The sequence below is a fragment of the Actinia tenebrosa genome, unplaced genomic scaffold (assembly GCF_029948245.1).
Source record: "Actinia tenebrosa isolate PJP-AT-01 unplaced genomic scaffold, QUT_ActTen_1.0 PGA_scaffold5__44_contigs__length_20552954, whole genome shotgun sequence".
Lineage (NCBI taxonomy): Eukaryota > Metazoa > Cnidaria > Anthozoa > Actiniaria > Actiniidae > Actinia > Actinia tenebrosa.
In genome coordinates, this window is record NW_028292582.1 from 16,135,359 (window position 1) to 16,279,537 (window position 144,179).

A 144,179-nucleotide genomic window follows, 5' to 3' on the forward strand; every position below is an offset into this window, starting at 1 on the left:
AAAACGATTCACTTGGAGTGGTCATGCACAGGGTACAGCTACACATAAACAGCAGAGATTGTATCGTAGATTAGATTATTTTTTTATTTCGGACTATCTTCAACCATCAGTAGAAAAAATACAAATAACTGTTGCTCCAGCAACTGATCACTCAGCGCTAATCATGAAATTATCAACATTACCTGAAAGTAGATATGGACCATCATTCTGGAAAATGAATACATCCTTACTAAATGATGAAAATTATGTTAAGAAAGTTAAGGATGTTATACTTAGAACTAAACAGGATATGTTTGAAAATAATACTACGAACCCCAATCTGAGATGAGAGTTAATAAAGTATGAAGCTAGAAAAGTTTCAATTGCTTTTTCAAAAGCTAAGACAAGACGTCTGCGAACAGAATACAAGGACTTAGAAGTGCAAATAGAACAAATCGAAAAGAAAGAAAATTGGTTTAAGAATGAAACATTAGTAAGGGAATATGAAAATATTAAAAATCAAATAAATGATTACAGCAATTATATCACGGAGGGGTTAATTATAAGATCAAAAGTGACTTGGTTTGAGCAAGGTGAAAAGGGTAACAAATTTTTCCTGAACTTAGGAAAGCATAGGAAATCGAAGACACATATACGTAAAATAATAGATGACGGAGAAGAAGTATCTAGTGAAAAGATCATACTAGAAAAACTAAAAGTTTTTTATCAAAAAATTTACGAAAGGAAAAACAGGTTTACTGAGAAAGAATGTTTTGATTTTATAGATAGTGTTAAAACAACAAAGACATTAAATGAGAAAGATAGAAAAAAAGTAGAAGGTTATCTAACAACAGGAGAATGTTATGAAAGTTTGAAAAAAATGGCAAACAATAAGTCTCCTGGCAATGATGGACTACCAAAAGAATTTTATATATGCTTTTGGAAAGAACTGGGCCAGGAAATGGTAAATTCTTTTAATTATAGTTTTGAAAAAGGTTTCTTAACTACAGCTCAAAGACAAGTAATCGTAACGCTATTAGAAAAACCTGACAAAGATGTTAGATTTATAGAAAACTGGCGTCCAATTAGTCTCATAAAAATTGACGTAAAGGTATGTAGTAAAGCACTCAGTGAAAGAATGATGAAATTACTACCAAAATTAATTCATCCGAACCAAGCCGCCTTTGTAAAAGGGCGAAATATTGAAGAGCCTTTGAGGTATATTGCTGATTTGTTTGAATTTGCTGCAGAAAATGATGCCTCTTATGTACTTTTCGCTGCAGATTTTCAGAAAGCTTTCGACTCAGTAGAGCATAATTTCATTTTTGCAACTCTAAAACATTTCGGTTTTGGTGAAAATTTCATACAGTGGATTAGAGTTTTGTAGGCGGATATCAAAAGCTGTATTCAAAATAATGGAAATGTTACAGATTTCTTTGTATTAGAGAGAGGTACGAAGCAAGGTGACCCTATTTCACCTTACTTGTTTATTTTGGTGATAGAAGTAATGGCAGAGCTAGTTCGAAGTAATTGTGATATACATGGAGTTAAGTTACAGAGGAATTCACTGGAAGAGATAAAATTGGCTTTGTTTGCAGACGATGCATCCTTTACATTAAAGGATATTCCATCGCTAAAAAATACCCTGGAAATATTAAAACATTTTGGAAAATTTTCTTCTATGGAATTAAATCTAGAAAAATCAGAAGTAGGATGGATTGGTCAAGTGAAAGATATTGATTTGCTGCCCTCTACAATAGAAAAGAAGGTAAACTTACATAATGAAGGTATAAAAATCTTGGGCGTATATTTTTCTCACAACCAGGAATGGATGGAAGTAAATAACTTTGATAGAGTTTTTGAAAAATTTAAAGCTACACTAAATATGTGGAGACAAAGAAATTTAACTGTATATGGTAAGGCGGTTATTGTTAGGAGCTTAGCCATCAGTAAACTGTGTTATGTCCTTTCTGTGTTAAGTGCACCTCTGCACTATGTAAAACATGTGAAAGATGAAATCGCAAATTTTATCTGGAACGGTAAAAAACCCAAAATTAAATATACAACATTGATAAATGATTTTGATGAAGGGGGAATACGCCTTCCCGATTTAGACTTGATGATAAGAGCAAACCGCGTAAGGTGAGCTTTAAAGATTAGAAATAGTGAAAAAGATGTCTACTGGAGGTCAGTATGTGAGAAAATCTTTGAGCAGATAGGAGGATTACAATATCTTGAGGAAAATTTAGATCAGGCTGCCTTATTAGCCCAAATAAAATACATTCCAAAATTTTATAAAGAAATAATTCATGCATGGTCAGAAGTTAGTAAAATTAATTTAACAAATCAAGACGACATTCTAAGACAACCAATCTGGTTCAATAGACTGATAAAGGTAAATGCTGAAAATATATCTATAAAAAGACTAGCAATGAAATGTGTGAAGTCGGTGCATCAGGTATGGATAGGAAAGGAACCGACATGGAAAGAAGCTAAAGAACAAGGGTGGAGTGACGTGGATTATCTATTATGGAGAGCCATTTTAAATGCGATTCCAAAAGAATGGAAAATAAAACTAAGACAGCAAAATAGTTTGGGTAGAGACAGATTAAAAACAATGCAGAAAGTTACCTACATCGGTAAGGTATCCGGTGGAAAAGATAAACACAAAAATGATTTATTGGATGTTGATCAAATGGAAGGATTTTAAACCAACTGCCCAAAAGTGTATAGAAAAAAAGTTGAAAATTGAAGGTATTGATTGGTCATCGGTCTATTCAAGGATTTACGAAAGTACTATAGATACAAAATTAAGGGCTTTTCAGTATAAAATTTTAAATAGTTGTTTATATCTGAATCAGAAATTGTATGTTTTCAAACTAGTCCATTCTCCAAAATGTAGTTTTTGTTTAGAAGAAAATGAAACAATGTCTCACTTTTATGTAGAGTGTGTTGAAACTAGAAATTTTTATTTCAAGTGTTGTGAATGGCTAAAAGGGGCTTCAATAGTACTTCCTGTCTTAAAATTTGAAAATATTCTATTAGGAAATAGTGAAGATGTTTTGGTCAATTTTTTGTTTGTTTTGTGGAAATATGTCGTGTATCAGTGTAGAAGCAAGCAAAAAATTCCAGTGTTAAATGATTTTCAAACAAGTTTAAGATATTATGAAAAGTTAGAATATGAAGTAGCTAAAAAAAGGTCGAACTTGTTAGTGCATTTAAAAAAATATGAAAAGATTAGGGTGATTTTGTAAGTTGATTGGAATATTGAACGGATGAAATAGTGATATCTAAAATATAGTTTAATTAAATAAATTAAAAAATTAGTAGCATTGTAAATTAGACGACCCTCTGTAAAGAAAAAAAAAATTTTTGTATTGTTTTCAAGTAAGAATTATAAATGTTGTAAAAAAAAATATTGTAAAAAAAAAAAAAAACACGAAAAAAAAAAAAAAAAAAAAAAAAAGGGCATTTAGTGGAGAAATCACAACGATAGTTGGACGAACTTTAGTCTTCATCTCCTCTGTTACTAGCACAGCCATTTGATAAATTAACGATTTGCCGTGTCCTGTTGGCCAAACCACCAGTGTATACACCGTTCTCATAATGGCTGACAAGCGCACCAAAACGAGGCCATCTAGTCAACTAGCAAGGCTGAACAAGGCTCCTCATTCAAAATAAAGGTGGATAGCGCGAGTTCAGGTCAAAACAAAAAGTCAATTTCTATACTTTTCTTTACTTTCATTCTATAAACGCATTTCATGTGCTTTTATTTCTTCTATTGTAAACTAATGACTGGTTGACCTCGTTTTCGTGCACTTGTCAGCCATTATGGGAACGGTGTATCTTTTTTTAATTTTTGTAATTTTAGACGGGCAGCAAACACGTCCTTGCAGAGGTTTCTTTTCCTTTCTCGCCAGAGAGGGGGAAATAAGAAATCTCTGCCAAGCAGGGTACTTAACTGTCAATGTTACCGTGAATATGTTAGCAAAACTGAAAATAGACGTCCTTTCTAAAGAAATGGAAAAGAATTGACTTGAAATTATAAAAGTCTATATGTTAAGTCAATGCTACATCGAGTGTATAAGCAGATTAAAAAATCTGTCTCAGTTGGGTTCTCGCGGGACTCGAACCAGAGGCAGAACTGAGGCAGATTTTTTAATCTGCTTATACACTCGATGTAGCATACACTTAACATATAGATCTTTACCGAGTGACAAAAACACATTTCATGATAAAAGTCGTTTATAAAAATAGATAAATAAATATAAAAAAAGATCTAGATCTAGAGCAAAAATAGAAGAGAAGTAGAAAAAAATACTCTTGATACGGTGGGGATCGAACCCACGTCCACCAACTATAATTAGATAACGAATTCCAAAATACAGAAGGAAAAAGAATAGTGCCTTCATGCCATACCCCGAGACATCCGCTGGGTCATCGTATGGACTTCGGACATGACGGCGATTAAGTCCCTCTGCCCTTGGGTGTACGGATTACGCAGTATAGTGTTCTAGCCGAAGCATCAGGGGAGAGACTAGCCGGCCCCCAGACCATATCTACAACTAATCCCTTGCACTCTGCCACGCACTGGCACGGTGATTTGAAGTGGAAAATAATCTAGTCTATCTGGTGCTTTGTTTTCATTGCTATTGTTGTGCTAATTTCTTAAATCGTGGCCTAGTGGAAAAAACTAGGGCTAACAAGACACTGTGAGTCAAGCACGGTTGGGTGAGATTAGTACTTGGATGGGTGACCTAAAATTTATAGTTACCCAACTCTGTTTTTGGAATTATTTTTATTTTTATTTCATTATATATTTTTTAAGATACTCGAATAGATATAGACCTTATAAATGTTTTCTCCCCCTGATAATCCGCCATAGTGTTCACAATTCCGTTTTACTTTCCTTCTTTAATTCTCTCTAATTTTTCTCCTTTTCCTTCACTCTTTATAAAGAGGTAGCTGAGACCCGCTATGCGTCGTGCTTCTCCTAACACTTCTATCGTGTTCTACCGTCCCCTCGTGCTTCATAACTCCACACGGCACGCGCGCGCCTTTTCTATTTCTTCACTTTTGTTTACCTTGGACTATTAGTCACTAATTATACAACTTGGTTTTACTCTAAACCCGTGAAATATATATTAAACTAATACACATTAGGAGACTATAATCCCGATGCTTTCTTCTGTGTCTATTTGACTATTACACGTTGACTAGTAATTTTAATTTAATTGATTGACTTTACTCTATTTTCACTCTAAAGCCTGTCCGATTCATCATGTGTGTGTATGTGAATAATGCATACATGCGTAACCCAAAACATTTTATTATGCGTTAAGTTAGTTGTAAAGTGAGATGAATACGGTATATGACGCTGTACATTGAATGAACGAGTCAAGTCAGAGCCAGATCTCTGATTGCTCTTTTTTCTTCGCGTATAACTATTTTTTCCACAAATATGAAGTCATGTCCAAGAGGAGTTTGAAAATCTCGCAGCAGGTTATGGCTGAAATTCCGACCCACAAACCAATTTGTCCACCAATGTCACCGAGAAGACTCTCAATCTACAAATAACATGAATTATAGATCTCAGCAAACATCCGTCTACGATGCAGCAGTTCAAGTCTATAAAACACAAGTTGTTTGCGACCTCGAAGATCCCCGCACACGTCCGGGGAATTCCTCAGTTTTAGATTGTTCCAGCTATATCAGATGCATGTTTTACTGAACATTTAAACCCAATGTATTTCTACTCCTTCATAGATACTCTTGATGGCAAAATCATGTACGTCGCGATAAAGCTAATAGGACAATAACATGACTTTGGGAGGGCAAATTGTTTATTTGTGGCCCGAGTAGCATCATTTACGCCCGAGCGTAGCGAGCTACAAGGGCCACAAATGAACAATATGCTCAACCAAAGTCATGTTAAGCAAATTTTTAAAGTTGCCGTACGAGATTTTTGGAGTTGAATCTTTGGCAGGCTGCAAGCGTATTTAGTGCGGCCCGCCAAAATCCATTATCGCCAGCTGGGCGCGCGTTTTCAAGAGGGCAAATTGTTGTTTGGCCTTATTGATGATAATAATATTTATCAAACATCAACGCGCCAGCTGGGCGCGCGTTTTCAAGAGGGCAATTTGTTGTTTGGCCTTATTGATGATAATAATATTTATCAAACATCAACGTAATTGATATGATTTAGTTATATACCTCATCTCATTTTCATCAGTGTGCATTTTAGGTGAAAAGCCTTGTTTTGATTTCATGATAAAATGGAGGTTAATGATATGCTCATTTAGGTTCCTTCTCCTTGGCTCTGCTCGGAGGATAGCTAATTTGATGCTCTACTCTTCTTTCACCGCCACATTTTCTCATCCGCGTGGACAAGAGCAATCTAGTACCGTTTAATAAATAGATATGTATATAGAGAGAGGGTGTTATCTTCACACGTGAAAATAACATGTTATTTTCACGTGCGAAGATATCAATTTTTCGAAATAGAGAAAAATAGGTATTTCATTGGTAATTATATAATAAATATATATATCGCTAGTTTTCCTCCTGCTTCCAAACAGCATTGCTTTAGTTTTAGAGGTGTTTAATGGCTTTAGCGTAAGAGGAATTTGATGTTAAATGATTGAGTTTCAACCAATCACCAACTATTTTAAGGTCGTCATTAAACTTTACAATGACAGCAAGTATAAAACTGTTATAATCATCGATCAGCGTACAGGGATGATTAGTCATGCTGAACAATGTCAGACAGATGTAGATGATAAGCAGCAGGAGCGGACCAAGAATACAACCTTGTTGCATCTCAACGTCGCCATTTTTATATTCCTAATATGCTTTGCTTTGGTGGTGGGGGGGGGGGGGGTCGAACTTGGTCAAAACTGTCTTAAAATGTGAATTGTTTCACCTTATTTTGTGCGTGAGGGAAACAAACAACTTATATTCATGGCTGTAGCTATATGTTCTAAAAGCATGGTCACGGCTTAGAGGTCTTAGAGTTCATGGCTATAGACTATAACCAGGCTAAGCATTGACTATTCCTTCATTCACCTTTCACTTTTATCTAAATTGGATTCCTTGTGGTAATAGATTAGAGTACCTGATATTTTTCAGACCATTGTGAAGATGAAATAGTGGTTCTGTATGTCTCGTACCTAGGAATAACAATTCAGATGATTGGATCATTGATAAGACATGACCTAGAAATTTACGCAAGCTCCGTTACACAATTGATAAGAGCGGCTAAGGGAGCGGGTGCAGTGGGCGGGGGAGGGGGAGGGGGACACAGATTCTCATGGCCAGTACCATCAACTATTTAGTTACAGATAGTTGTCGGAGCCAAGGGCAAGGAACCTTATGGACATACATATTATATTAAAATAATGGAAACTGCCCCAATCAAGATGTTGAATTAAGATGTAGAAATATGTCTACTCCTTTCAACACACGGCGAACATACCGCGAACATACGGCAAACACACGGCGAACATACGGCGAACATACGGCGAACATACGGCAAACATACGGCGAACACACGGCGAACATACCGCGAATATACGGCGAACACACGGCGAACATACGGCGAACACACGGCGAACATACGGCGAACACACGGCGAACATACGGCGAACACACGGCGAACATACGGCGAACACACGGCGAACATACGCGAACAAAAGGCGAACACACGTCGAACACACGGCGAACCCTTTTCACAATCGCCAAAGGCGATATGCGATAGGTCATTCCGACATGGAAATGATTTGTTGAATACCAAGAACATTGAATCAGTCTCAGCATTAAGGTCCATGTTCTTGACGAGAATAAGAAGCAAAAACACAAGTCATTCCAGCATTCCTATGGAATGTTGCAGTAAAAACGCCTCGATTGCTTCTTCCAAAATCAAGTTTATCCGGAACAGCAAATTGTACGATTTCGCGCGTGTGATTGGAAAGCGTTGTTCAAGAGTTACGGGGCTATAAATCTCATGTCATGGATTCACAGTATTCTAGCTGAGGTGCATGTTACGTCATAGCCGCCATGTTGGCTGACTATGCAAATCATTCCTCATTATTAAGCTTGTCTTGTTAAATCAACCAAGATGGCGGCTGTTTCATTGTTTGTTTATATTTTAAGGGACTTTTCGCGATCACATGGTTGCACTGCAAGTATATGTTTTTTGTTTTATCTTTAGCTTTTTTCGTTAAGTCAAATTTTAATGTTTCTCATAAACAATCAGAATGCCAAAAACTAGGTTTGCAGCGTAGCAAAACCGCTGAGTTTGGGGCTAGTACCTCCAAAAGAAATTACAATGGTACAGACAGAAATTAATAAACTACTTACCCTTGGTGTTAGACAAACACACGTTTCCAGTACTCTCTGTGCGATACTTGCCTTCGGTACAGTTGCACAGCAATCTCTGTTTATTCCCCAGACAAGAGTTCATACAACCCTTTCGAACCATTAAACATGAACGATTTTATAAAACAATTTCGAACAGAAATCGTAAATTTTCTTTCTTTTGGGGGCTTTTGAAAACTATGTTGATTCATGTATCTATTATCGCTATTATTTATTTTTAAGATTTATATAAACAACATATATTATAGTAATCTATATCACGTGTATGAAATTAGACCTTTATTACTATTTTATAACAGCTGTTATTATGAAATGGATCGATGCGTTCGATAACAAACTGAAAGAAGAAAAAAGCAGTGTCAATTTCCCAATATTGTATTAAAGAATTCAAAAGAAGTGTGTCAGTTACAAAACAATTTGTTAAAGACTAAATATATTGAAATAATTACTCGCGTAAATAATCACGTTTTTGGTACCTTAATGATAAAAAATCTTAAAATTCGAGTTTAAGTTTTTTTGTGCAATGGTAAAAAACGGCAATGACAAAAAAGTCTGAATTATGCTAGAAAACCATGGATTTTGTTACGATATTATGCGATATATATACCGAATTCAATTATGGCTTTATTATACATTTTGTATACTGGAAAAACATTAACATGAACATTAAATTATAGAGACAAGAATTATGAACGCCATGATGTAGCGTGAAAAACGCAAAAATTTTAATTCAAAAATATCTTAAGAATAGTCCATTTCACGGATCCCGTTACTCAACCTCAGCCTCGTCAGCGTGTAATTATTCTTTAGAATTTGACTACAGTCCGCAGTAATGATAGGAATTTACACATCAACGAACAATTGAAACACTTAAGAATTTCACAGGTTGTAGGCAATTTCTAAAGAATATATTACACGCTGACGAAGCTGAGGTTGAGCCGCGTAATTTAATTAAAATAATCTTTTAATGGTCCGTTACTGACAACTCTCCACGGCAGTTTTATTGTGCGATATCACATGATTTAGTTAGGACGACAGATAGTGTTTGTGCCTTGATTGCCTTGAATTCCAATCACTAAAATATGTATTCTTCACAATATATAATATTCAATATTCAATATATGTATTCAGATTCTTCACAGCCACCATCGAATCAATCCTACTATATGGGTGTGAGAGTAGCCTGCAGAGCAGGCGTCCTTTTGATGGGTTTGAGAGGAAGAATCGGGGTTTTGGGATTCCTGTTTGGACCAAGGGCCCTCCCCCTTCGCTTCTTTTTTGATTTGTTTCAATTTTCGTTCGTTCCAAAGTTCCCCCAAAACCCCGGTCTTTCTCCAAACCCACAAGAACGCCTGCAAAGTAGGCTAGTGTGAGAGTTTTTCCTTGTCGAAAGCACAAGAGAAGTCGCAAAAAAGTTTCCAAAGATAAAATTCAAATGCAAAATCACTGTCAGGTATAAAACATAGAACATAGAAACTGAGACCAAAACGTATGCTAGGAAATAAAATAATTATCCTCTGATGTATTCATTTAAGATACACAGTTATATAAAACATCTCCATGCTCTCATGTCAGTGCAACAATTTATGAACATTACACAAGTTGCATCACTAGATACATCTTATCAAATATCGTATTTCCGATGTACCATCTTGGTCTCAGCTTCTTTCTATATTCTGATGTTTCTGAACCCGATCGAGTGTATGTCATAGTATATATCCCGCAATGTATCATGAGACATACCTCTTCCCTACCGACTACACGTGGGTTAGTTAATCTATTATATACCACCATGAAATCAGTCAGAATAAAGGAAGTTACAGCTCAACAGTTTATGACAGCTGTATACAGCTAACATAAGCTAGCATTTTTTAAACATTTTTTAAAAAGTGGAAGCCGTGCAGACAAACATTTCTCCATGTGCATCAGTTGATGCTAGAACTGTGACTGATATCATCAGTAAGTCTTCATCCAAGTCATGTGTATTGAACTCTTTTGAATTCCAACTTGTATCCCATTCTCGTACCCAAGGCCTTCTCAGCTTTCTAACGAAAAATCGATTTTTTGGTGAAAACGGGCTGGGTACGAGAATGACTGGTATCCTCAAATCCTTTTAACCGACTGCAAACCTCTACCATCGACATTAACATAATGAAATCTAATGAAACCATGTACCAAGCAACAACACAAAAGCATTCAAGAAGAAAAGGAAAACCAAAAAAGGCAAAATAAACACATACACACAAAAAAAACGTGAGCGTTCCTCAATCTTCACAGCTTTCTTAACAGAAACGAGATAAGTGGCTGCCGGCGTATCCACCAAAAAGGGAAATTGTCACAGTAACGATGGCTATCAGTCCATCTACACAGCTCGCTTGTCATAGTGTAACGATAGCTACTAGTCCATCTACACAGCTCGATTGTCATAGTAACGATGGCTATCAGTCCATCTACCAAGCTCGATCGTCACAGTAACGATAGCTACTAGTCCATCTACACAACTCGATTGTTGTAGTAACGATGGCTATCAGTCCATCTACCAAGCTCGATCGTCACAGTAACGATAGCCACTAGTCCATCTACACAGTTCGATTGTCACAGTAACGATAGCTACTAGTCCATCTACACAGTTCGATTGTCACAGTAACGATAGCCACTAGTCCATCTACACAGTTCGATTGTCACAGTAACGATAGCCACTAGTCCATCTACAAAGCACAATTGTCATAGTAACGATGGCTGCTAGTCCATCTACACAGCCCGATTGTCATAGTAACGATAGCCACTAGTCCATCTACAAAGCACAATTGTCATAGTAACGATGGCTGCTACTCCATCTACACAGGTCGATTGTCACAGTAACGATGGCTGCTAGGCCATCTACACAGGTCGATTGTCATAGTAACGATGGCTGCTAGTCCATCTACACAGCTCGATTGTCATAGTAACGATGGCTGCTAGTCCATCTACACAGCTCGATTGTCACAGTAACGATGGCTGCTAGTCCATCTACACAGGTCGATTGTCATAGTAACTATGGCTACTAGTCCATCTATAAAGCTCGATTGTCATAGTAACGATAGCCACTAGTCCATCTACACAGCTCGATTGTCATAGTAACGATGGCTACTAGTCCATCTACACAGGTCGATTGTCATAGTAACGATGGCTGCTAGTCTATCTACACGGCTCGATTGTCATAGTAACGATGGCTACTAGTCCATCTACACAGCTCGATTGTCACAGTAACGATGGCTGCTAGTCCATCTACACAGGTCGATTGTCATAGTAACGATGCCTTCTAGTCCATCTACAAATCTGGATTGTCACAGTAACGATGGCTGCTAGTCCATCTACAAATCTGGATTGTCACAGTAACGATGTCTGCTAGTCCATCTATAAAGCTCGATTGTCATAGTAACGATGGCTGCTAGTCCATCTACACAGGTCGATTGTCATAGTAACGATGGCTGCTAATCCATCTATAAAGCTCGATTGTCATAGTAACGATAGCCACTAGTCCATCTACACAGCTCGATTGTCACAGTAACGATGGCTACTAGTCCATCTACAAAGCTCGATTGTCATAGTAACGATGGCTGCTAGTCCATCTACAAAGTACAATTGTCATAGTAACGATAGCTACTAGTCCATCTAGAAAGTACAATTGTCATAGTAACGATGGCCACTAGTCCATCTACGAAGCTTCATTGTTGCAGTAACGATAGCTTCTAGTCCATCTACAAATCTCGGTTGTCACAGTAACGATAACTGCTAGTACATCTATCATCTTATCAATTAGAATTTATTGTTTATTAGTAATCATTTTAGTTAAGTGTGAACTTAGATTGGAGCTATGCTCTGTTGTATAATCCCTACCTCATTCGTGATTTTTTATTTGTTTGTTTTGTATATATTTTGTAGTTTATTATATCTTTATTTTGAGGTAAAGCTTTGTAAATAAATAAATAAATCTACAAAGCTCGGTTGTCATAGCAACGATGATTGCTAGTCCATCTACACAGCTCGATTGTCATAGCAACGATGGCTACTAGTCCATCTACAAAGCTCGTTTGTCACAGTAACGATGTCTGCTAGTCCTTCTACAAATCTGGTTTGGCACAGTAACAATGGCTGCTAGTCCATCTACAAAGCTCGAGTGTCACAGTAACGATGTCTGCTAGTCCATCTACAAATCTGGATTGTCACAGTAACGATGGCTGCTAGTCCATCTACAAAGCTCGATTGTCATGGTAACGATGGCTGCTAGTCTATCTACAAGGCACGTTATAATAGCAAAGAAGTCTATACTATGTACAAAGCTCGATCGTAAAACAGAAAGTGGCTTGAGTCTAATACACAAAGGTTTTTGTAATATTTAAATTGTCTAGAATTCCCTCTACAAAGCTCTTCCATACAATATTTTCCATACGTCTGATTACTCTAAGTTCCATTTCTATTTGCAGCTGTTGATGCTGGCAAATGTTTGTTCTTTTTTTTTTTTTTTGTTTGTGGAAAAAGAAGGCGAAAACCTTTTCGATATATATTGCGAACCCCATAAATTATGTATATATTGTGCGGTCTCTATCTTGAATTTAAAATTATTAAATGGCCTATAGTTAATTGGTAAATATTTATAGGTGGCTTATGAAATTCTCAAGATGTGTTTCATTCAATGACTTTTCCGGCGTTCAATGTTTACTTTTTCTTTGAGGTCCTTAAGCTTATTCACTTTTAAAAGTACTAGTAAAAGTACTAGTAAAAGTTGATTATTAAATTCGTTAGAGAGGTACTTAAAATGTGTGTGATTTTTTTAAACGAATTAATTGTGCTTGTATGTTTTTTTGGTTTTGAATTAATTCCGAGTTTGCAAGAAGAAAGTAACACATATTTCAATATAACCAGCCTCGATCTTCTATCTTATACAGTTTATTTGAGAATTCATAATTATTAACTATAAATAACCCATCACTTATTATTAGATACCGTAAATCCTCTATTTAGCCCCCCGGGGGGCTTATTTATTTCAGGCACGTTTGAGGGAGGGCTTATTGGAGAGGGGGGACTTAATTTAGAGGGGGGGGTTTATTGATTTAGTCGAAACGCAGTATGTAATATGATTGTAACTCAGGATTAAACGGAAGCATTACTATAAGCCTTTTCATAGTTTAAGAATCGATCCCACTGCGCATGTGATTTTATCCCAAATTTCTCACCTTCTTTTGACTAAACCTTCTTTTGTTCTTAATTAAACAAAAGGTGAGAAATTCGGGATAAAATCGCATGCGCAGTGGAATCGATTCTTAAACTATGAAAAGGCTTATTGACCGTCTCGCATAATCTGTGGTGATGTACATGGCATTTTTATTATTTGATTCACCTGTGTTAGAGTGCAAATAATATACCCGTGAAATAGTTAGGATTAAATAGGAGATAGTTAGCGCTTAATTATACAACACATAGGAATTCAGTGAGGCACGACAAGGGCACGGGCGTTTACTAGAGTAACAACTCATTACGCAAATGAACGTTTTTTCTAACAAGTTTATTGAATTGAACTAAGAATCAAGACACAAGACGCACATTTAATTCTGCAGTAAATCATGACACAAAAAACCCAGTACGCAAATGAACGTGTTTTCTACCATTTTTATTTGTTTTATCACGCTAAAGATCAAGACAATACGCATTTATAAACTAAAACAAATCAAGACTCAAACAACTATAGCTAAAAAAGACCCAGTACGCAAATAAACGTGTTTTCTACCATTTTTATTTGTTTTATCACGCTAAAGATCAAGAAAATACGCATTTATAAACTAAAACAAATCAAGACTCAAACAACTATAGCTAAAAAAAGACCCAGTACGCAAATGAACGTGTTTTCTACCATTTTTATCTTTATATTTTTTTATAATTAAAATTTGTAGAACATCAAAATCGTTATTATAATAAAATATTGTTTCAGTTTTTGCAGGCGTGCATAAAAATATTTTAAAATGCGCGCCCTTGAGTAGCACACGTGCACTAGTTCACCCGTCACGGCTCGCCTATTTCTTTGACTAATTAGATTTAGGCAACCAATAGCACAAAGTTAGTAATTAGTTAGCTAGCTATCTATTTCACGGGTATATTATTTGCACTCTAGTCTCTCAAGTATAATTTACGATTATTGTGAATAGCAAAACTAAAACACGTTAACATTAGCGTTAACATTAACCAAGCAAGCTAAAAAGAAATGTACTGAACAACCAAGACTTTAATAAATCACCTTTAATTAATACACGTGATTCTTTAGTTGTGAAAGGGGGAGGGGGGGTTAAAAAGAGAGGGGGGGGGGGGGGTTTAACAGATTTCTTCCTTTAAAAAGGGGGGCCTTATTAGAGAGGGGGGCTTATTTGAGACGGGGGGAGGGGGGCTAAATAGAGGATTTACGGTATTATTCTATAGAGTGCAAATAATATACCCGTGAAATAGATAGCTAGCTAACTAATTACTAGCTTTGTGCTATTGGTTGCCTAAGTCTAATTAGTCAAAGAAATAGGCGAGCCGTGACGGGTGAGCTAGTGCACGTGTGCTACTCAAGGGCGCACATTTTAAAATATTTTAAAGCACGCTTGCAAAAACTGAAACAATATTTTATTGTACATGCTTTTCCTTCGTATAATTTGACATGTTCGCATTTTCGAATTCGTATCTGTTAAACAACAAGTGGAGCTTGATTCATGTTTTATGACTTGATATTCAGCTGATGACTGTATAATCTTCAAATTGTCTAGTGTTTAAGTCATTGCTTTTTCGTTCTTAAAGCTAAATTACAAACGACGATAGTTTTTCTTCATTAATTGTCCACACTGCGGGCAGAAGCAAAAGTGGCGTTCTACGAAGCTCAAACAAGTAGGGCTAATACGGTTCAAGCGAAATGGTTTTTGGGCTGGCCAAAGCCAATACGCAGAAGACACCTGGAGTACTGGAACACAACATGCACATTGGAGTAATTTATGCCTTTCTCGCCATTTCCAAGGAACAAGTAAGAAGATTTTATGGTGGAGATCTTGGCGAATTTATATTTAACTTGCTTTTTAAATTATCTAATCAATAACGATTTTGATGTTCTACAAATTTTAATTATAAAAAAATATAAAGATAAAAATGGGTTGTTTGAGTCTTGATTTGTTTTAGTTTATAAATGCGTATTTTCTTGATTTTTAGCAAGATACTAAACAAATAAAAATGGTAGAAAACACGTTCATTTGCGTACTGGGTCTTTTTTAGCTATAGTTGTTTGAGTCTTGATTTGTTTTAGTTTATAAATGCGTATTGTCTTGATTTTTAGCAAGATACTTAACAAATAAAAATGGTAGAAAACACGTTCATTTGCGTACTGGGTTTTTTGTGTCATGATTTACTGCAGAATTAAATGTGCGTCTTGTGTCTTGATTCTTAGTTCAATTCAATAAACTTGTTAGAAAAAACGTTCATTTGCGTAATGAGTTGTTACTCTAGTAAACGCCCGTGCCCTTGTCGTGCCTCACTGAATTCCTATGTGTTGTATAATTAAGAGCGACTGTCCACTAATATCGAGCCAAATCAAGAATCGGCGGCAACAGTGAAAAAATCGATTTTCTTTATTTTTGGTCCAGAGTTAGGTAGTAGTGAGTAAGTAAACGTGGTGGGTTTTATTTCTTCAAAAAAAATGTTATCGCTGAGAAAAATCGAAAAAACGGTCCGTCCGATATAGGGCCCAAGACGGCACGAAATGAAAGCCATTTTAGGGGTCTCTTTAACGTTATCCTGTAAAGTCGCAACACATTTTCCAGCCTTTTTAAATTGAGATATTCGTTCTTCAACTATTCTTGAACATTTTCATGCAATTTTAGGCTCATGGGTTTATTTATTATTTTTTTAGAGGTCCGTCAAACTCGCTATAATTTGAGTCTGCAAAAACTTCGCTCCGGCACACAAATTCAAAAAATAAATTCTACATGTGGTATAATTCAGAATCTTTCAAAACTTCGGATTCTAAGCAAGTTAATATGGATCTTAAAAGTTCCATCAAAATTAGTTTGGGGAAATTTCCACAGCGGTCCAAACAAGCGAGTGAATAATGCTGGTTTTTAGAAGAAACCGCCCCGTGACTTGAAAACATTGTGTTTGGAGCCTTTGAAATTAGGACGAAAATCAGTCTATAATTTTGCTAAAACGGACAGGTTTTAATTTCCAACGACTTTCTTAGTGTTTCTTTGAGTTAACTTCAAAATATCAAAGCTTAAGAATCGAGTTTTCCTTTTATTTACTTTGAGTAAGAACTACCCAGTTTCTAATTAGCATAGTGCTTTCAACGAGTAGATTTCAAAATATGTTTTTTGGTCTGAAAACACTCCTACAATTCGACTAATGTCAAAGCAATGTTACAGAAAGACGTTTCCTACTTGCTTTACATGTTTTCTTGCTAATTCTGTACAGTTTTACTTCCATTTTCAGAATTAGTTGTGATACGTTTATCGGAACTTGGGATCAGTACTATTGATTGCGTGACCTAACGTCCCGTGGGGGAAGGGGGGCGGGGGGTGAAAAGCTGAATGTAGCGGGCTTCCAGGTTTTGATACGAGGGAAGTCTCGAATCATTTCTTATTTTCTCGATTTGCGAAGCAATAACAAACTGGCTCCTTGCTGGCCTGACAACTATATTGAACAAAAATGTACCAAAGGATTTTACTGTAGTTACTTAACTACCTCCCTGATACCTGAGGCTAATTTCTAATTTGAAGATCTTGCTTACGTGAATCATGGCAAAAGATAAACCCAAGAATGGGAAACATTAAGAAAAAATACTGAAATTGTCAATTCCTACTTGTCATGATGTGCTCATAAATACCTGGACAAGCGTTTCTTTTTTTTTCTTTTGTTTTCCTTTTTTCTTTCTTTTTTGTTGCCTTTTTTTTTTAGTTTTAGTTTTTGATTTATTTTTGTACTTGCGCTCAGGTAAAATCAACGAAAAGGCGTTTCAGTCAGAAAGACTTAACTTTTGAGTTCTACATATAAGTTTAAACCGAATCGGTGCGACTTTCTGCCATTAAACCTGACATTCGCAGTTTGCATAAAGGGCCATAATCTTGTCTGTATATGGCTTCTTGCGCTTGACTTGAACATCTGTGGTGTCAATACCAAAATGGAGGCATATTTGCTTCAACATTGCGATGGCAAAAGTCTCCAGTTTTGACTTTGATGCCAAATCACAAATGTTATATGTGTCGAAAACCAGTGGGTGCTTTACGGACAGTTCGCTTTTTGCATTAGGCTGCGAATTCTTCAATCTCATATTGATGAATGGCGTTTTCCAGTTCGTCAGCGGTATAATCATCGACATCTTCCTTTGGATCTGGACTCGGAAGCTTCTTCTTTTTAGCTACGCGTGAAAAAAAACTGGTAATCTGCTTGCTTGTCAAGAATTCGTCGCTGTTGAACAGTCGATTGCCGTTGATGTCCTTTGCTGTCATCATGGCTCTAGCAACTGACAAGGAATTTGCTTTCTGTCCAGTAGTTTCTCCTATCTGGAATTTCTTCAAAAGGTAGTCTTTCTGCTTTTGGGAGAATCTTTTTTTACCTCCTAGTGAAGATCTTAGGGCTCATCCCATTGGCAAGGTTTCTTTCTTGTTTTGTGCTGTCGTTCTTCTGTAGCTCGCATCTAAATGGGGGATCCCAATGAACTGTCCTTCTAATTTTTCTGCGTAACAAAGTGTCGCTTTGTCAAAAATGGTCTCCTGCTCCAAAGCAAAATGGTGTTTTCCACAATCTAGATGCTGTTCAAGGGAAGAATGTCTCAAGAACGTCATCGTACACCCTTCTTCAGGACAGGTAAACAGTGCACTTGGCTCTCTAGCTTCTGATGGAGCACTGAGTGTTTTCTCTGTGGTCGTTATTACTGATTCAACGGATTTGGGAGTTTTAGATTTGATCTGTGTAAATTGACTATCGCTGGTTTCAATCAACGTCAGGGATGGTATCTGTGAGTCGGTAGGTAGTTGTAGATCTTTGGATGATAGAAGTTTACCTGGTCCAATTTTGTATGCCTTCCAGATACGAATCCCATCTTCACAATACTCTACATTAGATACTTGACTGACACCATCCAGTTTCAATGTTGGCATATCTGGGATGACGGGGGATCCAGAGAGGATGACGCCCACAGCAGAAACTCCGCCTGACGATAAGATTGCTTTTTTCATGTGCTCATGAGAAATGATATCATTGCCTTCATTGAGGTGGATTCTCATATGGGACTTGATGGTAGCAGCCTTTCTATCACAGGCTCCCTTTCCTCCCTGTGGATCTGAGAAGTCCATGCGCTTGATTGCAACACCATGACAATGGCCTAATAACTTTGCATAAAAAATGTTCGGACCGTTGCGATAGCATCCAGCGTTGTCCTGACGGTAAAAAACTGAGCGTAGTTTGGGCATGATGACTTTAAGCCTTTCAATGACATCTGACATTATAGCCAGAATGACGACGTATTCCTGACTACATGACTCAAAGATGTGAACAAATGTTAACATTTCTAATTGACCATCTTTGCCTCGTTTAGTCGCTACTGTGATGTGCCAAGACATGCCACGTTTGGCAAACCAGTCTTTCTGACTCTCTCTAAACTTTCTTGGAATGAATTTCATGGCCCAGTCTTGGGTTAGAAAAACGGACGTCTCATCGAGGACTTCTAAGATGTCTACTCTAGCCTCATCTTGGTTAACATAGCGCAGAAGATGTGATTTCCATGCTCCAATGTTTGTTTTGGCCTGTCGCACACGGAAAGTCAGCTCTTCCTTTGTATCTTCAGAGAGATTTCCCGACTGCTCTTTTAAAGCTTCCTCTATGCACATGACGGTGTCGGTTAGCATAGTACACCGATCATATGAGCTATCGTGCTGGTGATTACACTCTGACTGATAATCTGAATCACCAGGGTCACTCAAGGCATACCGCCTACAATGATCAGCCACCGTCGAACTCTCAGATATGTGCACCTGCAATTTATATTTAAAAATATCCATCACTGAATTAATTTAAATTAGCCTTTAAATAAAACTAACCGAGGGGATGTTTGGTTTATCTTTAATGCTCTAGCTTTGATTCTCTGTTGTTGATTTTATTTGTACTGGACAGCGAAGGTCCGCTATATTAGAGTTTCAGTATTGTGTGTAAGGTTACTCTAAGTACGTGAATCCGCGTGAATTGCGCTATTTTAAAACATCTGCTTTGACCGCGGAGAGACTCCCTAATCGGCCTACGCGGTCTTTGTACCGTAATGTGATGTTATAGCGGTTACCTTGTAGTCAGTTTTCAGGTAGCGTTTTCCTGCTTTAAGGCGATCTTGTTGTTTTGCCCAGGCCATTCCTAAACCGATGTCTCCTAGTATTTCTGTAACGCTTTCTAGATCGTCAAATGCCTCTGCACCTGTCGAACTTATGTAGTTCAAACCCTGAAGCGAAGTTCTTAAAGAAGCAGGACAGACCATAAGGATACGAAGCAAAGTACTGCGACTCAAGGGCGTAAAGGCTGACTCCCGACAGAATTCCTGGTACTGTTGAATTACCCTTTCGGGAATGATCGTACGAATTACGTTTGGGACCTTGACTAGCTGATCAGAAGATAATTTTATGGTTTTCTCTCCAAAAGGTAAGTCCTGGATGATGTGTGGACTGGTAACGAAGTTAATAAAGTGGTCGATCTTGCTTGTTGACACGGAAATTCTTGACTGAGGTGACAGTGGGACAGGTTCTCCTCTTCCGTAAAGTAGGCAGTGACGTTTGGCCTCAGTATATCGATACTTTGTAAGATCTGGAATCCATTTACGAAGATTGTTTAGACTGACCTTGTCCGCCATGATAGAGAGAATTTGTCTTCGAGTACCCCAACTACCTGCAGTATTGTAACATTCGGTCAGCGCATCCAAAAGAATGGTATCCATGTCTTTAAAGTTTGCTACATCATCAGAAAACCGCTGGCAAAGGGCTGTCGAAGAAGAGACTGACTGCCAGAGAAAATCAGCATCACACGGGGCAATTTCTTCAAGAACGGCTGTTACTCCTTGGTATGCTTTGCGTGTATAATATCGCTTGGTCCTGTCACTAGCATTAGACCAAGGCGTAGTTAGGGTGTGTCTGACTGGACTGACATCTCTGGAACGCAAAAAGCTATTCAGTTCTTGTAAAGGATTTCCAGATGATTCCTCCCAGCTGCTATCATCAGAGGGCAAAAAAAGGCTCCCACCAGGTGTTACTGGGTTTAGATGTGGTTGACCGGTACTTTTTGCAGTCAACGGGGTGCTGTGGGCGGTTGGGGTATTCATTGTTACCTCTTTGTCAGTCTCCTATAAAATACAAGTACATACATATGAAAAGTTAATTTTATTTCCTGAAAGACAAGAAAACGCATGGGAGTTATAATCATTTAATAGAAGGGGCGGATCCAGAATGTTTTAAGGGGAGTAATTCTTACAGGGTAACCAATGCCGTTGCCAGTCTAAAATGTTTTCTGACATAAACACTAGTAATGCATTCCCTCGCCACCCCTGGACCAGACCCTCAGGATATGTGCTAAAACCACGCCTTTATTTAATGCTACGAAAGACATCGACTCACCAAGGACATACACTTCATCTTTGCTTGAACAGTGTAATCGTCTAGAAGGACCCTGCATTCCCGGCATATTGCTGTATAACAATGAAATATTCACATGGCATGATTTCAGTATATCAGACTTTATGGCGTCAAGTTAACGTCTTCATTTGACATTGCTTGAATTTTCACATGCAGCTATTGCAGCATGCAATTTAGCGGGAAATACATTTATTTTCATACTGAATTGGCTTTATTTCATTCCTTAGTACACAAAAAGAGTAACATATATACTAACCTGAACCTACGGGAACAAAGACACCCGTCATCTGCAAGATAGTATTCGATTTTTCTTTGCCGATCCCGCGATCAGCTTTGGGCCATTTTGCTTTCTTTTCGCCATGCCTTGACAGCTCCTGAGGAACTCGGCAGCACTGGGAACTTCTGCGCCAGCCTATACCTAACAATGAACGATGACCTGGACAAATTGTCAACTCTGCAATATTGTCTGGAACCGAGAATATCGAAGCTCGAGCCAAAAGTAGTTCAACCTCAGAATCGACATCCTGTATACCAAAAGCTTTCTTATGCCCGGATATATCCAATTCACATGAACTAAGTGGTATCACGACCATCTTCTTGTTTCGATCTCTGGGATCATAACCGCAATTTCCGCCTACGATTTTCTTAAATGAACAGCTGGCTTCCATTCCTAATCCCTCATGAACGAAAGCCGCTTTATTAGGAAGTGCTAGTAAACGTCATTTTCCCATGTCACGTGGTTGAACGCTTGTCCAGGTATTTATGAGCACATCATGACAAGTAGGAATTGACAATTTCAGTATTTTTTCTTAATGTTTCCCATTCTTGGGTTTATCTTTTGCCATGATTCACGTAAGCAAGATCTTCAAATTAGAAATTAGCCTCAGGTATCAGCGAGGTAGTTAAGTAACTACAGTAAAATCCTTTGGTACATTTTTGTTCAATATAGTTGTCAGGCCAGCAAGGAGCCAGTTTGTTATTGCTTCGCAAATCGAGAAAATAAGAAATGATTCGAGACTTCCCTCGTATCAAAACCTGGAAGCCCGCTACATTCAGCTTTTCACCCCCCGCCCCCCTTCCCCCACGGGACGTTAGGTCACGCAATCAATAGTACTGATCCCAAGTTCCGATAAACGTATCACAACTAATTCTGAAAATGGAAGTAAAACTGTACAGAATTAGCAAGAAAACATGTAAAGCAAGTAGGAAACGTCTTTCTGTAACATTGCTTTGACATTAGTCGAATTGTAGGAGTGTTTTCAGACCAAAAAACATATTTTGAAATCTACTCGTTGAAAGCACTATGCTAATTAGAAACTGGGTAGTTCTTACTCAAAGTAAATAAAAGGAAAACTCGATTCTTAAGCTTTGATATTTTGAAGTTAACTCAAAGAAACACTAAGAAAGTCGTTGGAAATTAAAACCTGTCCGTTTTAGCAAAATTATAGACTGATTTTCGTCCTAATTTCAAAGGCTCCAAACACAATGTTTTCAAGTCACGGGGCGGTTTCTTCTAAAAACCAGCATTATTCACTCGCTTGTTTGGACCGCTGTGGAAATTTCCCCAAACTAATTTTGATGGAACTTTTAAGATCCATATTAACTTGCTTAGAATCCGAAGTTTTGAAAGATTCTGAATTATACCACATGTAGAATTTATTTTTTGAATTTGTGTGCCGGAGCGAAGTTTTTGCAGACTCAAATTATAGCGAGTTTGACGGACCTCTAAAAAAATAATAAATAAACCCATGAGCCTAAAATTGCATGAAAATGTTCAAGAATAGTTGAAGAATGAATATCTCAATTTAAAAAGGCTGGAAAATGTGTTGCGACTTTACAGGATAACGTTAAAGAGACCCCTAAAATGGCTTTCATTTCGTGCCGTCTTGGGCCCTATATCGGACGGACCGTTTTTTCGATTTTTCTCAGCGATAACATTTTTTTTGAAGAAATAAAACCCACCACGTTTACTTACTCACTAATACCTAACTCTGGACCAAAAATAAAGAAAATCGATTTTTTGCTGTTGCCGCACATTGCTCGATATTAGTGGACAGTCGCTCTTAAGCGCTAACTATCTCCTATTTAATCCTAACTATTTCACGGGTATATTATTTGCACTCTAGTGGGTGGCCTGTATATTCCTTTTTTAAGATTTTTTGATTAAGGTAATTCCTTTGTTTTGCACTGCGCATTTTTCTGCGCATGCAGCTAAAAGAATGGAACTAACAAAGTTTAGGCATTTTTCTTTCGGAAACTAAATAAGAAACATATTCAAAACCAATTTTCACATTTTTCTCTTTTTTGAGTGGAGAAATTGCGATTTTATCTGACTCGCCTCAGTCTTCACTCGGAAAAGTGTCAGTTTTTGACTATTTTGAAAAGTTTTTTCAAGATAAATCAAAATATAAAATATGAAAGAAAGTTTATTGGAGAGATTTTGAAATATTTTGATGGGAATAGTTGACATGTGCAATTTTTGGACGTTAGGCGCACATACCTGCATTTTTCACTAATAGTTCAAGAATCATAGTCATAATCTTACTTTCAAAGCTCTTCATGGCCAATCTCCTATCTATATCCGGGAACTCATTTCAGTGTATAAACCGAACCGTAATCTTCGTTCTGCATCACAAGTTCTTCTATCAGCACATTCTTATAATCTTAAATCTTATGGTCATCGCTCCTTCTCTGTAGCTGCTCCTGAACTCTGGAACTCACTTCCAATATCTCTCCGAAATGCATCAAGTTTGGCCTCATTCAAAACTGAACTTAAAACTTATCTCTTCAAATTAGCATATTCTTTGTTAATAATTTTTATTTTGTCGTTGTCTTTGTCGTTTGTTTACTAGCGCTTAGAACAGATTTGTATTTGCGCTTTATAAATAAATATTATTATTATATTATTATCCAATGACTTTGATAGATTTAATAGTATAGATTATCTAGTAAAATTCGAGTTATAAGTACGTTTTGTTATATAAAAGTACTTTTAACTGTGAATAAAGGTTCTGATTACAGCTTCCGGTTGCTACCGCATTTCACTATAAAACCCATAAATTGACATATTTGGAGAGCATCTAGCTGAGAGCGAAAAAACGAGAATGGTGACCCCATCTCTTTATTGCAGTTTTTAAATGTCCATTACATAATTAATGTGCATGCAAAGTTTCAGGACAAAGTTATTGGCAAAATTTCTTTCAAGGGAATTACCTTAAGTGACTTTTCATTCGATGTTTACAAGTTCTTTGAGTTTCGTAATTTTGTGTGATTATAAATGTCACTTTTTTCAATTGCAAAAGTTAATAATAAACTTTGTTAGAGATTTATATATTGGACATTGTTAGTTGAGATGATTTTTCATTACTAAATGCTGTGATGTGTTTCTTTCTTTTCTTTTTTGATTTTATTCAGTGTCTTTTACTCAGACGAAGGACTTACGTCATTAAGTTTTTTCATCTTTTCACGGTGTATAATTTACCTTTTTATCACTACTGTTTCATCAGTGTGTGATATAGAGAAAGACCCAGACCTAAAACTTAAGAGGAATTTTTTTCAATAACGAGCAATAATGATCCCAATTTTCGTCTTGGGTTAACACTCAAAACCTTTTTTTAACAGATAGAAAATGATGTACTATGTTTGAAGCGGTATTTTCAAATGTACAAAGATGTTTTGTTGTATTTGTGTTAGAATGTAGCTTTGTCAGGCTTTTTAATAGAAAATGTATGGGAAGTAAGCAAATGAAGGCCTAAACCTCATTTTCGAGTCAAATTTTTGCTTTGGGTTTAACACTTTGATTCCACTTTCATCGGTCATCTCCACTTCCAAACAAGTTAAACTTTCTGAATAACAAGATTTTAGCCTTGTACAACAGCCTTCGGCTTCAAGAAAATAGTTTTTGGCGCTCACCGCTTGAATATGAAAAGAAATTCTCTCTTAATAAGTAATATATTAAAGAAATTAATATTATTTTGATAGTTGTATCTTAATTTTTATCAAAAGCTTTTCTTTGGATATACCATTCGTAATTTTTAGCATTCGAGGCAATATTTTGAAATATTGAGTTGGCTGTTGAGTTGGCTGCTAATTTCAGCGCGGTTGGTTTGTCATATATTGGATCGATTAGACTCGGTCCAGATAATCTCAATCGTAGAAAAAATTCGTAATCAGTAATCGGAAAATAAAGGATTCTAGCCAATCAGAAGCCAATAATTTAATTGATAAAGACAGCAGTTTGTTTGCACAAAACATAACTCCGACTCTATTACTCGGGTCACAATACACTCAATCAAATAAGTCACCAAATGTCATTTGTTATCATCTTAGTTCATTGGTACTCAAAAAGCTTCACCAGCTTACCATGGGTTTACGTTTGATTGTTTTTGTTTTTATTTGAACCCGAACGCCAAGCGTGCCAAGTTTTTTTGGCGCCAAAGATATTACGGAAGTGACGTAACATGACTTATGATTACGCCAACGCGCGCATTCTTGACAGAATAGCAAACACGTCCTTGCAGATGTTTCTTTTCCTTTTTCGCCAGAGAGGTGGAAATAAGAAATCTCTGCCAAGCAGGGTATTTAACTGTCAATGCTACCGTGAATATGTTAGCAAAACTGAAAGTAGACATCATTTCTAAGGAAATGGAAAAGAATTGACTTGAAATGATAAAAGTCTATATGTTAAGTGAATACATCGAATGTATAAGCAGATTAAAAAATCTGCCTCAGTTGGGTTCTCGCGGGACTCGAACCAGAGGCAGAACTGAGGCAGATTTTTTAATCTGCTTATACACTCGATGTAGCATACACTAACATATATATCTTTACTGTTTGACAAAAACACATTTCATGATAAGAGTCGTTTATAGAAATAAATGAATAAATAAATATAAAAAAAGATCTAAATCTAGAGCAAAAATAGAAGAGAAGTAGAAAAAAATACTCTTGATACGGTGGGGATCGAACCCACGTCCACCAACTTTAATTACATAATTAATACCAAAATATAGAAGGAAAAAAATAGTGCCTTCATGCCATACCCCGAGACATCCGCTGGGTCATCGTATGGACTTCGGACATGACGGCGATTAAGTCCCTCTGCCCTTGGGTGTACGGATTACGCAGTATAGTGTTCTAGCCGAAGCATCAGGGGAGAGACTAGCCGGCCCCCAGACCATATCTACAGCTAATCCCTTGCACTCTGCCACGCACTGGCACGGTGATTTGAAGTGGAAAATAATCTAGTCTATCTGGTGCTTTGTTTTCATGGCTATTGTTGTGCTAATTTCTTAAATCGTGGCCTAGTGGAAAAAACTTGGGCTAACAAGACACTGAGTCAAGCACGGTTGGTTGAGATTAGTACTTGGATGGGTGACCTAAAATTTATAGTTACCCAACTCTGTTTTTGGAATTCTTTTAATTTTTATTTAACTATATATTTTTAAGATACTCGAATAGATATAGACCTTATAAATGTTTTCTCCCCCTGATAATCCGCAATAGTGTAACCCGTTCCTGTCTAAACAAATGCTTTGAAAAGTCTTTGATTAACATATTAGAACCATTGTTGGTTATGTTTAGTACAGTTAAGCGATCTTCATCTGAAAAAGTCGAGCTGTGCTTTGCTAGTTCAAAATAAATTTGCTTGGGAGCAGTTGACTGCCAAAAGATTTTACTAAACTTGAATTCTCCGCCTTTTATTCTTTACAAATTAATTCCACACGGCTGTACACACCACAGAATTGCTGTTCCCGGTTGTTTTCGAGGCAAAACTACTTGCAAATGCGAAAAAAAAACATTGTTTTGGCACAAATTATTCAAGGCCAAGTATAACAGCATAATAATCGAAATGTTATGTTTTTGAACTTCATGAGACCACGAGATAACGACTTTTCCATGTTCATTGAAAGGACCTTTTTTATAATCGAAAAGTTAAACGTTTTGGTCATCGCAAAACAAAAATATTAATAAAATTGATAAAAAGAACCTAAATGTACACGAATATGGTTTGAGAGATGGTTAGAAGGTTTAAAAATTAACCACACCCTAAATCCAAAGCCGGGGGCGGAATTGATATCAACAGGGGAGAACGGTGCAGAATTATAAACCCGGGATAAGTTTTTAATTACACGGATATATTGTAATCACTCTATTTCCAAAAGAACAAAGCAACAGTAATCTATCTCTCTGAATTCATTATAATTTTAGTATTTAGTGTTTTGCATCGAAACAATGGAATTTAGGGCTTAGTTGATATTTTAAACCAGTTCAAACGCACGGGCTCGGTTTTGCATTAGAATTCAAGACCGAGGGCCGCGCCCTAGCGTTTGAACCTTTATAAACAGACTTGAAAATTTATTAAAAAACAACCATAGCAAAAGCCTGCTTCTACTTCTTTTACGATGTCATTGGGTATATCCAAATGAAGTGTTTTATATACTTCTCGATTATGAAAAGGTTCAGTTTAATTGGATGCGAAGAAGTCGCTCCATCATGGTCTCATGAAGTTCACATCCAGTAAAAGGACCTTTAATTAAAAACCTATCCCGGGTTTATAGTTCAGGCCCGTAGTAATATAATGTAATGCAGTAATATACATTGGAGAAACAGGAAGACCAGTTTAAAGAAAGAATAAATGAGCACACATGTACAAGACCGGATTTTCCCTGGCGGGAAGGATGTTAAATGCATAGTTCAATACCCCCAATGATATACAAGGGAGTCAGATCCGACTCCACCCTAATGAGATCAATAGGGACAGTGGTATAGAAATCCATGAACCACATATATCGACAATAAGAAAACACTCTGGAGATGGAGACGCAACAACGGCAAACGGCCAATATCAACACAAATCAACCGAGAGGTCAGGGGTACCCAAGAAATAGACAAAAAACTTTCTTGCTCCACTACGCGTCGTGCTTTTCCTGAAACTTTTTTCTCCTGTTCTGCCAGCCCCCGATTTCTTTATACTGCACATACCACGCACGCGCGTTTTCTATTTCTTAAAAAAAATGTACCAAAAACAATAACAATCATATATAATCCCGATACAAATTTTTATTTATATATACAATTATACAATTGCGTAAGATGTTCTTTTCTGTATAGCATATTCAGTGTCTAACCCTTTGCTCTTCTATGACAAACCCTGACGCCAAGTTGGGACAGCCCTTGAATAGAAACAGTATAATGAGAGCTGGACATCAGTTAACGAGTAAATGATAAAAACAATAGCATGCTCATTGATCCCACTGTGCAAATCGTGCGTATAGTTTTGAGCCCCATTCAACACACGATTTGCTTCCCGATACGTTCAGGAGCACCCCAAACAACCAGGGAACCAAGTCCTGAGGTAACCCAAATAACTATGGAACCACGGTCAGGGGCATCACAAGCTACCATGGAACCAAGGTCAGGAGTACCCACAAATACCCATGGAACCAAGATCAGCAACACCCCCAGCAACAATGGAACCAAGGTCAGGGGTACCCCTTAAACAACCAGGAAACCAAGGTCAGGGGCACCCCAGACAACCAGACAACCAGAAAACCAAGGTCAGGGGCACCCCCAACAACAATGGAACAAAGGTCAGGGGTACCCCCAAACAACCAGGAAACCAAGGTCAGGGGCACCCCAGACAACCAGACAACCAGAAAACCAAGGTCAGGGGCACCCCCAACAACAATGGAACAAAGGTCAGGGGTACCCCCAAACAACCAGGAAACCAAGGTCAGGGGCACCCCAGACAACCAGAACACCAAGGTCAGGGGCACCCCCAACAACAATGGAACCAAGGTCAGGGGTACCCCCAAACAACCAGGAAACCAAGGTCAGGGGCACCCCTAACAACAGTGGAACCAAGGTCAGGGGTACCCCCAAACAACCAGGAAACCAAGGTCAGGGGCACCCCCAACAACCAGGAAACCAAGGTCAGGGGCACCCCTAACAACCAGGAAACCAAGGTCAGGGGCACCCCCAACAACCAGGAAACCAAGGTCAGGGGCACCCCTAACAACCAGAGAACCAAGGTCAAGGGCAACCCAAACAACCAGAGAACCAAGGTCAAGGGCAACCCAAACAACCAGAGAACCAAGGTCAGGGGCACCCCAAACAACCAGGAAACCAAGGTCAAGGGCAACCCAAACAACCAGGGAACCAAGGTCAGGGGTACCCCCAAACAACCAGGGAACCAAGGAACCCAGGGAACAAAAATAATGCAGGCAAGTCCGAGACATTCAAAGCGAGATACATAGCGTAGATATCAATAAAAGGTAAAGGTACAATTGCAAATGATATCGCACTTCAGCAGTGAAAAGTGTATTATGCATCAACATTATTTGCCTTGTTTCACAATAACTACTCACACGTGATAGCATAGCAAAACGTATAGCAAACATTTTCATCGGCAAGTTAGTACCTGTGTGGCATGTGCAGCATTGGCCCCTTGGCCCCCGAACCATCTTTTGATTCTTTCCTTCTTTCTTCTAAACCACGTGTTAGTTTGTAAAGACGAGATGGGTCTCGTTCCGCTTTCACCTCCACCTAGTGACACAAGTATCGTCCGAAATTAGGGAAGTGTTAGGCAAGCTCTTAGAAAGATAAATGTTTAAATGTTTAAACATTGTTATCATGACGAACTTGAGCATTGACAGTAAAACATGGTGATAAGCAAGAAGAATATCGAAAGCACAGCCCTGTTGTAGTTAGCCTGCGTAGTGGCCCAGTGGGGTGTGGAGAAGAGGCAGGCAGGCAGGCAGGCAGGTAGAATATGGATACAACTCAAACGAAGAATATTATTCTCTAGGGAATGACACGTGGTCTGAAATAGGAAAATATTACGGCCAAGATAAAGAAGGTCTATTACGAGATCAATTGACTGGTTGTTATTGCTATCCACTCACTTGACTTTTCAATTTTTGAAGTCGTCTTTCTTTTTCCTTGATTTCTTCCTCTTTTGCTTTTATCACCGCTTGTTTTTCTTTAAGTATTTTGGTATTCTGAATGAAAACAATAAGAAGGACAAAGGAATGTTGGTTGAGGAGTTATACAGTTTACCTGAAAACAAAACTTTGTATTAGTGAAAGCCCATCCATGATATAGCCATCAGTGCCTAACTATTCTTGAAGTGAAAATTGAAAAAGTAAATCTACTGATGTGTATAGTGTAAAAGTGCTGCAAATTGTTTTCTGTGACTTTTCTTACTCTTTCTCTTATCCGGTTGATTTCTTCGGTGCTTGGTTTACTTTCCTTTCTTAGTTGTGCTTTCCTAGCCTCCTCTGCTTCTCGCATAACTTTTTCCTCTTCAGCTCGACAGCGAGCATACTCTTCAACTTGTGCTTTCAATTCCAGCTACAATTGGAAAAAAGGCAGTACCAGTAGTTAAAAGCAAAGGAGACATGTCAAACAGGCTGTGCACAAACCTATATAATATGCTATTACATCTGCACTTAAAAGCCTGCATTTTTAATTTGGACGCAGAAAGCTTGTACATAGTACGATAAAAACTACAAGTTGATAAGTTAGAGAAATCTTACTCTTGTACAACGCAGGGGGACACCCAGGGGACAACCACTATTCCTTACCCCTTACCTGAATAAGCCTCCTCCCCAACAGGACTTACATTGATTATCAGCCGCATTCGCGAGAATAAACTGATTATCAGTATTTTACAACTAGTAGATTTTAATATTAGGCAAGTTTTTACGATTCTGATAGTTTTAAGACCGATATCTCCTCCCTCCCCTCCCCCTCCCCCAAACAAAAAACAAAAAACAACTAAAAGGAAAGCAGTATGAGGAATTGATAAGTCGGTCAAATTTTACTCTTGAGGCGCGATTACAGGGAGCAATTTTTTCTGCAGCCAGTGTCGCAACGCCGTTGTGAGACAAGATTTTTTTTTTTTTCCATCAACTTTCTTTATTTCATCGTTGTGAGACAAGTTGCATGGAGCATCGCAGCGTGTGACATACAGCGCTATTTGAAAACATGTTGCGAGACAATTTGCAGCACTTGTTGCAAAAAGTATAGCTTTTTTTACTTTTGGCAACGATTGCGTCTCCGTTGTGTTTACACTGTGTAGACGCTATCTGATCTTACAAATGATTACAATGAAATTCACTAAATTGTATTAGTGTATATGCTGATATGGCCAAACGAGGCTCAGTTTTGAAGCAAATTTTTATTTCTAGTTTTGCAAAGAGTGAGCCACTCAGCCAGAGATATCCAAAACGGCACCGCACTAAAACCTGTTTTTGAAATCTATGGGCACTATTAGTTGGCTGGAGAGTGAAGAGCCTGAGATAATGTTTCTGTACAAACGGGGGACAGGTTAGCCAATTTAGCTATTAGTCCTCGAGCCCTAATAGGCTATGAGTCAATAGCCCATGAGACCGGAGGCTGAATAGGTTATTGACTCATTGCCCATGAGATAGAAGGCTGAATAGGTTATTGACTCATAGCCCATGAGACCGAAGGCTGAATAGGTTACTGACTCATAGGGCATGAGGGCGAAAGGACTAATTGTCATAGTCAAATCCAACTAGTAAGTCAAATATATAGATGCAAACAAGCTTTGATCCTTATAATAAATGTAACTAAACCTGTAGAAGGATTGCGTGTTCTTACTCTTTTTTTCTCTTCTTTCTCTCTTTCTTTCATCTTATTCATTTCTTCTTGGATTTGTTGTTCCTGTAATTTAGCCTTCTCTAATTCTTTCTGTGCCTGAATATGAGCAGAAAGTTAAGTGTCAAGTGAACGTACGAGGCGTTGGTTGAATAAAGCTGAGATCCGTACAATTTGAAAAGAAACTTTTTTTAGATTTAGTAAATGACTATGTGATTTGCATATAGATGGGGAGTAGCTAGCAAGACATCCATGGACCCCCAAGTTGTTGCTAATTCGTTTGTTTAGGGATCTTTAAATCAAATGTTGAACTCACTATCATGTTTAACTTACTTTGTACTCAGCGAGTTTAGATAAACGTTCAGCACGTTCGTTTTCTAGCTTTTCATTCTTTTTTTGAATCTGATCATCTTCTTCCGTCTCTTCTGTTTTCATAAACAAGTCATCTTTTTCTTCCTGATTAACATATAAAACACACAACTTGATTTCAACACTTTGAGATCAAAACTTCAAAACAATATGAATCAAATTCCCAAAACCTCAAGAAAGAACGATTATTCTGTCTTTAAAATATTTTCTAAATGAAATTCCTTTTCCCTCATTTCACTCAGTTCTCAACCTTTTTATTTTGCTTCCATTCAAGAATAGCTTTCCTCTTGCTTTCCTTCAGCTCTAGGTATTGAATAAACCATTCATTATGCTGTCGAACTTCATCAAAATTCTTCCCAGGAATTGCTGATCCTGCCATCTGCAGAAAGGTCTCATTGTTCTATAGAAGGAATAAATTTCTTACATTACTGTTATAAAATACCTGTTATGAATCTCGCGTTCTGATTGGTTAGGAGCGTGTGCTTTATAAGAGCACACAGCACCTTGTAGAATTATAAAGCACTTGGATATTGACATAACACCCGAAAAGCGTTGAGAAGCACTCCGTTATGTGTGGTGCTTCTCCTAACAGTTCCCTCGTGTTCTGTCAACCCCCGAGTGCTTTATAACTCCATACAAAACCCCGCGCATTTTCTATTTCTTCATTATAAAAGAAACTCCTACTTATGTGACATGTTATTTGGATTTCAGGTACTGTATGTTTGATATTTACTTGAGACCATTTTTAGGCTGTGCCATATACTCATACTTCTGTATGCTTTGGACCTTTCATTCTGATCCCGTTTGAAAATCCCATGCAACTTACAGTTTTTAAAAAAATGCTTGCATTAATCAACTTCAAATGGTACTGAGGTGTTTGTTTTGGGTAATAATTAGAGTCTCCTGAGATTCTTATCATGCTTATCATATTTCTATAACATGATTGAATCCTTCTATTCTAAAGACTAATAATCACAGCAGGTTTAAACACCTTGTACTTAGCCTTTAGTTTTAGGAATAGCTGATTGTCATAATCATCCCATCCACCTTGGTGCCCTCCTGTTTGTACCAAGAATTTCTGTAAAATGATAAAAATATAAAGTCATTATGGCTGGGTTAAAAGAACAATAAAACAAAGATCTAGTCAAAGACCAGCATGCTAGGTGGCTTAGGGTTTATAGTCCACCAATAACTTGGCCTCACTTTTGATTTCTATATAATGGTGATTGTAATTAAACCCGTGAGTTCAATTTGAGGGATGTGCATTTGGTCTAAAATCAAATGAGTAATTACAAAATTGCATGACCGCAGTGAGAGCACAATTTGTTGATTTCAGACCAACATTTCTTGAAACAAAAAGTTTTAACAATTAAATCATAGTTAATAATAGTTAGTAATAATTATTATCAAAAACAAAAAATTGAAATGAAAAACTTTTTTTCATTTTTTTTTATTCCCTTCAAAAAATCCCCTCTCCCCCAATCCCCTCCCCCACGTCTTCAAAACAGTACAATATGACACTCAAAATGTTGCAGCCAATTTGTGATTACCACACTGCCAAGAGTCAATTAGATTGCAAAAACCACTGAAGTAATTTAAAAAATCAATATTTTAATTCATTCAATTATTATTACCATTAATTTAATATAAAATTGAATATAAAACTTAATATAAAATTTGATACAAAATTTAATACAAAAAATTAATACAAAAAATTAATATAAAATTTAATATAAAATTTAGCAATTTTTTGAAAATATTCCCCGCCCCCCCTCCCCCCCTCCACAACCCAAAACAAAATTCAATTCACGATCCTAATGGTAGGGCACAAGATTACAAAATTAGACAATAGGAGGTGGAAGACAATTCACTGTGAGCTTAATACAGTAAATTTTATGTGGCTGATAGTGATAATGTGGGGCCCTCAAGAATAAGATGTTCTGAACATCAATCTACTCTATCCAAGACAGTATGCTAGACTCTTTAAATGCAAGGAAATATTTGCAAGACCCTGAGTTTTGTGAATGACTACCTCAAATGCAGCTATCGCAGGTGGTAGAGATGCTGTTACAGTGCTTGTTGTCCTCTTAACATTGGCAGCAACTGTTGAAGGAGCTGGTAATTGACACCATGAATCAAATTTCTTTTCCATTGCAGTAATCTCTTGTTGAGTTGATTTTTCTTCTTGAATCAAACCGTCATAGCTGTAATTGAAAACAAATTTCAACATCATGTATCTATTATAAACTAAATAGGCAACAAGTAACAAATCAGCTTATTTTATACATGCATACTTTATATGACAAAGCAGGTTGAGGTTCAGACAGTCAAAGGCTGATGTGCACCTGCATCTACTTCTGATTAAAGGAGTTCTCTTCCATGCATAGCGTTTTCTCATGTATATTACATTGTATACTATACTAATATACATTTCTTATGTTCTGGGCAAAATTATAATAACTTACATTTTTCGCTGCTGTTCTTTGAATGCCATAATAGAACTTTCAATTTCCTCCATCATGTCTTTTAATTTTTGAACAACTAAATCAGTTTAATAAGAGAAACTTGATTAAGACGTGTTAAAATCATGAAGATAATATAATAATGTTAGTACTAATTCAAAACTTTTCAGTTAGAACACAGTTTTTTCTCAGAGTGTTTTCTAATATGCTCCTTCAAATAAATTAAGTTATCTACAAGAGGTACTAATTTTGAACTCACACAAAGAATCTTGTTTCCAATGAGATGATGCAAAGTTTGAAATGCCCAAACTAAAAAGCTATGAAGCTGGGAGCGACAAGGATCTGACATACATTTTAAATGTTTTACAAACACTAGACTTGAGCTAGATCATCTGTTTTGAAATGATCATGTATTGAATTTACCTGTGTATCTAATATTGAATATCTTGACAATGAAAGGAGATATCAAAGAAAAACTGAATGACATGACCCGTTGGCAAGAGCAATATTCGAAAAATGAAAACCAAACAAACTAAAGGGTCTACTCAAATGATAGGAAGGGGTTTAAAAATTACCAACCATTTTACACTGTGCAGTAGAGATATTCAGTGCAGGACTATGTGGTTACCTTACTCTAACCATTTACAGATGTAATTTCAAAAGTATCACTTTCCCCTTGACCTAAAGTAAAAACCTCCGAGCATTGGTCTGTCGGTGAATTAAGCCCTTGGCCTTCCACACAACAGTCTGATGTCATAGGTTCAACTGATGATGAGGCAGCTGGGTGGTGAATCCACCCAAGGGTCTGTGACCACAGAGCATACAGTAGTTTCGAGTAGATGAGGGGTGAGGGGTGAAGATGTTGGACCAAGGGAATGCACACCCCACTCTAGAATTTGTGGAATCCTTTGTGGCAAGGTAATGTAACTTTAGTGCTGCAGTTTTATGGGACATTTAGCTAATTATAAGTAATAAAGTCTGGCCAAAGCTTTAGGCAACTCATAACAGAAAATAATTTTTGTGCTAAGCTCTCCCAAGCCTCCCACCTCTGCAGTCCCTGTGTATACTAGGATGATAGAATAATGAATAACTAGTACATAGAATGTAATATAATATATAAGGGAGATAGAATCAAAAAATAATCATTACATGAAGGTGAGGGCTTGACATCTAGTAGCTCTCTTTGAAACTTGCTCACACTCCCTCTTATCTTGCCAAGTTGTTGCTTCAAGTGTTGTTCTGAACCAAGAAAACAATATTACGAATATACAATATTACTGGTAATTAAAACACTATTCAATAAAACTACAACAACTTCAATTCATATTAAAGTTCATATAAGTCCTAGAGGATGCTTCTGTGATTTGAAAGCCCTCACAATTCTTTAATATCTCTTTTCATTGCCGAGATATTCAATATTATAGGACATGATTCACTTTATGGAAAAATCTATAATACACAAATAGAGAGAATAAGAGAAAAAACCCACGTCTTCGGTATTCCAGTCCGATGTGTTAACCACTACACCACAAGGACCAAACACGCTGGTAATGCAGCCAGAATATATTACTACTATTATAGTACACTCAACAAAATTACTCGACTCTGATTGGTCGAGAGGAGTACAATTTATTATAGCGTTAATTGTAATCCGTAGGAGTACCGAATTAAGTCGCTATGACAACACGGACAAAACAATGTCAAAACAATTATTTTCTATCATTTTGTACTTAAAAAACAAATAAATAAAATTTTAAAGCCGTAAGAACTAATCTTTTTTATGCATTTCAGTTGCGTGATGGACTGAAAATCGGCCGCCAAATAAACAAAGTTGAACGGCGTCGCTTTGCATTTTTTACTGAAATTTTGTTGAGTGAACTATAAACAAAAAATTGCAAGATCTTCTCGTACAATTTGGAATTAATAGACACTCGTAATGTTTTGAAAATTCTTTAATTGCACTCGCCTAAAGACTCGTGCAATTACAAGAACTTTCAAAACATTACTCATGTCTATTAATTTCCAAATTGTACTCGAGATCGTGCGATTTCCTATACTAATACACAAAGGTTGAAATTTTAATTCAAACAAAATTTAGAATCTGACTGTGTATTTTTTTGACTTTTTACTACAATAGGTCACTGTGATGATATATTGAATATCTTGACAATGAAAAGAGATATCAAAGAAAAAGGAAGAGCCATTCTTATTATTTTATTAAGGGCTTTCAAATCTTGAAGGCATTGTGTAGGGCTTATATGCACTTTAAGTTGCATTATCTTCTTTTAGAATAGAGCATAAAAAATTAAAATGAATCATTATCATTAAGAATTACTTTCAGCTGTTTTCTCATTTAAAGACTTTACATCTGAATCTTCAAAGCTGCAATATTCTTTCCTGAAGTCACTGCGACGACTGAACATTAAAGTATTTCTTTCCTTCTCCAAGGAATTATATCTGATTGAAAAGAGAAAAGGGTGTAAGTCTTGTAGAACATTACAGATGCTAACAGACTGCTATCTATGGAAGCACAGTCTACCATAAAGGAACATTACAGATGCTAACAGACTGCTATCTATGGAAGCACAGTCTACCATAAAGGAATATATGGTGTTTGGTACTTTATGTAAGACTACATGAAATGGTACTGTTCGATTATTCATTATTTATTGTTCATTATAATGTCCTGAAATCCTAGCCTAAACCCTACCCTTAAACTTTATTACAGAATCCAGTGCCATTTCATGTAGTCTTACATGAAGTAGTAAGGTAGGAATTCATACATTCTAAAATAAAGAGAAAACCAACAGTCTGAAGAAAGTGCTTATTGCAGCGATAGTAGAAGCAAGTTATAGACATGCACTCAGTCTATAGTTAATTATGTCACATGTACTGACAAGCATCTCAAAAGAGAGAAGATTAATAGGAAAAACAACAACGATCATGCCAAGATCCTATTATGCAAGTATCAGGAGCCCTGCTGATATTGATGATGTTTGTGTTTGAACTGTTCTGATATTATACCGATCCCGCATTCATTTTTCTACCTACCTAGATACTCTTACTATGTAAGACAAGCTAAATTGTGTTAACAAAATCTTATGAATTCAAGTCTGTTGATTAGACATTCTGTATTCCATTTAGGAAAACGACCCATTGTTTGGGTAGCAAATGAAGCTTACCCAGGATCAGTGTATTTGCAGAAGTAAAGATACCACTTTCGCCAACTCCCACTAAGTCCTAAACCTTTCTTGCTTTCACTAATCCCTTCTATCATCAATTGTGTCACAAAATGCTAAATCTATTTATTCCTTACTCTTTTCCTCACTTTAGTATTTTTTTACCCATCCTATTACACTCCACATACACTCCTTCAAATAGTTCCTCTTTTTTTTAACTAATGAAGAGCATTTTATCTGGTATAAAGGTCCATGCATGTAACGTGTATGGTTGCTGCAATTAGATCAAAAGTTTATGAATTATTCATGAGTTTTTAAGAATATAGTTTATATGTACACTCAATAGCAGTTATTATGGATGCATGCAAATGAGACAACAAGCATCGTATCGACCCGATAACGTTAGCCTCACTTGTAAAACAAGTGTATCTGATTGTGGGCTCAACTGTAGTAACAGCTATTTTGGTTGAAGATAACTGCTCTACTCAAAAATACATTAAATTATTTGTACTTCTTTTATAGCTTACTCGCGGTTAAGAGAGTCGACTTGTTCAAAAAATTCATTCCTCTTGCGATTTTCTGTTTTGGGTCTGCCATGTTTTCCTTGCTTTTCAGTCGGATTTTCTTGTACAGCAACTTTATTTTTATGCTCATCGACGTTTTTCTTTTTATAGGTAGCCATATGTCATATTAGGTCAGTCCAAAGACACAAAAAAACAATAGCAATAATAAATGGAAATGCACTTGAATGACATTTTGCTAAAAGTCTCCCCTGATGAATACGTCCATACGTCCGCCATTTTATTTTGGTGATACGTAACATAGTGTTTAACCATACATAGCCAGCGGTAATACCCATTAATGTTCAAAGACTAACACACCGGCCAACAAAATGGTAAGAAAGCACTGTCATTATATCTTATCTTAACACTCGATTCTTCATTTGTTGTAATATCTATTGTAGTATTACTGTACAATTGAGGCTAAGAAAAAGTTATGTATTGTTTTTAACAAGTAATGTACAGCAGGACGAAGAAATTGATGAATCTTTGTCAATGTGTTCTTCCCCATGTGCTGAGTCATGATCATACTGTCCTTGTTCAAACTGTTTTGCTGACTTGCTAAAGAAAGTTACCTTTTCCTTTACAGTTTCGGAACCAATATGATAACGATGTTACGGTGTGGAGCCCCCAGGTAGGATCAGTTGATGCTGTTTTGCTCTCAATATTTTGCTGACCAGTTCAATTCAATTCAATTCAATTTCAGTTTATTTACACTGTTTTTTTCAATTTTATATAATAGCATTACAAGAATATATATAGTTGAATAATATTTAGAATTTTGAATATAATTAACAATATAATAGCTGTAAGTGTACGACAGCCAAAGGAGCTAAGCTTTCTAGTTGGCTGTCTTAATTTTCATTTAGGGTCAAAAAAAGAAAAAGAAAAAGACTACAATACCAAAGACTATAATATTAAATTCAACAGTATAAATTTTCCTCTATAGCAAAAAGTGCCATAAAAAGTCCGTCAATTTATTGTAGAATATATATTTACAGTAACCTGGTGTTTTATCCTACAGGGCCGAATCCATCAAATTGAATATGCCATGGAAGCTGTAAAGCAGGTCTGTTGAAGTGTAGTCACACTTAGTGGAATTAAATACAGGATTTGCGTATGACTGTGAAGAATTGACAATTTACCACAATGATGAGTAGAGTAGAGTAAAATACTGAGGATGGAGGCAAATGGGAGGTTTCATGGAATCCTTTTTTTTTTTGATGTCACATCCTTGCACAAGCAGTTTGCTGGCCGTCACATTTATGGGAAAGCTATGCAATTTTAGTCTTTTTTTTTCTGGAAATGAGATTGAAAAACAAAAAATCATCTTTTGGTGAATACGAAAAATGGCTTTCATTCACTTTAAGACATGCATGGTTTCTGTGCTTTCAGTTATAGATTAAACATGCTTTTCGCTTTCAAACAAATATGAGAAAATCAAAACCACACAAGTATTTTCAACTTGTATTTTTTGAAAAATACTATCCATGGACTTTACAATGTTAAAAAATGGCCATCTTTTGCAACCAAGAAGGATCAATTTTGACAACCAAGCTCCTTTTTTAGTCTGGTTGCACCACTGGAAATACATCAGGATAAAACCTTCCATAAGGCACATGCATGTCATAGACCAATGGCCAGGGGATGTCTAAATTTTATAAGGTTTTTATAACAACAAATATTGAGAGAAAACTGTGTGACATGTTGAAAACCTCAGACATCTTATGTTTTAATCCTTTTTGTGGTTCATGAATAGATCATAATTATGTAGTTTTCAATTTTTTTGCTTATCCCACATGTACATGTAGCAAACAAGGTGGAAATGATTGGATGATCAGCTTTAATCCAGTCCTTTTTTAGCCACATGACAGAGTTTTACCATAAACAAAATCGGGTACTTTGAGATTGTAACAGGGAATGAATTGATAAAATTTAAGGTTAATATCTAGATATTGACCTGCTAAAAGTTTAATGCTTTACTTAGATATATGGAGGCATTTGATTTTTTCAGAGATTTGTTCTGTCGAAATATTTCTAGGCTACACCCTACGACCCTGCACGAACGCTGTGAAAACACAAACTTCCATCATCAAGTATATACAGACATTTCAAAAACAAACATGGCTTCATGCCAAACGATATCAATAATAACTAGATCTTGAAAAAATTTAGGAACAAATTCAATTGATTCGACTCTATCAAGGCCAAGCTATTTACTTAACAATACCTTTTGTTTTTACAAGTAATAATATGTTAATTCGATTGATCTTAAACTATGTACTGTACACTTGTAATTCACTGATAATGGAGTCATGATGACACCGAAACATGTATCGTTAACTATATGTTTCCTATCTTTTTTTTTTTTTGAAATATTTCTGTAAGGTATAATTTTTTTGTCAGAATTTGAATACTCTGATGATGAACACTTATAATTGCTTCCTATATTAAGCTGACTATGAAATTCTTTATTACAGGGTTCAGCCACAGTTGCCTTGAAGTCTAAGACCCATGCAGTACTAGTTGCCCTTAAGGTAAAAAGAAATGATATTGAAAATTTACTTATTTCGAAATAGGGTGGTAAATCAAGTGTTGGTTGGTAGGGTATACATGTAGGGTGGTAAATCAAGTGTTCGTTGGTAGGGTATACATGTAGGGTGGTAAATCAAGTGTTGGTTGGTAGGGTATACATGTAGGGTGGTAAATCAAGTGTTCATTGGTAGGGTATACATATATGTAGGGTGGTAAATCAAGTGTTGGTTGGTAGGTGGATAATAATGAATGTGGGGTGGCAAATCAAGCATTAATCTGTGTAGAAGCATCAGAAATAACGTGTAAGATAACATTCTGATTTTGCCTGAGAAAAAGATCTATTTTTCAGATTCCTTGTGCTTGTCTTTCAGCGTGCTCCTTCAGAGTTATCTGCTCATCAGAAAAAGATTCTTCCTGTAGATGACCATATTGGTATATCTATTGCTGGTTTAACAGCAGATGCTAGGCTTTTAAGGTATGTCCTATATTACGGTAAAATCAAGATCATAAGCCAACATCTGATATCTCATATCTATGGTATTGATACCACAAGTTGATAATGTTTAACAAGCTCAACAAATGATGCAAGTTAATTTTATGAAATTTTGAGCTGGAAAAAAATCCTGGCCATCAATAATGTTTCCAAAGAACAAAACTAGGCCTATGGGGTGGACGGTGGTGCTTTTTGTTTTATGCATTAAAAAAGTGGTTTCCAAGTCATAATGATATCTTTAGATATCATAATAAATAGCATCAAACCATGTTTGTTGCTATTTACTGTAGTATTGTTTTCATTTAAGAATTGCCTTAACCTTCTTATGATAAGTTGCTTGTTATGTTGCAGTAAGTTCATGCGCAAGGAATGCCTAAATTCAAAGTATTCATATAATACAAGTCTACCTGTGTCAAGACTGGTTGGAGTTGTGGGTGATAGTATCCTTTACTTATTCCGTTGAACAATGTGGGATATTGAAATTTTATAATTCCATCAGATACCATATTTCCTCTATTAAGCCCCAAATACTGAATAATCACTCTTCTTAGAATGCCCTGGCATTAATCTAAGGTGCTAAAAATTAAACAAGCACCCAGCTTCTTATAAGTCCTTTGAAAGGCCGCCTTTGAAAGTCATTTTTCCTGGGTGTCGAGATTATGGATAAAATTACAGTGTAATTATCAATTTCCAAAGATCAGGAAAAAAGGGATTAAGCCTCCAATCTCTAATGAGCCCTCCCTTCTAATGAGCCCTCCCTTCTAATGAGCCCTCCCTTCTAATGAGCCCTCCCTTCTAATGATCCCTCCCTTCTAATGAGCCCTCCCTTCTAATGATCCCTCCCTTCTAATGAGCCCTCCCTTATAATGAGCCCTCCCTTATAATGATCCCTCCCTTATAATGAGCCCTCCCTACTAATGAGCTCTCTCTCCTAATGAGCCCTCCCTTCTAATGAGCCCTCCCTTATAATGAGCCCTCCCTTCTAATGAGTAGTTAGCCAGAAACCAAATGCTATTTAGGTATGTAATAACAAAGGAAATATAGTATGCTGCTTATACTTACTTAAATACTACACTGTAAATAAATTACTTAAAGTTTTTAGCCTTGACTTTGTGATTAGAAATGCAAATACCAACCCAGAGGTATGGTCGGCGACCTTATGGAGTGGGTCTTCTTGTAGCAGGATATGACGTAAGTAGTGTAAAAATGCTAAACAGTATAATTTGAAGTAAAATTCGAGTTCAGTATGGCTGCTGTTTTATAAATCCAATTATAGTAATTCAGTTAGATTGGCTAGTTCTTAACTCAACTAGATGACGTTAGGGTTGTCTGAGCTGTATGTGGAATTGTGCCTGCTTAGTAATAGATGTTTACACTTTGAGTAAAATACCAGTCAGCTGACTATGATTTGCTTAAGGTAATTACACAGAAATACAACCCAACATAGAATGGTTAGAAAACTTTGCACTTGTAACTATTAATAAAGTCATGGCTATTCCAGAAATGAACATGTTCGTTTTGGAGCTAAATGATGTCAAACTTTGGTGTTCAAAGATAGGTCAATCACAGTGTTTGTTTTAATTTTAAACCTTCCTAAATTATGAAACAGGACGTCAAAACATACAATGACAAAACATGGCATTGCAAATCATACTTGGAGAACTTTTGCTGCTAATGAATGGCTGACCTGAATAAATATTATGTGTTTCTAGGAGATGGGTCCTCATATATTCCAGACATGTCCATCAGCTAATTACTTTGACTGTAAAGCAATGGCAATTGGTGCTCGCTCACAGGTAAAGTCTTAAACAGAGTTCTAGCTTGTTATAAACAAATGGGAATACTTCAAACACAGAACTGGAGAGGCTCAAAGTAGTTTATATTTGTGGAAAAAACCTGAAAATTAATGCAGATTACCACTGTTTTAATTGCTACATGATGGTGGCATGGGTGGCGTAGTGGTTTACTGCTTGCCTCTCACCGATGTGGTCTGGGTTCTAGCCCTGGCTCAGACTAGATCATATGTGAGTTGAGTTTGTTTTATGTTTCATTCTTTCCCTTGCCATGAGGATTTTCTCCAGGTTCTCCAGTTCCTCCCTCTCTCTATTGGAGAGTTGTTAAGTCCAAGAATTTCACAATATTGTTCTCTGCAAGAAATTGTAGAAGTTCTTAAAGTGAGCATGACTTATTTGTTAGAAAAAGTGATGAAAATACATAAAGAAAAGAATAGTGTGAAAAGTGGAATCTGGGGAGGTTTTCTGGACAAGATGTTCTGAACATTAAACATCTAATTTAAATAGAGTTGTACTGTATCAGTTGAGGAACAGTACAGTGTTAATTGTATCAATTATTGTGTTAATTGATATCATGCTCAACCTCATCCAATAATTGCTTATTATGAAAGGTGCTTTAAGGACTTGAAAATCTGTTCCAAAAAGTCTTATGTTTTGATCAAAAATCTAGCTGGATTTACTACTTCTTCATGGTAGACAGAAAGCTCAACAGCAATTGCAGCCCACTTGATAAGTCTACGGATAAATCATTGAATTGGAATTTACAAGTCAATTTTTGTGGAGGGAGGAAAAACTGGAAAACCCAAAAAACCCTCAAAGCACAGGAGAGGACAACTCTATTCACATCGACGGGACTTGTAATGGGGTAACCTTGGTGAAAAGCTAGTGCTAGACCTCTGCTACTATACGCCTCCTATGCTTCCCTAAATTCTATGTAATTCATCATCTTTAGCCATCCTCCCACACATGCTCAAGAAAACCATTTCAATATTATTCTAATGCATCAAATTTTTTTTCAGTCTGCAAGAACATACCTTGAAAAGCATTTAGAGAACTTTCCTGATTGTATGTACAATTATTATTTTAGCCCATAGGGACATAATTAAGGGTACCAATAGTGGAAGGACAAAAAAAAATTTGATGAAAAGAGATGCAAAAAAAATTTAAATGTTTCAAATTCATTTCAACTGTAAACAGTCCTTGGTTTTTGATTTTTTTCTCTCGTTTTTTTTTTTCTCTCAATTTGTAATTTTTAGATACTCTAATGACTTCAATCTGTGAGTTATGAAGTCACCAGCCACACCTTGTTTTCGTTAATTTTGCATGTTTTGATTTCGTTTTAGGTGAACCAGAAGAACTGATTAAACATGGCTTGTTAGCCTTGAGGGAAACACTGCCTTCAGAGCAAGAACTAACCACAAAGGTAATTTTTTCATTCCTTAAAAACTGAATGTGTTAATGGAAGAAACATCTTGTCAATATCCTGCGTCTTGGGAAATATACCACAATTAGGAGTAGTTCTGTCAGCATGCTAAACTCATGAAAGAGTTGCAAGTCAACAAGATTTTTTAGTCATCATGCAGTGATCAAACATGAGACTGAGGCTTTAAATCTTCATCAATAATTAATGCAACTTTATCTCTGATAAAGTTTTCATCCTCTTTAGTATTCTTTATATGATAATAATATTGAAAAACGTTTTTCATATTTTTTTTAAAAAAAAGGACCTAGAAAATAATATACTATAGATCTCATTCTAATGATATGAAGATTGCATTCTTATGTATTGTGTAGTTCCAAAAATTATCCATACCCCCTCCCACGGAGGAATTTTTTTAAGACACCCCCTACCCCTGGAAATTCCAATTTTCTTCCATACAAACTCTGTAATTTTTGTTCTTTCTCTGACCCCCCTACTCTTCGGAAATTCCAAATTCCTCTGTGGGGTTGGTATGGATGATTTCTGAAACTACACATCCTTTAGAACACTACATAATTATGAAGAAGACTTAACGGGCATAAAGGTCCATGCACTTGATGTGTTTGGTTGCTCCAATTGGATTAAAGACATGAGCATTTATTTATTCATGAGTTTTAGAATTGATATAAATCCTAATTGATATAAAACATATTAAACAACCAAATATTCTTGCAGCAATTTAAACTGCCGCATATTTTATACTTGGCTGTCAATATTGGTACATACCAGCATAATCTTATTCTTATTATGAATATGCTTCATTTTAAAATGGTTATGATGTTTGTTTTCAGAATTGTTCCATTGGGTTGGTTGGTTTGAATCAAACCTTTATTGCCTATGACGATGATGCTGTAGCACCATTTGTATCCTTCAGTATTAAATATAGCATAGAGATTGAGTTGTGATCCTGTGCGACCAACCATCAAATCCAGAATGATCCTTTTTGGGCCCACCAGCAAGTACTATATAATAAGCTCTGGTTCATAAATGGCATTAAATTGTGGAAGTGACATTTATTTTGTAAACTGAATGAAGCACGACACCTGAGGTGTCAAATGGCATAATACCTTTTATCGATTCTTTCCTATCAAGCCATTCATTCTGCTTAAGATATACATGTATTCCTTAGCTCAAAAGAGCATCCCATTGCCCTGATGAAGGTGAAGTAGGGAGACCAATTTAATTTTCTACTCATGAATCGTCAATGTGACACTGGCAGCGCTATTGCCTTGACAAAGAAAGGAGAAAGACATTGCCAGTAAAACATGTTTTCACTCAACAACTTTATTAAGCATGTTTTTAGCCTTATTTTTGTCTCATCTAGTCTATTGATAACTTGTTACAAGTGTAATGTCATGATTCTTAACTAATGGTAGTTGGCTGGTTTGGATCAATCCAAGAAAGCAAGAGGTGGTCAGGTGTGTGTACAAGCCTGCAAAGTGTAGAAGTTCTCAATATTTTATGCAATTTTATCTCATAAATATTGACTGTACATTGCTCATGGATATATGGTTTTTTATAGGCCGAAGCTGATGTTACTATGGGTGCTGATGAAGTGGTAATTGCTATTCAAGTTTAATAACTTATTTGAACTGGAAAACTATCTTTAGAAACAGATTCTGTGAACAAGAAGTCTTTATTACTAACAGCCAATACATTCACAATGAAAGTCATAATTATAAATGTGAAAGGGTTTGATGTGAAAGGATTTGAAAATCACTTGGGGTAGTGATTGTTTTGCCTATAACATAATTGAAAAGTCTTGGCCATCTTGTGTCAATCTTTAATTTTATAACTCATAAATCATGGAAATATTTCCAGTCAGATGTTATTGATCTCACAGGATAACATTTTTTGGCCAAAGACAGAGGATAAGTGTTTATTCATGTTTTACTAACTAAGGAAGGAGGCCCTCACCCAACCCACACACATTCTTACCTATCTACTAGAAGTCCTGGAGTCTTTTCAATCCAGTCATTTTGATCCAACCACACATTCAATCTACATATACACCTATTTCAAAAAACGTTGGTCAGAAATCTGACACCAAGTAACATGCTGCAAAATGAAATATGCTCAATGCCAAACAAGGTAGTTTCCTTTTAGATTCGAATAGGACCTTTGCATGATGGCGATGATTGACCCCTGCTAACAGACTCCCTTGCACACTTTCTTTTGTTCAGTTAATTAGCACCAATTGTCTTACTATTCTCATGAGGGAATACAAATTTAAATAAGAAAGAAAATTCACAATTCCTATTGGAGTAAAATGACGACATCATACAAACATTCTAGTCAATGTTTTTTGAAATAGGTGTATAGAAATATATTGATTCTATTAAATTTTCGCTAAAAATTTTCACTTTTGGTTAGATTAATAGTAGATGTGGTACATTATGCAATGGCGTAAGTAAACTGATAGTGAATGGATAAATGTTTTCTCTATCACTTTGAAATGACAATTGCATCCCTTTTCAAGGGCGGATCCAGGGGGAGGGTCGGGGGGTCACGACCCCCCTGTCATTCCTGAGGTCAAATGGGCTTTCTGTGGTAAAAATGCGACTGGGATTCCTTTGCGCACAAAATTTACCCCTAAGACCCCCCCCCTTCAAAAAAACCCTGGATCCGCCCTTGCTTTTATATTATTTTTGGAAACTAATTTAGATATCTTTCATAATTGTTCTTAGGGAGGAGAGGGTGAAACAAAAGGAGAAGCCATGGAGTCTGAAGAAAGCTAAAAAACAGAAGAATGTGTTGTCATACCTCAGCTTGGATTGTTGAAAAATGTATTCAAGCAAATGCAGTTTGGTTAAAATACAAATGTTTGTCTTCAAGGCTAGTCTATTGTACATGTAGCAATAGCTATCCAGTTTGATATTTTACTTATCAGGGCGTGCCATGTAAAAATAACCCCAATAAATGTCCACCTTACCAACATACCCTTTTGGTCCAGAGTGTTGCTCTAACTTAAATCCCTTCAAATGTCCAATATTTTAATTATCAGGGCCATAGCCAGGATTTTCAGAAGGGGAGAAGCCAAATTAAAAAATCCACCATTTTGTTTGCACTCCCGAAATGCCAAACCAAAAATACCTTACTTTTTATTTTTACAAAAATAAAAAATCAGGCATTACATTTTACCTTTTTTTGTTACAAAAAATTTGACAAGACTTATCTCCACAGCCGTAGCCTTGCTTAAGAGCAAATCATTTGCAATATAGTCAACTGTAATGCAAAGAATGTGCAGCTTGAACAATATCAATGTGAATGTTTTGAAATGCAATGGACTTTTAATAGTGTGTGTGAATAGCTGACTTATAAAAGAAGCTAAGCCTGTGCAAATGAGCCTGTCGTCTTGGTATGCATCTAGTTTCATATAAGTCAATCGATTTTAATTTTGTGGAAATCCTCCATCCCTGGCACAGAATACTCAAATGACACCAATCCCGTGCCCCCAAAAGATACAGCATGTACTAAACACCATTCATTTTTCCTATTTGTCGCTCGCCAAATTCTCCTTCCGTGAGCAGGGAGAGGAGAAGGGTGGGCGACTTCTGTGTAACGATATTCTAAATGGCTTAGTTCCAGATAGTCTTTCCGAATAGTTTGTGTCATACTAAGAGACTTTTAATTAAACACACCCACACATCCTCAGGAACCCAGGGGTAAAAATGAATGCGACAACCAATTGATAGTTGTGCATATAGATACTTTCAAACCCTACTGGAAAATTCAAACTTTGCTTTCACAATCAATCAAGACAATAAAAAAATATTTTGTTAAGAAAATCTTTAATTGCTAACTATTTGACAACACGATCATTATTTTGATTGTTCATGATTGCCCAAGTACATCTACTAATACCTGATGCAGCAATGTCCTTGACGTAATGCTTACTATGCTTACCTAGTTCTTGCACATACTCTGTGCTATGTTTTTAATATACTATTTATAAAAAGTGTGATTATCCTCTTAAGTAACAACTTAAATCTTTTAATGTGGTGTTTATTTTTAATTGATTTCTGTTTTCATTTGATAGGGCCTACTATATACTTAGCCTAAAACATACAAAACCTCATTACAGTGAACAGAGTTCTAGTTTTTAAAGAAAACAAAATATAAACATTCACTTCCTCTGCAAGATTACAATCCATTACTACAGCAAGTTGTGTGAGATCTGGGTATGTCAAGATTAGAAAACTTGTAATACCAATCTTATAATAGTAGTCCCAAGACCCTAGTCAATGGAATCTATTCATTCTTAGAAATCAGATTATACTAATTTTTGACAAAGAACTTATTCAGTGTGTGGCATAATTACATGTGGATGATTAGACAAGGCACTAGAGAAATCCTTTGTGAATTAATTCCATTCGTTTAACGATCTGTCCAAATGATGGTCTTTTACTGGGAGCAAGATTCCAACAGTCCTTCATTATAACATAGACTTCTTGTGGGCAACCATCTGGTATATCCATACGATAGCCTTTTTCTACTTTTGATACTACATCTGATAAAGGCTTCATAAAGCAGAGAAACAAATTATCAACAGATCAAACAAATTGGAACTATACACCGTTCTCAAAAACGAGATCTTCCGGTCATTAGTTCACAATAAAAGATATAAAAGCACATGTGATGCGTTTATAGAGGAAAAGTTAAAGAAATTGACCTTTTGCTTTGACCTGAATTCCCATTATCCACCTTTATTTTGAATGAGCAGCCTCGCACAGCCTTGCAAGATGACTGGGTGACCTCATTTTAGTACACTCATCGGCCATTACAAGAACAGTATATACAATATAATTTCAATATCACAGTGCGGCGCTCCTAACTGTGGCCACCCAGTATTTTTTCTACTAGTTAACTTTAAAAGACAGCAAGAATTTGTGCATTGATATCCACTCACTACTCTATAGTACACCCACTGCACCCTAAATGCTCTATAGTAAACCCACTGCACATGCTGACTACTCTATAGTACACCCACTGCACACCCTGACTGATCTATAGTACACCCACTGCACACCCTGACTGATCTATAGTACACCCACTGCACACCCTGACTGATCTATAGTACACCCACTGCACACCCTGACTGATCTATAGTACACCCACTGCACACCCTGACTGATCTATAGTACACCCACTGCACACCCTGACTGATCTATAGTACACCCACTGCACACCCTGACTGATCTATAGTACACCCACTGCACACCCTGACTGACCCACTGCACACCCTGACTGATCTAAAGTACACCCACTGCACACCCTGACTGATCTAAAGTACACCCACTGCACACCCTGACTGATCTAAAGTACACCCACTGCACACCCTGACTGATCTATAGTACACCCACTGCACACCCTGACTGATCTATAGTATACCCACTACACACCCTGCCTGATCTATAGTACACCCACTGCACACCCTGACTGTTTTATATTACATTAGCTGTATTACACATAAACTGTATTAGGCATTATTTTTGTCCTTATATATTTTCAGACTTACCACTCTTGGATATGGAACCCTACCAAACGAGAATAATTCCCAAAGAAATATGCCATAACTCCATACATCAGATTTAGTAGAAAAATTCTAGAAAAAACAAATGAATTACGTTGCTTTACTTTATACCATCATTATATGTTACCATTACATTCTTTCTCATGAAAAAAGTCTGCATTTAGTGAGATAAACATTAATACTAGCTTGGAAAGTAGGATGTCATAGATCAATAAGCTCACTTGTTCTTTTAAGGCTTCAGGAGCAGTCCACTTAATAGGAAACTTTCCTCCCTCTTGATTAAAGTTGGCTTCCCTTGCAAGACCAAAATCTGAAAGCTAAATAAGCAATTGCATTATTTGCTATAATAGAATCTAAATCTACACAATATCAGACATTTGAGTTCATTGTATCACACAAAAATTCATCACAGCAAAGAAAAGCTGAAGCATTAACATGCTTATTATCCCGGGGGGGTACTACCACCCCAACTTTGGTAGGGGTGTGCCGCCAGGACCTCAAACCCTACCCCAGACTAAAACTAAGAATTGTACACCCTATCCCAGACTAAAAGACGGAAAATACGGTTTACAATCGATTGCAACCAATATTTACTAACATTTTTATTGTTTTTGTGTTGGCAGAAAGCGTAGCCTATTAGCCAGACAAAAATGACCAAATCGTTAACCCTATCCCAGACAAAATGTCAAAAAATGATACCCTACCCCAGACCCAAAGGCCGAAAAACCATACCCTATAGGGTGGCACATACCTGTATAGCAAATATAGGGGAGTACCCACCCCCCCCCCCCCCCCCCCCCGCCCCTCTGGGCTTATTACAAACTGTGATTTTACTGATAGGTTTTCATACTTTTGCTGAAGCATTGTCATCAATGAGTACATTCCTGGCAGCTACATCCCTGCAAAATAGTTGTTATCAATAAATTATCTGAAAAAATTTAGCAATAAATAGGCTGTGGAATGTCCTATTCAATAAACAATCACTCAAAAGGTCAAGTCAACATTATTAGTGCTCCCTTTTTACCCTTCCACAATTTCTACTGGTTTGTCTGTCATGTTTCTCTGTGTTTGGATTTGTTTTTTTGTTTGGTCAGAAAATGCCAAAATTGTGCAATTAGTATTCAAGGGTCTTCTCTGCAATAACCAAGAGTCCAATGTGCACATATGCTACAGGGTTCCCATGTAATTGATCCCCAACTCATTATGTATACCTAAAGTTTATCACATAACAATACTGCCATCAACAAGGTCATATTCACGAAGCTGAGTAAGAAATACTAACAAAGGTCTGTGACTAAAGATTGGACAGCTGCTTGGAATGTCAGTAAATTAAACCAAAAGACTGACACAGCCAAAGATGAGTTCAACAGCATCATCCATAAATGGTTCACCCTGGCAGTCTTAGTCAACATTAAAGAAAAATATAAGCTATATTGTCAAATTAGTTTAAAAGTTTGTCAACAGAATGTAAGTTCACCCTTTTTATGGTAAAACCACTCAAACAACATACATTGTAAACATGGAAAGCTGTCAAAATAAGCCATATTTACTGAAGAACTAAATTAATTGTTCCTTTTTTTTCAAGCATTATGACCAAGTATTTAGTTAGCATTTCAAATTTATGTTGAAAATTAAAAAATTAATATAAAATGTTGTTGGGCTGGAATAGTCTTCATGTCAAATGAAATTCTATTCCAGTTGTGCACAAATGTGTAATTTTGATTTGATCATATCAGATATTTTTAATTTTTACTCTAAAGAAGGAACAAAGAAAAAAAAGGGGGTTCCCATACTTTGTTTTAGAGCTAGAAAAGATTATTATAAAAGATTAAGTTTTCATAATACTTTGCCGATCAAAATATTGGAATGACATCACCACAATAAGTACATGTGCACAAAACTCATGTGTAGAAAGGATGTCCATGAACGTCCTTAAGGATGTACCTGTGAACTAAGTTTTTGGATTCCAAATATTCCAGTCCTGCAGCAACATCCCTAAGAAAGAGAACCAAGAGTATTATCCTTCAATGGCTTTGAATCGATTTATCACAAAAAGGAAAACACCCAAAAAAAGTATACATTTTTATTACATAATAATAGAGCTCAATTATTTAGATCGTAATATTGAGTATCATATTGATAGTTATTGTTATTAATATAAGGGTGTGTTAGATAAAAAGAATTAATTATTTGTAGGGGATAACAATAAATAAATTAGTATACTTAACAACCAGTCTGTATGGTGTATGAGACAATTGGGGCTATTGATTTGTACATCATGAGGGTGAGGTGTTTAATTTTTTTAGTATAAACCCACTAATAGCTGAAGCTAAAATTGGGAATCTCAGCAACAAGCCCACATATTGACTTGTATTCTCTGTAACTCTTTCTTAAAAAATTATATTTTTGTTCAAGAATATTGGATAGTACATAATATGTGAAATTTGAATAGAGATCTGAACCATATTCTGATTCACCAACAATAAGTGTGATTGCCAGACATTTACAATATCAATAAATTCATCACAGTTATCTATATTAAACAACAGCTACCTGCCAAATCCAACAAGATCTTTTTGTCCAATGACTGTTCTTCCTCTTGACCGTAAGTAATCTATAAGACTTCCCTATAATAATAGGAAATTGATTTCAACATGTAGTAACTACATATATACTATGTTGTAAACTTTATTTAATGTCAGATTTAATGACAAGATGGCAGGAAGTGTAATGTGTTTGTCAGATTTTGACAATACAATACAATACAATACAATTTTATTTGCTCATACAAGAAAATTTACATGAAATGTGAAAAACAACTATAGAAAACAACTAAGAAAATAAAGAATAGATAATTGTCAAAAGAACATAATTCAGAGCCTGGGGTCTAAATTAACCATAAGGTTTTCGAGTTAGACCCCAGCAATTTAAAATTTAACATTGGAGTAAACTGAAGAAGAACCAAGTACATAAAAAATAATTACAATTTAACTGAACAATAAAACTGTTAATCCACAATTAGAGTAATGACATGTATGACAACACCCAAATAGCCAATTCAACACAATAACACCTATGATTTGGGCCTTAAGGTGGCTTGCCTACTATAGAAAAAAGAAGCAATAAAAATGATGCCATTATTTGAGCCCACATTGTGCAAGCTCACTAAAACTGCTTAAAACCACTAATGAACTTCAAAATTTAATTGAGGAACCATACACATTTTGAACTTCAACACATGGGGGCAAAACTCTCAAATTTTGCACAGGAATTTTTTTTTTTTGATTTCCCGAAACAAGAGGGGAAAAGCAATTTTGTTTTAAAGCTTGAAAAATATATGTATTTATCATACCTTTCCACAATACTCTGTCACAATGTAAACAGGTGAACCATCTAATGACACCCCCAACAGTTGCACAAGATTAGGGTGATGCAAACTCCTATCAATATTAAAACAGTAAGAGTTATTAAAGTGGCATAACCTATAATTAAAAAATAAGGAAGAAAGAAAGGAAGGTATGGAAGGAGAGGGAGTCGAAGGAGGGATGAGATGGAGAAACGGATTCATGGATGGATTCATAGATAAATAAATAAAAAGGATTGAGCAGTGGCATTACTGTACTGCATTACTTCATTACTATTATACACTGAGTTTTCAAGATGGATTTAAATAAACAAACAAACAATTAGCTGAATAAATGGAGGGATAGAGGGAGGGAGGGAAGGAGAGATGAAGGGATAGATAAATGAATGAATGGAGGAATGGAGTCGAGGGAGGGATGAATGGATAAATTGATTAATCTACTGAATTTCCAGTTGGAATTTTATATTTTGCAGAGGAAGGGAAATTGAAGAACATAGAGAAAAATCCTTTAGCCCGACAGGATTCAAACCCAAGTTGCATTGGTGAGAGGCAAGCACTTTCATGGCTATGCCACCATGCTTCCCATTCCATATAATTTTCAAGTTTTTACAATTTTGAAACATAGTCAAATCATGCTGGAGAGTCTAACAGAAATGTATTTTTTACTGAGTGTCTGCAATGGCTTAGTATTTGCACAGTTAAATGCAGTTTTTCTTACGTCATCACAGATGCTTCTGCCAAGAATTGTTGGGCAGCTCTGTCATCATCTTTTAAACTTTTAATTGCCACTTTTTTTCCTTTGTATTCCCCTAAAAGAACATCTAGAACCGATAATACGAGTTAGTTAGCAAAACATAATGTTAAGAACCATATGGTTTTCACATTTCTGGTATGGTCCTTCCTCTGTTTTGCTATCTAATATAGTATTGCTGTCACTAATTAAGGACAGTGCCTACTAATTGAAAATCAATTATTTTTTTAAATGACTATGTGAATTTTTTAAGAATTATTCTTGTCAATAATACTTAAACCTAGCAAATTATCTCTTTAACAAGCTTGAAAATAAACACTTCTTTTCGTGCAATTCAAGTAATAAATTTTGACATCTCTCAAATGTAGATGCGCAGTATGTGTGTGCGTGGACAATAGTAAGCACCATCCTTAAGCACAATATTATGGAAAGGTAGACTTTTTAAAACAAAATAAATTGAAATAAAAAACAATCCAATAACATCAGTGGCTTTTTGATAAAGTGACCACGGTAAATCCGTGAAACACTAATATTACTAAATAGTACAAAATAGTGCTAATTAGACAATAGAAAACAACAGAATTTGCATGAAGTTGTGCTATTTAGTTACTAAAGTTTCATGGATTTACTGTGGTAACTCTATCAAAGGGGAGGATTAATCTTCTCCAATATATGAGGACTTTTTCATTTTGACTTTTCCTTGTTGATTTATACATCAATCTAAAATAACGTTATCACAGATTTTATTCATCTTCACATTTAACATCATGACCATGTCTGTAATGAAAGAAGCTTTTTAGTTACCTCCAAATTCACCCTTGCCGATTGATTCCATTAGTGTAAGGTCTTTCCTGTTTATTGCCCAACCCTCTGCAAAATTAATCAATGTTTTCAGTTAAATAATTATCATTGCATGTAGTAAATACAAATTGAAGTGCACCTCTTGGCCAACTATTAGCCAATCATTGGTTGACACTTCACCAACACACATCTAGAGTTGAAGTAGACTTTTTTTAAATACACCAGTCTTGTACTCTCATCTTAACTTCAAAACATACACTGCCAGACATACAAACATCTTTAAATTTGTCAATTTGCTACCAAAGTTTTCACAGCCAATAGGTTGGTATCAATAGATGTCGCTTCCGCTCCGGTAATAGCTGCATTTTTAATGGCTTGTAGAATCTAGAAGGTCGTTTTGATCTCTCGTTTTCTGGTTTCATGTCATAGAAATAGTCAAATACAATAGCTTGAGGACTTATTTTGACTTAAAAACATCCACTAGTTGCCCCTCATTCAACCGCTTGTTTACCCACAGTCAACTCCAAAAAGTCATGTGATTGATAGTAAGCACCATACTACCTGACAAATGTTTGTACCATTACTAATTAAAAGTAAAGTTATACTTATGAGTGCTGGTATTGTTTTTTTACTCAGTTTTAATTTTAACTCATTCAAATGTGCAGCTGCCATTTTGGCCAAGGGTCTATTGTTCAATGCAAGTTTGTACTGTGCTAAAATTAGAGAAATACCACTCACCTTTTTCAAATGATTCTGAATCAACAGAGAAATCAAAACAGCCCTTTTTTTCCAAAGGTTGTGTGAGCCTTGTGCATAAGCCATCTGCATCATTTTGGTAGTGCTACACAAAACAAGAAAACAAAATATGAATACCACCTGGGAGTAAACCACATCATTTTATTTCATTACAACAGAAACTTTCAGTTACAATCATTGCTAGAAAGAGGCCTACCACTCCATGGTGGACAGAAAGCCTAACAGATTTTGCCACCCACTTGATAAGGCTAACAATAAATCAAATGAGAATTTAAAAGTTGATTTTTTTGAAGGGAGGAAAAACATACAGGTCATGAAGATTAACTAATTAATTGATTTAAATGGTATACAATGTCTGTCAAGGCTCCTTCAATTATAAGATAACTGAAAGAATGGTTACTGGAATTTGCCTACTTTGTCCTGGGTAAAATTGGATTAAGGTCACCAGGAATCCGATAGTGGGGGGGGGGAAGGGGGGAATGAGAAAATGGATTTGGACGCTGGGAAGTGGGATTTGTAATTATATATGTTTTGGCACCCCCCTTTAGGACACTGATAATTCATATCAAATTAAAGTTCATTGTTTCACACTACATTCACATGTATTGTGTCAGTGGTTTGTTGTTGTAATCATGCAAACACATTGACACTTGATGGTTCTTGTTCAAAAATGTTTAGACCAGTCATTCACATAAAACAGTGAACTAAAACAGTGAACCTTAAATACATGAAGAAATCATTGCAGTGATAATGATTTTGACATGTCTTGCAGACTTTGCTTTTCATAATCAAACATAAATATCAAGTGAAGTGAACTAAACAAAATATGCTCTTCATTGATGATATTCTCTATAAAACAGTGGTGTTTATTCGGCTCCATTGTCTAATGCATCAAATTTGCAAGTGTGATGTTTATGGAACTTTGTGCTGAGCTGAAATCACACTGATTTGTCTCTGCTTGCCTCCTTGCCCTGCTAATTTTTTTAAAATAACCCCCACCTCCTTCCGCCCTGGTTGTTCTTCTAAAAAAATCAAGATTTCTCCTTAAAATATTACGTCTAGACCCAGCACACCATCTCACCTCTACTAGCTTTGTTAAATTTTCAAAGTATTCTTCTTCATCCACTGTTAATTTATTGTCTTTAAAGATAACTCTATAGTGCTCTATTTTTCCACCAAAACTGAAATGACAATTGCATGGAGTTATACTGACATTAGTATATGTAATAGGACTCCATGCTGTCCAATTAAGAAATAATTGGATGAGGAAAATTCCAAGGACTGACGAATTGGATGAGGCCGTAGGCCGAGTCCAATTTGGCAGTCAGAGGAATTTTTCGAGTCTAATTATTTCTTGATTGGGGAGCATGAAATCCCATTACCTATTAATTATATAGCTGCCTAATTAATCCCATATCAACAAGACCTGTCTAATTAAGAAAATAATTGGACAGTTACCTATATGGGATTAATGAGAAGCTGTATAATTAGTAATATTATAGTGAAATCCAAAAGACTGAGTTCCAGATGGGAATTTAATTTCCACACAACCTTCTACACACAGTTTTCTAGTTGGATGCAAGTGGGCCAATGTCACCTGTGGGCCTGGGGGGGTTCCTGAGTTGATAATTGAATGAGGAACTCAGTGCAATTAATTATATCTTTTGTCATAAACCGGGTCTACAAATTTGATTTTTTTGTCATCAACAGGGTACCCCTTTCAGAATCCCAGCAGAACACCCTACCCAAATCCTGGCAGAGTACCCCCCTCCCTGGACCTGTGGGCTATTGTGATCAACCTGAGCTGCACCATATATCATACAATGTAATGTCAGTAAGTGGTAGAACCTCATACTTCTATTTTGCAGCAAGAAAACTGCAGACATGAGTGAATTGATGTGAACAATAAAATGACAGCTTCATCAATGTGTTGATGGTTTTGATCCATTGTTAACAAATAAACTTCATCTTTGGAAATGCCAATTAAGATCAAAATGAAGGAAAAGGAATGGGAAGATTGACAATAAATTTCAAAAACTTTAATGTCATCTGAAAAATTCATTAGGTTTTAAAGCATAAAGACACATTAATGAGCATAATCGCATAAGATATGACTGCATTCATGAGGACTCTACTAATCGGATTCTTTCAATATTATTGTGGGCTATTGCAATTTGAACAAAAACATTAAATTCATTGTATTCCACACACCAATGCAGTCCCTTCTAGTAAACACAATTCAAATAGGCATTACTTGACGTACCAGACTGACAGAGTATAATCACCCTTATAATTGCAGCTCTCTCTCACAAGAAAAAGACCATCTCTTCTTGCTTTTAAAAGTTCTTCTGCTTTTTCTCTGTCTATTCGGCCATGAAACCACCTAACATATAAAACAGACATAGCAGTAATTATATTTTAAATTCACACACATTCACTAATCTAAGTAAATCTTATGGGTAGAATAGCCTTGAGATGGGTAACTCCTGGCTAGTTTACTGTGGGGAGGTGAGTGGAAAACAATAGAGACCTTTAGCATTAGGTTTACTGCTAACCGCAAGGGATCAGGTCCAGAAACACACCCCAAACACAAAGAAACACTCAGCATAATAAACAGTAGTGGCTCTTTTAGCAACGACTTTGTTATGATGCCTTGCAAAATGTTGAAAGTTTGACAGTAAATGTCTTAGGTGGAACTGCATATTAAGGTTTATGGCAACTAGCAAGAACATTGTGCAAAAACAGCAGGCAAGAGGCTCTGGTCTGAAATTCACCTTTTTGCATGAAACTACCTGATAAGGTGATATTATATTGTACATAGATCCTATAGGCTTTTTGGGATTGCCTCAATGGTTGCCTGTGCAGAGTCCCTAGTGAAAATGCTTTAAAAGTCTCACATACATGTTGATTTAAAACTGCATCTTACTGTAGAAAGGTATCAAACACACACACTTACGGCATAGCATGGAGTTTCACAGCACCTCTTTCCAAAACATGAACATAGTTTACAGGTATCAAACCCATATCACCTTTACCATTTTTTGCTCTGTACCAGTTGCAATCCTGTCATATAAACAGTTACAAAAAGTATTTGTTTTTAATAAGTAGTGGTTTGATTAAGGTAATTCCCCAAACAGGGGAAAGGAAAGTCACAATCCAACACATCGTGGCCGCCATAATGTTTCAGCGGGTTTCACCTAACAAAGTAACATTGGGTTCATAGCAGGAAACACCACAAAGTTTGATTGAAACTTTGGTCAAACCAGACTGGCTTCATGCCAGGTCAAGCTTTGTCCCTGATCTGACAGTCTTAAAGAGAAAAAATCTTTTTTCAGCCTTTAACCATTTTAATCAAGTTTTTTTTCGGAAATTTGAGGTGGAAAAGTGTGCTTGATAGTGTTGGGTGTCTAAGAAATTGGCGCAGAGAGTTGCATATCTCTAAGATACTGTAAAGCTCTACATCTTTTTACAATAGAATAATAGGTTACAAAGAATGGCAAAAGAAAGAAAATATTTTACTGTAATTTGGTTGATTTTGTTATTGTTGTTGTTGTTTGTTTGTTTGAATTATTTAGCACACTGTCCCATTTATTCCATAAATGATATACATGTATTTCCCGATTTTTTTTAATACACCACTTTAACAAATTGGGATGTCTGTCAGATACCCAAGTTCAAAGGAATTCTTACATTATTTTCTTTTTTACAAATTCAGTTTCTTTGAACTTTAAGAGAAAAATATTTCATAATAATAGCAACTGGAGGTAATAACTGTATTAAAAAGAATTACTGACAATGGACCTAAAAGACTTTTCCTTACTCAAGGGAATTAATTAAATCTAAAATAGGTTACAAAACACAGTAAAAAGTTGACATACCCTTGTTCCCCTGGTGATAGTAAGAATTTCTCCTTTTTTGAAAGGTAAATCCTGTAAATAACAAATTGCTACATATTGGTACATATTTCAGAGTTGATTTTTGGGGAGGGAGAAAAACCAGAGAACCCAGGAAAAAATTCGAGACAAACGTACATGTTACTTTAAAATTCTTAATATGCATAAGGCATATTTTCCCATATATAAGAGGAATTACAGTCAACAAACCAACCAACCAACTTGCCAGTTGGACATCAAAAAATGGTCTACATCAAGGATATGACTACAAGACTGTTGTTGCAAAGATTCAAATGAATTTTGAGTTTTAGATCCGCAACCATGCTTTACATGAAATACTTACAATGTCTATATTAAACTTCACCTAGATTGAAAAGACCTGTTACCCAACAACTTATGTTGGTCATATATTGCCCTGACAAACAATTTAAATTGTAGCCATCCATGATTAGACATGAGTTCCCAGGTTGAGCATCTTGATAAGATCATGGAAGATCTTGCAAGATCATGGAAGATCTGGCAAGATCTTGTGTTAAGTTATTCAAGATCTTAGGTATTCAAGATCTTGGCAAGATCTTGTTAAGATCTTGTCAAGATCCTGATAAGTTCTTGGTATTTCTTAACAGAGGTTTTAAAATCATAAACTCATAAAATCTTGCCAAGATCATGTGATGATCTTAACAAGATCTTAATAAGATCTTTGTCAAGATCTTAGTATGATCTTATCAAGATCTTTCCAAGATCTTGTAATTATCTTTGCAAGATCTTGTACCATAGTTTAAAAGATCTTATCAAATTCTTGTCAAGATCTTTCCAAGATCTTGTAATTATCTTTGCAAGATCTTGTATCATAGTTTAAAAGATCTTATCAAATTCTTGTCAAGATCTTTACAAGATCTTTTCAAGATATTTTAAAGATCTTGTCAAGATCCTGATAAGATCTTGCATTTCTTAACAGAGTTCTTAAAATTATAAACTTATAAAATCTTGCCAAGATCATGCCATGATCTTAACATGATCTTAACAAGATCTTAATAAGATCTTTGTCAAGATCTTAGTATGATCTTATCAAGATCTTTCCAAATCTTGTAATTAATTATCTTTGCAAGATCTTTCGTCATCAGAACTGACTTCATCACTTGGACTGGAGCCTGTAGAAGTCCCTGATTCAGTATCTGATTCACAACATTGGAAGGCAAAATGATTGCAAATATTGTTTTGGTGCAGTGAAGCAGTATCACAAACATACTCGTCAGAACTGCTTGAACTGCTCGGTTTGTTGTCATCTTCGTCGGAATTGCTTGAACTGCTTGGTTGGTTGCCTTTGTCGATATCCCTAACATCTTTTTCGGAATCCCTTTGACTGCTGGGTTCTTTTTCTTCAAAGACATCATGATTTTTTTGTCAGGGTAGGTTGAACTGATCAATTCTTTCTTTTTATGGCCATCACAAACATCTTCGTCTGAATCGCTTGAGCTGCTCAAGACATCACTTGAACAGCTCAGTTCTTTATCACAAATATGCAAGTTCATGCTTTTTTGCCTAAGTAACTGTTTAATTAATTGCCCTATTTCACTATGACGTCACTGCTTGTTTATGTTGGGGATAGAATCACCAAATTCAATAGAAAATTCAACAAAATTTGCTCCTAGCGAAATAGTTTAATATAAAATGGCCTGGTTTTCAGATATAATATGTGTTAATATGCACTAAAAATATTCTGAGCATTTGCTGGTTATTCTACTTGTCTTCGTGGATTGATACGGGTTTTAGAACAATTTTCGGTGAATTTGCATTGATTTGACCCCGTCCGACGACCATGATCCTTTGCGTTTAAACCCAGGGGTGGGGGGTACTCTTGCCAGTTTAGGGTACGGATGTGCCGCTGAGCCCTCTGAACCCTGACCCTCAGTTCCAGAGTAAAATCGCTGAAATTCATACCCTGTTCCAGAGCAAGATCGCTGAAAACCATAACCTTTTCCGGTAGCGCGAAAATCGATACCCTGTTCCAGAGAGGAGAGAGCGTGATTTCGTATACCTTGTCCCAGAGCGAGCGCGATTTCATATACCCTGTTCCATACCCTGTTTGGCGGCACGTACCCGTATAGCGAATATAGGGGAGTACCCCCCCACCCCCGGGCGTTTAAACAATAGATTGTTTTGATGTGACGCTTTTGTGAAATAGGGCAATTCAAACTGTTCCTTCCTCTGCCTTTCATATTTTTGAATAATAAAAAATCACGAACTTTACTCTCGATTCTCCACTATTTATGTAATCGTTGGTCAGTGTTAGGCATTTCCCGCGCACATCCCAATCGCAGGAAACGTTTTGTACAATTTCTCGTGTGTGAGCCAATCAGAAAAGGGCATCAAATAACAAGAAAAATTTCATTGGTCTACAGAGTCACGTGTATTTTTCAAAGATTAAGAGTCCTCACGTGCTTGTTGTATTTCAAATAGTTTCAAGCGTCAAAGAAGGTTAACGGAAAAAAAACCGGAAAACTATCTCGCGACTATGACTTCAAGAACAGTTATAAACGAACAAAGGTAAGTTTTGTCTTCCCATTATTCCAAAATATAGTTCATACAACTTTTACGATTTAAGAAAGCGATATATTGATCTCTATGAGAATAACGCACCAACTTTGAAATTTAGACTTTGATCTTCCCTTCGAGAACGCCGCGCTTATTCTTTCAAAAATGTTGGACCGTATAGTGTGATCGTCCCTTCGATATGCCACGCTATTAAACTTAGAGTTCTTTCAAAGGTGTTGGATCTGATCTTCTCTTCGAGAATGCCGTGCTAACTTAGAGTTCTTACAAAAGTGTTGGATCGCATAGTGATCTTCTCTTCGATATGCCGCGCTAACTTGGAATTCTTTCAAAAGTGTTCAATCGTACGGTGATCTTCTCTTTGAGAATGCCGCGCTAAATTCAAAAGCTTGGAATTCTTTCAAAAGTGTTCAATCGTACGGTGATCTTCTCTTCGAGAATGCCGCGCTAAATTCAAAAGCTTGGAATTCTTTCAAAAGTGCTCAATCGTACGGTGATCTTCTCTTCGAGAATGCCGCGCTAACTTAGAATTCTTTCAAAGGTGTTGGATCTGATCTGATCGTCTCTTCGAGAATGCCGTTCTAACTTAGAATTCTTTCAAAGGTGTTGGATCGACCTGATCTTCTCTTCGAGAATGCCGTACTAACTTAGAATTCTTTCAAAAAAGTTGGATCGTATAATGATCTTCTCTTCGAGAATGCCGCGCTTATTCTTTCAAAAGTGTTGGACCGTATAGTGTGATCGTCCCTTCGATATGCCGCGCTAACTTTCAAAAGTGTTGGATCGTATAATGATCTTCTCTTCGAGAATGCCGCGCTAACTTAGAATTCTTTTAAAGTGTTGGATCGTATAGTGATCTTCTCTTCGAGATGCCATCCTAACTTAGATTTTTTTTCTTCAAAACACGTGTTGGATCTGAATTTCTTTTGGAGAATGCCGCGCTAAATTTCAAAAACCCTAATTAATCAGTACTTGATGGCCAAACTTTATTTTCACTGGTTTGAGATTTAACGAGTTATTAGAAAATATAAGCTATTTTGTGATTTGATAAAAAAACCTAGCCTTAACATACTTGTGCAGATAAAAATGTAAATTTGTATCAGCGCAATATAAGTGTACTTTAGTTAGGGTTACTGGAGACCTTCAGGGGTATGTTTGTCTTAAACTCTCTCTACGCAACACGTTCAACAAGACCCCCTAATACTATGTATCGTTTAAAAGGTCGTTTTGTGATTTTCTAATTTGAAACAATGCTGGAGCCTTAAACACAAATCGGGCACGTTTCGTAGAGGTGAATTAATGGCATTAGCGTTAGCGTGTATAGCCAAAAGAACCTCACTATGTTAATAAGCAAAAGATAATATGCAAAAGGGTATGTGCGATTTTTGATATTTTTCGTCTTTTATGCGGTAAAACATTAACCGGCATTGAAATTTTTCGACGTTCCAACTTTAAAATTTGATAACTTTTTAAAGAAGCAAAATATCAAAAATCGCACACACCCTTTTGTAGTTTATCTTTTGCTTATTCACATGGTGAAACTCTTTTGGCTATATGCGCCAAATCGATGTCCAATAGTTCACCTCTATTGAACGTGCCCGATTTGTGTTTAAGGCTCCAGCATTGTTTCAAATTAAAAATTCTTTTTTAAATAATATCATTTTCTGAATCATTAGTATATGACCTTTAAAACGATATATAGTTTTATGGGGTTTTATTTAAAGTGTTGCGTAGAGAGTCTTAAATGAAACATATCCCTGAAGGTCTCCAGTAACCTTAATAATATTTCCATGGCTTTGAAATACAGGCTGACTCAGATCAATCTAAGAATTCGAAAATGAAGCATTCGCTTCAATTTTTCTAAGGCAATACTGTAATTCTTAAGAAATTATTTCCTTTGCAATATTGATACAAGAATAAGGTTTATGTAACTCAAAAATAAAATTAAAAAATATTTTTCTGAAATAGAACCTAATCATTCAGAAAACAAACTAATTTTCTTTTTTTTTCTGTTTTAGAGGTCACCTGCATGCCAATTATGGCAGAGACAAAGTTCAGAGAAGCAACAAATTGTAAATTGTCAGGAAATTGTCAGGGAAAATGAGTACACTTACAATTATTCAGGGTGTTCTATTCAATTTTGTGCTATATCCACTCAATTCCTCAATTATGAAATGAAAGAGTTAGTTTCTAGTTAATTTTTCACTATCAAATGAGAAGGTCACTTCTATTAACTATTTCAATAGTCATTGTCGTAACAAATCTTTATAAACTGTACTGTATCTGTCATTATACAGTTATGATAAATTTGATCATAGTTTTAATAGCAAATTAAAATTAGAATCAAAATGGTGGTAAGTAAACCATGCTTTAATCAAGATTCACATTTTGCATTTTCGACTTTTCATTTCTTGTTTGTTTAGCTCAATATGACTCACACATTACTTCAAAGTGTTTAAAACATTTCTTCTTCCTGTGTTTAAAACATTTAAGCAATGTGTATGGAATATTGTTGAACATAGAATATTGTCAGTAGAGATTTGCATGAAATTTAAGTTTAATCCAAGATAGCTTTTAAATTTTCATGTACTTTATCAATATTTGATTCATATGTTTTCAATAAAGTTTACATAATTATAATAAAGCCTTACAAGTTTCATCATTATCTGAAATCAGAAATCATGTTTGCAAGCCATTAGAACTTGTTATAACCTCCTGCAGAAAACCCTGAAAGATCTTTAAAATATCCTGTATATCCTGAAAAGAGCCTGTAACATCTAGGCATGGCTATGAAAGAAGACTTTGTTCAAGATCCTGTAAGATCTTGCCATGGCCATAAAAGATCTTGTCCAAGATCTTATAAGATCTTGCCATGGCCATAAAAGATCTTGTCCAAGATCTTATAAGATCTTGCCATGATTAAATAAGATCTTGCCATAACAATGAAAGATCTTGTCCAACTTCCTGTAAGATCTTGCCATAATTAAATAAGATCTTGCCATGATTAAATAAGATCTTGCCATGATTAAATAAGATCTTGTCCAACTTCCTGTAAGATCTTGCCATGATCATGACAGATCTTACTAGGACTATGAAAGATCATGTAAGATATTGCCAAGATCATGTAAGATCTTATCAAAAGCATGAAAGATCATGCCAAGATAATGAATAAACTTGCCAAGTTCATGCATAAACTTGCCAAGATCATGTAAGATCAGGCCTGATCTTGCATGATCTTGGACAAGATCATGTAAGATCAGGCCTGATCTTACATGATCTTGGCAAGTTTATGCATGAACTTGGCAAGCTTATTCATTATCTTGGCATGATCTTGGACAAGATCTTGTAAGATCCTATTTAAGATCTTGCAAGATTCTTATAAGATCTTAACAAGATCTTAGCAAGATGTTCAACCTGGGTTGACCAAATCAAGATACCAGTAAGACAACCTTGATTTTTAGATTTATTGACATGAAAAAATAGTGTGTGCATACCCCCCCCCCCCCCCCCCCCCCCAGAATGTGCCATACTGTACTACATTCCCATGCACAGCTGCTAAAAACATATAAACGTGTTAAGAATAAGTTTCACACAAAATTTACTCACATCTTTTGTTGCTCCCTTGAAATCATATTTTGCCACAACCTCAGTTCCAGCTTGCCACTATAAAAATAGAAAAAGTTTAGATTTTAAATTCCTTTGAACAATTAAAGAATTTTAAATACATATAAGCATTTAAAACAAGATGTCTATTATTAGCCAAGGGCTTTGGAAAAAATATGATAATGCCATAATCCATGTTATAACCCAGCAATAAATAAATATAATAAATATATATTTTTACACTCTGTCATGTATTGGTTCAAATGAGTCATGTTGTGGATGTTCACAAAAATAGCTGTTCAGCAAAAAAAAATCATACAAAAAGAAACATGGAAAGAAAGAAACTTAGCTTGTACAAACAAGCAAGAGTGAATTAAAAAGATTGGTTAATAGTGTGCAAATGTGTTCTTTAGTTTTATTAAGGTCCATTGTATAGTAAGGAATGGATGCACTAAGGAAAAATACAAGTTGATTAAAATGCCATGGGTTTTGGTTGAATAGCTGAATATTTTAACACACAAATTAGACTAAGAATAAGCAAAGAGTGTTTGAAACTTGAGTATTGAACAGTTTTCCTTGAATGGTGCATGCATGCACTATTTATCTTTATCAAACTCATTAATAATTCATGAGGAAAACACAACAGAAATCATGACCGTGAAGAGCGTTGTAAATCTTACAAAACTGTGTTCATTTGCATAAACTTTAAGTTGGATTTTCTTGGCCAAATTCACTTTAATTTTGAAAATTTTAGTGAAACACAAAGGAACTAACCTAGACGTTTGATAAGTCATTCGTGTCCGTGTTGTATCAGATATACTTGATCACTCGGCTACGCCTTGTGGTTGTATATCTGATACATACACGGCCACTCATACTGTATATATTACAAACATCTTTTATACGAATTCCCTAGCTCTTTTAAATTCCTTTATCAAATGGATTATAAGTACAATATAAAATTTATAGATATGCTAGTATGAATTTTAAAAAATTAAATTAAAAGAGTTAAAAAAATACTTTGTAGCCATAAGAAAGATTTTGTTATTTTTCCATATTTATTGTGATCTTTGGTTTATGGTCTTTGGCTTTCCAGATTTAGTTGCTGTTATATCATGGCCATACAATAAGAAAACAGTGTCTTAGCGAGGTCTTGACAACATGGGGAGTGGAGCAATGTACCATTTCATTTCATTTTTAAAGTTTCCCACCCTATATCCATTTCCTACATGAATTACTGACATTTTGGCACTGATATATACAAGAAACAAAACAGCAACAATAAAATTATTATTGAATAAAAAGCCTTGTTTATGCATTATCATATATGTGCATATTAGGAATATAAAATGGCGTGTATGTCTAAACACAGTACCTTCACATAAACACACTGTAACAACAATAAATATCATAGTAAAACACGAGGTACGTGTAGCTGAGTGTTTCATTTCAAGTATTGTACAGCTACAAGAATGTTTATATTATATATATATTACAGTACACCAAATTTTAAAATGTTGTCTACTTGAAAAGGTTAAATTATCACAGCTAAGACCAAGGGGTATTCTGGGTATGGGAAATCCTGGTATGTGTAGGTTTAACGAACAAAAACATGTGCATAAGAGCAAACTAATACCTAAATGCTGGTCACATACTTATTCAGGCTGTGCTGGAATACTTCGTAAATGTCTTTACAAATGTGTGTTGGTCTCATGTTCAGATCAATGAATTGACTAATCAATGGATGTAACGAGGCTGAAGCATGAAGCAGGCTTTAATCTTTGGTGTAACAATGTTTCCTGATTGTAGTTAGCACTTTATAAATGTATCATTGAACTAGGGATGAATCTGAACTCAAAATCCAGGCAACAAACAAAGCAACACAAGTTTGCAGTTTTTATTTGTTGTGCATAATGGATGATCATAAAGAGATCATATTTTGATATTAAAGCTTCCATATTACAAAATTAACTAGCGTAAACATAGGAAGGCTTCCCTTTTAGTCCTTCATAGTTTTAATATGTTAGTAGGCTGTTTGGGACTTACAGGCAACTGCTATTTCTCCCTTTTTCTAAATAACCTACTAGGTGTCTGAATTGGGTAACCACTCTTCCTTACGCTGTATATCAGAAAGCTCTTATTCCCATGGGAAGATTAACACATGGTTCAAAGTACTTTTCAACTATGAACAATTGGCTCAGGGAAGTACGGGTGGCGTAGCGACGAGATTGCTCGCCCCTCACCAATGCGACCCGGGTTCGAGTCCCGCTGAACTCTGTGTCATATGTAAGTAGAGTTGTTTGTTGGTTCTCTCCTATGCTTCGAGGTTTTCCGGGTCCTCCAGCTTTCCTCCCTCCACAAAAATCAACTCCTAAATTCCAATTGGAATTACGGTGGATGAATAGCTACTCTGTAGAAATGCCACTGTTAATTCCCATTTATTTATTTATTTGACATGTTCAATCAAACTAATAGGCAAATATCTTGAAATCCACAAAAAACAGGCATCCCAGTTGTTTGTCTAAACTTGGAAGTCTATTGTCGCATATCTTCACTTGCTTACTTGTATTTAATTTGATATTTGCAGAAATTAGGACTTACTTGTGAAAATTATTTAATTTTGCTAAAAATAAGGCAATAGTCAAATACTAATTTTTTTTCACCATCAAAAACCTATTTGGTCGTACACCTTAACCTATATATATGTTAGCCTTTTTTTCGAGCCCTGACTATGTATGTAGAGAACTAATTTAATACTTACTCTAGACATTTTATCTGCCCCGGTTGTCTTATGGCAAGACCAAATCTGGGAAAGAAATGGTGAAAATGGTTACTCTCTTATTTACTGCAGTCTTCAATATTTTGCAAACTCAAACATTTCAACCGCTTGTTGTGCAATTGGTTTTTCACTGCCACCAGTGACAAGATCATAAGAGGTACCAACTGATTATTTTTGACTGACAGCAGTGAAAAACCAAATTTCAGGGGGGTGCAGCTTACAACTAGATTACTGAGTTTACAGAATTTCGAAAATTGCAGTATGACAGTATTTCATCATAGGTGCATGCTTGACTTATTACATTTTTCACAAGCGAGGCCCCGTTAGGGTTTTGGGATTAAGGATTATTAGGGGTTTTTAGAGAAGAGATACTGATTATTGAGCACTAAATTAAAGAATACAGATAATTAGTAAATAATGTTGCATTTTAAAATTACAGATTATTAACATCCATTAATTCTATTTTAAAGATATATTTGTTTCTAAACCTGAGAAACAGATTATTTTAAGAGTTTACACACGATTATGGATTATTCAGACCCCCTCTAACAGGACCTCACTGGCAAACATTTCAGTATAAAGCATAATTACTAAGGTTGAATATAAAACTTAGTAGATTGTGCATATGTATTTATAAAAACAATTAGATGCTCTTTCGTTTTCTTGATATTTAGTATCCTGTCTGATGGAGACAGTTACTTAAACTACTGGGCAAAGATGCCAAGACAATGTCAGCTCTAAGGAATATTCTTTCACTTCCCAAATTCCTTTACACACACACATATCCTGATACACCTACAGGGGCTACAGGTACAAAACTGCAATTTTCAAAGGCGGAAGTGTCTCCAAGTAGCTTTTGAAGTGATCCCACGCACCAGAATAAGAATCCACTTTCTGTATTCAGCCTTTTATTACATTAGTTTTTACCTATTTCAGCTAAGATAAAGTAAAACATTAAGAAAAGAGGGTGCTTATTCCACAAGATGCAAGATATTCAACTCACCTATCGTGAAGCTATGTCGGGTCTTCCTTTGAGATCTTAATTCAAGAGTGTTTCAAACGACAGTTCTACTAAGGAGGGAGAATCCCGTCTCACTCAACAGTTGATCTGCCAGATGAAAGGTTACAAATATATCATTTTTGTAGAAATCTCTGTATTCTAAGTTCCCTTGAACCACTTGTGTTGACTGATCACATTCGGCACAGGAAACAGGAAGGAATCCTGATGGTAGAGGGGGATCAATGTATTCACTTTTGCTCACACCCCAATGCTCAATAGAGTCGAGTCTCTCCTTCAGCACAGGAAGCCCAAAACAAGGTGGAGGGACTCCGATGTCAAAGTATTGGAAATGCCCTTTGTAGATCTTTTAGAGGTAAAATCAGCGAATTGGTATTTTTAGAAACTTAAAATTGAGATTTGGAATTTCGGCATTTTTTGGACTCTTTTAGCTTTGGAGGCTTTAAAAAACGTCCAACCACGCCATTTTTAAAATGACTTCGGGGAGTTCTAGGGGCATTTTCACAGGTAGCCCAAGCTAGATTCCTGTGGTATCATATCATAAGAAAATGTATATGACGATGTTTAAAAACCTCAAAAAAATCTTCAAAATGTGACATAAACTAAAGAAATGCTTACCTTTTAAGAGTAGCACCTCTTTCGCCCTGTGTACGTTAAAACTCATCAAATCAAAAATCTAAGTACAAAGGGCAAAGAGGTACTACTTTTTAAAGGTAAGCTAACATTTCTTTACTTTATAGGTTGCTATCAATAGACGTCACTTCCGGTAGTAGCTCTTTTTTAATGGCTTGTAGATTGAATCCTGGAGGTTGTTTTGATCTCTTGTTTTCTGGTTTGACGTCGTGAAACTGAGTCAAATACAATAGTTTGAGGACTTATTTTGATATGTTTTGACTTAGCATCCGCTAGTTGCCCCCAGTCAACCGCTTGTTTGCCCCCCAGTCAACTCCAAAAAGTCACGTGATTGATAGTAAGCAATTTTGACGATTTTATTGAGGTTTTTAAGCTTCGCCATACATTACCTTATGACATGACACCACAGAACCTAGCTTGGGCTACCTGTGGTATTGTTGAAAAAAAAACTTCCAACGCATATATGCCAGAAACGTTTTTGGCTGTCGTTTCACATCATGGAGCAATTACAACAGCTAGGCTCCAACTCGGGGAAAGTCCAAGAAACGAAATCCAGTAGAGAACCAACAAACAACACACTAGGAATCATAAACCCGACACCTTGTTGGTGAGAGAGACGGTGCATCGAGCAGCGTACGTACACCACCCGTGCTTCCATCCTGGAGGTGTTTTGCTTGTAGAACTGGAGTAGAGGTAGTACTTGGCGCAATGAAAATTAAAAATTGATATGCGCGGAGTGTAATACAAGCAACAATATTGCCCGATAAGTTTGGCACGATTTATTCCCCCCTCTCATTACCGCACCTTAACGATGCCTTGAGAATTTTGTGCTGCAAGCAAAACAAAATCGCGAAACTTCTCGCGCAACATAGCTGTGTTGAAAGTAACAAAGCAAATGTTGCACATTTTACCATTCCGCGAGCAAGTAAAGATGTCTACATCATAATTTATAATTTATTACTTTATAGTGCGCAAATATCAATTAAAAGAAATTTTCAAATGCGCATTACAATAAGCCTAAAAATGAATAAAAGCATGAATAATCTATAGAAATAGAAATAATACTAAAAATATTATTAATAATAATAAGAGACTATGAAATATACATAATCTAAAATGTATAATATAAAGAATATAAAGTCTTTACCAATGATTTAAAAGTAGTGATGCTTGTACAGTCTCTGATTCGCTGTGGTAGACTCAGTTCCACAGCTTTGGTGCGGCAAAGCTAAAAGACCTGCCCCCTAGTGTGACAAGTGACTTTTCCCTTAGGGGGGATTAACAATAAACTGTGGGTGTCCTTACATTTGTTAGCTCGCAAAGGTACCGTGGTGCGAGTCTATGAATAGCTTTCGTTCCTCTACTTGCAGCCAATGTAGTGACTACAAAAGTGGTGTTAAATGTCAGTATTTACTTTCTTGAAAGATAAGACTTTTTTAATCGTTGTAAAAAGTAGAGAATACTTCGCGCAATAGTGTGCATTTATTGCACGGGGAATGGTAATACGAGCAACATTTGCTCTGCAGCCTGCGACGCAATAATGTTGCGGGACAAGTTGTTCGATTGTTGCTCATATTACCGCACCAGGCCCTGGTGAAAATGAAATTGTTGCCACTTTGACCAGCATGGAAATTAGGCTGTCAGAAGTCTGTCATAATTATATATATGTGTATCTGTTGTATGGTGTGTTCATTTATTAGCAGGAGGGGATGTTGGCAAAATCAAATGAAAAGCTTTACAAATATAACCCAGCCCCCCTTCATGGTAGTGGCAAGAATTGCAACCCCTTTCATTATCCTACAATAGTTGTCATCCCACCTCAATGTGATAACCCCCCTAACTATTTTCTCAAAATAACATAACCCTCCTACAATTTAACCAATCCCCTCCCCCCCCCCCCCCCCCCCATATTTGCTAATGAATGAAAACCCCCTAACCTCCAATCCTTGAACTGCTGGTTTACTCCTTCCAAGTCAAGTACAACATAGATACATGGATTATTAACAAATGTTTTTTATTGCACATTTGTATAACCTATATTCACATTATTATTTCTTTTGGATTGTCGGGGGGAGGGGACTTCTATATGTAGAAGGGTAGGGATTCTCATTGGATATTTTGAAAAAATGACCCCTAAGAGGTACCCCGAGTCCTGTGCAATTTCATGTGGGAACTAACGATTTTTATCCCTAAAAGGTACCAATTACCTATGATCTAAGTGACAGAAGTCAGAACTGAAAATAAATATTCTGAATATTCAAATAATCTCAGGTATTTTTTTGTTACAATACCACAATAAGAGGTACTGGCTTACTCTCTGCTAATCCTTTTAGATTTGTGACTCCCTGAGGCACCAAATTGCAGATCTGGAACTCTAAGGTACAACAAGCATCCCTGACCTTCTCTAATCAGTCTTCTTGGGTTCAAATATGAATTAATGCAAATTTTTGAGTTGTTCAAGAATGATACGAAAAATGGTGTTTGAGTTATTTAACTCAAAACGTTTTTGGAGACAGCACTCTTCACTCGGAAATCTTTCCAGTTGTTTTGATACAATTTCATACGTAGATCAAAACATAAAGTGAAATCATTGATCAATTAAATTCCAAGAAAAGAAAATTTCATGAAAGATCAAAACTCGTTTTAGCATCATTTTTGAACTTCAAATGCATTCAAATAGTGTTCTTTGAATTTGATAAACATTAATTTTGTTTTAAGAGGTTTTTCTTGACAACGAAGACATTCAAAACTTTGATCTCAGGGCCCGAGTTGTTTTGATACAAATAGACTAGGTATGTTTCAGTTTGTTTCACACTAGTATATCAACTTCATACGTCACATGAAGCCTAATGGGCTATTGACCCATGAGTACAATTAAGGTCTACCCTATACTTTTTTTACATTCTGATTTAGTCTATTCTACATGTATTACAGCAATCATCAGAAATTATTAACTTTCTTAACTATGCTTTATAGAAAATCTAAAAATAGCTATTATCCATGTGTTTTTCTGGTGCCTGCTTGTGTGCCAAGTAAAGAAATCCAATACTTGACAAAGCACTAACAAGAAATATTACATCAAACCATCTATGATAGAAATTGAACTGCAACAAGCCTAGGACTTCTGTAATGATTTCTCGATATGCAACAGGCATGTTCATTCTCATAAGCAGCACTGATGAGACAAAATACATCCCCATGATTTCTGCAAGCACCAATACTATGATGTTAGATGACTTACTACTAGCCATGGCATTAAAAAACTTTGTAAATGTTATAAGTAAGCCACGAATTGAGGTAACAATTAGAATTCCTATCAAAAAGAATGAAATATGCTGTGACCAAAACAGCACATCAAACTGCATTCCAAAGTACTTGACTGTGATTTCAATTCCCCTTGTAACAGGATCTGTCTTTCCTACACGGTCAAATATAATGTTAACTGTGGAGATGAAAATCTTCCAGATACAGTAACCAGAAAAAATATGTCCTAAAAAATCAAAGTATTTTCCCTGCAATGTCTTGGAAAACTCCATTCTTTGCCTAGTGCAGTGAAGGTCTACAATTTCCAGGAATAGCTGACGACTTAATTCTTCCATAGCATCTACTTCCGCTTGAAGATGAGATGTATTTTCTGTGCTACTTGTGGCTGTGCTGAACATTCCCCAAATTCCTAGAAAAGAAAATATAAAGTAAAATGAAATATTAGTGATGCTCGGCATTTGCATCAGACTACCTAAGGTAGTAATAAAAGTATAAAAATACAAGTTACAGTGCAACTACTGTTACCAGGACATATGAGAGAACCAATTAAAATATAGAATGAAAACATTGCATTCTAACTTTAGGTACTCCAGCCAATCAGAAACCTAGACTGCATGAGAATGGTAACTTGACCCTGATATTACTTATAAAAAAACTAGACAGCCATTATCTTTTTCTTGTGCGAATAAAAAATTATCTTTTTCTTGTGCGAATAAAAAAGATATAATGTTGAAATTCTATTGTTTTTGTCTGATTTCCGATTGGCTCCAAAGTGGGAATGTATTGTTTTTATTTTGCAATTTGATTGGTTCTCGCTGTCTGAGTGGTTATAGTAGTTGCACTGTAAAGGTTCAAGAAACAAATTCTAGAAGACAATTTAAATGTTACTAGAAGACCTTTACATGGAACATTCTGAAAGAGACTTATTGCTTGTTTTCAATTATTCCCCAAAAAAATGAAATAACTAAAGGCACAGCAACCATGTTTATTGATATAACAAGAGACTATAATGACTAATCCTTAATGATGTCAAGTTAAACCAAGATTGCGGCTATGGAAACCAGCAATACAGCTTCAAGTTTCCCAGAAAGCAATGTAATTTAATAAGCTCTTGACTAGAATTACCCTACATTGGGAAAATGGAAAGAAAACAGATCACAATATCCACCTCCATCAGCGCCATTTGTAGAGGAATAAAACATGTTTTTAAACTGCCTTTAAAATGAAAAATCAACATACCAAATATGCAGTTTAATGATGTTTGCTGGCAAATGTGAAGCAAATGTGAAGTAAATGTCAATATAACAAATATAGAAAAATATAGAAAAACAAAAATGGGGGTTACCATTATTTTGTTTTTGCGTGGGAACATCCTTTACTCAAGTTGTGTCAAAATGCTAGGCAACTGCATTGCATGCTTTGTGTCCCCAATTTATTAGTGTCTGAGACTAATACATTGACACATTAATAAGGGTTGATTGGTTGATTGATTGATTAACAAAAAAACTACCCAAGTTGGCAGCATCCTAATTTTTCTTTCTTTCTCAACACAATGAATATAAAACTGTGTTGGCAGAGTCACTATCAATACAGCTCTTAATGTGCAGGGTTGTGCAGGGTTGTGCAGAGCTATATTTTATGAAACGTCATTGGGCCATATTTTTTATGAAATGTGAAATAGTCATTTCCATTATTTTTTTGAAACATGATTTCAGCCATGGGCTGTAGGAGAATATTTGGTTTGTGACAGGGAAAATTCTTGTTATTAAACCAATTAATTCCTTATTACTCACTTGAATCTGTCTATTCATATTTTATGAATTGTTACATAAGTCTTCAATGAATAAACATGAATATTAAATGGTCGTTTTACCTCCCTTTTCTTTGATTGAATCAATTGCCGATTTAGCTGCCATCATTGTCTTTCTAATGAACACACTATATCTAATTATGAACAAGACCCTGGCAGCAGGGTAGACCAGGTTATCTGATTGGAACAGTTTCAGAGACTCTTAAGAATCCAAAGGAGAAGTGGAAATAAGTTGCAAAGTTTTGAAAGACAGTGACAGAATTTGGATTTTCCACACCAAGCTTAGGGACTGGTCATTTATTAGAGGGGGTTGGGCTGGTACAAATGGGGAGGGGGCCAAACCTTTTTGTTCAACCAAAAATGAGGGGCTGCATGAAATCATGCAAACATTTTTGTGGGGTCATGCGTTTTTAGTTATAACTTACTATTTCAGGTTTGATAAAAGGGTAAATTTTACACCGTGAAAAGTTGAATAAGCTAGCTGACCTTTCAACTAGCATCCTTTTATCATTACTGTTTCATTAGAAACACCGAAGCAGCTAACACTAGTTTTTAGCTAATTATCTCTATTTCAGGTTTGATATTAATAGTATAAAGCTGTTTAGTTTACATTTTCATAGCAAAACTACATTTTCAATGAATCTAAACACTACATTGTGTGAGAGAAAAACAAATCTTGAAACATTAATGACATGTAAACTTCAAAATTGAAATGGTGACATTAAACAAAACTAACATATCATCATATATAGCTGCAAGCCAAGGTTCAGACTGCAGATATAGTAGTCCCCAAATTACCTTTTTTATAAATGAACGTGTTATATTAAAAGTTGTGAATACCAATATCTACATAATTATTTCAATATCTTTGTCTTTGTAATTCCCTTTGCATTGTTATATTGAAAAAGTGCATGCCTATTCAGACTTAGAGAGGGTCACTGGTATACAATGTTAAGTATTGTTACTCTGTATGATACCCTGCAAGCAGAGTCTCCTTTACCTTCCCCCGAGAGAGAGAAAGGAAAGAAGACTCTGCAGAAACCCTGTAGTTTCTTTGAAGTGCTGATAGCCCAAGAATCGGGGCTACTCACACGTTTTGCTTGCGGACCAACCGGTTTTTGTGCGCACAGCTAATTTACTGACATAAACAGTGCGCCCACAAGCATAATATGGCATCAATCATTGGAGAAGCTATCAAAAACGTACTTCATAGTCTGTTTACTTCTACATCACAAGATTCATCATTCAGTTTTTCAGCTCAACAAGAAAGGGGTATCTTTGAATTTATTTCTGGACAAGATACTTTTGTATCTTTGCCGACCAGACATGACAAATCCTTAATTTATCAACTAGCAATTCCAATTGTGGACTGGAAACTGACCGGAAACGGAAATATTATTTCAGTGAGTAGGCGTGGAAAGTCATTCATTCCTAAGCAACCGCCGCGCATGCTCAAATTAAAAGCAACAGGGTTTCGGCAGAGTCTTCTTTCCTTTCTCTCTCTCAGTGGAAGGTAAAAGAAACTGCTCGTTGGGTATCTGTATGAGAATCCTCTGATTCACTGGAGAAGCTATCACTGCTGCTTTCGAATATTGATGGCAAGAAATCTTTATTATCTCACATGCTTTATCTTAAAATAATTCTTTTTCTATCATTCCTTTCAACCAGTCAGCTACATTTACAATTTATTTATGATAAATAATGAGAAAATAATTCATAGAATAAGTGAACAATGCTTCTAATTCGATTCATTATGTTCAGGACAAACCGTTGAATAATCTATTTTGAAAGCAAACAAACAATGCTTTTCTTATTTAGCTGAAGGGTAGGGACAGGGTATTTTCCTTATTTAGATGAAGGGGACAGCGTAGTTTCCTCATTTAGATGAAGGGGACAGGGTGGTTTCCTCATTTATTTCTCAATTGACACAGTTTTCTTTGTTGTTCACAGGGCTTTATTTTTGTTATAACCCTCATTATAAATGCGAGGTCAATATATAGTTATTAACCCGGTTAATAACTATATATAGACCGTTAGCATTTATAATGAGCAACATTTGATAAAAAAACTTTCTCAATTGATAAATGAAATACTTAATTACCTTGAACGTCAGCAATAAGCCTATACATCCCTCGGGCCTGCGGCCCTCGGGATGTATATGGCTTATTGCCTCCGTTCTCAGTAATTAACTCTCACTTAGATGAAGGGGACAGGGTGGTTTCCTTATTTAGATGAAGGGGACAGGGTGTTTTCCTTATTTAGTTGAAGGGCACAGGGTGGTTTCCTTATTTAGCTGAAGAGTAGGGACAGGGTAGTTTCCTTATTTAGATGAAGGGGAGAGGGTAGTTTCCTTATTTAAATGAAGGGGACAGGGTAGTTTCCTCATTTAGATGAAGGGGAAAGGGTGGTTTACTTATTTAGATGAAGGGGAAAGGATGGTTTCCTCATTTAGATGAAGGGGACAGGGTAGTTTCCTCATTTAGATGAAGGGGAAAGGGTGGTTTCCTCATTTAGATGAAGGGGAAAGGGTAGTTTCCTTATTTAGATGAAGGGGACTGTGTAGTTTCCTTATTTAGATGAAGGGGACAGGGTGGTTTCCTCATTTAGATGAAGGGGATAGGATGGTTTCCTCATTTAGATGAAGTGGACAGGGTGGTTTCCTTATTTAGATGAAGGGGACAGGTTTGTTTCCTCATTTAGATGAAGGGGACAGGGTGGTTTACGTATTTATTTATCAATTGACACAGTTTTCTTTGTTATTCACAAGGCTTTATTTTTGTTATAACCCTCATTATAAATGCAAGGTCAATATATAGTTATTAACCCGGTTAATAACTATATATAGACCGTTCGCATTTATAATGAGCAACATTTGATAGAAAACCTTCTCAGTTGATAAATAAAATACTTAATTACCTCGAACGTCGGCAATAAGCCTATACATCCCTCGGGCCTGCGGCCCTCGGGATGCATATGGCTTATTGCCTCCGTTCAAGGTAATTAACTCTTACTTAGATGAAGGGGACTGGGTGGTTTCCTTATTTAGATGAAGGGGACAGGGTGGTTTCCTTATTTAAATGAAGGGGACAGGGTGGTTTACTTATTTAAATGAAAGGGACCGTGTAGTTTCCTTATTTAGATGAAGGGGACAGGGTGGTTTCCTCATTTAGATAAAGGGGAAAGTGTGGTTTCCTCATTTAGATGAAGGAGACAGGGTAGTTTCCTTATTTAGATGAAGGGGACAGGGTTGTTTCCTCATTTAGATGAAGGGGACAGGGTAGTTTCCTTATTTAGATGAAGGGGACAGGGTAGTTTCCTTATTTAGATGAAGGGGACAGGGTAGTTTCCTTATTTAGATGAAGGGGACAGGGTAGTTTCCTTATTTAGATGAAGGGGACAGGGTAGTCTCCTTATTTAGATGAAGGGGACAGGGTAGTTTCCTTATTTAGATGAAGGGAAAAGGGTAGTTTCCTTATTTAGATGAAGGGGACTGTGTTGTTTCCTTATTTAGATGAAGGGGACAGGGTAGTTTCTTTATTTAAATAAAGGGGACAGGGTAGATTCCTTATTTAGATGAAGGGGACAGGGTAGTTTCCTTATTTAGATGAAGGGGAAAGGGTGGTTTCCTTATTTAGATGAAGGGGACAGGGTGGTTTCCTCATTAGATGAAAGGGACAAGGTTGTTCCCTGTAATGGAGATGGTGCGTCATTGCCTGGCCTGAAGGATACTGTAGCACGATGAAATTATACTTTGGGCCTACCCTCTTATTTTTTGTAAAGGATAATACAACAGAAAGGTATCTGGTGTCTTGCCAGATAAGATATTGTGGGCTCATCAATTACAAAGATCATATACATATGGGTCACGATTTAGGGATCTGAGTTCTGTGTTGGGTTTGTGGTTGGACCCAACGACACAACACGGCAAACATCAATATAAGAGATATGAGCTCTTCTGATCACAGTTTTGTGCCTATGAAGGAATAGGTGCTTTCGCTTGTGCGCATGCACATCTATTGTTTTATCATAGGTCACGTGACCTTTAATTTTTGCACTGTACTCTCACCTCCTGCGTTTAATACACAGCAGGATGCTTTTATATTTTCTTGCTTCCTCTTCCCTTTTTTTTTTTTGCTAGAGCAATCTTTTCCTTTCTTAAATTTTAACCACTCATACCTGATTCTCTGCAACCTGCGCCGTTGTATGATAATTTTCTCCCATATCGATAGTTAACCCGACGCCACCCAGAGTCCATGCAAAACTATCGTTTTCAAGGCCATAAGTAATATATAGTAATATGAGTGGCCATGTTGTATCAGATATACAACCACATGACAAGCCGAAGGCGATTGACAATTTCTTTCCTGACTTGATTTGAACTGCAAAACCAAATTTTCTTTACCGTATTCTATACGGGAATAATTTTCAACAAGAATTTTCCAGCTGCAATACTGCTATCTAGTATTTTTCACATACTTCTAGGGGTAGGCCTGTGTTCACCAACATGGCTGTGGATGGTCTACACTTCACATCCAAATCTGTCATCATCCTCTTCCATCCTGCACCATATGAGAAAACTAAATACATGCGCAGGTAGCCAGAGCTCCAAAGTTGTTGAAACTTTTTATTTGAAGCACGCAGCTGATGTACAGCCTGAGAAATTAAAGATGTTCTCCTATGAATGCGGGCTTATTCAGCGAAAGGCTCTTATAAGGGAATGCATGTAAACACAACAGGGAATTTGACAATTTCTTTCCTGACTTGATTTGAACTGCAAAACCGAATTTTCTTTACCGTATCCTATAGGGGAATAATATTCAACAACAATTTCCCAGCTGCAATACTGCTATCTAGTATTTTTCACATACACCTAGGGGGTAGTCCTGTGTTCAATAACACGGACGCGAATATTGTATATTACTTATGAAACGTCTAGGTGTATACATTCATGTTCTACTATAATTTTAAAGATGAAATTGAATTTGGCTAAGAAAATTGGAGTTAAAGTTAATGCAAATCAGGAGGATTTTGTATCAGACATACAACCGCCTCCACGGACAATGATTTCTATTGTGCTTTCCTCATTAATTATTCATGAATTTTATAACTATATTCACTATTCTGTAATTTAATAAGTTACACCGGATTGTCGATATCAGTCGTGATTCTGGCAATGATGTAAGGTTTCTGGAATACAAAAGTGGTAAAACGCAACGGCCCAACAGCCCAACCAGCCCAACAGATTAACAAACCCAACAGCCCAACAAACCCAACAGCCCAACAGTCCAACAGCCCAACAGTCCAACAGCCCAACAGTCCAACAGCCCAGATTAACAAACCCAACAGCCCAACAACCCAACAAACCAACAGCCAAACAGCCCAACAGTTGGGTCTGTTGGGTTTGTTGGGCTGTTGGGTCTGTTGGGCTGTTGGGCTTGTTGGGTTGTTGGGTCTGTTGGGCTTGTTGGTCTGTTGGGTCTGTTGGGCTTGTTGGGTCTGTTGGGCTGTTGGGTCTGTTGGGCTGTTGGGGCTGTTGGGGCTGTTGGGCTGTTGGGTCTGTTGGGCTGTTGGGCTTGTTGGGCTTGTTGGGCTGTTGGGTCTGTTGGGCTGTTGGGTCTGTTGGGTCTGTTGGGTCTGTTGGGTCTGTTGGGCTGTTGGGCTGATAGGCTGTTGGGTTGTTGGGTTTGTTGGGTTTGTTAATCTGTTGGGCAGTTGGGTTTGTTGGGCTGTTGGGTTTGTTGGGCTGTTGGGTTTGTTGAGCTGTTGGGCTGTTGGGTTTGTTGGGCTATTGGGCTGTTGGGCTGTTGGGTTGTTGGGTTTTACCACTTTTGTATTCCAGAAACCTTACATCATTGTCAGTATCACGACTGATATCGACAATCCGGTGTAACTTATTAAATTACGGAATAGTGAATATAGTTATGACCATGAAAACGATAGTTTTGCATGGACTCTGGGTGGTGTCGGGTTAACTATCGATATGGGAGAAAATTATCATACAACAGCGCTGGTTGCAGAGAATCAGGAATGAGTGGTTAAAAGTTAAGAAAGGAAAAGATGGCTTTAGCAAAAAAAAGGGAGGAAACAAGAAAATATAAAAGCATCCTGCTGTGTATTAAACGCAGGAGGTGAGAGTACAAAAATTAAAGGTCACGTGACCTATGATAAAACAATAGATGTGCATGCACACAAGCGAAAGCACCTATTCCTTCATAGGCACAAAACTGTGATCAGAAGTAAGCTCATATTTCTTATATTGATGTTTGCCGTGTTGTGTCGTTGGGTCCAACTACAAACCCAACGCAAAACTCAGATCCCTAAATTGAGACTGGTGTAATTTTCCCCCTCACAAACCAAATATTCTCCTACAGCCCATGCTTTACCATTTTCTTATCCATGAAACGTTATTTGTACCCCCCTTCACCCTGCTTGTGAACATGGAATGGAATGTTCACCCTGAAAACTTCATTATTCAGTTGTGAAGTGAATCTCTCATTAATCATAGATTTGTTCCATATTGTGGCAAAGCAAAAACTACAAATATCAAATTTGTTCTGTTTACCTGATTTTAGTTGTGACGAAGCAGCAAATCTACGACTTTCTCTCCTAGCCAAAGCTATACGTTTTTTCTTGCTCAGGATCATATCCATAGTTTGTGTAAGCCTTTTTTCCAGGGATTGAATGTCAGAATTGCTCACATGCCTCATGAAAAATGTCATATAAGTATATGGACAGTTAACTGCTCCAAAACCTGAAAGAATTGCCATCACAGTGACTCCTATCACTCCTACACGACTTATACCTTGCTCAATTGAGAAGATCCCGTGTCTTGGGTTCAATATAGGAAAAGGATTTCCAATTTTCCAAAACATGTACAAAAAGGCCAGCCAAAATCCTACAGCAAGAAAGAGAACTGTGGCTCTGTTGTTCACGAGACGAATTGTCTTGACTAAGAAATATGATATGTAAAACGGAAGAAGAAATATAAGAGTGAAAAGCATTGAAAATATACCGACTTTCCAATGAAAGTATCTTGAGTTTTTGTCCAAGATTCCAAGAATTTCGAAAATTATAAGTTCGAACATAGTGCAAGACAAGGCAAAAGTTATAGAAAATACGATCTGAACAGCTAAATGATGAACTTCGTAGTTTCTAAAAAGTCTTCTCATGAAAAATATCCAACCAATTCCAAAGAAAAGTAGTTGTGAAAAAAATACGATTGCACAGTCACTAACGAACGCCATATTGAAAAGTGCCACTTTATTATACTGCCACGTTTAGACCCGACCTTCGATCGATTGACCACTGAGCTTCAATTCGGGAAACCGAACAATGTCCGAAAATGGTCCGGGGAAAATGGATCTCCTGGGAGTTTCCTCACCGCGATTTTTAAAATAGGGATTAGTCTAAACAAATTGAACTGAAAGGATAAAATAGTATTTTGATTCAAGGTTGTTAGATCTTTTTAAGATATTTTGTGAAGAATCACGTCGCACGAGCAGCCCGGGGAACAGCGTGGAACACGAAGTCAAGAAGGCATCTAAACCAATCACGATAGAGGTTTTGTTGTTCGTTATCCAATCAGATGCCAGGGAGCGTAATTCAAAAGGCCTTCGAACAGCGTCACTTGCATCTTACGTTTTACAAACGAAGTAACTGCAGGAAAGAAGTAAAGTCAAAACGCTCAAAGAGAAGCTAGTAGAACAAGTTTACCTTACAGTGAAATTCTCTTACTAAAAAAGTAGTAATAACCAAGGATTCAAAAGCTATGGCTGCCATACGTCGTCTTGGAACTGTGAGTATAAACATTTTAATTTTTTCAGTTAGCCGTTCGTAGTTTACAAACTAATTTCAAAAGCTACTAGTACAAGATTTTGAATTTGTCAGCTAGCTACTAGTAGATTAGTTAAGACATTAACAAGTAAGTTCGTGTTAACACTTTGTATTTCCTGTTCTTTTTAGCAAACTCTCCCATTCCAGAAAGAAAATGAAAATCCGCTTGGAAAAGGTTTCTCTAAGGTTTCAAGACCGCGTGCTGCCCTCGGAGACATCGGAAATAAAGCAACGGCTTTCAACGACCAAAAAGTAAGAATTAAGCTTATTTGATACCGTTAAAGGATCATATAGGCTACCAGTAATATAAAATTTTGCCAGCTGCATTATATTTCTGAAGGAAAGTTCTAACTTTGACTTTTGGTTGACATGTTTATAAGAAGACTCTCACGAGATCGAAGGCTTCGTCCCTTCTCCCAACTGCAATTAAACCCGCTAAAGATGAAAAATGCGAGCCTATGGACTTGGCAGATGTTAGCGAAGCATTGGCTGATTGTCTTATACCATGCAAAGTAGAAGACATCGACAGAGAAGACTTCAATAATCCTCAACTGTGTGCTGAATACGTCAACGAAATCATGCGTTATCTTAGAGCAATGGAGGTGAGTCCAAATTCAGAAGTTCTCAATGGGGCACAAATTGAATTTCAGCATAAAACCTTTCTTATCTCGTTCTAAAATATTGTAAGCTTATGCTAAGCTTGGAAACATCCGAGCTCATTTTGCGAACGTTAAAGTGCGCTTCACTTCAACCTTTTCAAAAAGTATCTTGAGCGATTCCAAAACGAGTTGCGTTCACTGGGTTGCCTGTATCATGCCAAGGAGTAGCACATATGAAGAGTTTGCAAATTTGTTACCTTGTATATCTAGACTTCTTCCCTTGAGGTGTTCTATCTATAATACTAAAGTAATTGCAGAACCTATTATCTTGGAATAGAAAGGAATGCCTATTCCGTCTTGTCGCAGTGCAAAGACATTAATCAACATAATTTGCCAGAGTATTTTTATTTAGGCTGGTTTACGACAGGCAACCAAGAAATTAGAAGGACAATTTTATTCTTGCTAAAAGTTGATGTATATAAACATAAGCTTATCTTTTTTTCTTTTCCAGCGTAAATATAGTGTGTCACCAGATTACATGAACAGTCAGAAAGAAGTAAACGAGAAAATGCGCACAATTCTAGTCGACTGGCTGATTCAAGTCCACACAAGATTCCATCTCCTTCAAGAAACTCTGTATTTAACAATATCAATTATTGATAGGTTCTTAGCTGTAAGTATAAAATATTTTCTTCGAAGCAGTGTTGTTACAGTACTTTGAAATGAGACGAAGCACTTTTATTTAATCTATCATGCAAACGGGAAAATAGGCCAATTGCAAGAAATAACCACATAGCTTCCTTTATTTACCAAACTCATATCCAAATTCCTTTATAAGATTCTTTGAATTTCTAGATATGAAGTATTTTAGCATATGATACTAATGATTATACCACTGTGTTTTGTCTCCAAGAATAATTATATCCTTTTTTCTTGTTTACAGAACTATCAAGTTACCAAGCAAAACCTTCAGCTTGTAGGTGTAAGTGCCATGCTACTCGCATCCAAATATGAAGAAATGTATGCACCAGAGATTGGAGACTTTGTGTATATAACAGATAATGCTTACACAAAACGACAAATAAGACAGATGGAAGCTCAAATTTTCAAAACCTTAGAGTTTAATCTTGGAAAACCTCTCTGTCTCCATTTCCTTCGCAGAAATTCCAAGGCTGGGGGTGTAAGTATGCTAAATTCTGAATATTTACCTTGATAACTATTATAATCATAATATTTATAATAATGAGTTTGATTCCTTTGGAAGTTTGTACTTTCCTTATATGCTTCTTGGTGCTTAAGTTATCACTGTATGTGATCAATTTAATTTTTTTTTATCCTTTAAATTTATGCTAATATTTTTAACCACATTCTCATTAAAAAATACAATTTTCTTAACCAAAGGAATATAGTTGTATGTTGTACTATATACTTAGGTATACTCCTAAGGTAGTTATACTAATATAGAAATATATTAATATTTTAAGGTTGATGCTCAAAAGCACACATTGGCTAAATATCTCATGGAAATCACCCTTCTGGATTATGGCTCCATCCAGTTTCTACCATCTGAAATAGCAGCTGCTGCCCTTTGCCTCTCCATGAAGCTGCTAGACAACTCTGAATGGGTAAAATGTTTTGTATATAATGTGACATTTCTCAATCCTCAGCTAAGCCAACATTTAAGATCCTGAGATTTTACAGCCAAGCCTACTTTTGTATGATTGCCCCACACATTTTCCTTGATGCCTTCCAAGCATTCCAGGTTTGTGTGATCAAAATGGAGCCAAAATTTCAACATACTGATGTCCATACATAGAATGTTTGAGATTTATCAACCAAGCATTGAAATTGGCATGTTCAAACTTTGTATTGTAATCTTCTTTTTGGTGAAGAAAGGAAATGAAAATTGTTGACATTTCACAGCACAGTTTGTCAGTTTTTCCATTTGAATATTAAAATTTCTGACAAATTTGTCCTTTTGTAAGTTCAATTTGCAATGCATACCTCATTGGCCCTAGAGCATGCACATATGCTGAAGGAAACGATTTCGAGCCTCCTTAATGTACGTCTTTCTTTTTCAATCTTGATTTTTTTTCAGACTCAAACTCTAGAGTATTACAGTACTTATACAGAAACGCATTTGACAACTTGTATGAAGAGAATAGCAAAGCTTGTGTTGAAAACCAAGGATAAAGACAGCAAAGGAAAGGTATGGTAAATCTGGAGAAATTATGGAAAATATTTGGTCTGCTCAACTCTTTTTTAACTGATTAAGGTTTATCCACCTCTTTATACTTTAACCTGATAATTACATGCTGAATCATTCTTGTCCTGTATAGAATATTTATCAGCTGCATCTATTTTGGAGTGAAATGCTTTGAACTGAAAGCAGATTGGTCACTTCATGTTGTGTCCTAGTGCACCATAGCAAGGCAATGTGCAAAGAACATCTTTGCAGCACAAAATGTAAAATCATTCTTGAGAAGTTGTCTTTTACAGGAAACTAAACAATGCCATTTTATAAACAAAATGTCCAAAAAAAAAGTTTTCAAGAGCACTTTTATATTTTGCTTAATCTTTGCATGAAGCCTTGCTATGATGTACTTGGAAAGACTATCATTGCAAATCTGCAGGAAGAGAATAGGGGCTGCCCCCTTATTCTACCCTCTTTCCTTGCTACCTATTATGCTACGACTCAATTCCTTGAGCAAGAACCAATCTTTGGGACGTTTTTTGAGATTTTTTTAACATATACATAATACCAAAAAACAATATTAGATCTTATTAACCGAGTGGGAGGTCTGTACGGGATAATCTTGACCGAGGTTGGAATGTACAGACCGATCGCAGCGAGGTCTGTACCTGACCGAGGTCAAGATTATCCCATACAGACCGACCAAGCTCGGTTGATAAGAGTTTTATTATACAGTAAAACCCCTCTATACCAGACCCTCAGTATACCGGAATTCTCTATAAACCGGACAAAAGTTTTGGTCCGGAAATTTTTCCCATATATCTTTTGTAAAATAAACCTCAGTAAACCGGAACCTCTCTATTCTGGAAACCGGACGATAATTTCGGTACCAAACACTATTTGACAATAGAATTCAACCCCGCTAGTCCGGAAGAACGTACCTTTGTTTCGGAACTACCATCACTAACGTATTTGCGGGTGTGTAAATTCTACTAGTCTACAGGGACAACTTCTGAACTCACAAGATCATCGAAAATATTTTTTTATAAAAATAGTAAATCTTGTTCACAAATAGACACATAAAGACTAATTAATTGTTTTCAATATATAAATGCTCAAACAGAATGCATAACGAAGGTTTAATAGTGTTGAAAAATACTAAAGATCGAATGGTTCGCAAAGTTGCGGCCTCCATGTTTTTTCATGTCACATGGCTTTGGGGTCATTCCCAGTCCATTTTACCGGGGATTTTGTTCAGATCGTATTAAGAATGTTTCTTCTTGGCGTTCTTTTGAAATAAAAAGTAAAGAATTTGCTTAGTTTTTGATCTTATTGTTGATATTTTTACTTGAACTTTCGTTTACGTGTTTGTTTATACTGATGCTAAACGATTAGACACAAACATATTTTCAATAGGTGTGATATCGCACCTATTCAAATCGAAAACAAAAGTAATTTGCAAAAACCTCAGCATACCGGAACCCTCGCTAAACCGGAAATTTTTATCTGTCCCAGCACTGTCTGGTATAGAGGGGTTTTACTGTATGACCACTTTTCATTGAAAAGGACAAAATGTTTTCGGCGTAATATTAATATCGGACCGGTTAATACCAGAGAATCTAGACCAGTCCACAATGCGATCTATCCTATCAGATTGCTCGATTTGCTAGTGTCCAGGCTTTAAAATTCATGGTCATATAAATATATATTCTATTATGAATAGTTTGAGAAGCTCTTTGCTTCATACTTGATTGGGGTTCCAAATGTCTTGTAACCATAAAAGCACTCGACTTTTGAGCAAAAAAGAAATCTCACTCTTTTGTGATGTATTACTTACCCAATGACACCATACTTTGTAGAGCTCTAACAAGCTGTTTTTTACTTCCAGGCTGTTTATAACAAATATGCCAGCAGCAAATTCATGAAGATCAGCACATTGACATGTTTAAGCTCCTCAACCATTTTTGACCTATCAGAATAGTTTATTTACCAATATCCTAGATGGTTACTGAGCAATGTATAGCATAAATTACAAAGTTTCTTTATTAATTTTATCCAAAATAATCATCTTATGTATATAGATTTTGCTACTTGGTGTTCTTCAATTCCATTATGCTTTGCAGATTTTAATGTAAGATGCTAGTTATGATTTTGTTAACTATTGGTCGTTACTATGGAAATCACTAGAGTTTGGAAATATATGTATCACATGGGGAGATTATGTATTATACTCAAAGGCGATCCCGTGGTACACAATAATCTCATTACGAGACGTATATTCTAAAGGAAGTTTTACTACTCTCTCAAGTGATTTCCCTAGTATTGATTATTCAAAATTTTAGTACAATATTTTTACTAGTATTATATGGACTTGGCAATTAATATAACTTGTGCAAAACACAAGTACTTATCTTAAGCAGTTTCGTATACATAAACAGTCTTATATCTCTCTATTTAAAACTAAAACAATAGACTGCAATATTTACTTCCAAAAAAATTTGGTTTTTTTTCAAATATTTGCACTCTAACTTAACTTGATTATGTAAAGCATACTTTGAGTATGAAAGAATTAATAAAGGCTTAGTAACCAAGTAGAGTTAATGTTTTAATTTTTCTTTAGTACTAAGTCACATTGTAAATATTAATTACCATCCTTTAATTTGAAAATAAAAATTCCATTTGAAAAAAAAACACTAATGTTTGAGCAGTCGATATTTTTTTAGTATCTGCTTGTGGTAGAGTGCAAACAATATAACCGTGAAACTTTAGTAATACTAAATAGCACAATTTCATGCACATTCCATTGTTTTCTATTGTTTTAATTAGCACTATTTTGTACTATTTAGTAATTAGTGTTTCACGGACTAATTGTTTGCACTCTATGGTATCCTGACGTCATCGAGCTTAAATATGCATGGGAATGGAATAAAAGCTTTTCGTAATTTGCATAAGTACTTAATATTTAACAAATAAAACGGCTTTTTCCGTGCTCTGTTCAGTAATAAAGAACACAGAAAGGTGATCAGTAAGTACGAAAGAATTGTAAGGAGAAGGATGAGCCGAAGTTTTCTCACACTTCTCAAGTGCTTACGGCGCTTCCGTGTGCTTTATTTACAACGGAGCATGGAAAAGGGCCACTAGAGTCTGGAAAATATTACCACAGGAATTAAGTCGGCTAACAGTATTAGGGAGCGGTCATTATTTATGGTGAGATAGGGGGTGGGTGATTTTGAGGAGGGGTTACGTATTTTCTTGTGCTTTCGAATTCAACACGACTTATAATGCAGTTAACTTTATCATTCTTCAGTGCCTTGATGCCAGCTAGAAGACTGTATTTGTGCAAGTACTTGTCAAGTTCATGTACTTTCAATTTTTTTATTTTTCCATCCAAGACTAGTTCCATCCAGTCATAATCATCATTTTTTCCCCTCAAGGTCTTTTTTATATTTTTTCCTCTGTGTAGCTCTCATCTCTGCTTCCTGTTTTAATATCTTTAGATGACAAAAGTACTCTAACATGCTTTACATCTACAGCAAACTTATTAGCGAAATGTATAAACATCATTTTCTGTTTCCAAATTAAACTCTGTAGGATCGTTGAAAGCTTTATTGATGTTGGCCAATCTTCAGGATGCCTGTTTTTAGATTGGGTTTTGAAAGCTTTTGATGGTGTCCAGGGTTGTTAGATTCAGGAACTGGCTGAGGTATCCTTTCCTGTTGTGGACCAACCCAGTCATGATTTTTACAAAATTGGCAAGAAAGGATCCCTGGGCTGTTGAATGATCAAGTGCAACCGAAGTCATGGGCTGACAATTATGAGTACCAATTCTGTTTACAGAAGATATCTGATTTGCAAAATTCTTGTGAACGTCTTGAAACTACCCTTAAATAATGTATCATTTACTGAAAAACAGCTCCAAAGAAAGTTTCCTCTGCCATATCTGCAAGTTACAAACAAACAAAAAAGAAAGTGCTCAACAACAAGAAAAAAGCTACCAGAGATAAATATAAGCGTATGATAAAACGAAGTATTAAAGTTTTAGGTATTATTTCTAACCCACAAGCAGTAGAAAGACTAGCAGCTGTTGTTGAGTGCAAAGAAAAAGTACCAGAAAGTGATGATCAACAAGTTACTGAAAGTGAACTAAATTGATTGGAGTTAGGGAGGTTAAGAAATCGTGACAGTGATATTTTGCACTATCTTTTTTAGAAGGGTGTATTTGATCCTCTTGTAGCAAAACGTGTTGGTGCAGTCTTGGATGTTTTCAAAGAAAGGAGTGTTGAACAATTTGAAAGTGATGACTCTCTGATTGTGACGACGGTCACTGTTTTATTCATTTTATTATATAGTTACTAATTTCATTCCGGTATTGAATTTATTTACGTAAAAACAAAAGCGCTCGCAGGATCTAGCAGCACTTCGCGCGCGCGGATGGCGTCGTCAGAACTGTGCCCTGTTTACTAATATAGCATAGTTTTCGACCAATGAGAGCGCACGTGCTATCCTTACTATAGAATAATTAACAAACAAATAAAGAAGCTTTTACCGTGCTCCGTTTAGTAATAAAGCACGCAGGAAGGTGAAATAAGCACGATATCTTTGATGATATCTTTGGGCTTGGTGGTGTATACCGTATTTACTCGTTCAGACGCCGCCGCCCCCGAATAGACGCCGCATCTGCGGTGTGGCGTTTATTTGAGGAAATAATAATTTATGATAAATAATGATAAAGAAAAGGTATATTTCAAGTTTAAACCAGCAACGGAAATTCATTTTCTTTTAGAACGTAACAACATTTTCAAGTTCAAAGTGACTGTACTCTTTTGTCCTTGCGTTAAGTTCTCTTTCAAGAATTCTTATTGAATAAAGTAATTTTGAATAAACGACCCAAATAAACGCCGCAGCTGGACCACGAGAAATTAGACAACGCCGCGGCGTCTAAACGAGTAAATACGGTACGTAGTTACCCTTTTTACATCGGTCGAGAAAGTTCCATAAAACGGGCAAGCTATAGGTGACATTAGCTAAAACGATCGAATCAAATAAATGGTTCAGTTCAGCTTGTTGAGGCCCTCTTTCCGCGAATACCTAAGAATATACAGAGCCTTGCTGGTTAGTGATTTTGTTACGTATATGCTTGCTAACCTCTTCAATCGCTACTTTTCTTCTGTCTTCACATCTGATTGCATCGACACACCTCAAGGACTGAAACTAATGACGGCTACGGAGGACATGCACCACGTGTTCAAAAAAGGCGAAATCGATCTTCTTGGAGAACTATAGACCTATCTCTTTGTTATCCCAAGTTTCCAAAGACATTGACCGTTTCGTATTAATTATATGAAAGATCAAGTAACAAGCTTAATCAACACAATTTCAACATGGATTCCTACCAGGCAGATCTTGCACTACTCAACTTATAGGAAGTTCCTGTCCACATTTTTTTAAATTACACAATTTAATACAGTAACTAGAATTACACAGAGTAATTTCCATCTAGGCCCTTTCTAGATAGAATTGGAATTTAGAAGTGTATTTTTGCGCAGGGAGGAATACCGGAGAACCCGGAGAAAAACCCTCGAAGACAGGAGAGAAACAACAAACAACTCCACTCACACACGAGTCCGAGAATCGAGCCTGGGTCGCATTGGTGAGAGGCGAGCCCCATCACCGCTACGCCACCCATGCTTCCGATCATATTGGAAGCCAACCTGCTCTGACCGTGTAAACCAAAATGACGTAATCTATCTAGATATGTCGAAGGCCTTAACACGGTATGCACCTATCTCATCTTCAGGGTAACTCATTCTTGTCATATATATTATGTGGTAAGGTCTGCAATTCTTTTAGCAAAAGGATAACACCTTACGGTAGTAGGTCTAGTTATTAGGCAGTCGCAAGCTAAACTAAACCTTTTTCCTGTGAAACATTCTATGATCGTTTAGCATCATAAAAGGCATCCAAGTTCAGTTCCACGCATCTTGTTGAAATAGATTAAGTAATACTTGAAGATTCACTCAGCATAAAGATTAAAGCTGGGGCTTAAAAGATTATAAACTCAAAAGATCAGTCGTTATGAAAGGTATGAATTCTTCGTACTGAAGAATTCAGAAGAATCCGTTCTTTTAAAGAAGGCTCGCAATTTGTTCACTATTATAACCACGACCATTAGAATCTGAAAAACATTTTTCAGCTAAAATCACGCAAAAAAAGCAAGATCACTGGCAGCTACTTATCGTAATGGCACAAATGATGATCAGCTAGTTTGAAGCTCATATCTTATACTCATTAATTATTTATGAGCTCATCGACCAACCAGGGTTTCTTATTTGTACCACGTGCAGTAGTTTAAAACCCCATCAAATACTACCGCACCCATTTCAAAGCTTTAGTACTTTGAACTATTTCAAAGTCCTACTACTCGGACTTTGAAATATTTCAAAGTACTAGAACTTTGAAATAAAAAAAGACATAACAAAAAGAGTATAAGATGTCGTGTCAAACACTCGCACTGTATTCTATTGGGGTTTCGAAATTCCACTCGGATTTTGAAACCCCAATAGAATACAGCAACTCGTACTTTACGCCGGTCATTTTTATTTCAGAGGCCGACAAAATCGCAATAGGCCTATCCCGAATTCGCTTGACTGGTCACGAAACAATGGTTTCAAGTCGAAGTTGAATTTGATGAATAAATGAATCAAGTTCAACCTCGACTTCAAACCATTGTTTCGTGGTCAGTCAAGCGAATTCGGGATAGGTCTATTAAGCAAATTTCAATAACGAAAAGATTTTCATAAGTCAGAGATGGAATAGCCAAATTAACGCATTCCTCAGGTAATGATTCATGATATGATTTTATTTGAGCATGTTTAGAGTTTTAAATGCGACAAAAAGCGCTGAGAAATACTCTACATTGTCGACAAGACAATGAGACATATCGACAAGACTTGAAACTTCCCTTTTCTTAGATGCTAAAGTCTATTAAAGTATTTGACCAGTAGGTGGGTCGCTGGTGTCTCTTCAGGGGTCGTGGAGCATCCTAAAAAGTGACTGAGGGATTGGCTACGATTGGAAAATGTGTGCATAGACTATTGTGGGGAAAAGTAAGATAAAAGTAGGAGTTCAGTGAAGCTGTTCAATAAACTCGCAGATCGTGTCTTATCAGATCTCAAAACCAGTCGGTTTCGCCTCGAGCTTTTTATTAAACACCACTTCATTAACTGGAAAAAAAGCGGAAAAGGCGCAATTTAAAAGAAAAAGATTTTGTCTTTAAATACTTGAAATGCAACCACTAATTTAAAGTGCTATAATTCAAATCAGACTGAGAATTATATGACAACCAATGGAATACCATCTATAAACTTTTTTAAATATGTTACAGAATTCATGCAAACCCTTTGAACGGTAGGTCTGATAGCAGCCGATAAAAAAGCTAGTGTAGGCTGATTTATTCCGCATTACACTATTCTGAATATTAAACAATAATTGGATGAGGTTTTGGCGATATCCGGAATTAAGCTGAACCGTAACAATGTCGACTGAGGTAAGTGTTATTGGTCGAGACTTTGATAATAATTCCAGATATCATCAAAACCGAATTCAATGAACGGTTTTACTATACATTGTTTAAATGGATTAACTGATAATGCAAGAATAGAAACTTTATAATAAACGTTATTTTCTTAAAATTTTCAAGGTAATACATAAAAAGCAACCTACAGATAACCGCAGGCTCTTTTTGTAGATAACTGCCCACAGATAACCATCGAAAAATCGCTGGCGCATGCTGATAGCTAGAATATTATCTGTAGGTTCTCGACTAATGAGAATTTAGAGAGTGAGTACAATGCATAATAAACGCGTTTAGTTTTGGGGCTGATGCAAATATGTGTGGAGTGTTGAAAAATAAGGTGCGCCGAAAGCGCCGCAAATATTTTTGTGATATTTGACTTGAACACAATTCAAAACATAGTAACCCTCCCCTAAGCGGGGCTCCAAACTAATGGCTCTCTTCACCCAAAAAAATGTTTACGTGTTTATGATATTTACGTCTTTCTATATATCTTGAGGTAAAGACGATGTGGATGGGGCTTAACAGTTAACTGACAATTGGCCTAAAAATTAGTAGTTATAAAGAGGTAATTATAACTGGCATTTTATTATCAGTTTTGGTTAATATTATGTGAATAGGTGATGGTGGTGATGGTGGTGATGGTGGTGATGGTGGTCAGTAGTGCAGATCCATCAGTTCCAGTTGAGGAGATCATTCTAAGCATACCGAACTAATATGAGTCAATGATAACGAATACTAAGAACACAAAGACTTTAAAATTCATTTGTGCGCTCCCAAACGTAACGTGACTTACGCTGCTTGACGATTCACGCACATGCGCTATCAATCAATGTCTTGGTAAAAATCACACCCACTTCTGAAAAAAAATGTTACTAAATAAAATTAAAAAGTAAAACATTCCTTGCTTTTATCAATCATTTGTTTAATCCTTAGTCAAACATTTACAGTCAATGCAAACAAAGAAGACCATGTGTTACCCAGGGTTATGTACCGAATATTAATGCGACCTTGTAATAAAAGGAATATGGGTAATATAATAAAGGCATTGATCAATAGAGTAGGTTAAATACTAGTTAAATAACTCCTGCTTCGTCTGCTATGAAAATAATTCGCTTTTATTCCTGTAATTCAAATTAGCAATTTAAATTAGTTCTTGATAGGTTTGCACGCTACGTCATCGCGGTCATGTTGGTACCATTTAACAAAAGATTTCTCATTAGCATCTATTGTTAATAATGGTACCACAATGGTCGCCATTCACATTGTCTCAATGCGCTTTACATTTGTGACCAGTGGAGGACTTTACGGGCTGCATATTACGACACTATTAGCAGCCGTGCAGCTTGGGATAGACTGTTGTACCGGGAGACAATTCCCTACTGTTACACGAATAATTCAACAGTTTCTTTTATTTCCCTCATTTTACTGCAGATTATGAAGGGTTGGGAGACAGGGTCTACGGTTTACAGTCCTCTAAGAAGACTTGAAGGTCTAACCATTTGCAGATATTATTACAAAGGCAGCACCCTCTCCTCAGTTATTTTAAGATCCTGAGTGTTGGTCCTCACTCAGGACGATAACCTCACGATAACCTCTCGATAATATCAAGAAAAAAGACATCGAATCTACAGCACTAGATCTACTGATCCTTTTGAGCTTTATTGCACTTTTGAACAATGTTTATTGCTCGAGAGCCTCGGTATCGTGCAAACATTTTAATGCCGAACGTGACCTTTTATGTGAGCGATCACAAACCCAATACTTGCATGTACCTCTATATATGATCAATTCCTACTCATTATTAGTATGCAAATGATCTTTATCAGTGCTTTTATGCGAGTCAAATGTGTATCCAAAGTTATACGAAGACTTAGAGGCTCATAAAGGTCAGCCTTAGGAACAATCCCAAAATCCAAAGTCGTTGACCTAATTTTAGTATGCTTTTCTCAACGTGTGGGAACCTTGTTGGACTGACTGCGCATGACTGTGACGTACAGATTTCCATGTTCATGTCCCAAGTCCATGTTTGTGATACATAATTTATTTAGGAGCCAATTATTATTCAGCAGTGGTATGGCCAGTAGATTGTCAGGCATTGAAAATGATTAGTACTTTCTTACAATTCGTTGTGCAACATAATCTAAATGCTGCTTGTCAAAAATCACCAAAGAGTTTTCGGTAAATACATCTTATTTTCTTGTTTATTAACTTTCTCTCGTGTGCCAGTGGCCTGGGCCGAGTACCGCGATTTGCTATGAGCAGTTTGACTGTGGCCTGTAACGTTGTCCACAATGAGATCTGTACGAACTAAAATGTCAAAATCTTGAAGATTACGAATACACAAGAGAAAATGAACTAAGAGAAGGAATCTCTACCATCCATGCTTTGCATTTGCCATCATTTTTTTTTTCTGCGCACGCATACTGTGCGCAATGGCTACAATGTTTGCTCACGTTCTTTTTTGAAAAACACAAGAATAGAAAACATGAGCAGTACGCGCGTTCAGAAAAACAAACGATCAAATGAATGATTCTAAGAATAGCATCATCATTCGCGAGGATGCCTTCTCTTAGTTCATTTACTCCTGGCATACATTATGAGGTCGGTCCACATATACCGGGGAGTCGAAGTATTAAATCGGTGTCTTAACCACAATTTTCCCCCAAAGTCCAGGAAAAGAGCTAAAATTTTAAAATAGTTTAATTCCCCGCTCCGTCCAGGGGTCGGAAGATAAGAGTTTCCCTAGTGTATAACTTGTTGTGAATCTAGTTGAAGTGGAATCAATATTGTATGACATCTGATGGATCTGTTCAAACCAAAAGACCGATAAAACCTTGTTTTGGTTGTTTTATACTCCTGACTTGAGGCGGTAGGGAGGGAGTCGGTATGCTTTTGCATGTTGATGAGGAACACAGTATTAGCTATTACCTGTAGAAAACCACTGAGAATAAATATGCCACCGTCATCAAACGCTCATAACCGCTCACATCTCTCACTCCATCAATACAATTGCTTTTCCCAACAACGACAAAAAATATTTTAAAACAATGCGGTATGACCAATTATGTTGAAATGTAAAGGAAATGTATTTATTTGTGTATCTATTTATGGAAGGCATGGAGTATGCTCAAGCTCTTCTAAGCCATTTCAATCGGACACATAAAAAGAATTTTTTTCTAATATGCGCGAAACCTTTGCGTCTGCAGCCAAACTCATCGATACCTTAATTTGTGATCGTCCTATTTGCAAAGTGTTTTGGTCGGTTAATTGTGATTTTTCCTAATCGAAAAACAGTTTTTACTGTGCGTTTATTAAACTGGATAAACAAGTGTTGTGGGACGGAAAGCCGCAATTCCATGCATTTTTTAGTTATTCTCCGCTTTTTCATTAAGATGTCGGGTTGATTCCGACATTTATTCAAATACACTTTCTATGATCGAGTAGATACAAGTATTGCACATAATTCTGTTCAATTTATTTACCCATGTTAGTGCTTGTATCATGGAAAATGTTGTAGAATTGACATTTTTGCATTTATCAAATGATTCAGAATTGAAATGGACCAATTTTCCTTTTTTTTTTTTTTTTTTTCTTTTCTTTTCTTTTTCAATGCTTTTTTGTCTTCATTCTTTCCTATTGCAAATATTCCAAAACAAACCAAATTTTAAAATGCTGTCATACCAGTGTGTATTTTGCGGCCAGCCATCGACGGCAATGATAATTGAAATGGGAATGAAATTACCTACACGCTCTTTAATTATTTTCCGTTTTATAACCAAAAAAACACCGAACTGAACTGGTCACCGGTATCTTGAAGATACCAAAATAAGGTCGTCTCCAAATACAATACACGTTTCTCGCGACCTGTTCGCTGCAGGCGATCACTTCAAAAGCGCTCGTTAAATAAATTATGAGCCGTTTTGTTTTAGGTCAGTCTAAAGATAGCATGCCTTCTCATATCTCCTGCGGATATTTCGTATCTCATTCAGTGAAGTTCTGTAGTGAAATTTCATTCACTTTCGGTGGAGTTTCATTAGAATTTTCGACTGAATTAACAATTAGAGCGGCATCTTACCATCAGCTGAGGAAAATTGCTTTTCGCTGCTTGATAAAAGACCAATATTCCTCTCTGTTGGTGACGGTTTATTCCCGAAATTAAAAAGACACACACTGTTTGCCTTGTTTTGACCCCAAATTTGGGTCAAAATAAACTGATAAACTTAAACTAGGAGGAAAAGCCGAAAGGATTTGAACTTCTTATTTTAGCCGCCGGCTTTTGTTTTCGAATGGAAAAAAATACCTATACCTTGTACTTTCTCTACGTACCATAAGTTACGTTTTTCAGCGTGATTCTAGTCTTGTATATTATTTACTTCCCTCAGAACACATACATTTTGTGAATAATTGTGGATAAAGATGCGACCATAAATACTTTAAGAGGAACAACTCAGGACAAAAACATTCAACACAAAACTACGGACAATTGCTTCCAGAATCAAGCAAATCCAAAATAGACTACACACAGAGGTACTAACAAACATGGGGTGACCCCGAATCCAATCCACTTAGATTGCTTCAGTTGGGTCTTAGGTTTCGGACTTTCTTAATCGATCATATGCACAGTGTAAATGCTAAGCAGTATAAATGTCCATCTACACTTTTGGTTTGATTGTTTAAAAAATATTTTTTAAACATGCCTTACGCAACATGCGATCTTTTCGTTCCAATTGGGTTAGGAGCAGTAAATACAAGATGAAATCCGTAGCGGACCGGAAGGCCGAAATGCCTACGCGTGCCTTTACGTATACTTGGTAAATATGTTATCAGTAAAACACAGAGTAAATCTCTCTTTTGGTTAAGCAGCTTCTTGCGCAAGGAATGGCGTAGAAATGTAAAATGTTATCTGCTTCATAAATGCAATTGACAGAAGCAGTGGAAAACCAATGTCTTAATTGGACAACTCTAAAAATGTATCATAAAATACTTATAAATATAGAGATAACTAGTTTCCGTTACATGCCAACCCTTCTAGCCGGTATGACTCGGTACTCGAGAGATACCAGTCACGGAGTCAGTGTTACTCCAGTGATGTGGATAAGCTTAGATGAATGTTTATTGATAATTTGTGTTGACGTAAGAGCTCTTTTAGAACTTGTCTTCGTTAACAATGTGAAGATCATCTTCCTAGACGTCTGCTTGCAATGGAGCTTTTGTGTAGCCAATTTATTGAACTGAAGTAGACTTCTAGTTCTACTTAATTGACTCATTTGTTCAGCTTCTTGTGTACACTACAATTGTAAATAGCAATCATTTTAATTTGTCCCATTCTGAACACCTTTTAGAGCTTGTCTAGTCGACCCTCTTGTAATGTACTCCCGTTTTGTGTAACTGTTATTAATGGAATAAATATGAGGCGTTAGATAAGGATTCGTGAAAACGTGCACCTTACCAATCAAACTAATAACTTTGTCTGCATATTTGTGATGTGGCTTATATTTTATTCAAAAACACTGTCCATCTTAACACAACAGCGAACATCTGTACCCAGTTACTCGTATTATTTACAGCTAAGGTAGGATGGAAATTCTATATCCTTTTTAGTGGCTTAATTTCTCGTTGTTATTTCTATGCCATGAAAAGTGTTTTAAGTTTTTGACATTTTTGACCGATAAAGTTTCATCGAAAATTCTCCATTGGTACCTAGGTTAGTTTTGCAAAGCCAAGTTTTAACAAGATAGTCGTACGTGTGCTATATATGAAACCTCCCTTTATTCACGTCTGGGGTCGCTACGTTAACCTTATTAGTCTGGTATAAGATTAGTTCTGGCGTTTTAATATATGGTTCGGATCATTTTAGGTTAGATTTATTAAGTACAGGTAAATCATCGTGCACTCGCACGCAAAAACAACTCACTAGTGAATACCAGTCCACATCAATTAAAAGACAACCAGACGTTGAATATTTAGTTAGAATATATGATGTACTGAGTTTAATGAAGAACTTTGTATACTGTACATGTTACAATTTTAGGGTATATTCCGGCCAAATCATTATAGTTATCAGCTGTTCCCAAACCTTGCCAATCTAAGTAACATAAAGAATGGAAGTTAAAAATAACTACTAGCGTAATTCCCACTAGTAAGACGCGTATAAAAACGAGTATTCTTTTTTGCGAAATGGTTGTTTGTGAATCCAACCGCATCCACACGCTCACGACTCTTAGCGCTGCGAGGCGCTCGAATCTAAATAAACGATTCATGTCATTTGCAAGCTTTTTGCCCTCGCGCTGAAAACCACCTCAGGCAACTCTTGCATTTAAATCCATGACTCTCTCAATAGTTGATTCAATAAAAAAGCGGCTACTTCATATTTGAAGTTTATTGATCGCCGGTGTTGATCTCTCGGACCGTTCAAACCTCCATGAAATTAATGTAACGTTAGTCTTTTCTTGGGACACCTGCTGAACGAATACTCGAGGGTCTTTTATTCACACCATGCATGTATCGGTTTAAAGAACTTCCTTCAGTGTTGACTCGTTTGCGAGCATGGAGATTTCTTGGAAGTCGGGGATTTAGGAGACTTTGGGGGGTGAAGCTGATGCTTATCGTTCGTGCTTTTGGTCCTTCGATCTGAAGTTTGAGGTAGAAGGGAACTCGAAGTTTCCTGGAGGCATTGGAATCTAGTTTTTCTCAATCGTAACATTTTTTGGAAGGCTTTACGGAAGTCAGACTTGAAAAGAGCATAAATAGGGGCATTTGTTATAGAACCCATACACAAAGTGTACCATGATATAGTGATCAACACCTCTGGTACTAATGTCTCTACAAGGCCAATAGCTTCGACCGTTGTCATGTACACGACTGGAAGCCATGTCAAAACAAAGATACCTGCAATTAGGGCAAACACTCTTGCCATTCTTGCTTCTCCAGTAACTCTTTTGCCTTCCTTTAAGGCATCTTGATCAAATCTAAGGTTTTGTAGCTTTGCTAGCTTTCGAACCTGACGCGAAACTTCACGAAATATCATGACGTATGCCACAAGAATAAATATATAAGGGATAAGAATTCCAATTATAAGAATTCCAAAGAGATATATTTTGTGCGCCGATCCGCTACGGTCACCGTCGTATGCAATTGGTATGAGGGTGATTCCTATGGGTAATACCCATGCTAGCATCACAATCTTGGTAAAATGCTTTGCCATAGTAACGTGATAGATAAGAGGTTTCATGACTGCAAGAAATCTGTCCAAAGTTACAGCAAACATATTGGTAACGTTTGCCATCAAGATAACTGCGACCAAAAAACCGGCTGCGAGAGAGGTTGCGTCGTGGATTATGACAGGCAGCAGAACAGCACCGAAGAGAACATCTGACAATACTAAAGACACGACAAATCCATTATTGAAGGTGCGTAGAATACGATAACGGTAAACCATAAAGCAAACCACTAGACTTTCCACTGTGATTATGAATCCAAGTGTCCCCAAAGCAATCGAGTTTCCAATACTCATACTCATTTTCGCAAAAGGCTGAGATGCTATAAGTGTTTATGTTCCCTTCTGATCGGCTTGTTCGTCTCTGCTGTTGTTCTTCTAATGAAACAAGACTTTCGCTCCTAAGTATCGCTTTTGTCTCTTTTAGAGCTGTATGTTGAGTTTCCTGTGCTATTGAACGGTCTCAACTTCTCCTTACCAAATCACTGAAAAAAGAATCAAATGATTTCGGATATCGATGCTATCCCGTTTTTAAGTGTACAAGTTCCTTTACATTTGGCACCCGAATTGTGTCGTTCTTAATACTTGTATTTTATTACCGTCCTTGATGTAGTGGTCTGGCTGACGTAGTTCTTGGCCTTGAGGAAATCACGATCCTCGGTGATTGACGAAAGAACCTAACCTCCTTTAGTGTACTCCACAAAGCTTATTAGGGTTAAAACCGACCCTTCAATCATTAAAAACAACCAATCAGATCCGGGCACCGTAAGAGAACGATGTATAAAGCCGTCCAGGCGCGAGCTTTAGATATTTGGTGCTACAAAACACTTGTGACGTATTTGAATGGTATACAAATCTTTCTTCCTGTAGATTGACAAGTTACCGACTCCTAGTCAATGTCGTACCATGCCAAGCTCCAGAAAAAGCCTCGTCAGTAACCTGCGTCACCTGCGAATTTCTAAATATTGATCTCGAACTGTCGGGCTTCTGTTGATGTAGATATGTTTCCCTGTCGGACAACAATTATCTTTTCGGATCTCCTGTTTTGCTTCTATGAATGGTAAATTACCTTGAAAAGCTGGCTGGATCGCAGTCGGATTCTCACCTGCAGTCAAAGAGAATGATACAGAATGAGAACTTCACAATAGTGGTCGGAAGAAAAGCCACCCGCACCATATCCGTCACTTCTGAATTAAACCTTTAACTTTTATTGATGGCACATTCACAAAAATATATATATACATAACAAGAATCCGAACTGAACATGAATATTATTCTAAAATCATAAGACAATAGTTTAGCCACTAAACAATCGAGTTGTCAAGTTTTTTTGCTATCTATAGCTATCATGATGCTCTTATCTTTTAGCTTACGCATGTTAGCAAAGTTAATAGCTGTTATTGACAGAGGATTGATAGCTGGGTCGATAATTAGTTAAAGTAATTATTGGATAATCTCCATTTCAATAAATACCACATCCAATGGAATCCTGTCATCCTGTTTACCAGCACCAGTCATATGTTTCGCTGTTATACGCCCTGCAAAAACTATATTCCTAGCCTGTGTACCAAGTACTACTCATACTAACTGCTTTCGTTGTCACGTCAGATAAACATACGTGGTCGCCTTTTTTAGGTACATGTTAATATTAATCGGTTAATATTGATGTGGATATTGTCAAACACGATAACGATATACATGCACGTAGTCTGCGTAATGAGGAAAAGAAATCACTGGGTGCAATTTATTCCATGTATGTGGACCATTTCTTTGAAATATTCGGCTTGTAACATGATAGTTGTGGCCAAATGTTTTGTTATCATTGCTGCGTGCAATAGTCATAGTTCTTATTTGAGGAATGTGTTGCTATAATTAAGGTTGCTAGGTACGTAACCCACAAGCCACATTCAAATAATTAGATAAGGCTATCATGATGCATCGTCCCGTAATTTGTCACAAAATGATCATAAAAATCGAAACCTTCCAAGCATCTATCAAGCCGATAATACAGTTATGAGTCGTTTAGTTTACGTATCTTTAAATATAGTAAGTTGTTAAATCCTGATGTCACTTTGTCAAACTCTAAATTTATTGCAAGACGAAGCGGACACTTTTCGTACGACGGGCTGTTTGCACCTGTAGTACATTAGACTCTGAGTACCGCATTTCACATGTTGGTATGACTAGTCGAGGTCTTTCAGTCTAAAGCAGATTACTCACGTTTGCCAACATCTTCACGAAGCAAATCAAAACAACGCAACTCTAAAAATCAAAATCTTTTATTCTCAAAAGCGGTGCCGTGCTGCTGGTACCCGGGCTCCCTGCTGTGCCAAGCAATGCATCCGGGCAAACGCACAGAGGCAGCTGAACTTGATATTAGAACTTCAAGAAAAGTTCCATTTCTACACATTTGAATTAAACAGGAAATAAGTTCAGTAATGGGCTTGCCGTCTACAGATAAGGAACTAAAAATTACTTGGAGACAAAATCAAATGGGCCGCGAAACAACGTGCTCCAAAAACTATCCGTTCAAGGCTCGATGCTGAATTTTCCGAGTCTATCTATTTAGACATTTGCTAGATTATCTATCATTGTTCCACTCGTTAGCGTAAAGCAATGGCAAACGAAAACTGACAACGGCTTCTGCAAGAGAAAAGCGCAATTTTTCCAATTCACTACCAACACCACTATATGTTTTGACAAGTTTATCTCTATTATTCCAAACCCAGTAACTTTGTTATTCATTAAGTAGAAGTGACATTGTCGGTAGTAAACTTAAACCTGTCACTCATCTCCGAAACACATATTCACACATTCTGAGCAATCAATCACTCGCCATGTATTAGTTATTCGGTATAAATTTTTAATCGCTTAAAAATGATAAATGAACTATAAGAAATCAGGCCAAAATATTAGTCCTTCTAATTGTCACTTTTGAGTCTGTGGCGAATGGAAAAAATTAACTTTGGCTGGGAACTGAGTGTAGTTTTTCAGTAATAACCGATGAAGTTGTCATTCTCTTGTTAATCTTTAAAAAATAACAGAAAAATAAGAAAAAATACTTAATTTGTCTTGAAAGCACTACAATCTGTACAACAAAGTGACAAAAGCTTACTTCGAAATTCTGAGTAAACTTACGGCATTAAAGTGCAATCTTAGTACAATACATAATCTTTTGTGAAAAGTGCACAAGTAATGGCCGATCATGCCAATATGAATCCGGCTTCCTCTCTCACGAAGTTGGGCAAGATAGAGAGCGAATTTATCATGACAAAAATATCTTAGGTAACTATGGATACAGCGAGCCATCTCGGTTTGCTTAAAGTCGCTGTTATTATATGCTTTGCCACCAACTCGTATTTGTCAGGTCACCGAAGATATGGAAAATTAGGTGAAACCAACCAAGCCCATAATGCTTTCACAGTCAGTTGACTATTTGTCGTGTGTAATAAATAGGAAAACGAAAAACAGTGACAGTCATCACTAGCTCGCCATTCTCACTGTTCGTTTTTTATCAGTTGTATTTTACAAACATGAATGATGCCATGAAAATAAAATAGGAATGAGTGACTCACCGTTGAATGTATTTTAGTCGATTCTAAGATAGACGAAGAAAAAGCACTTCTAACCAGGTCCTTGACTATGTTATGTGAAGGACACCAGGTGCAGATCGCGTTTTGATACGCCAAAACATCACATGCTCGACCATTGTATTTGTGTTTCATTTCAAATTATGTATTTTTTAATTCACTGGCATAATTGCTGTTTTCTAGGGTATTTTTTTGCATGCCAAATAAGATTGAATCGGCAGAGAAATAAACAAACTAGAATATTAATGATAGCGAAATCCAGGTGTTATAACTATAGAAAGCAAGGATTATTAAGGTATATGCGCATCAGCCGTGATCCCTCTAAAGTCCAACGTAATTCCCAAGTAAATGTGAATTATCAGTTATATTCAAATCGATAATAAAAATATATTTGGGGCAATCTTCAGCTCGAATCACCTTTATTAATCAAGACTAATTTTCCCCCCTAAAGCACCTAAGCCCCAACTCACATCTATCCGTCACATGCACACACAGAAAGAGAAAAACAAAAACCAACTCGTGTATTTCCAATCTTTTTTCTTTCAGTTTTATTCAAGAATAATTCAATTAAAAGTATCCAGTAGATCATATCAATAATATAAAAACCGAAGCAATTACCATGCTTTGCTTTTTCGATTTTCTTCTTTTTTTTCCCATGTTTTTGTTTTCCCATGTTTTTGTTTTTGTTATTGTTTTTGTTATTGTTTTTGTTATTGTTTTTGTTATTGTGTGTGTTTGTGTGGTGTGTGTTCATCCTCTTTTCCACTGAGATGTAGTGCATGATAGGCTTGATTAATGGATTTTATTTTTAGTTTGGAGACCAAAGGAGAAATCCTTCGGGACTTTTGATGTAGAGCCCAAGGGGTCAATTGCAAATGAATAGAGAGAGAACTCTAGATTACCCTCAAGGAAGAACTGGAGATTATTACACTTTATTAAAAAAATATGTTAGCATAATGTGATTATCCTAAATTAGAAATAATCAAATGAACAAAAGGTTTGAAGCTAAGCGAATAATCAGTCATACCACACAAGATCACTCTTATCCTGATACAACTGTTTATATAGAGTAGCTTCTAGCTTACTTCAGTTCACTCGCATCGTAATCTCAATTTATTCATTATTCAATTCAAAAAAAGATGTATTTTGACCAAGCTTCCGTGAGCCATCTAGCAGGGACACGTTATAAAACCACAAGAATGCATGGTTTTGTCTTCAATTTTAGCTTAATCTAATTTTATCTTTGTTTCGTCTGACCAAATTAATTTTAAGTAATGGATTTTACTTTAAAATGGTTACAAAACCCTAACTTAAGTAAACCAAGCTAATATTGCAGAGAATGAAAGGCAAGACACCAATTGACCGTATTAAATGGCGATGACTAAATTACATGATTCGGTTCGCCAAGAGAAGTATTTCTCAGCCCGCAAAATTCATTCTACCGGCTATATGTCCACAAACAATATATTTTTGTTTCTGATCAATAAATAGTATGAGAATTCCTAAAGCGCACAAAATCAGTTGGATTTTGTGTGTGTTTGTGTGTGTGTATGTGTGTGTGTATACCTTGTCATTGAAGTTTTTTTAGATGCCAAATCACGTTTCAGTTACTTTTTAATGACAAACTTTGCTTCCGCTTTTCTGTGAAAAGAACACGACCGTCTCAAAAAATTCTACCGAAATTTGAATACGAAATTTCACTCACAGCTTGAAATTTTATAAGTAATGAAATCGCCCATCCATATAACCATCCGAGACTGGTAAGCTCAATATATTGTCTCTCAAAAAAGAACTACTGAGTATTCCTTGTTGTATTCATCATGGATGTGATTATCCGTTCAAATACGAGATAAAGGAATTCATGAGAAGCAAAATAGAAGAAGAAACCTGCCCACAACAACCTTTTAAAACATATATCAAAATCGAAGATGAAGGAGATCAAATAGAAGTCAACTAAACAGCCCTTAAATTCACCTAAGCATCTTAGTGCTTCTATATTCTATTGCTAGTGTTGCCAGGCGCGTATTTCGCAAATCCTCATTCTCTCAAGTTAAAATATGTCACCAAGTCTAAAAGCTTGACTAAAATAATGACCCGCATTGTAGCTACTTACGTTATATCAAATATAGTAATTAATAATGAATGATGAATATGGTAAAGTTGAAATTCAGAATCATTTACCTTCAGTGAGTGACTATTTTCTACAAGGGAGCACATAACGAGTCAATGTATATAATGTCATGATGACAAAACCTAACGGTTGTCTATATGCATCAAGTTCTTGAGGACAGAGTTTCTCGAGGGTATGCCATAGTCTCATGGCAATGAATGTTCTGCATTGTGATTGGCTGATGATGAGGTATTCGACGTAAGTGCCATGGTCCTAATGGATATTTGCTCAAAGCCTCTTTTCAAACGTCGCGTATACAATAACATTCCGAACATCAGTGATTGAGTGGGAGGCTGTGTACAAAACTGTCAACCTGTGATTGGCAAACAATGAACCGCTAAGTAGTGGGCAGGGATATCTATACTCCAATAGCAGATATACAGCTAACTCTAACTACCACTGAAATTAATAATCCTATCTGTTTGTTCAGAATTTCAAACCCTTTTTTCGTCGAACATTTTTTGATGAAAACTAAAAATATCACCCATATCAATCTATTAACTACCATTTATATGCTAAAACAATTCCATAAGATGCAAGAACAATTCCTATATAGTATAGAATTGAACAGTTGTTGAATTGCAAAATTTTTGAATGTCAGTTTGGCGGAAGATAAATGTAAGATGATCATAATTATGTTCACGAGAAGGTATTGGTATTCTAGATGGATGTAATCTGATTATTTGACCAGGTCTTTACATATTCATCCCACCACATAAACCCAATTCAAACTACTAATACTGTATTATAGTGCACGGTCAGTGTTTGATCCTTTGTTTGATTTTGGCTATTTATTGTGATAAATAAACCGCAATCAGATGGAAACTTGCGTTTGTTTGGTGTTTGTGAAGAAAAGCTGGCTTGTTTCCCCCAAAGAGTCGCCCTTTATCACTTAAAAACAAGACGTGCCAATTTGTGTAATTTGAACGTCATTTTAGTGCTGATGACAAAATTAAGTCTACAAAAGCTTATCACCAAGCTACTAGTTATGTTTTGTTGTCACACAATAAGACAAAATAAGCTCTTCAAAGTAAGGAGTTTTTTGTACATTATTTCTTTGTACATCCTAAAAAATACTTTTTGTTCAACTCTTAAAAATTCCGTACAGTTTCATTGCAAGTAAATGAGCCTCATCAATAAAGCCCTTCAAAGCCTCAGCAGAACTCAACACAGTTAAATTTTGACTCCTCTCTCCATCATATTGCTAGTAAAACTGATCTACTGGTTGGCGAGGTTTCGCCGTGTAGCAATTTTTAAAACAACCCTACACTGATTGAAAGATCCATGTAATACAAGTCCGGGTTTTTTTTTCAGTACTAAATGTGTTAGTTTTGAATAATCAGCGAGAATGTGTGAGAAAGATGATATCCTGTTCAAAGTGTCAGGATCTTGGTTATTCTACAGTTTTATTCGATCAAAGTGACTCAGTTTCTTTCTTCTTCTTCTTCTTCTTCTTCTTCTTCTTCTTCAGTTTTTTTTTTGTTTTTGTTTTTGTTTTTTTTGTTTGTTTGTTTGTTTGTTTGTTTTAAGGGATGACTCTCAGTGTCACTGTGAAAGAACTACCAATAAATATTATTATGAAAAAAATAAATGCCATATAAGGAAGAACAAGCCAAGTAAGTAAACATTAAAAAATCAACAAATGTCAAAAGACAGCATTATTTCGGAACAAACGATTGAGATAAACGTGAATAAATGAAATTCAAAACAAAACCTAAAATGTCAGACTTCTCTACTGAAAATGATTAAAGGAGTCAATAGATCAAAAGGAATTGGGAACATCCCATTAGTCTGTCCCGTCTGTTGTTTAAAGATAAACACAGACATCCAATCACCTAAAGTCTTTCGCCAAACCAAGTATTAGGATGTTTATCTAATGTCTCCTTATGTCAACCGAGCTGTCCTAATTAATTGATTAGTATTCATCACGGCTGAGGAAATTGGAAAACAAATAATTAGAAAATATTCGTTCTAGCAAATACAGCAAACTCTTGTTATTTTTTCACTTTTGCCTCTGATTCTGCTCACAACATGCAGTCGACAGCAGCAGAAATAAATAAAGACTTTCCAATTGACTTAATTTTGTTCATAATTATGTAGACATAGTTATATATACGTGTATATATTGTTATTATATACGTATTCAGATATTTTGCCAGTATTTTGTTGTTATTTGTATTAAGGTACATATAATAGGCCTGGTAATATACAGTAAAGGTCGTCACGATGGATTTGAGTTGGTCAGCTGAATAGCAGAATCAGAGAATCTAGCAGTTCTGGCCTGGGAATCTAGATTGAGATATTCTTAGGTACAGCTTGTGAACTGAGTGTAGAAACGTTATCACCTCGATCAGATAACCATGGACCACCCTTCATTTCTATACTTCTTTTTTTTTAATGTTTAAATCAATGAACATTTCACACAAGTATTAAATTTTCAAACCTAACAAGCTGTAGACATCCTATAATAGCCAAGTCTTGCATGTACGATATATAAAGACTAGCTAAGAATACTAGTATGTGGCGATTTTCTTAGTAGACATGTATGTATTAAGGCCAATCAGATGCAGCTTGTTCAAATAATCGTCGGAAGAACACATGACACTGCCTTACTCAATATTGACAATAAAAGTAATTTTGAGATGAACGCTGGTCATTGCGAGAAATACTGAATTAAGATTTGGATGTAATTGTTTTGGCGAAAAGAACGTACGGACACACCTTTCCATTGGAATACAAGTAGATTAGCAAAAAATAACTTTTCTTGGATAACTTTTCTTGGATATTCAAGGAATGAACAAACCCAACCATATGAAAGATCACAGTGTGTTTGGATGTGAGAGGGCGCTCCAGTAGACAATACAAATTAACTTCAAATGATCAGGCTGCTATTCTCATCAACACTTAACGAATTAACTTTAACTGAAGCATTGTGAAATCGTTAAGGGTATAAATAATAGATCATTGTTCGTAATTACTTATATAAATATTAGAATTAGAACGCTGCGGGCGACAACTCCTAGTTTATGATATAAGATTTAGCTGCTTTCTTGTCACTTAGACAACGCGGTAATCTTATCCGAATGTACCCAATGTTAACTAAATATATTTACCTTGTGCGAAGAGCTGAGTTTACGTTATATTATATCAACAGTACCGTGAGACAACTAGTCATAAGGAAAGTAATTCTACGCGATAGGCATCGATGGTGCTCTCTTCAGATTCAAGTAATTGACATAGTGACTGTTGTCGTCGGAATTCTAATGAAAGCATAGCTAGATAATGAAACCATTAAGCGATATCACCAGGTCATCTAGCCCAGCTTACACGCTAAATTGAAATAACCAAAATCCTAATGCTAGAAAAATTAATTACAAATTAAGTCGATCATTTGAAAGTGTTATTGTATTCAGTCAGCTTGCTGTAATAAATTGAATCTAGCCAGAAGGTATTCTGTACTGTTTGACTATTCAAGCCTAAGACATCAGATCCGTGATCAGATATATCCTGTTAGAAAAGGTTTCCATCTTTGACAGTAAAAACCCTAGTAAAGACCCTAGGACTGATACAGTAGCCTTGTTTCGATAGTCTTGTAATGAAAAGGCTAAGTAGATCAGTAATGAGTATTTTTACTATTTACTTTCTGCTAAACATTTCATATACACCGGAATGTCATGGCGGCCTAGGTAAGAATGTTCCAGAGCTAAGCTAATCATTCCACTAGCTTTTCAAGAGGCTCAGAGTTGAAGAGTACCAAATAGCAGGAAATTGACTCGCATATTGATCACGATAAAATTAGTTCCAGTTGGAAAATTGCATTCCTTCTTCTATTTCTGTCTAACGCCCCTAGAGAATTGATACGTGTAGTACTTACACCTGTATATTTTCTTAGAAGAGATACAGTCGGATTTGGAATCTGTTACATTGCGATAAAAACCCAGCAATTATAGCCACAGGGTGAACCGTTTGATTGATTCCTTACAAATTGCTAGTTTTAATGGAAAGGTCATGTAGTTGATGCTTCGTTTTGCTGCATTTATCATTATGTATGCCACAGGTTTAATATTCTGAATCTTGTGCCTAGAAGAACCTAGATCATAATGACTACTAGGGGGCAGATCAGCCAACATTCTAGCGGAGGGGGGGGGGGGGGGCTAATTGAGTTTGTTCCGTCAACACAACGGAAAACAATAAAAAAGCATCTAATTCTTCAGTTCTTTTAATGACCAAGGGTTCTTGTATAGGCTAGCTATAGGAGGTCCTTAAGCCTATTTAGTTAACAAGTCATTTAGAGTTAATAACTCTGGTGTAATACAAATTAATGACGCCCTTATGACCAAGGCCATAAAAGGGCAGTCATGCTGTATATATTTCTAAAAATGAAAATAAATAAATAAAAAGAAGAGAAAAGACTCACAGAACTGTTCGATCAATAGATAGATTAAAGAATTATGATTGGTCAGGAGGAAAAAGAAAGAAAATACCGGATCTAATTTTAGACATATCCTAAGTTTAAGATCATATCATGGTTTGGCAGAAGTTAAGACTTCATTAAATGAAAAAAACATGAACGTTGGTGTCTTTATGTTTTAATTAGCTGTTAAGCCAAAAATAATAATAACTTTAACGAATAATGTTTTGTGGATTGCCGAGTACTTCTTCATTGCCTTGACTTTTTTCCATCTCTGTTTCGTCAATCTATGGATTTTACGAGCAACAATCATAATATGATATAGATTAAGGTCGTAATGATGAAATTATGAAGACACTTAAGCTTCTAATTCTTCGTCTCAACCCGTTTTCGGTCATCCTACTTAAGACGTACCGTATTTTTTAGCGATTTGCTTGACAGATGAGCTAAGCCGAGACAACTTGACGGTTTTAAATCAGTCGAATAGTTCACATGGTGTTGCTTTTTATTATCAGCCTGACCTCGATATCGATTTCAAATTGCCTAAAAATTCCATGAACAATTATTTCGAATACTAAAATTATAAATAAGGTCAAATCGCTACTATATATTTATTAAGTTATCACATTGAGTATCTTACTGTTTTAAATCATTACCGTTATAACTAGATATCCGTATGTTGTCTATGCTGATAGAAAGAGCTTTATTCATAAACCAACCCCTTATGAATGGCAATACATAAACGACAGCCTCATGAATGTGAATTTTTTTTCTAATTAAGTTACCTCTTCTATCCCCTGTAGGCGTGAACAGACTTCAAGTAAGTCTAAATTAATGAGGATCCATTACCAGACCTGTTATACGCCATAAATTCACTTATAAATTCACTGCTATTTGCGGTAAGCGATAAAAAAGATTTTTTTAAACCACCAAACCGGTAAGAATTTCTACCAAATTAGTAACCAAACTAAATCGCTCATGTCAAGTTTTCTTAATTTTCTGCGTATGGCGTCAAAACATTTAACTTCAAATACCATTCGTTTATCATTGGTTAATTGTTTTCGTATCTTTAACCTAATCTGTCGCTATCTTGAGTAGCTTCCCGTACCACAATCAGAAAATTGGAATAATTCAAACAATAATTAAAGCAACAGTTCATAAATGGGAAGATCTGATGTTCGAAGTCTTTTAACCGCTTTTAATTTAAAAAAGTATTTGTAGCTTAGGTACTGAGAAGGACACGATTTACTTTTGTCATCTGACCAAGATGCATCACTGTCAGTGGATAGAGCCTTGCTTTCCTTCTGGTTTGGCTAGACCTGAGGCTTTTTCGATTCGCTAAAAGAAATTATACCTGGCTAAATAAAATAAATAGTCGTTGTGTGTTGTTGTCCAAGTTGTGCAAGAGATGAGTAATGATTTTTAAAAGAGCCGTCAGTGACATGAATTGACCAGTTTAAAACTGAACGAACTAAAAGGAGTATATTACAAGCGAAAACATCTGATAAAAACACTGACATACCCTCTTATTGGTCAAAGTATTCCACTCAAATGGTACCAGGTTTATTGGAAGCTTCAGTACTTGCACAAAGACAATAGTCTCTTTTCTCGTAATTCGGTTAATACACTTGACTCATTTGTACAGGCTTAGCAAATCATTTGCAAAAGTCAACTGTGATGTATAGTTTAAAATCCCACGCACAGACTTTTCATGGTATTTGTCAATAGCTGACTTATAATCGAGGTTTAGATTGTGCAAATGAGCCTGTGGTCTTAAAAAACAGCGGTATGCATCGAGTGCGAAACATAGACAGAATCGGATGTGCGCTTATTTGAATTCGACTACAATTTGATGTGTTCGTGTTCGGCCACAAGACGAACATTTAAAACTTGTTCTCATCTATATATTTGACACCACACAACAATGATGATATGATAACATTTATGCGGAAAAACGTGTACTGACAGTAAAGCTTTACTTGCATGAACTTAGAACTTGTAATGGGTCATCAGTTGTTAGCTTATGTATTTAACTTAGGATTTTCAAGAAGTTTTGTTCTCACTTGCAATTTAAAAAAAAGGTGTTTAGCAAAGCTTTTACGTCTGCTCAAAAAGTCCTGAGTACCATAATACTACGTTGATTTTTATTGAAATTTGCCAAATTTAGCTGAGATATAGCTTAGTATAATCTTAGGCTGCTTATAAGTATTGAGAATATGACGCCATCAGGACGAAATCGAATGGCCGGCATTTTTAATTCTTTTTAATCATTTTTATCTTTTGAAGGAAAAAAGATATTTAGAAAAAGAAAGTGACATTTTACTTTATTATCCTTTGAAAGGTCTTTCAATCCTGGCAAAAAAATCAAGTCTGAAATTTGATCGTAATGGCACTTAAACGCGCGTAGTGTTGGGGCTTAAATTAAGGTAAATATCAGTACAAATAATATTTGATTTGTTCATTTGATATTCCTATGTTTGACCTTTTTTCATCTTACTTTAATCCATTTGTGAACATGGCTTTTTTCTTTATGCGTTTACCATTGAACTGGCTTTTATTGAACATAATTTTATCTCAAATTCCCACGGCACACAGATTCATATTTGTGCATCGAATGAGCCGGTTTTATCCCAAAAATATAATTTTAAGTGATGGAGGAGTAGAGATCCCAGGTCAATCGTGCGAAACCAGGGTTTGCGGGCACCCTAAATAGTGGGTGGGGATGAGATTGAAAATTATATGAAACTAGTATGGGAAAAAGTGGGGGCTAAGATTGGAAAACCTAAGAGACTAGTATGGGAAAAGATGGGAAAAGGGAAAAAGTGCGAAGAGGGAGGGGTTGAGATTGGAAAATATATGAAACTAGTATGAGTATGAGGAAAGGGAAAAAGTGTGTGTGTGGGAGGGAGGGTGGGGGGGGAGGGGGTAGAGATTGGAAAATATATGAAACTACTATGAGTATGGGAAAAGGGAAAAAGTGTGTGTGGGGGGGGGGGTGGGTAGAGATTGGAAAATATATGAAACTACTATGAGTATGGGAAAAGGGAAAAAGTGTGCGTGTGGGGGGTGGGGGTGGGTAGAGATTGGAAAATATATGAAACTACTATGAGTATGGGAAAAGGGAAAAAGTGGGGGGGGGGGGTGGGGGTGGGTAGAGATTGGAAAATATATGAAGCTACTATGAGTATGGGAAAAGGGAAAAAGTGTGTGTGTGTTTGGGGTGGGGGGGGGGGGGGGTGGGTGGGTAGAGATTGGAAAATATATCAAACTAGTATGAGTATGGCAAAAGGGAAAAAGGGGGGCTTAGATTGCAAAATATGAAACTATTATGGGAAAAGGGAAAAATTTAGGGGACGGGGCTGTAGCTCCCTTGCCCCTCCCCTCTGGAAACCCCGAAGCAATTCGGCACAATCTTAGAGTAGATCGAGTATCTAGCACTTTTATCTAAATTTTGGCTCCATGTGCCAACACCATTAAGAATACAGTCAATAAAATAACACTAGAAAGCCGTTGATTTTGGCAGTATTCCCACCGTTTCTTCCCATCAAGCACCGGGTTTTTTGGGCTGTTTTGGTTGATGTTGTATTTTTTTGTTGCTTTTAATTAAATGTGTAGGTATTTTTATTGGTGTGGGATTAAATACAACTCTGATTTAAGAAGATGTGGAAGACCTGGTCGGCCGAGTGGTCGATTCCTGACCCAGGCAATTGCGTTGTCCTTGAGATGCTTTACCTTAACGTGGCCTCACTTCACCCAGGTGTCATGATAAATGGGAACCAACGAATTGTTAGGGTAACTTGACGTGTTGGGGTATAACCTGCGATGGACTAGCATCCCATCCAGAGGAAGCAGCAATATACTTACTCGCTTCATGCTAAGGAAACCCGGGGTTAAGCGTCGGACTTTTTTTAAGAATTACTGAAACTTTCTCGTGGCACGCCATGGGATATCGTATTTGTCCCTATTTAATTAAAATACAGTTTCGAAGATGGGCTACTTGAAAAACCAATAAGCTGATAAAGTATTTGTTTGAGATAAATGTCAAGAAAAATAAACCAATAAAGCCTCTGCACTCAGTTACGTGTGGCAGCCATGACAGGAAGCACGACTATTTGGCTACCATCACGTGATGGTGCAAAGACTCTATATGGAAACAACATAAAAACTACAAATTGTATCAGGCAATACTAGTTTTTTAATGCGTGAATACGTCTCATTTTATTAATCATGTTGCATAGCCACATCATTACTTGTGATAACTAAACTCCACTTTATACGTTTTGACTTAGTTGTCGGCAGTACATTAACCTTGTTCCTGACTATTAGGACCTTTGAGTCTATATGTTTTTCATTGGGTGATAAAGCGGGCTTTTGGGATCCTGTGTCATTTCACCTCTCAGCTCAACGTCGTCAGGAATAACAAACTTGCTGGCGGTTTCTCTAGAATTAAAATTTTAAAAGGTTTATTAGATTTGGCATTAACATCACTGCTTGGAATATTCACAACATAGCCCTAACCTTCATACTGTAAAAGTTGATTTCTAAAACAAATTTATTGAATTTAAAAACAATTAGTATCTTGAAGAAACCTGAAATTCTACTGCAAATTTGGCATAGTTTCAGCAGCACACTTATTTACGAAAGTTGAGTCACATTTACTCCTTTCAATCACCTTGCAGCCCCTTTCTCGGGGGAATTTACCAATTAACAGCTAGGTTTATCTGATCAGAAGTATAACAGCCGTTCGAATGCATTTGATATGCATTAGTTTGGCTGTATATAAATAGTACTGAAACAAATAGAAAAGGAAAGGAAAGGAAAGAAAAGAAAAGAAGAGAAAAGAAAAGGAAGAAGGAAAAAGAATCGGATAAAGGCCTCATTTAGTATAACCCGAGGATCCGAACGTTACTTCCGTATGGGAATGAGTTCTTTTAAATAATTTTCGAAAGAAAAGTGGATGGCAAATGCAGGGCAAGTCAAAGACTGAGATACAAACCTCTTGATCTTGCTTTCACCACCGCAAACATTTGTTCTCTTATTTAGAAAAGTACATTTTGCTCCCATGGCATTGTCGCGGCTTATGATGACAAGAACGCAGAAAAATACCAATACTTTCATTTTGATCTGTTCACCCTTGATCACCTAAAACCATAACAAATAGACATGTTGCTCAGTTTTCAAAAACGGTTCCCGCGTCTACTTGCATTTCAGGCTATGGAAAGAAAACATGCATGCAGTCTACGGTAACCAAGACCCAACAATAGAAGTAACCTGGACTGAGTTTCATGATTGGTTCAAAAAGTATATGGGACTTTAAAAGAAAATAGATTGGTCTTCCCAAGTAATAAACCTAAACCTTACCTAATAAAAGATACGGTTCTGTACAAATAAGGGGGCAATCAAAAAGCAGCTTTTAATTGATACTGTATTACTTAAGAAATAAAGGTTTCGTTCAGCCCAAGAGACATAAAAGGTTTGACAACAGCTTTTGATAGAACCAAGATCTATAATACAAGATAGTTGTGAAATGAGGAATAGGTCAGTTCAAGTTATGGGTGATGCAAAGCAAAAATCAATTCCCACCAAGACATGACAAGACTACTAGAATACCTTACCAAATCAAGCTGGTTAACCTTAGGTTGACTACATGATGATACAAAATTAATGATAAATTATAAAAGTTGAAATAACAGCATCATTTCGAGATACCAACCTTAGTCTTTTTCTGAGGGTTGTTGTCTTTAGAAAGAGAACAAGACTAAAGTTGAGCATGCGTTCTTGTCTATTTATATGTTTTTTGCATTTCCCTTTGATAAAGATTCTTCGTGGCGGAAAAAGTATTCTCCCGAAATTCGGTTATCCTGTTCTATTCAATTGTTTCTCTTAGGAAGGAACAGCGCTAAACTAGATAGTAGATTGATAGTAGACTAGCTTATTCCACAACAAGTTCTAAAACAAAAAATAATGATGTTCTCAGGAATGACTACGGAACCGACATATTTTTTGCTAAAAACGAAATGGAAACGTTCTTCTGGACTGTTCCTCAATTAAAAGTTGCGAGACTGGCATAAAAGCCGGTTGGTCCATTTGCCTTTACCGGCACCTGAAGACAGGAGCGTATGATTGAGAGACTTCGAGTTAGACATTTCAATGTTCACAAAACAAGATAAAAGCTATTGAAACTGAGACGCTCGATTTCTCGACGATACCATACTGTTCACCGGCCGGCTTATGGTCTCTTGACTATGCTATCCACAGGTGGTTGAAAAACAACTGCGCAAATAAGCTATCCCTCTGTCAATGAAAATCGGAAGTGAAATTAAAGCGCAAAAAGATATAGGCACTTAAGAATTAAGTCACCTGGGCGGAAAGCTAAAATTGTACGGGAAATGCGGGCGGTATATTCGAAATTGTGGAAGAGTGACTGCGTGAACTAGAAAGTGATGGCTATGAAGAAAACTGGTGATTGAGTGGAGGAAATGTACCAGAACTTAAAGTTATATTATGAAATTTCGATTTATATGTGAAGTGGTTTTTCAATTGTTTAAAGCTGAGATATGCATACAAGGATATGTTGGTGGGGGAGGCGGGGTGGTTTAATGTGCGATAATGGACAAAAGCATGTTGCCTTTTCTTGCAGTCAAACAAGCTCGTGCGTTCCCATCGAGTTTGGAAGATATAACCTGCCTATTTTTTGAAGATTGATTTCACGTTTGTCTTTAAACTTACAAAAATGAAACGGAAATTGAAAATCTTAAATCAAGCCTCGATTTCAATCCTGTGATTTTTGAAAGATGATTTGGATGAAAGATGATGGGATATCTAGACACTCAAGTGAAAATACACACACAGCATCAGCTTCCCCGATTGGTCGCTCTCGGTAAAATGGGGCAACGCGCGCAACACAGTGGTATTCTCAAAATCACCCGGGGGATGTACTTTCTAAAATGTATTTACGGCTTAATGACCAACAGGTTTCTCAACCCAATTGATAAGGCAGTTGATAGAGATCGAATCAGAATTTAAAAGTTGATTTTGTGGTAGGGGGAAAAACGGAGAACCCGAAAGAAAAACCTTTGAAGCATAGAGGCAACTCTACTCGTGAACCCGGGTCACATTGGGGAGATTGAGGCGGCGTATTATTAGCAGCGCACGCTACCCTAGCCTCCTTCGCAGCCGTTCTTAGGGTCGTCTCGCAAAAGATGCGCTTTCAAGTTTCGTATTCAACGGATTCGTGTGGAAGGAAGGCCAATCCTTAAAGAAATGTTGCGTGACGACCCTAAGAACGGCTGAGAAGCTGGAGGCTAACGCTACCCGTACTCAGTTCTAATCCAGGAGCTAAAACAAAATGGCGGGGATCTGTTGACTTTCTTCAAACTGCCAAGAAGAACTCTAAGATATAGGTTTGAGAACTCCTCCATCGAGAAACACACCGTGACAGCAGACTTGTGTGCGATACAATATTCGAAAGAAAATCCATTATTTGCATAATAATATGATTAACGACGATCTTAAAGCGCAAGGGTTTTCCGGCCGGTTCTCCGGTTTTCCTCCCTCCTCAAAAATCAACTTCTAAATTCTAATTCGATCTTTGGGCTTTCACTTAGTTTGGAGCCTAGCTCTGTTGTGATTGTCCTACGCTGTGATACAACAGCGAAAAGCTTTGTAGATTTTTTTATTTTTTATTTTTTTAACCCACGATTGTAGAGTTTAATCTTGGTTTAGGCCTATTCCTAGATTAGCTCAATTGAGCTTTGGCCCAACACTGAACCCGGCCCTGACGTTTAACCCTCCGCTCAAAGAGGATGAAGATTCCAAGTTCCATCGCTATTGGGCATGGCCATATAAAGGATTCACCAAAAAAGAACTTAAGTAGTTCCCTTTGATAATCCCCAGACCCCTAAAGCGCACTTACAAGGACAGAGAGCGCAATTCAACTGATGGGAAAAGTCTGTGATGTAGCAGCATCCAAGCACGAGGAGGACAGTGGGCCGACTCCGAAGATGAGGTGATAAATTTGTGCTACTGAGTCAGAAGATCATGAAATATGGCTATGATTAACTACCTACACTCATATGACAAGTCTGGATCTAATTTTGATAAAGAGAACAGAATGTCAAACACAAATGATGACGGATAACCATGAAGATAACAGCGGCACTCAAACTGGCATTCCTAGGAGACCACCCGACGGTGCTTCCATTATCATGACATTTTTTATTGTGCATTTGTATTTGCTCTTATTAAGATTTGCACAAGAGAATATTCTCTTGGATTTGCATTAACAATTATTAATATGTATATTTATATATGTATATTTATAATATGTATATTTATAATATGTGCATTTTCTTGGAGGGGGAGTGCCATGGAGTGGTGACTCACGTCACTTGATGACCGGGCTACCTGTGCCTCAGAGAAAGTGTGTTTCGGCATATGCTATCCAGTCGGTATATACTTCATGACAGTATGCCATATAGTCGCCTGGCCATACATATATCATTATATAGCATTGACAAACAGTCCCTAGTACTGGTTTCCCTTGCACTGCTCAACTGTCCCTAGCCCTGTTCACCTGTCCCTAACACTCCCTGTCCCTAGCACTGATCGTCTGTCCCCATCTGACCCTAGCCCTGTTCACTTGTCCCTCAGTAGCACTGAACAACTGTCCCTAGCACTGATCACCTGACCCTAGCCCTGTTCACTTGTTCCTAGCACTGATCACCTGACCCTAGCCCTGTTCACTTGTCCCTAGCACTGATCACCTGACCTTAGCCCTGTTCACTTGTCCCTAGCACTGATCACCTGACCTTAGCCCTGTTCACTTGTTCCTAGCCCTGATCACCTGACCCTAGCACTGATCACATGACCCTAGCCCTGTTCACTTGTCCCTAGCACTGATCATCTGACCCTAGCCCTGTTCTCTTGTCTCTAATACTGATCATCTGTTCCTATCCCTGTTAGCTTGTCCCTAGCACTGATCATCTGACCCTAGCCCTGTTCACTTGTCCCTAGACCTGATCATCTGACCCTAGCCCTGTTAGATTGTCCCTAGCACTTGTTTACTTCTTAATTTGTATCATTATTAGAAAAACAGTTGATCAGTACTAGGGACAGGTGATCAGTGATAGGAAACCTATATTCATAACCGCCATGCATGTTTGTGCCCCTCAATAGATGGGGTATGAAGTTGGCGGTTACATACATTTCAACTAAATTAGTAAGGGAACTCCCACGATCTTGAGTACAATTTGGAATTTATAACAGAGTACAATTTGGGATTTGATTGTACTCCTCTTGTCCAAGCAGTTATTTTGTCGAGTGTATTTTAACGAGTATAATCAATCTCTTGTATCTGAACCAAGTGAACCAAGAATAAGTGGGCTACTTGCACGGGTTACCTGTGGTTAAATTACCAGGCTTCGCTCAACTTATGATACAGTAGTTCAAAATGGCGGAGCTGAAACAGGAGTTACCTCGAAAAGGCGGTTATGCTCCGGTAGAATTTTCCAGAGGAGTACCGAAAAGGGGCCCCCCAGGATGGTTAATGATATTAGGAGGAGGTTTCATAATGTCAGTGGGATTTGCTATGGTTGTTCGGGGAAACAGGCGAAGATGGTGAGTAAATTTGTACAGTACTGGAGTTGATCAGTTCACAGGCCTGACTAAACCATTAAATCATCGGAATCGACGGAATAATAAATGGAATCCCATATAAAACATTACAAATTTATATTGTTTTCTCCCTGAAGTGTGTTAAGATAACTGATAAAGAAGAAAAGAAAGAGATCTGAGCTAGCTTTGACTGAAATTTCGTGTGATCACAGGCAGCCCAAACAAGGTTTACTATGTATGGTTTATCTATGCACTAGTCAATACTCCCTTTGCTAGATCGCGTAAGACCGCTGGAAAAAGATATTGGGGCGCGCTTCGATAACTTGGAATCGAGGCTATCCCTGTATACGAACTCATCTCTCTGTGACAGATATAAGAGGTTTTTAGTATTAGTTGCTGTTAAGAAAGCTTTTTGATCGTTTCAACGACTTATGGAGGTAAATAATACTAACAAGAAAAGGCAAAGAAGCCGAGGAAAGCAATGTGCAGCAGCAGCTTGCAATAGCTTTGAATACTTGAACGATGGAAGCCGTTCAAACATTCGGTTTTTCCAGTTCCCAGCGAAGGTATCTTTGCGAACTCGCTGGTGCAACTTGATCAAGAGGCAGCATGGGAGAGATGGATTTTATGTTAAGCCATCTACAGTGGTCTGCGATAAACATTTTCAGCAAGAAGACATTTACAAACCTCCAGGAGGAACGCGACATAGGTTACGGCCAGGTACGTGAGCTAAGTGATTATCGATCAAGCTGGATTTACTTTGTTTGATTGTTTCATTCAAAATGCTTACTGCATGCATGGAGCCTATGTAATGGCTTATAACATGTTCTTTCAGTCAAATGATAAGTAAAAAGTCAGATACATTAAATTCTACTTTCCTTGTGCCCATTATAGACTAGCTCGAACCTAGTAGCTTACTCAAAACTCGTTTCACTGTTTAAAATTACCTATTTATCACTATCGTTTCACTGTTGTTGCAGGTGCAGAGCCATCGATTTTCGAGTGGTCACCTCAACCCAAGAAAAAGACAAGAAGAGTTTTGACAAGAAGAGTGTTAAAAAGTAAAGAAAATGTGTCACCAAAGCCTCAAGAACAAAGCGTTTACATTGACATTGAAGAGAAAAAGGACCTTGAAGAGAGCCCCAGTGAACCTGCAGTAAATGTATGCGAGACTGACGAAACTGATATGCCTCAGGTAGTTACATACAAACTATTATGAATGTTTTTTTTCTTTTGCCCAAAAAATATACCCTTGGTATTATGGGTTTACCTTGCGAGTATAAAACTAATAAGTCTCATTTTATGTTGCACTGATAGCAGCACAGAATGCCATCCAAGTGCTCAAATATAAATGTTTGTAAAACTTATAAATGTGTTGTGCTGTTTTAAATAACTACCCATAATGTTATTGTTGTTCATTGCTATATTTATTATTATATATTTATGAGAGTAAACTTGACAAAAAACTTTCTTGTTGTATTGCAGGTACAAGAAAAATCCACACAGACTGACTGGTCATTTGATTTTCCATCATCTTCAAAGAATAATGACCATGATTATGCCTTCACCTTTACTCAAACACCTAAGTACCCTTGCGAATACCAACAGACTATGCAGGAAAGGCTAGAAGTCAAGTCAGAGATGTTGAACAGTCTTAGGGTTAAAGTGGGAAATTTACAGAAAGAACTTGATGACTACAAAGAAAGGGAATTCAGCCTTCAGAAATTTAAAGATGATGACTCTGCCATTCAGTTTTACACTGGATTCCCCAACTATGATACACTTGTGCACTTTTTTAATTACATTGAACCAAAACTTGAAAAAATGCAGTATTGGGGCAGTGGTGATGTAAAAGATTCCCAGACATATCAAGAACAAGGCAAAAAGAAACCAGGTCCCAAAAGGAACATAACATTTATAAATGAGTTTTTTATGGTATTAGTTAGACTTAAAGTTGGTCTTTTTGTCAGGGATTTAGCTGATAGGTTTAACATCTCTATGGGTCATTTTTCCAAGATTTTTTGTACCTGGATAAATTTTTTATATTTTGAATTAGACCAGTTATTTCCATTTCCTTCTCAAAGTGCAGTGAGAAGAAATATGCCAGAGCAGTTTGCTCTGTATCCAACAACAAGGGTAATAATTGATTGTACAGAGATATTTGTGGAGGTTCCCTCTTCTATGACAGCGCAATCATTAACATGGTCGAATTACAAACACCACAACACTTTTAAAGCTTTAATTGGTATTTCTCCAAATGGTCAAGTAACCTTTGTTTCTAAACTGTGGGGTGGAAGGGTTTCAGATAAGTTTATAACTCAGCAATCAGGCTTAATCCAATTTCTTAATACTGGGGATAATGTCATGGCTGACAGGGGGTTTGATATTGGAGACATCTTACCTCAGGGAGTACATTTAAACATTCCTCCTTACAAAGGTAGTAGAAATCAGCTTACTGCTGAAGAAGTTCAAGAGACAGTGCATATTGCATCTGTACGCATTCATGTGGAGCGAGCAATAGGGAGAATAAAGGGATATCATATTCTTGATGGGACCCTGCCTTTAAGTCTATCTCATGTAGCTAATCAGATATTTACTGTTTGCTCCTATCTAACTAATTTTTTGCCACCTTTACTCCCACCAAAATGTATCTGATTAATAATGAGATTATTATTAAGATAATTACAAAAGTATTTTTCTACTATAAAAGTCTTCGAATGACTATTTAGCTATCAAGTAACCAAGAACTTTTTGTACATTTCATACAAATCATGTATGTAAGATTTAGTAATAAAAATACAGTGACTTGTTTTGTCCAAAAACGTTTTTCTTAAAAACAAACCATATGTTGATAAAAATTTGTGCAAAATTGTTAATAGCCTGCAGTCAGTATACCCACAAAATACATGTACATGTAACTACTGACTGCACTTTAACTATATTTTACAAGGCTAAACACTTCTTTTGGCCTTTTGTGTCTTCTTGAAACTTTTCCAACCACCATGCTTATAAAGTGGGATGCCATGCTGAACTCTTCTTGTAAACACTTCGGGGAGAAATGCCCTTCGATAGAAGTATTCGATCCTTGGTAGAACAAAACTAAACCACCACTGTCTATCAAAGTATACTCTTTCAATGTTCAAGTTTGCTGGACCAAACCAAACTACAAAATCAATCCATTGTAGCTCACAGACAAACATTTGTCCCTGGACTTGATAGTAGTATTGATGACCATGTTTTAGTTTAGGAACTTGACCGTCTCGTATTGATAAACAGAAGTTTTTGTCCTGGCATGCTTCTTCAACAGACATTCCTTTCTTCGAAAAAGGACATTTCACTTCTAATCCACCCTGCTTCTGCCCATTAGCATTCTGGTCGAAAACCATTCTGTCAAGGCTTGCCCCATATCCTGGCCTGACTTTTGAAATAATTGTTCCTACTTCCCAGACTTTCAAATTTGCATTCCCCTCTCTAGCTTTCACTGCAATGTAGTCTTCAACTGCAACAGATTCATGCAACTGTCCATATTCAAGTGCTGGAACAGGCTTTCTGACATCAGGGATATACATCATCCTCTTTAGCAGCTTATCAGGTTCTGACGTCCTGACTGCTGCAGATTTGAAATTTGAAGCAGTCAGTTTAATCCTCTTTAATTCCCGCCAAGATGCATTTGCACTCTGTCCTCTTGTCATCCTCTCAATTGTTTCTATTTCATTGTCATCAGCTTTCTCAGTATAAATGTCAATCATTGACTTAAAATTCATAGTTGAAATGTCATAAAAATCATTGAATGGCAACTCAATATCTTGTTCTATTTCAATATCTGGTGCACTTTCAGGAACTGACTCACAAACATTGTCAATAATCAAATTCTCATCATCAACTTGCAGAGGCTTGATATCATGAAACAAGAAAAATGAAGAGCTTTGCATAGATTGAGCAAGATTGGAACACAGTGTTTCAAGTCTTCCTGTGTTTATTTGTCTGTCATCTGGAGCCCTTGGATCATACAGGCTGTTTTTTGCTTTTTTTCTTGCTTCTTTTCCAAAGCTATACTTTGTAATTACGATGTCATCCACTGGCTTAGGCTGTATCCGAACATTTCGAGGTACATTCCAACTACATAGCCTTGATGTGCATGACACTGGCTCACAGCTTTCCTTCAAACCTCTATGGGAGAAGTCTTCCATGGCAAATAAGACCCCACCAACATGATTACAATGGCCACGACCATGTACACCCCTCCCTGCTGGGCACATACAAGCAGCTTTTAAAACATCTCCAAGATGAGTGAAAGAGATAATGGCCTTGTATTTCTCTTGCTTCATGGAAGCCAACACTTCTGCTTCGACATACGTAACTCTCGTAGAACAACCGACTCGAATGTCTTTGATATGTCCCTCTTTAAAAAACTGATACGCTTTGAGTTTTTTGTAAGCTGATGTCTGAATAGATGTGTGGTTATACTTGGATGTCTTGGTTACAAGGTAATCGTAAAGCTGCACAAGGTTAAACGTGGGTAGGTTTCGTAAGTCCTTGCTCCACTGGCAGTGTGAACATTCACGCGATAGCTTTTCGTAGGTTGTTTCTTCGTTGCTTTTAGTGTTTGATACGATATTTACTAATGCTTGCTCTCTGGCTTGCGGTTTTACATAATGATCCTTGGTCTCAGCATCTCCTTGTAATCTTAAATCTTTCCTTTGGAAAGTTGTGTGACATCGAATCACAAGGTCAGACTTGTTTCCACTCGACGTCTGATTTTCACGACGTAAAATCTCGCGTAATTCCTTGACAGTAAACTTTTTTAGCTCATCAAGCGATGGAATGGTTTCCATTGAATTAGTTCACTTAAAAATTTCAAATAAAATCACCGTATTACTGACTTTTGCTACTACTTGGAATAAAAAACACACTCGTTGATAAGGGATTGTTGTTGTTGTCACGCCAGCAATACAGGGATAGCCTCGTTTTCGCGTTAGAAGCGAACACGCGGCTTAGAGTCCAGCGGTCGCTAACCGAGAACTCGAAACTGGAGTATTCTTACCCCCCCCCCCCCCTCCCCTCCGAGACATGGTGGGGAATTCACAAATCCAACGAAACATGGTAATTTGAAAGAAATTCCCCAAGACTCTGGAGCAAAATCCATAAAGGTCATTAGATAATTTAGTGAAAAGCATAAATAAAAGATATCCAATCGAAAACGACAGGATGATCACATTTAAAATAACAAAAACCATGCAAAATTTTAATACAATACTTTGTGGTCTTCATGGTGTCCGACATCTTTGAAATCAACACTAGGTCAGTGGCCACAGAGCATATTTCGTATTGGGGGCCAATCAACAGCTGAAGGCAGAAGCAACTGTGGGAGGCCAGGGGCAAAAATCATATTCCAAACAAATACCTGAATCTTTCTTAGAATAATCAGCCTGTTGTGCTCTATGTATCTCATTAAAAAATATCTTTCTTACTAAATTTTTGCTTCAAAAGTGTAATAACTTGTCCTGAAGAGATGCTGAATTTTTGCTTGAATAAGTATTCACTACCAATTTTAATTTCAAGGGGGTATCCATGTGATTTAAAAAGTTATGATTTTTTAAATGATTTTTTTAGAATAAATCTTGTGTTAAAAGCGTGACAATCATGATGCTGCAATACAAAACAGCGTGACCAACTCCATTATTGGCATTTTTTCACTCATCCCTATAGCTATTGTACAGGCAAGGAAATACTGAAAGAAAAATGGACATTTTAAGCCCTCAAAGCATAAGAAAACTTATCTAATCCAAAGAACAAGTTTTCTTTTTTTTTGGGGGGGGGGGGGGAGGGATAGTGGTGCATAAAATATTCATGTATTATTATAGAATGATTGACTAGCCGTCATTCGTGCAATGATATAGTCTGCAAATAACTGTTATCTTATAAATTTTAATTTTTTTCTGATTAATTTTCAGTTTAATTAGTATTAATAATTTAGATAACGTAGTTGAATTTTCTAGTGGGTGATCCCAACATGGTTCATCTGGCCTGTTTCTTATAATTAAGTCTGCTAGAACCTCTCTTTTTCATGACTCCTTTTTAATAGGTATCCCCAACTTGTGGAACGCTTTACCTATTAATATAAGACCTGAAGTAAACCTGGAATCCTTTAAGAAGAAACTGAAATCTTTTTTCTACGATAGGTATCCGATATTTTCAACTAAGATGACCTTTGTTTCAAGTTAATTTGTCCAAAGTGCTGCCGTCCCAATGCCTATTTAATTTGCTCATGTTAACTATAACTTACTTAATTTGTTTTTCATTTTTCTATCACTACGAGTGATGAATGTATGTATGAGTACTGTAAGTTTATGATATAACTCTTTTTGATTTGTAATAAGATAATTATTATTTGTGTGGTGGAGGGGTAAGATATTATTTGTGTGGTGGAGGGGTAAGATATCATTTGTGTGGTGGAGGGGGAAGATATTATTTGTGTGGTGGAGGGGTAGGATATTATTTGTGTGGTGGAGGGGTAAGATATTATTTGTGTGGTGGAGGGGTTCTGCTAATTATGATTAATCTGGCAGCTGCACTGAAACAGCTGTTCAGTCGCAGCTTGCAGAATTACTTTGCCGTGTAAATATAAGTATTTAATAATAGATAGGCTGTATATAAGTTGCTTCTCTATATATCTCAAATTCTACTTAGCTTATCAATTTAACTTAATTTACATTAATTTCTTGTAGGCAAAAATCTACATTTCTGTTTGATAGGTAATGAGCCTTTTTTCTAGCATGGGGTGTATCTGTGGGATGGGTTACTTATGTTATACGGGGCTGGGATGGGTGATTTACCACATAGAGGACTTAGTGTTCTTTTGTAAATTACCTCCCTCTGGCAAATCTTCAAATTAATTAATTAAATAAATAAATAAATATAGCAAATCTGATTCACTGAAAGACTAAAATCACAATAGTCCCCTTTACAGTTCCCAGCACCATCTTGAAAGGTAGCCGTGCCTTTTAATCGAAGTGAGAAGAACGGTTAACTTGCAATGATAGCTACATGTGATTAACTGACAAAGTGTTAAAAAGGTCTCTATCATTGAAAGCTCACTGTTTGTCTCACTTAGATGCAAAGGCACTGATACCTTTCAACATGGCATGGGGAACTGTGAAGGGGACTATTGGCAGCCTTTACACCAATAAGTTGCCATAGCAACCACAGTTTGAATATTGTCATGCTACATGTTTGGAATGCAAGTGCTGTAAAGTTTGAATAACATTCATCAAATATTCTGGAATCTATGTAGAAGGAAACTGTAAGTCATTAACCTCCTTATAGTACACTCAACAAAATTACTCAACTTTGATTGGTCGAGAGGAGTACAATTATAGCGTTAATTGTACTCTGTAGGAGTACCGAATTAAGTCGCTATGGCAACACGGCCAAAACAATGTCAAAACAATTATTTTCTATCATTTTGTACTTAAAAAACATATAAACAAAATTTTAAAGCCGTAAGAACTAATCTTTTTTATGCATTTCAGTTGCGCGATGGACTGAAAATCGGCCGCCAAATAGACAAAGATGAATGACGTTGCTTCGCATTTTTTACTGAAATTTTGTTGAGTGAACTATAAACAAAAAATCACACGATCTTCTCGTACAATTTGGAATTAATAGACACTCGTAATGTTTTGAAAGTTCTTTAATTGTACTTGCCTAAAGGCTCGTGCAATTACAAGAACTTTCAAAACATTACTCGTGTCTATTAATTTCCAAATTGTACTCGAGATCGTGCGATTTCCTATACTAATTAGCATAATATATATCTTGAACCAAAAATGGAAACAGAAAACAGCAGTTTTCTTCTTTTGCAAAGTACTTTGAGTAAATTTTGAATAATAAACCCTCATAAGACATTATTGCAATTTGACGAGAGAGATTTGACGCTTTGACGTCTCACTGGACGTCATTTTCAAGATGAATTTATTAGATGGTTTTGAATTTTAAGTACAAATAGTGCCATTAGGGAATTCATGCTTGAATACGTACAATAATAGTAATAACAGTCTAATAGTACATATGTTGTTAAGTATGTACAATAATAGTAATAACAGTCTAATAGTACATATGTTGTTAAGTCTGTACAATAATAGTAATAACAGTCTAATAGTACATATGTTGTTAAGTCTGTACAATAATAGTAATAACAGTCTAATAGTACATATGTTGTTAAGTCTGTACAATAATAGTAATAACAGTCTAATAGTACATATGTTGTTAAGTCTGTACAATAATAGTAATAACAGTCTAATAGTACATATGTTGTTAAGTCTGTACAATAATAGTAATAACAGTCTAATAGTACATATGTTGTTAAGTATGTACAATAATAGTAATAACAGTCTAATATAGTACATATGTTGTTAAGTCTGTAGTTAATTATTACACAAAGACCTTAGCACGTACAGAGTGTAATAGTACATATGTTGTTAGGTATGTTTATTAATTATTACACAAAGACCTTAGACAGAGTCTGATTGCTTGTTAAGCGATGGCTTGATTTTATGTATAAGCGTTTAATGCCATCAGACTATTGGTTTATTATGTTATGGAGAAAGTAATATGAATGTTTCTCCGCTACTAAACTTGTGGATTTACAAAGTGTAGCAATGAGTTAGTGTATTATGAGATGGGCCTGAATATGCAAATGTATCACTCACTCACTCACTAACATGTTAGCAGATTTTAGATTTTTTCTTTGTTATTTTGTTGAGTTTTGATGCAATTCCCCGTTATAAAATAATTGATTGTTTGAACAAGAGTCAGTTCAAGGGAGTCAGGCTTTAATTGTGCTCCTGAAGAGTACTTTTTGCAATGAATCTTTCAAACTATGAGTCTTCAAAAGTGAATATCTGGTAAAAAGTATTCAATCGAGTAAACTAATCAGTAAAACTTGGCAGACAAATGATCTAAAATCTTGATTATTTGATACGATTGTATGAACTTGATTTACTTCAAATAAACATCTCACTTATGGAATGTCTAGTTTAGACCTTTCTTTTTTTAAATTTTACTTAAGCCTACAAGTAAAATTTAAAAAAAGAAAGGTCTAAACTAGACATTCCATAAGTGAGATGTTTATTTGAAGTAAATCAAGTTCATACAATCGTATCAAATAATCAAGATTTTAGATCATTTGTCTGCCAAGTTTTACTGATTAGTTTACTCGATTGAATACTTTTTACCAGATATTCACTTTTGAAGACTCATAGTTTGAAAGATTCATTGCAAAAAGTACTCTTCAGGAGCACAATTAAAGCCTGACTCCCTTGAACTGACTCTTGTTCAAACAATCAATTATTTTATAACGGGGAATTGCATCAAAACTCAACAAAATAACAAAGAACTACAACAAAGTAGAAATTTAAAGGAAAATATAAGGATGAGAAAACCAATCTCTGAACAGCGTATTAACTAGTATTCATGATTTCGCCATTATTTTATTTCTGAAATAGCCATGACATTAAATAGTTCGCAAAGTTTTATAAAAATTCTATGTTGGGTTTTATTTTTATGGAATTACCGTAAATCCTCTATTTAGCCCCCCCCTCTCAAATAAGCCCCCCCTCTCCAATAAGCCCCCCCTCTCCAATAAGCCCCCCCTCTCCAATAAGCCCCCCTCTCCAATAAGCCCCCCTCTCCAATAAGCCCCCCTTTTAAAAGGAAAAAACTTCTTAAGCCCCCCCTCTCTTTTTAGCCCCCCTTTTAGCCCCCCCTCCCCTCCCCCTCCGCCTTTCACAACTAAAGAATCATGTGTACTGATTAAAGGTGATTTATTAAAGTCTTGGTTGTTCAGAACATTTCTTTTTAGCTTGCTTGGTTAATGTCACCGTGTTTTAGTTTTGCTATTCACAATAATCGTAAATTATACTTGAGAGACTAACACAGGTGAATCAAATAATAAAAATACCATGTACATCACTACAGATTATGCAAGACAGTCAATAGTAATGCTTCCGTTTAATCCTGAGTTACCATCATATTACATACTGCGTTTCGACTAAATCAATAAGCCCCCCCTCTAAATTAAATCCCTTCTCTCCAATAAGCCCTCCCTCAAACGTGCCTGAAATAAATAAGCCCCCTGGGGGGCTAAATAGAGGATTTACGGTACCATAAGTTCTTGTGACACTGTTCATAGACTGTTGTCATGACAAATTATTTGAATGTCTCGTATGCCATAAATATATCATCTAGAAAACTTTCAATACAAATATGCATTTAAAAGTTATTTCAAAATGACCATGAAATTTTGTAAATTGGCCAAGTCACTTGTTTAATATGTTTTTTGTCCTTTTAGTGAGCTGAGAAAGGAACAGCTGCAAGCCAGGATTTCATTACTACCTGTACTACAGGCAGAAAGTGATAGAAGGTTTGTTACCATTTCTCACATTTTAAAGATATACATGCTGGGCACAAAAGCAACTGAAACCATCACTTTGGTAAAAAAAAATCCATTTCAATTCCAAAGTTTTTAAAACTTGACTATGAAACAGAGGTCATTGATCTTCACAATCATTGTTTTACCTTTTGCAATTATTTTAAGATTTTTGGTGGGAAAATGATGTCACAAAGTTGATGCCAAACTTTCAAGTTTTCTCTATGACCAAAATGAACAAATTTTTTAAGAGACATTGATAATGGTTGATAATTATATGGTTGTTTCAATCGCACACTCTTAATTCTACCCTAGAGGTGTTGTTCTCTGTGATTGCTTTCATTTCGTCTGGCACTCATTCGGCTCTCTCACTCAGTCAAGGTGCTCATTTGAATTTTAGAAGCTATGAATGTAATGGTCTTTTTAAATGTTAAATGGAATATCAGCTAAAAAAGAGAGTTCCCTCAGAAAATTTACTTCCAAAAAGATGTAATTTTCAATTTTGAAATTGTACATTTATTTGACTGAGTATAAATGACTTCAATTTCTGTCGTGCCATGACCTTCCTCATGCAGCTAACTGAGGGACAGTTTTAAAATAAATAAAATAAATAAAAACTAAAAGCCTAATGAGCAGCTGTAAAAAGACTTGAGTGGCAAACTTTTTAATATGCTGTGGTTGGCATCCGTTTTAGCTTACATTATATTATGGGTCTGAGTTTTTGAGATCTCAAAAACACAGACAGACCTTGAAAACATAGACCTCGAAACAGTCATAGGGACATAGGACCATAAACAATAGACCTTGAAACAGTCATAGGGACATAGGATTATAAACAATAGACCTCAAAACAGTCATAGGGACATAGGACCATAAACAATAGACCTTGAAACAGTCATAGGGACATAGGACCATAAACAATACACCTTGAAACAGTCATAGGGACATAGGACCATAAACAATAGACCTTGAAACAGTCATAGGGACATAGGACCATAAACAATAGACCTCAAAACAGTCATAGGGACATAGGACCATAAACAATAGACCTTGAAACAGTCATAGGGACATAGGACCATAAACAATAGACCTTGAAACATAGGGACATAGGACCATAAACAATAGACCTTGAAACAGTCATAGGGACATAGGACCATAAACAATAGACCTTAAAACATAGGGACATAGTACCATAAACAATAGACCTCGAAACAGTCATAGGGACATAGGACCATAACAATAGACCTTGAAACAGTCATAGGGACATAGGACCATAAACAATACACCTCGAAACAGTCATAGAGACATAGGACCATAAACAATAGACCTTGAAACAGTCATAGGGACATAGGACCATAAACAATAGACCTTGAAACATAGGGACATAGGACCATAAACAATAGACCTTGAAACAGTCATAGGGACATAGGACCATAAACAATACACCTTGAAACAGTCATAGGGACATAGGACCATAACCAATAGACCTTGAAAACATAGGGACATAGGACCATAAACAATAGACCTTAAAACATAGGGGCATAGTACCATAAACAATAGACCTCGAAACAGTCATAGGGACATAGGACCATAAACAATAGACCTTAAAACATAGGGGCATAGTACCATAAACAATACACCTCGAAACAGTCATAGGGACATAGGACCATAAACAATAGACCTTAAAACAGTCATAGGGACATAGGACCATAAACAATACACCTTGAAACAGTCATAGGGACATAGGACCATAAACAATAGACCTCGAAACAGTCATAGGGACATAGGACCATAAACAATACACCTCGAAACAGTCATAGGGACATAGGACCATAAACAATAGACCTCGAAACAGTCATAGGGACATAGGACCATAAACAATAGACCTTAAAACATAGGGACATAGTACCATAAACAATAGACCTCGAAACAGTCATAGGGACATAGGACCATAAACAATAGACCTTGAAACAGTCATAGGGACATAGGACCATAAACAATACACCTCGAAACAGTCATAGAGACATAGGACCATAAACAATAGACCTTGAAACAGTCATAGGGACATAGGACCATAAACAATAGACCTTGAAACATAGGGACATAGGACCATAAACAATAGACCTTGAAAACACAGACCATTAAAACACAGACCTTATAATGGATGCATGCCAGAGATATATTCAAAAGTTTATAATTCAAGGCTTTTTTGCTACTCACTAGGCATTTTTTTTATTATTTTTTATTTTATTTTAAAACTAACTTTCCATTATTGTTGCATAACATAGTATTACATGTATGAAGCTCACAGGAAAACGAAGTGACTGGATTTTTAAAAGATATTCATTTAACAAACTAACACATTCTTGGTAGTTTGTCTGACTTCCAGAGGTGGAAAGTGGCAAATACATTGTAGGTTTCATGAATTTACATAATGATGGTGATCATAAGATCTTTAAAAAAATAGCAAATTAATAAGAGTCTCCACTTTTGGAGTTACAACTTTTCATTTTTTAAAGAGTTTGTGCTCAAAGGACAGTTTTAATGCCTTGTAGAAAAACCTAGGTATACCCAATACAACACCACCTCTCATTTAATAAATTACTTCTAAAACTCATTGTTACTTGAAATATCAGAGCCAAAGTTTTAGATGATTAGTTTTTTGGAAAAAAAATCATGACAACTGACATTAATTTTGTTTAAGGAGCATGCATACACATTTGCCATTCCTGTTACATAGTAAAAACCCAGACTTCTTTAGTCATCTGGGTCTCATAATCTCAAATATAATTGTTGCTTTCCAAACAAATTTATTTATGTAAAAGAATAAACTTATTGGTCTTTAATAGGCTAATGTATTTATGCATGATCATAATGTTGTTTGTGTATTATTTTCAGAGTTCTTCAAGCACTGAAAGAGAATGAAGAGGAAGAAGCACAAATAATGAAAGATGTCAAAGATTGGAGTGTTGGTGAGAGTGTATATAACACTAATAAGTGGGTCACGCCAATGCCAGAACAGATTATGAAAATGTAGGAATTCCTTGTTTTACCTTTCCAAGAACATACATTTTGTTAAGAACTAATGCCTTATTTAGATCTCTTGTTGATGATTTTTTGATAATCAAATTTTTGTTGTTGGTTAAGTCCTCAGACTAGAGTGATTTTACTTGGTTCATAAAACGATGGTGTAAAATTAGCTCTTGACTAACTGTCAAAGTAAAATATTGGTATAAGTATCTACTATTACATGTATGTATAGCATATATGGTTACCTTGGGGATATCTTGGAAGTAATTTTTGATTTAGTTTTGACGTTCAGACAACCTTTGGTCATCTTCTTCAGGTCGTTTTTCACTGGTTGTGAAGAAACATGAACAACCAGCGGAAACAAAGCTTCAGAACCATGATTATTACATGTATGTCTTATGCTTAATATTTTATCACAGGCCAAGTAAAATTACTCTTATCATTAATATTATAACATCATAATCATTATTAACTCACTGCTACTACAGGTGTAAACTTTTGAATTTTATATTAATTCTTATTAATTAAGCAGATTTACCTTTTAGTGTTGTCGCACAGCGCAGTCCCTCCCCACTAGTAGGGAGGGATCATGCAGCATGAACAAAAACTGGATGCGAAGGAAACTAGTTTAGCTGTGGGTTCAAGCTTTTGTAACTTGATTTCATAGTAAAGGTTGTTCTAAAACTTGTTGTTCAAACTTTGAGAGATGAGGCAGTAAGCTGTGACGTTGGATTGGCTCGCAGATCATATACAATAAGAACATGTGAAATAGGTTACTTATTATGCATGTTCTTGTTCAACACTTGTTTAGCAACAATTTTGTCTTCTCCACATAATTGCAAGAAGGTTGTCATAAAAAAAATTAAATAACAAAATAGGAATTAATTATTTTTAAAGCAAAACAGGAGTAATCATTTTACTGTTTTGAAAGTATATACTGACATTTTTGATATCACCGTGTTGTTATGTACTAAAATATTTAATTTCATTGATCTAGGAGGCTTCAGAATCAAAATAAAAATAAATTAATTCCTCTCTTTTGTTATTTTTGCCGGCACAGCAGTCGAGCCTGAAGTGAGCGAGCAAGAAAGCAATTCTAATTTGCATCTAGGAGGCTTATTAACTTTGTCTTTGATATTAACCACAATGCATTCAATATCAACCATATTGCATCATGCACTTGACCTTGACCTTAAATAGCAGATACACAGGAATGCAATATCAAAACAATACTTGTAGGTAAGCTTCGTTTTTATTCCAACTGATCACTTTTCCCAAAGATTCAAACAATGCTTGGTTTTTAATCGGCTGATTCATTTATCTTTCTGTTGTAATTTCTACAATTGTATCCTTGGCTTGGTTCACTACAGAATTATCATCTTTAATCATTGGCTTAATCCTGCGGAGTTGTCCCCTTTGAATTTCAAACTATAATCCTTTTTTTATTTGTGTTTAAATTTTTCTTTCTCAATATAGTTTTGTATTGAAACTACGGAGGAATCACGTTTTTTTGCACTTAAACCTGAAATCTTGCCATTTCTAAATTCTCACAGGTGTTGACTGTGCTCGTAGTATTCCAAGCCAATTTCATGTTAAACCCTATTGAAATGCCATTGATAGATTCTTGCTATATTCTATGTAATTCATTCTTTATATTATATCTAAACCTGTAACTTTTACCATTTGGTATAGTTTTATAGTGTTATATTTCAAAAATGTTAATAAACTTGCTATTTATGTTTCATGCTTTTAGTGTTTACACTCATTCTCTTTACAGACCAAATCTAAAAAGTCGGCAACTCTTACCAATAGAGTAGCCTAGTTTATTTATATATGATAACATTATTGCAACTAGATGTATATAAAACAATCCCAGATTATATTTGCACTGCAAAAGAAATGCTGCATTTTCTATTTTTCTGTATTTGTAGTATGCCCCTGAGAGTGGACTCCTTTGATGTAGACAGTTTAAACCTCCAGTGATAGTGTATAGATCAGACCTGTTCATATTTAAAAGGTCTACTCCCACCTGAGATAGGCCGTATATCTTAGTCCTGTGTAGAAGACCCACAGTGATAGGAAGTATAGCCCAGTCCTGTGTAGGAGAACCCCCTGTGATAAACACAGGGTCGGATCCAGGAATTTTAGGAGGGGGTGACTATTACAAAGGTTTTACCAGGAATTCGAGAAAAAGGGGGTAACTGTTACTAACCATATAATGAGAAACTTGAGCTTTAGCCGGGTGACTAGTTACCCCTTTTACCACCCTTGGTTCCGCCCCTGAGTATAGCCCATTACTGTGTAGGAGATTCCTGTGATAGACAGTATAGCTAAGCCTTGTGTAGGAGACCCCTGTGATAGACAGTATAGCTCAGTCTTGTGTAGGAGACCCCTGTGATAGACAGTATAGCCCAGTCTTGTGTAGGAGATCCCTGTTATAGACAGTATAGCTAAGCCTTGTGTAGCAGACCCCTATGATAGACAGTATAGCCCAGTCTTGTGTAGGAGACCCCTGTGATAGACAGTATAGCTCAGTCTTGTGTAGGAGATCCCTGTTATAGACAGTATAGCTCAGTCTTGTGTAGGAGATCCCTGTTATAGACAGTATAGCTCAGTCTTGTGTAGGAGATCCCTGTTATAGACAGTATAGCTCAGTCTTGTGTAGGAGATCCCTGTTATAGACAGTATAGCTCAGTCTTGTGTAGGAGATCCCTGTTATAGACAGTATAGCTCAGTCTTGTGTAGGAGACCCCTGTGATAGACAGTATAGCCCAGTCCTGTATAGATGACCCCTGTGACAGACAGTATAGCCCAGTCCTGTATAGATGACCCCTGTGACAGACATTATAGCCCAGTCCTGTTTAGAAGACCCCTGTGATAGACAGTATAGCCCAGTCCTGTATAGGAGACCCCTGTGACAGACATTATAGCCCAGTCCTGTTTGGTAAAATCCCCCAGGAGGGTAGTGCTAGCTGACATCACAGACACATTTTGTAAATCAAGGGTGGCGTAGCAGTAGTACACTTGTTACCTCTAGAGTCTCGTGTTAGATTCACAGGTCTCCTTTGTTTCAATGGGTTTTCTCTGGTTACTTTGTTTTTCCTACTTTCTCATAAACCTAACCAGCTAAATTCCAATTCGTTCTGTGAATTAGATTAGCTCAGTGGCTTGTCTTGGGGTATCAATAACATTTCGAGAAATAAAAATTGACATTTGTGAATGTGCAAAAAGCACTAATTTAAATTTTCGACAGTTAAGCAAGTAATCCCTTTTTTATTTTCTGTTTACCATTTACTTCCTTAAGGGTCTTAAATTCGTTCTTGACATCAGAATCCCATAAGTTTTGAAAGTTACGGAAGAAATTTAGGTTTTACATTGATATACGAAAGGACCATTTCTAGAAGCACGGTGAGAATAATAACACTGGCAACCATAGCCGCAGGTACTGCAGTCACGAAAAATCAGCCATCGAGGAGTTGGTTTTGAATACCTCACTGCACAGGTTAGGCTATTGCAGTATCCACACTAGAAAGTAGAAATATCAATTTTAGTAAAACTGCTTTTTTAGGGTATTTGAAAGAGGTCTGATTTCTTATCTCAATAAATTTTGCCCATGAAGCCGATATATCCCCAGCTTGGGTAGGGGTGTGCCGCCAGGACCTCGAAACCCTGACCCTATCCCAGATCTAAAATTTTGATTTTACATACCCTACCCCAAACTAAAACTAAGAATTGAACATCCTATCCAGACTAAACCCGGTTACTCAATAGATTGCAATCAATATTTACTAACGTTTTTATTGTTTTTGTGCTGTCAGAAAGCGAAGTCTATTCGCCAGACAACAACGACCAAATTGTTAACCCTATCCCAGACAACAATGACCAAATTGTTAACCCTATCCCAGACAAAAATGACACGCTATCCCAGAAAAAACGTCAAAAAATGATACCCTACCCCAGACCCAAAAGCCGAAAAACCATACCCTATAGGGCGGCACATACCCGTATAGCAAATATAGGTGAGTAATCCCCCCCCCCCCCCTGGGGGATATATCCTATTAGTATGTACTCAAGTCGCTTTTCTTTTATTTGCCACGGGAACTAATTCACATTAACTACGTCAACCGGGTATGTTAAAGCCGGGGAGGGTATTGATAGGGACCAGAAAGGTAACGATGATTGACGGCGACGGCAAGCATACGATAGTACTAACTAAAGAATGATGTATGCCTGGTTACGGGGGATTCTGACATTACTGGAATGCTAAGTCGTGTTCTGACCAATCACATGCGAAAATGAGTTCATTTCTAAATAGCTAATCACAAGGCTGTAAACCCCCACAGCGGTCCGAAACTCCTGGAAGACTTCGTTTTTAAATTCCTGCAGAGATGCTTGAAGAACTTAGAGCATTATGTAGTTGGTTTATGATAGGGGGAATGCTTCGAGTATTAAGATGCACAATTAATGACATACACTTATTTCAATAAAGTTAGTCACCATAAACCTAGAAAGCTGGGATCGCTGAGCATCATGGGAAATGTTTCATATCAAAAAAGCTTATACACACAAAGCTTTTTAAATACAAACTGCAGCTCGATGATGCTCAGAAGAGGTGAGACTAACCGGTAAAGTATTCGCAAGTCCATGAACAGTTATGAAGCGGTTGAACGGTTTTATCTATAATCCTGGTCGGCCTCAGCTTTATATCTTTTCAGGTGACTAACTTCATTGAAATAAGTGTATAAAAGTGTATCAGACTATGGCTATTAGCCAAGATGAAATGAACTAATTCATTCTCTCTTCAGGGCCGTAGCCACCGGTACGGTTGGTCCGGTTTCAACCGATATATAAGAAAAATATAATTTTTAAAACTGAAAATTACTATAATGGATATATATAAAGATAGTAAAGGATTAAGGTAAGCGGAAGTCGGGGTGACTGGCGGGATGTCAGGGACACTAAAACGCACTCTACAAACTGCGGACTTGGAAAATACAGACTGGAAGAAAAGTAACCCACCTCCTGCTTTTCATAGCCAGCCTCCCCTTTACTTTGTGACCAGTCCCTTAATAAAACCGGCTTATCTCGTGTTCTGCTTGGTAAAATGAGGAGGCTGTGTTTCGACAGAAGCTTATGAAGCTCATTCTTCACTCGCTTATATTTTTGTCATTCTGGCGAACCATTTCATCGCATTTCTGAAATTTAGTCTCGGTATCCGGCACGAGATGGTTGACTTACATCAGTTTTTTATGTGTCTGTCCTCTTTTTGACGATAAATTGCGTCATCACGTTGTCAAAGTAGTGTGGATCCACGAGGCGTAGCCGAGGTGTAGTAGTATTTTACAAAAACAAAAGCGATAAAAACTTCTCATTTTTAGCGATCAAAACAACCAACGGAAAGAGCGCGCGCTCGTTGACATCAGCTTTGTCTATCCGTACGCTTACACAATAGAGACGTCGATCAGGTAATAAAAATCAGTATAGAAGAAACAGTTGTTGATCAATAATGGATGTCGTGTGACTGACCCGTACGTGACTACCTATACTCGTCTATAAGAAAAAAGTGCTATAACGAAATTCCAAGTGAACTATTAGGGCATGAGAAATGCTAACTTCTCTTGCGACCTCTTTCCTCCCCCAAACTTATGTCTGACACGGACTGAAGACGTGGCGGCTAGATCATATCTGACACGGAATATCTGACACTTCCTTCACTTTGGTCATTTTCTGGTCTGCGTTTGTACCTGTTTGCTGCCTAAAAGCAGCAAAGAAGACAGGGACGAATGAAAACAGCGAGCGGAAACCGATTGCGATGAAGCGATAAAAAAGCAAAGAGTACAGTGAAGACAGCGAAGAAATCATTCGATAATAAAGAAATTAAGTTTAAGTGAAGAAGAAGATGATGAAGGTGACGAGTGTTGTTCAAAACAAGATCAGATTAAACCATTTTCCATCGAAACGAAGTATAAAATTCAGAGGAAAAACTAGGTCCTAGGTTTGATCCTAAAACAGTAACTTACAAAGCAGTTCATCAAATCTAATCAAATAGTGATGTTCGTTAAAAAACGTACGCGTTGCAAATCATGTTGCCTTAAATTGAATATGTCGTTTCTTCGCATTGTTGTATGTTGGAACGGATGAATAGCGAAGAACGACTTGGGACATCCTTATATCATGACTAACAACTACTGTTATGGATAAAATCAGTCTTTGACAAACTAGCCGAGCATTAATGATGGAAATGATAAAGATACATAAAATGATGTTTGAAATACTAACTTCGCCGCAGTTAATGATAAATAGTATAGACACTTACTGATGTTTTAATCGAATTTGATCATGTTTGAAATCAAAATTTCGCCGTGCATGGCATTTTGGTATGCTCTTGCAGCAGTACTAGTACCGACTTTTATTACTTACAGTCTTTGCAGGTGTTCTTCTTCTTCTCCATGCACTTACATGTTGCGTTTCCAAAGCCATTTGAACGGCGATTAGTATGAGAACAAGCTTACAGTTCAAGTTCAACATATTGCTTCTTTAGTTCTTGATTGTCTTCTGAGAAGAAAATTGTATATCATACATGATCATATATATATATATATATATATATATAGCTTTTATTCTTGTGTTATAGCATATTTTTACCTGAAAAGTCTAGTACAGAATATATTCTAGCATAGAATATGCGCATGTCACTAGCCTACAAACCTCACTGTGCGATGCATTGATGTACAAGCTTCTATGTGGTGTTTAATGAACTGGCAGGTTTAAATGCACGAGATATAGCCAAATGGTTTAGATCTGATAAAAAACGATCTGTGAGTTTATTGAACTGCTTCAAAAATTCAGGATGATTCACAAACCTTTGGTCGAAATAAAGTGAATTTATACACTTTGCGAACATGGAATTTTATACTTAGATAGACGTTTGTACTTTAATGCCATGTGCAGTGAGGTTCGTACGTCAGTGACAAGCCGCAGTGATTCAAAAAAAGGCTCCCACTAAAGACAGTATGCGAAATTCAAGACAGTGGTGCTAGTCGACTAAGTTCTTTTGTGACGTTGCAGGTGATCGTACATGAGACTGAGCTTCATGAAGACTCTAAACTTGAATGTACTTTTATCTCTGTGGTACTATTTAGTAATCTTTACTAAGGAATAAAAGATTTATTAAGCAATTCTTTAATAGATAGATAGAAAACCTTTATTTACACAGGGTTATCCAGTCAGATATGCAAAATGCAATCTGATATCAAAAGGAGCCCTAAAATAAATACATTATAAAGAAATATATATATATATACATATATATATATATAACGATATATGAAAGTACAATAAAAATCTAACAATAAAATTATCTATATAAATACTAGAATAAATATCGAAAATATATGCAATGAATAAAGGTTCATGCACGTGACGCGTATGGTCGTTCCAAGAGGATCAAAGAGTTATAAATTTATTCATGAGTTTTTGAACGAAGTATGAAAATCTAAAAGATCATAAAATTATTTCTGAGGCTGCTCAAAAAAACTCGCAGTTCGTTCCGCATGTATCAGGTCTAAAACTTAAGCTCTTAAACCCGATAAAGCACTCCTACTCGTTTAAGTACTTTGAACCGGGTTCGAAGTAGAACAAACCGCGTATGGAAAATTACACCTATCACAAGAAATGAGATAAACAACTTTTAAAATTATCCGATTGCTTCAAGAAGTTTGTAATAGATCACATTTCTTGTTACATTTAAAGCAACCACCATTAGCTTTACTTTGTATATTCCTTAGAAAAACAGTAGACCAACGATAAACTTCCAGATATATATATATATATATATCATATATTATGACGACTGAAAACTAGACACTCTAGTAGTCCAGTAAACGATAACCACAACTTGTGGTGAAGTTCCAGACCACTACATTAGATAGTATTATCTTAACAATGCAGATAAAACCTAACAAGGCATTTAAATCAAGTCTAAACACCCTTCTTTTCAGTTGACTCATGATATTCTGAGTAGTAAATACAGTACTTACCTCAACGTATAGAGAGTTCAGCTCAGCGGCGGTGAAATAATGTATCCGTATTTTCAAAGATCGCCGTGTTCTTTAAATTTGCCTTGAATTTGACATAGCTGTTCGATGGAGTGGCTTAGTTCAACTTGTTATTTATGAACAGTTGTTGTTTCTCAAAGAGCTAGGGAATTGATTTTTGATTGACTTGTTGCGTTAAACGAGACCCTATCGTTGCATGGCAACGTGATCGACCTGAAAAGAAGGTAAAAATGCTATCTCCTTCAATAATAATTGAAAAAATCATAATTTTGCTTTTACTTCTTCGTACTTATTCTTTGTCTCAGTTTTATTTAGATATTTTTTTCTTTTTTTTAGTTTTCCATTAACTTTTCAACAAACGGATATTATTTATTATTCTGAATCAGTTTTGGTCAGTGTGAAGTAAGTAACTCAGTATTTATCAGGTATCAGTTTTAAAAAATCTTTGCTTATATTTTATTGCTTTTGAAATTGTACATGTTAATGACAACTGAAATTATTTAACGATATTTCAAAATGGGAAAAGAGCAATCAAATGTTACATGGCAGAAGATGAATGGGGTCCATCAGTCATTAACATATGTGAAATGGTTGACATTTCCCTTCTTTCAAACGTAAAAGGAATAAACGTGCATCCGTTTTATTGAATTTACGTTAAGAAAATAGCCAACTTATGTAAACTAAGCTCGTAACAAATGAGGAAGACATTTAATTGGTTGAAAAGATTTAACAACAAAAATAATGAACGAAAAGTTGTGCTTAATTTTGCCAATATGAATAAACATTTTTTTTACCGAAGGAAGATCCGCCCACAATAACTTACGGCGGCAGCGGGGGCGTACATTTGCTTGCCTTATAAACGATATCAAAGGAATACAATATGTTGACAATCGCTTTTTTCAGTTTTATTTATATTTTCATATCTTTCCTATGAATCTCTTATAAATGAGACATAAATAATGTTGTTGCGAAAATATTTCCACTACCCTACGAAACTAGACTACCGTGGGAAAAACTCAAAGCGAGTATTGCTTTAAAAATGATATTTTTCTTTTTCACGTTCGATTGTAAAAAGTCGACCAATGTTCATCATCATCGCCTTGCAGTTCCTATTTGATACTAATGTGGGTTTAGAAAAATTAAACAGCTAGTGTCAAGAGACTACGATCATATGCCCCTGTGACGAACTCGTGATAGTCAGATTTTGCGTCGAATTACTTGCACTGTGTGTTCCTTGTGCCATTCCTGTAAGTGATGATAGAGTATATTTACCTTCAAAGAGAAGTAGTTCGATCGCTTTAAATGTTCAATCTAACTGGTAAAATGAGATATAGACGTTAAATATTCTTTCAAATCCTACTTTGTTTAGTTCTTTGTTATTTTCTTAAGTTTTGCCAAGCGAATCTGTAATAAATTTATTGTCTGAACTTAAAGTGTTCGAAGGACGACTTTGAATTCGGTGGAGCCAACTGAGCCAAGTATTGGAGATGGTCCTGGCTGAAGGGGTAAAATAGGAGCTGGGATTCGCCTTTTTTGCGCCGGGACTGAGATTTAATGCGCTGGGAATGGGATTCACAAATAAAGAAAAAAAGAAAAAAAAGAAAAAAAATATCAAAAAATGAGATTGGGAATTGAGTGAAACATAGTTTGGAATTATGGGATTTAGTTAAAATAGGGCCTTTTAACCCTAACCCTGAATGAAATGAGTGCATGTTGGGAATTGACGTAGTGTGATAAAAAGGTGAAGACGTTATCGTCCAAGAGAACAAGACATCCGGAGGGCCTGGTTCACGACGCCCGAGAGGACGAAGGTAGGCCCAGGGGAGAAATGCCAAGTGTTCTCAAGGAGGAATGTGTTATGTTAAGTGAAAAACAAAAATTAACCTCAGAAGATCGTAACAACAAAGCTACTCCAGAAATTTTGAAATTTTGATATATTTTAGTACCTTTCCTGGGTATTGTCCGCCTTGGCACGTTGTTCGCCTAAAATCCAGTGGAGCTAATTATCGTTGCGTTCTAGCACGGATTTTTACTTAGAGGCGTTCAGTCATAATCCAACAGATGGTAGTTTTTCAGCCAAGTGCAAGTCGCCAATTGTCTGAATCTGCGGTTCCGCCCGTACTGAGCAGAATTACTATTGCAACAAAACTTCATCAGTAAGGTAAAACTAACCTGCCTCACGACGCTCTA

General features: G+C 36.4%; 10 protein-coding genes and 2 long non-coding RNA genes across 13 annotated transcripts; 4 read left to right on the forward strand and 8 right to left on the reverse strand.

Moving 5' to 3' along the window:
- Nucleotides 1–17,984: 17,984 nt before the first annotated feature.
- On the reverse strand, nucleotides 17,985–22,789 carry LOC148906713 (uncharacterized). Its single transcript, XM_089038112.1, has 4 exons — nucleotides 21,271–22,789; nucleotides 20,997–21,067; nucleotides 19,682–20,725; nucleotides 17,985–19,379 (listed from the first exon to the last, which is right to left on the reverse strand). The coding sequence occupies exons 1-4, from the start codon at nucleotides 21,680–21,682 to the stop codon at nucleotides 17,985–17,987; spliced, it is 2,922 nt and encodes a 973-aa protein (XP_088894238.1). The 5' UTR covers nucleotides 21,683–22,789.
- A 5,269-nt stretch (nucleotides 22,790–28,058) lies between these two features.
- On the reverse strand, nucleotides 28,059–38,458 carry LOC116300565 (coiled-coil domain-containing protein 112). Its single transcript, XM_089038317.1, has 13 exons — nucleotides 38,178–38,458; nucleotides 36,807–36,928; nucleotides 35,621–35,710; nucleotides 34,475–34,550; nucleotides 34,042–34,213; nucleotides 33,001–33,087; nucleotides 32,260–32,409; nucleotides 31,974–32,096; nucleotides 31,644–31,739; nucleotides 30,222–30,368; nucleotides 29,921–30,016; nucleotides 29,437–29,561; nucleotides 28,059–28,189 (listed from the first exon to the last, which is right to left on the reverse strand). Exons 1-13 carry the CDS (start codon nucleotides 38,330–38,332, stop codon nucleotides 28,156–28,158), a joined length of 1,473 nt encoding a protein of 490 aa, XP_088894443.1. The 5' UTR covers nucleotides 38,333–38,458; the 3' UTR covers nucleotides 28,059–28,155.
- A 37-nt stretch (nucleotides 38,459–38,495) lies between these two features.
- LOC116300557 (proteasome subunit alpha type-1) lies at nucleotides 38,496–47,450 on the forward strand. Its single transcript, XM_031709441.1, has 14 exons — nucleotides 38,496–38,545; nucleotides 38,800–38,844; nucleotides 39,235–39,279; nucleotides 40,691–40,747; nucleotides 41,117–41,220; nucleotides 41,590–41,678; nucleotides 42,359–42,429; nucleotides 42,951–43,034; nucleotides 44,051–44,096; nucleotides 44,375–44,454; nucleotides 45,303–45,374; nucleotides 45,888–45,929; nucleotides 46,034–46,069; nucleotides 47,199–47,450. The coding sequence occupies exons 1-14, from the start codon at nucleotides 38,543–38,545 to the stop codon at nucleotides 47,247–47,249; spliced, it is 825 nt and encodes a 274-aa protein (XP_031565301.1). The 5' UTR covers nucleotides 38,496–38,542; the 3' UTR covers nucleotides 47,250–47,450.
- An 835-nt stretch (nucleotides 47,451–48,285) lies between these two features.
- LOC116300556 (tyrosine-protein kinase CSK) lies at nucleotides 48,286–69,762 on the reverse strand. The gene is made up of 17 exons (XM_031709439.2): nucleotides 69,548–69,762; nucleotides 68,527–68,571; nucleotides 65,769–65,825; nucleotides 59,595–59,645; nucleotides 58,673–58,779; nucleotides 57,980–58,099; nucleotides 56,798–56,897; nucleotides 55,699–55,801; nucleotides 54,964–55,029; nucleotides 54,127–54,229; nucleotides 53,397–53,484; nucleotides 52,598–52,671; nucleotides 51,989–52,039; nucleotides 50,895–50,943; nucleotides 50,266–50,361; nucleotides 50,030–50,116; nucleotides 48,286–49,031 (listed from the first exon to the last, which is right to left on the reverse strand). Exons 2-17 carry the CDS (start codon nucleotides 68,533–68,535, stop codon nucleotides 48,855–48,857), a joined length of 1,338 nt encoding a protein of 445 aa, XP_031565299.1. The 5' UTR covers nucleotides 68,536–68,571; nucleotides 69,548–69,762; the 3' UTR covers nucleotides 48,286–48,854.
- A 2,430-nt stretch (nucleotides 69,763–72,192) lies between these two features.
- On the reverse strand, nucleotides 72,193–82,528 carry LOC116300562 (Golgi pH regulator). Its single transcript, XM_031709444.1, has 2 exons — nucleotides 81,832–82,528; nucleotides 72,193–73,868 (listed from the first exon to the last, which is right to left on the reverse strand). Exons 1-2 carry the CDS (start codon nucleotides 82,511–82,513, stop codon nucleotides 73,177–73,179), a joined length of 1,374 nt encoding a protein of 457 aa, XP_031565304.1. The 5' UTR covers nucleotides 82,514–82,528; the 3' UTR covers nucleotides 72,193–73,176.
- Nucleotides 82,529–82,913: 385 nt separating this feature from the next.
- Nucleotides 82,914–88,487, forward strand: LOC116300568 (G2/mitotic-specific cyclin-B). 2 transcript variants are annotated; one of them, XM_031709447.1, is made up of 8 exons: nucleotides 82,914–83,064; nucleotides 83,232–83,354; nucleotides 83,483–83,704; nucleotides 84,213–84,374; nucleotides 84,645–84,881; nucleotides 85,186–85,326; nucleotides 85,800–85,910; nucleotides 87,784–88,487. In XM_031709447.1, the coding sequence occupies exons 1-8, from the start codon at nucleotides 83,038–83,040 to the stop codon at nucleotides 87,874–87,876; spliced, it is 1,116 nt and encodes a 371-aa protein (XP_031565307.1). In that variant the 5' UTR covers nucleotides 82,914–83,037; the 3' UTR covers nucleotides 87,877–88,487. The 2 variants fall into 2 exon arrangements, with proteins under 2 accessions (XP_031565307.1, XP_031565308.1); XM_031709448.1 differs by having other exon boundaries at nucleotides 83,486–83,704.
- A 10,461-nt stretch (nucleotides 88,488–98,948) lies between these two features.
- On the reverse strand, nucleotides 98,949–101,562 carry LOC116300560 (dopamine receptor D5). Its single transcript, XM_031709443.1, has one exon. The coding sequence runs from the start codon at nucleotides 100,988–100,990 to the stop codon at nucleotides 99,995–99,997; it is 996 nt and encodes a 331-aa protein (XP_031565303.1). The 5' UTR covers nucleotides 100,991–101,562; the 3' UTR covers nucleotides 98,949–99,994.
- A 13,484-nt stretch (nucleotides 101,563–115,046) lies between these two features.
- On the reverse strand, nucleotides 115,047–116,652 carry LOC116300561 (uncharacterized). The gene is made up of 3 exons (XR_004197631.2): nucleotides 116,572–116,652; nucleotides 115,855–116,000; nucleotides 115,047–115,298 (listed from the first exon to the last, which is right to left on the reverse strand). It is a non-coding gene; the product is annotated as an uncharacterized LOC116300561 (long non-coding RNA).
- A 3,650-nt stretch (nucleotides 116,653–120,302) lies between these two features.
- LOC148906714 (NADH dehydrogenase [ubiquinone] 1 alpha subcomplex subunit 13-like) lies at nucleotides 120,303–135,676 on the forward strand. Its single transcript, XM_031709445.1, has 3 exons — nucleotides 120,303–120,476; nucleotides 130,825–130,896; nucleotides 133,801–135,676. The coding sequence occupies exons 1-3, from the start codon at nucleotides 120,310–120,312 to the stop codon at nucleotides 133,937–133,939; spliced, it is 378 nt and encodes a 125-aa protein (XP_031565305.1). The 5' UTR covers nucleotides 120,303–120,309; the 3' UTR covers nucleotides 133,940–135,676.
- On the forward strand, nucleotides 120,738–123,282 carry LOC148906715 (uncharacterized). The gene is made up of 3 exons (XM_089037825.1): nucleotides 120,738–121,193; nucleotides 121,454–121,668; nucleotides 121,959–123,282. Exons 1-3 carry the CDS (start codon nucleotides 120,905–120,907, stop codon nucleotides 123,126–123,128), a joined length of 1,674 nt encoding a protein of 557 aa, XP_088893951.1. The 5' UTR covers nucleotides 120,738–120,904; the 3' UTR covers nucleotides 123,129–123,282.
- Nucleotides 122,697–125,509, reverse strand: LOC148906716 (uncharacterized). Its single transcript, XM_089037824.1, has one exon. It carries the CDS (start codon nucleotides 125,306–125,308, stop codon nucleotides 123,425–123,427), a length of 1,884 nt encoding a protein of 627 aa, XP_088893950.1. The 5' UTR covers nucleotides 125,309–125,509; the 3' UTR covers nucleotides 122,697–123,424.
- Nucleotides 135,677–137,185: 1,509 nt separating the features above from the next.
- Nucleotides 137,186–142,174, reverse strand: LOC116300566 (uncharacterized). The gene is made up of 3 exons (XR_004197633.2): nucleotides 141,972–142,174; nucleotides 140,353–140,487; nucleotides 137,186–137,457 (listed from the first exon to the last, which is right to left on the reverse strand). It is a non-coding gene; the product is annotated as an uncharacterized LOC116300566 (long non-coding RNA).
- Nucleotides 142,175–144,179: the final 2,005 nt, after the last annotated feature.

What these genes read in the sequence shown, in the direction of transcription:
- LOC116300557 (XM_031709441.1), top strand. An exon ending in GCAGATGCTAGGCTTTTAAG is followed by an intron (nt 41,221 to 41,589) that starts GTATGTCCTATA and finishes GTTATGTTGCAG; the next exon opens with TAAGTTCATGCGCAAGGAAT. An exon ending in CAATTGGTGCTCGCTCACAG is followed by an intron (nt 43,035 to 44,050) that starts GTAAAGTCTTAA and finishes ATTTTTTTTCAG; the next exon opens with TCTGCAAGAACATACCTTGA.
- LOC148906713 (XM_089038112.1), bottom strand. Translation starts at nt 21,682, where the DNA reads ATGGAAGCCAGCTGTTCATTTAAGAAAATCGTAGGCGGAAATTGCGGT. An exon ending in CTTTGTTCCCGTAGGTTCAG is followed by an intron (nt 21,068 to 21,270) that starts GTTAGTATATAT and finishes ATTGTTATACAG; the next exon opens with CAATATGCCGGGAATGCAGG. An exon ending in ACCTGAAAACTGACTACAAG is followed by an intron (nt 19,380 to 19,681) that starts GTAACCGCTATA and finishes TATAAATTGCAG; the next exon opens with GTGCACATATCTGAGAGTTC.
- LOC116300562 (XM_031709444.1), bottom strand. Translation starts at nt 82,513, where the DNA reads ATGGCGTTCGTTAGTGACTGTGCAATCGTATTTTTTTCACAACTACTT. An exon ending in TTCGTCACAACTAAAATCAG is followed by an intron (nt 73,869 to 81,831) that starts GTAAACAGAACA and finishes TTTCTTTTCTAG; the next exon opens with GAATTTGGGGAATGTTCAGC.
- LOC116300560 (XM_031709443.1), bottom strand. Translation starts at nt 100,990, where the DNA reads ATGAGTATGAGTATTGGAAACTCGATTGCTTTGGGGACACTTGGATTC.
- LOC148906714 (XM_031709445.1), top strand. Translation starts at nt 120,310, where the DNA reads ATGGCGGAGCTGAAACAGGAGTTACCTCGAAAAGGCGGTTATGCTCCG. An exon ending in CGGGGAAACAGGCGAAGATG is followed by an intron (nt 120,477 to 130,824) that starts GTGAGTAAATTT and finishes TTGTCCTTTTAG; the next exon opens with TGAGCTGAGAAAGGAACAGC. An exon ending in CAGGCAGAAAGTGATAGAAG is followed by an intron (nt 130,897 to 133,800) that starts GTTTGTTACCAT and finishes TATTATTTTCAG; the next exon opens with AGTTCTTCAAGCACTGAAAG.
- LOC116300565 (XM_089038317.1), bottom strand. Translation starts at nt 38,332, where the DNA reads ATGGCTACCTATAAAAAGAAAAACGTCGATGAGCATAAAAATAAAGTT. An exon ending in TGTCAAGCCCTCACCTTCAT is followed by an intron (nt 34,551 to 35,620) that starts GTAATGATTATT and finishes AAACTGATTTAG; the next exon opens with TTGTTCAAAAATTAAAAGAC. An exon ending in AATGGAAGCAAAATAAAAAG is followed by an intron (nt 32,097 to 32,259) that starts GTTGAGAACTGA and finishes TATGTTAATCAG; the next exon opens with GAAGAAAAAGATGACTTGTT.
- LOC148906715 (XM_089037825.1), top strand. Translation starts at nt 120,905, where the DNA reads ATGGAGGTAAATAATACTAACAAGAAAAGGCAAAGAAGCCGAGGAAAG. An exon ending in GCGACATAGGTTACGGCCAG is followed by an intron (nt 121,194 to 121,453) that starts GTACGTGAGCTA and finishes CTGTTGTTGCAG; the next exon opens with GTGCAGAGCCATCGATTTTC. An exon ending in ACGAAACTGATATGCCTCAG is followed by an intron (nt 121,669 to 121,958) that starts GTAGTTACATAC and finishes GTTGTATTGCAG; the next exon opens with GTACAAGAAAAATCCACACA.
- LOC116300568 (XM_031709447.1), top strand. Translation starts at nt 83,038, where the DNA reads ATGGCTGCCATACGTCGTCTTGGAACT. An exon ending in GTTATCTTAGAGCAATGGAG is followed by an intron (nt 83,705 to 84,212) that starts GTGAGTCCAAAT and finishes TTTCTTTTCCAG; the next exon opens with CGTAAATATAGTGTGTCACC. An exon ending in TTATTGATAGGTTCTTAGCT is followed by an intron (nt 84,375 to 84,644) that starts GTAAGTATAAAA and finishes TCTTGTTTACAG; the next exon opens with AACTATCAAGTTACCAAGCA.
- LOC116300556 (XM_031709439.2), bottom strand. An exon ending in CTGAAGCCTTAAAAGAACAA is followed by an intron (nt 50,117 to 50,265) that starts GTGAGCTTATTG and finishes TGTTTTTTCTAG; the next exon opens with AATTTTTCTACTAAATCTGA. An exon ending in GGGTTCCATATCCAAGAGTG is followed by an intron (nt 49,032 to 50,029) that starts GTAAGTCTGAAA and finishes TGCTTTATGAAG; the next exon opens with CCTTTATCAGATGTAGTATC.
- LOC148906716 (XM_089037824.1), bottom strand. Translation starts at nt 125,308, where the DNA reads ATGGAAACCATTCCATCGCTTGATGAGCTAAAAAAGTTTACTGTCAAG.